General features: G+C 36.1%; 2 protein-coding genes and 1 long non-coding RNA gene across 3 annotated transcripts; all 3 read right to left on the bottom strand.

The window, feature by feature from the left end:
- Positions 1-776: 776 nt before the first annotated feature.
- Positions 777-46,607, bottom strand: LOC109055548 (WSC domain-containing protein 2-like). The gene is made up of 9 exons (XM_042753902.1): positions 46,568-46,607; positions 20,446-21,335; positions 14,779-14,893; positions 8,041-8,225; positions 6,602-6,723; positions 6,331-6,505; positions 3,691-3,858; positions 3,400-3,598; positions 777-1,195 (listed from the first exon to the last, which is right to left on the bottom strand). The coding sequence occupies exons 2-9, from the start codon at positions 20,870-20,872 to the stop codon at positions 841-843; spliced, it is 1,746 nt and encodes a 581-aa protein (XP_042609836.1). The 5' UTR covers positions 20,873-21,335; positions 46,568-46,607; the 3' UTR covers positions 777-840.
- A 16,251-nt stretch (positions 46,608-62,858) lies between these two features.
- Positions 62,859-64,298, bottom strand: LOC122142882. Its single transcript, XR_006158833.1, has 3 exons — positions 63,952-64,298; positions 63,084-63,183; positions 62,859-62,917 (listed from the first exon to the last, which is right to left on the bottom strand). It is a non-coding gene; the product is annotated as an uncharacterized LOC122142882 (long non-coding RNA).
- A 3,554-nt stretch (positions 64,299-67,852) lies between these two features.
- Positions 67,853-77,280, bottom strand: LOC122145162 (sodium-dependent serotonin transporter-like). The gene is made up of 6 exons (XM_042757377.1): positions 76,341-77,280; positions 74,768-74,902; positions 70,617-70,827; positions 70,132-70,264; positions 68,497-68,631; positions 67,853-67,912 (listed from the first exon to the last, which is right to left on the bottom strand). Exons 1-6 carry the CDS (start codon positions 76,606-76,608, stop codon positions 67,853-67,855), a joined length of 942 nt encoding a protein of 313 aa, XP_042613311.1. The 5' UTR covers positions 76,609-77,280.
- Positions 77,281-101,885: the final 24,605 nt, after the last annotated feature.

The following is a 101,885-nucleotide window of genomic DNA, read 5'->3' on the forward strand; positions in this document are numbered from 1 at the left end:
TTTGTTTTACTTTGTGAGCACACAATGAAATTATTATTTGTTTAATCATCCACTGCAAATACACCTTAAAACCTCAGTAGAAGAAAAAAGCTAACTTGATGAAACAATCTCAAACTTAAAAGTGCTCTACTAACATAAAACAGAGAAGACTTTGTTGCTTTCATTTAAATCGATAGCTCAATAAGAGCTGCCACATTTGCCTGCAAATCCCTGAAGGCAAGTATCATGTGTTTGTGGTACACCAACATGTTTTCGAGTTGCCCATGCATTTATCTAATGCACATGGTAAGGATTTTGTTTGACTGATCAGTTTTAAGAAGCATCAATACATCATAACAAGGCAATTTACAGATATTTGTGGTAACAGGGAGCTGGGGTTCAGATGTTTTGAAAAATGAAATCACTGTCCATATATTCCCAATGAGACTGAATTGCGTAAAAAGGAGTCCAGTTAGTAGTGTCTAAACAGCTGTCCCGGATGTCTTGATGGCAATAGACACTTTCATAAAATGTGTGAATAGTCATTTTTCTTAATGACTGAACTGAATTTGTAGTTACCACACACTTATTATTGTGCCCTAAGGAAGATGAATCCATGGTGATTAAACTCAAAGCCAAATTGTTGCACAAGCCCATGTCTTACTATGTAGTGTAGATTATTAATGAATGGACAAACAGTCTTCAGCAGTTAATTTTTGCAATACATACCATTCTTAAAAACTGAAAGCAAAGAAGGAGAATGATGATAACCAATTTCACATTCTAGGGGAGGAAAAATGGGTATAGCTGGGGGGGGGGGGGGGTGTGTTGTGAAAAAAAGCATAAGTGAAGAGAGGAGTATCATCTGGGCCTGTACTCTTCAGGTACACCCGGCAGGTTTCTCTTTCTGAGTGCCGTGTCCACAGTCTTAATTAGCCCATCAACACTCGCACGCATCTCTGGCGTATAAGGGTCATATTCAAGCTTCCTCAGCCCTGAGCGTTTGAAGTTCCCATCTTTCTGTCCTTCCACACACAGCAGGCGGTCCTCTGAGACTTCTAGGCCCAGAAAGATTACCATGCCTTTTAACCAAGAGAAAAGGTCCCGTTTTAAATCCTCAAAGTGTACCACTTGAACTTTCTTCCCATATTTCAGCCAGTCTAGTGTGTGGGATGCCCACCATGGAGCATAGTTCTTCACAAACTCCGGCCACTCTCTGATTGAGAGAGAATGAAAGAGTTAACTTCTTGAACTAACTTGAAAATAGCATCTTGTAGTAACATGCTGTGCCATTGTTGGCTAAGATTTAGTGCATTAGAAAAGCTTGACATGTATCTCCAGATGTGTAACAGCACTGCACAAATGTGCCAGACATACCAGACAAATGTACCAAAACAACTTTTTGTTTTTGTTTTGTAAAGGCTGCAATAGTGGAACTGCAAAAGTATATTATTTATCCAGTGACAGCACTTTTCTGAAATGAAGAAGCAGAAGTCAATCATACTCCGAAGTGATGCACTTATTCGTATTCAAGTAATAGAATGTCATTTTCTGCTGATTCTCATCAGTGGAGAGAAAGAAAATAATACAAAAGCTAATGAAGAGCTAATGACTTTTTCACCAAACTGAATGAAATTATCATAATCATGATGTTGGAGGATGTAAAAAGAATGGAATACAAAAGAAATACTTTTTTTTGAGATGCTTCTGCGTTTCGGTTAGTGTGATGCATCAGAAAGAATTAATTATATTATATATTATATTATATTAATAAGCATGCTGACATGGCAACAAGAACAGTGAAACAATATCTGAGGAACATGGTGTTAAATGTTTAAAACTTTATAGAAAATTGTGAAACAAAAACAGGAAGAAGCTCATTTTAGTAAACAAGACACCTAAATGTCACAAGGATATCTTCTCTGTGTGAAAAAAAAAAAAAACTGTAAAGAAGCAGAACAAGAGGAAAACATTGCTTAAAAATGGACTTCATTGGGGTAAAGACAACTTTGCAAAAAGCGATTTACTGACTACTACCATAGTTTACAAACTTTTGATAAATGCAACAACATCTTAGTAAAATTAAATTACATTAACTGCAAGTAAAATGTGTTTTGGGTTAATGGTTTTTATAACCACTAACTATTCAAAATGTATACACTAAAAACCTGTTAAAAACAATTACGGCTTTTGTGTCAGATAAGCGCACACTCTTGACTGCAGTACAGCAAATATAACCCTCAGACTAATGGCAACAGCAAGAACAAAACAGAAGTTCTTTTAAACATTTGATTATAAACACTGGGCTGTTAGCCTACCAAACTGACCTAAGATACAGATAATATTGTGATGAGCTCAGTGAAGACAAAAAAATATGTCAAACCAGAGTGTGTATATGAAAGAGGAGCTGGACGAATAGTAATAGTGAAAAAATATCAGTATAGCAGCAGTTGAAAAGAAAGTTAAAGGAATAGTTTGACCAAAAATAAAAATTTGCTGAAAATGTATTCACCCTCACCATTCAAGGTGTTGACAAATGTCTTTCTTAATCAGAATGGATTTGCAGAAATGTAGGATTACATCACTTGCTCATCAATGGATCCTCTGCAGTGAATGGGTGCCGTCAGAATGAGAGTCCAAACAGCTGATAAAAACACCACAACGATTCACAAGTAATCCACAGTGAAGTGAAAAGCTGTGTGTTTTTAATAAACAAATACATTAAGACGTTTTTAACTTCAAACCATTGTTTCCAGCTAAAATAGTTCTCTATGCATAATATTGCTTTCTCCAGTGAAAAAGTCATCTAATCTGAATCAGGAGAAAAATATGCACAGATCAAGTACTGTTTTAACAGTTTTATAGAATATGTCAGTTGATTTGGATGTGAGAGGACAACAATGGCATTATTATTATTCATTATTATTACCTATTTTTATGATTATTAAGTTATATCATTTATAATAATAATTAATTTATAATAATAATAAATTATAATGAATTATTATTCATTATTATGAATTGTGGCCAGAAGTGATGATTTAAACCTAATACACCTTAATGATAGATTTGTTTCTTACTTCACAAGACATTAATTAAAAGACTAGAGTCATGTGGATTACTTGTGAATCATTGTGGTGTTTTGATCAGCTGTTTGGACTCTCATTCTGACAGCACCCATTCAATGCAGAGGATCCATTGGTAAGCAAGTGATATAATGCTACGTTTCTCCAAATCTGTTCTGATGAAGAAACAAACTCATCTACAGTACATCTCAGACGGCCTGAGGGTGAGTATATCTTCAGTAAACTTTAATTTTTGGGTGAACTATTTCATTAACAGAGACAATAACATGCACATTTCCTATGTGAAATATGTAGAGCGATCACTAGGCTTTAGAACAAGCTTTCATCTCTTACCTTCCCCCTCCAATGAGCTTGAGAGGCAAATCCAATATGGCCACCATACTTTCGGTTAAATTCTGCCATGAGGGCTTTATAAGGGTTCCGGATCATGAGAATGCTGGCGTCAAAGGCCTCAATCTCCTTCCTGCCGCTCTCATGGGTCTTGATACATATGGTTCTACCACTACGCCAGTGATCTCTCTCCCCTTTAAAACCTGCACATGCAGAGAAATCAAAGAGAGAGGAAGACCATCAGCAAGCAAGAGACAAAAAGATGGCCTTATGGAGAACAAAAAGATAAGTTAACCTTTGTTGTACAGTGAGCCATCAAAGTAGTAGCTCCCAGTGTAGTAACCCGTAGCCAGCTCAATAAGGTGACGGGCCCATGTATTCCCTGCGCCTGGGAAACTAGCTAGTGCCACTAAGTGCTTGGAAAAACAAACGGGCAAAAAGCGCCGGTCCATACAACGATTATCTGTAGAGATGAAGAACACATACCAGACCAAACATAAGATACTGAAGTGAAAAAATCCTAAAGTCTAAACAAAAGTCTGCAGTGCTCACCTTTACAGGCACACACTGTACGTACATGTGCAGTTGTCATTTTTCCACAAATTACCATAAATGCTATAAGTGACCATTACAATATGCAAAAACAAAAATAAGTCTTCAAATCACAGAATCTCTGCATTCCTTAAAAGACAGGTAAAATGTCTCAATCAGGTTTGAGTGGCGTGATAAACAGAGGAAAGGCTTATGACGCACATATCACCATGAACATATGCTGCTATTTTCATGAAGTGAGACAAGTTGAATCAGTCTTTTCAAATGTTGTCTTTCTTAGATTTCAAATGTGGTTTGAAGCAGTACATGATGACCATTCGTAATTTGAACCACAGAAAGGATGACTATGAAAACTAAAGAGGAAATGAGATAATGTGTGTTAACAGTTACAGCATGACAAAATTCCTTACTAACCTCATTTGTGTAAAGCTGTAAATAACATGTAAAGCGGTAAATCTTTGTTATCCTTGTGACTTTGTGTTCATTAATCTACACAGGTAATGTTAGTCAAATAAAAAAAAATCAGAATTCTGTGGTTTTGAGGCTGAGTACAAATTTGCATTTGTTTCAGAAGAAGGCTCTGCCTGCCAGTTGCAGCATTTAAGTGTCACAAACATGCATTTATTGAAATCATCTGCAGATATCTGTAAATGCATGATATATTCTATCAATTTAGCGCCAAATAGTCTTTTGTTGAAGCCATGACTTTTGACCACTGTTGAAACCAAAGCAAAAAAAAAAAAAAGCAAACTGTTTACTTTGAAAGCAAACTCAGAGGAAGTGTAGAGGAAGTATGAATTTAGCAGATCTGAGGGTCAACCTTGATAAGTGATAAGCAGCCACAAAATCTCACATACAGGGATGGGCAGTATTTCAGATACATGTATTTAAAATACGTATTTGAAATGCAAAATACTATTTTGTATTTTATATTTTAAAGCCTTTGGAAAAAGTCAAATGTAATTTGTATTTAAATACATTTAAGATTAGTATTTTTGTATTTCCAAAATACATAAAATGCTTTGTGCCAGTCAACCTCTTTATCAGGGAGCAGTGCAGATGTACAGCTCCACTCAGCATTGGGTGAGCGACTTTTCTGGAATAAAATGAAGTGAGGATGTCATGGTCAATTATACGTATTGATTCAAGTTAAAATAGAGCATAGAGCTTAATTTGCCTTCAGTTAACATGAAAGAATAAAAGAGCACCAACAAGGGAAAAATAGCGTTAGCCAATCAGTTTTGATAGTTTATCGATTGTTGTTTTTTATCAACTAGCTTGTCAAATGTGTTTAAAGCATTACTGCATGTTAGGGCTAGTTCATTTAACTTTTTGTAAATCCTTAACATAGAAAAAGGCCAATCGAGGTAATAGTGGTTGAGTAATAGAGTGTGGTGTGCTTGGTGCAGTCGAACTTGTTATAAGTGTGAATTCAAGTTCACACTCGCACGTTGGCAGGCAGTTTTTTGTACGTGCGCTCCGAGATGAAGCAGCGGTAAAAGGAAGAAGTTTGCCGAGTAGTTTGTCAAACAATCATTTTGTGAAGTTTATAAATAAATGGATTTCTTCACATATAAACTGATAAGGTTGTAAGTCATTTTGTAGGACACGTGAAAATGTGAAAGTACACTACATAAACCCACACAAAAGAATCAAATCATATAAAAGTCAGTAAACTTGAGATTATTACTTGTGTCATTAGAACAAAACATACTGTTTAAATATGATAACATATGTATAACACTAAATTAAACAATATTGTTTGAACAATACTGATTAAATAGTACTGAATTGTAACAGTGTTAAATGCTTTTTAAATAAATTAATTAGAAAATTTACATTTTAGATAAACTTTCTAATTTGAATAAACTTCATATACAACAAAATAAACTATACATGATATAATTATAAAAAGTTTTATTTTTTCCTTTTCTTTTTTTTTGTAGTTTTGTATTTCCTACAGGGCAGGATAAGGGAAGAGGTATGTAAAATGGATTTTTTTTTTTTTTTGATTTTTTTTTTTTTTTGCATTCAGAATAGGTCCAGATGGATTTCAGCCAATAGGTATGCCTATTGGATGGCCAATTTCACATGTATTTTGTGTATTTACAAAATACAAAATACTGTATTTGTATTTAAATACATTTTTTCCACGCAGTATTTGAATTTTTATTTGAAATACATTTTCATGTATTTATGCCCATCTCTGCTCACATAGAGCTCATCACACAATTGAAAACACTGTGAAGACCGAATGTGCTGGGCTATATTTCGTGCTTCTATAGTGACGTGTGTTGTCTTAAGAAGGAAAAATTATTGTGCATGTGGGCTGCCTGTGCGTTGGCCTGGGCACATTGTTTTTATCCAAACAAGCTAATGTTACCTTGCACTTGGGTCTGGTACACTACAAAGAAGTCATTGTTTCCACAGCTCTCAAAGTCTTCTCCTTCACAGCGCTGGAGACACAGTTCCTCATCCTCTCGGTCATGCAGGGTGAAGAGGGGAGTAGGAAAGCCACAGTGACATTTTTCTCCAGCCAAGGCTGCCAGAGAGAACTCCTATGACAGACAAAGGAAGAGATCATATAGGATAGACTACAAACACAGTAATAAGAGAGATACTGTACAAGACGCACATCATGCATGCATACTCACTTTCTCTGTGCACATGTCAACACACTTGTCCACTGACATGTTGTTAATAACGGCACTAGCAGGAAGCGCCAGGGTCACGTTGTATGGCCTCTTGAAACATCCCTTGAAGATGGCACTCCCATCTAAAAAGCAAAATAAATAAGTATGAATTTTTAAAGGGTAAAAACGACAAAAAACAACTACATACATACCATTTTCTGAGGAAAATGGGAGTGTTGCTTGTCTATGAATACCTCATCAGCTACTGTTTTGTAAATGTTTTTTGACTGACTGATTAAAAAAATGGAAATCCTCGGGGCCGCAATGGTTTTTGCACGTCCTGATTTTGCTGAGTTAGATGTGTTCCTAGGTCAGCATATTTTGTTGACCCTGGAACAACATTTTAATCCAAAACTTTTGTCTTGAACATATCCCTTCACCTAAACCTAACCTTAACCAGTAATCCCTAAAATCAGAAAAAATAATAGATGAATGACACTGATATACAAGCATCAAACAATGACTGTAATCCTAAACTTCACAAAAACTATAAACTGGTTCTTCAAATCTGATTGGTTAATCACAATGTTCACACAAAGATGTTGATCCAGGAACATGTCGCACTTGGTAAAACCAGGCTCTGCCAATGGTTTTATCAAAGGCTAAGTTGTTCCTGCACAACTACTGCATTGTTTATCACATACGCACACAGACATCCTGTCACATGAGAAAAGTGCTTATTCAGGAAACACAGGGTGGAATGTCACAAGTTTCTGCCTGTGCTATTTTTGATTAATAAAGGAAACAAGAGGCATAAGGAAAAGGGTCAAGGATGTGCCATAAAGATCTGGAAATGGATATGAAAATCGTGAGAAGGAGCTAAACAATGCTGGAAAAAGTTTTCAGAGATACAATAGATAGACACAAATGATTGAGATAGGAAAAAAACAAACATGCAACAAACAAAGTGATAGATTTTTTCCACAATCACTAGAAGAAAATATTAATTAATTCTAAATGGATTCTAATTAATATTAATGGATTCTAAAAACAGCTTAAAGATAAACAAGACTTCCTGTTAACACTTAACATTAAGGTCTCATTTGTTAACATTAGGACAATATATTTTTACAGCATTTATTAATCTTTGTTTATTGTTCATATTAGTTCACAGCACATTAACTAAATTTAACCAACTGTAACCTTTTAAATTAAAAGTGGATTAATAAATAATGATATTAACTTTAAGATTAATAAATGCTGTAGAAGTATTGTTCCTTGTTAGTTCATGTCAACTGAAGCAGTTAATATTAACAAATGAGACCTTACATAATGGCTTACCCAATTTCCTGTAAGAAATAAGTCATTTGTTCCTTTCTGCTTTTGAGATTGACAGATACATGCAAGTGTGAGCTTGCAGATGCATGTGTGTAAGTGTATGTGTGTGTCAGGATACTCACATCTGCGGGCCGACTCCTGGCTCAGCTCCAGTCTATATATGGACAGTCGATTAGGTCCTCCACAGAGGTTACTCTTCTCCCCTTTACACTCCATATTACATTCAGTCTCTGACACATTGGGTGCCTGGATCTTATGGCCACAGTAGCACTCGGCTCCAAACTCCAGACCCGCATAGAGATAACCCCTAATAACACAAGACAGAGAGAAATCATCATTATTCATTCAGTTCATTGCAATGTCAGGGCAGACTGCCATTGATCTGACATGCTAAGCTATGGTTCTTATGAAGAAGTGCGATATGAAGCCATGTTTGTTATCCTGTTCCCAACACTGACACTTCTCTACTCTATCACAGTTAATAAAAGTGCCCAAAATATCAACAAAATGTGCAAAAATGTTTAAAAAATGTTTAAAAAAATGCACAAACAGAAAGAGATAATAGAAACTGTACAATAGACTTTTCTGGGTGCATACAAACCAGAACAAAATATTGGCGATATTCACTCAAAACTGAGGTGCAAAAGCTCAGATCAATGAGGTCTGCAATCAATCAGTTCCAAAATTAAACATTTGGTAATAATATGGCATTTTTTTGTAGGCCAGTCATTTTTTTTTTTATAGGGAAAAGGTACAATAAGTACAAACCCGATTCCAAAAAAGTTGGGACACTGTAAAAATTGTGAATAAAAACAGAATGCAATGATGGGGAAGCTTCAAATTTCAATATTTTATTCAGAATACAACATAAATGACATATCACATGTTTAAACTGACAAAAATGTATCATTTTAAGGGAAAAATAAGTTGATTTTAAATTTCATGGCATCAACACATCTCAAAAAAGTTGGGACAAGGCCATGTTTACCACTGTGTGGCATCCCCTCTTCTTTTTATAACAGTCTGCAAACGTCTGAGGACTGAGGAGACAAGTTGCTCAAGTTTAGGAATAGGAATGTTGTTCCATTCTTGTCTAATACAGGCTTTTAGTTGCTCAACTGTCTTAGGTCTTCTTTGTCGCATCTTCCTCTTTATGATGCGGGCAAATGTTTTCTATGGGTGAAAGATCTGGACTGCAGGCTGGCCATTTCAGTACCCGGATCCTTCTTCTACGCAGCCATGATGTTGTAATTGATTTGCCATTGTCATGTTGGAAAATGCAAGGTCTTCCCTGAAAGAGACGACGTCTGGATGTGAGCATATGTTGTTCTAGAACTTGGATATACCTTTCAGCATTGATGGTGCCTTTCCAGATGTGTAAGCTGCCCATGCCACACGCACTCATGCAACCCCATACCATCAGAGATGCAGGCTTCTGAACTGAGCGCTGATAACAACTTGGGTTGTCCTTGTCCTCTTTAGTCCGGATGACATGGAGTCCCAGTTTCCCAAAAAGAACTTCAAATTTTGATTTGTCTGACCACAGAACAGTTTTCCCACTTTCCCACAGTCTATTTTAAATGAGCCTTGGCCCAGAGAAAACGCCTGCGGTTCTGGATCATGTTTAGATATGGCTTCTTTTTTGACTTATAGAGTTTTATCTGGCATCGGCGCATGGCACAGTGGATTGTGTTCACCGACAATGTTATCTGGAAGTATTCCTGAGCCCATGTTGTGATTTCCATTACAGTAACATTCCTGTATGTGATGCAGTGCCGTTTAAGGGCCCGAAGATCACGGGCATCCAGTATGGTTTTCTGGCCTTGACCCTTACGCACAGAGATTGTTCCAGATTCTCTGAAATTCTGGATGATATTATGCACGTAGATGATGATAACTTCAAACTCTTTACAGTTTTTCTCTGAGAAACTCCTTTCTGATATTGCTCCACTATTTTTCGTCGCAGCATTGGGGGAATTTGTGATCCTCTGCCCATCTTGACTTCTGAGAGACACTGCCACTCTGAGAGGCTCTTTTTATACCCAATCATGTTGCCAATTGAACTAATAAGTTGCAAAATGGTCCTCCAGCTGTTCCTTATATGTACATTTAACTTTTCCGGCCTCTTATTGCTACCTGTCCCATCGTTTTTGGAATGGGTAGCTCTCATGAAATCCAAAATGAGCCAATATTTGGCATGACATTTCAAAATGTCTCACTTTCAACATTTGATATGTTATCTATATTCTTTTGTGAACAAAATATAAGTTTATGAGATTTTTAAATTATTCCATTCCTTTATTTTACTCACAATTTGTACAGTGTCCCAACTTTTTTAATCGGGTTTGTACAAACATTATGTGAAGTTGTTATACCTGTTTGAGCAAAGTCAATAGATTTTAGTCAAATGTGATAACATTTGAAAATCTTCCACAGGTCAAAATGACTGGACACAATATGAGGGTTAAAAAAAAAAACCCCCCGGAAAGAAAGACGGAAAAACAAACAAACATATGAATGGCTGAACTGTTTACAAGAAGATCTATAACATCCATTTAGCAAACAGACAAAGTGAATTTTCATAAACACTTTAAACGCACTGAGAGAAATGCAATTATTCCATAGTAAACAATATTCTACATAAAAATAGACTGCACAAGTCAAATCACCTTTATTTGTATAGCACTTTATATAATATCGATTGTGTCAAAGCAGCTTTACAATGTCAAGCAGGAAAATAGTTTGTCAATAATGCAAGAAGACAATAACAAAGAATCATTTTTCCAGCTAAAGTCAGTGCATTGATGATTCAGTGATATTATCATCCAGTTCAGCTCTCTTCTAGTGTTTGTGCAATCAGTCAAGCATCCCCAACTAAGCAGGCCAAAGGAGACAGTGGCAAGGAACCAAAACTCCATCAGTGACAGAAATGGAGAAAAAAACAGAAACCAGACAATACATACTTTAAACAATAACAATAAACAAATAAGCGTAAAAAACAATGGGAGGTCAGGGATAAATTAGTATAGCCATTGTTTTTACAAAAAAACACATATGCATTACTGCATATATGTTCACTGGGTCATGATATAGCCTAGTAGTTAAGTATTTGGGGTGGTAGCTGAAAAAATGTAGGTTAAACAAGTGGTGTTTCATGAACTGTCACATTTGCCACATGATCAAGTTACTTAATAACAGGGTGTTCAGGGGGAGTGTAATGAGTTTCCTTTATACTGAGGGCCTTTGTGGTGAACATGGGTGTGCATGTAGATACAGATCTTGTAAACGACAGAAAGCATGTGGTTTATTCAGGGGTTTAGCTAGCAGATGGGCCTGATGTCCATAGGCCTACCCACTATGATGAATAGGCCCCAAGTGCAGGCTGATCCACTTCATTCTATAAAGACGGGAACACATTACTCTCAGGCTGATTATGAATGTAATTTTGGCTCATCCAGTGTTTTCAGTTGGTGTTTAAAGTCGTTTAGTGTGCAGTGTCTAAAGAATTTTGCCAAGAATGTTGCCAGATGTCCTCACAAAGATTATTTTTATATTTGCGACTGACGCCAACGACTAACTGCACCTATTTCCGAATATCTAGGCCTATTAATATTAATAATGAATGAAAATTCATTAAAAAACATTATATAATATGAATAATATAATTTTATACTCTTCAATTATATCTAATATATTTGAGGAAATATGATGAGGAAATACAGTGCCTTGAATCTTTAAACATTTACTGTAGAATGAAGAAATGAAAATTAAAATATCCTATACAAATAACATTTTTAATGACTTGTTTCGGAATAAATAAAGCAGTATTTCATTTTTTTGTTCTAACTGCTACTCAGGTTTTGTATGTGGACAGGTTATAGCTTTAGTTCTCTTGTATGTTGATATTCTATGACTTAATGGACAGTGATACAAGTTCACATCTGTGTTTTGCATTCGTATTAGTTGAGCAGACATTCGTGACCTTGCGTGAGAAAATCTTTCTACACAGCTTCTAACTTTATAGTTTGAGTGGCCTATTGTAATCTGCAACAGTATTTAGGGATTGGGGCTATAGTGAATGACTTTAGGTTATGTTGACAATAGGCACATTCATGACAGAGACAGAGATGTGGTAGTTTTACTATGTGTGTCTTCCACTGTGTTCTATGGTTTGTTTTTCAATAGGATAAAAGAAAAAATTTAAATAACCAGAATACTGAGTCTGACTCCGTCCATTAGTTACTAGTTCACGCTCACTTTTGGCCAGGCCCGACCAAAAACAAAATTCTGCCTACGTCACTGGTTTTATTGTTCTTACACTAACCAGCAGTTTTCCTTTCCTCAAATTCAGAAATGAATGCAAGTTACTCTGTTTTGCTTAAGGAGTCAGTTTAAATTCAGCTCATGCACTATGTGAAGTTTAGTTCCCAAGCACTCTCGGAAAGGTTTTGCCATTTGGAAATTGCACTGTGCCTTTGTTTGAAGTTTTGTTGTTAAATCTAAAACATCTGGTTGGACCATAGAGAGTTACTGTGCTCTCCAGTCCTCGACACCCCTTCCTTTCCAACTCTCTTATTTTCAGATTTTTAAACAATGTGAGCACTGTCTAGCTGACATTCTGGTTTAAAAGCTTCAAAGAACTGTTGTCCATAACATAGAGCTGTCCTTTGAAACAAGATGCATGAGGGCGATTTCACATGCATGATTGTATATCAAAGGAGGACAGTATAAGAATGTCTTTCTTCAGTTTCTGGCTCATCCCTCTGCAGGCTGCGTCTTCTCCTAATTTCTTCAATATGGGAGGCAGGATTCTTGAACGTTGTGAGTGGGAGCTTTGGGCTGCTTTTGTTGGCTCTCTCTCTCAAATTGCTCATTCTGTAACTCACATTGCTCCCTTTAAAGCAGTCCTGACGCCAAAATCCCTCAACCCTTTTTCTTCCCTCTCTATCTTTCTGTGGCTTTTCCAAGTCAAAGACTGATGTTAAGAATAAATGGAAGCGATAGGGATGAGGTACTGAATAAAGAGGAAGTAAACAAGAATGCTAACAGGAATGAAAGTGAAAAGCAACATGAATAGTTCACCCAAACATGAAAATTCATTTTCTCACTCTAATGTTGTCCCAAACCTGCATGTCTCTCTTTTTTTTTTTTTTACTGTGGAAAAACTGGTTGGTTGTTATTTTCATGAAATAATAATGAATGGTGATGCCACAAGCATGTAAAAGCAAAATAAAATGATCATTAAATTAGACAATAAGACATTTCAAGACTTTTGAGGACATACTATTGCATTGTGTGAGAAGCAAACCCAAAAAGTCACTATATTCACTGATAATTTATCAAGTGAGCAGCAAACTGCAGGAACTGGATCAGTGAATCAATCATGATCTTGACTGACTGATGAATGTTTGTTGTTCTCTGGCATTAGCCAGAGCACACTATGAGGGAGCAAACTTCCAAGGGAGCCTCAAAATGACTTAAAATACGACAAAACAAGCTACAAAATAAGCTAAAAAAAAAAAAAGTCAATCAAGATATGCATACTTTATTTCTACTCTCCCTCAACAACTATATTTTTTCTTTGAAGAAACATTTCGATGGTCTTGGAAAACAAGGAAGCCTAATTTTGAAAGTGAGATTTCTAGACTTGTAATGTAAATTAATAAAATCTTCAAGCGCCATAAGCACTTTTTAAATCCATATCTTTATTCCTAATCCAGTAAAACGTAACAATTAGAGTATAATGTCACTTTAGAGATAAAAAAAGAGTGGGATCCCTAAAGCACATTCAGCTCTCAAAACTTCTGGAATCATGAATTTTATTTAAAAGAAATAAGTTTAATTTAATTTGAAATAGTTAAGCTCCTTTTTTAAATTTATGGAAATTTACAGAAAATTTATCTGGACAATTGGGGGCTTTGGAGCCTAAAAAGTTTGAGAACCATTGATCAACCAATTCATTAAAAATATCAGATTTAAAAGTTCAGTTAATAATGACTTAAATTTTGATCAGTTTGTTTAGATTCCTGTACATTTAAGTTCCTGTTTCATTCAGTTTCTATCATATGCCTTAGTATGACTGAGTCGTACTGACCATCTTTACTTTCATAATGTTTACGCTAATGCACCTTGTTCAAATTTAAAAGCTTTAGTTCTGATTCATTGTTGTACCACAGAAAAGAACAATCCGTGCAATTCTTCAGTATCTCTTCAGTGTATTCCAAAGAAAAAGAAACTACATCAGAGTTGGAAAGAAATGTGGAAAAGTTTTTTTTTTTTTTTTAATGAACTATCCCTAACGGAACATTTTTTAAACAATTGTGAGCACACATCATGAAAATGATATTTAAAGCACAAATCTTAGTGACATGAAACATCAGGTGACTATCAGGGGAACGGCATATCTGAGAACCCTGCCCTCTCAGTTAATCAAGGGTTAAGGGAATTAGATTAGTGTAATGAGTGTTAAATGCTTATGTTTGTCAGTTAAGGGTCATCATCTCTAGGGTGAGAGCAATTACATGTTTATGATGACTTAATGTGTATGTATGTGTATCGTACATGTTAATATGTTAACAGAGTGTTTGTGTGGATGTGTGAGTCCATTTTCTACCAACATTGTTGGGATGAAATGTCATCTTAAAAGGACAGTAAAACTTGAAATCATTTGTTTGTGGGGAACAGTCATCTGTTAGTCACACATAAAAAGTTTAAACAAACTTGTGGTCTGTGGTTAGGGCACAAAAAACATCATTAAGCAGAGTATATAAACCACAGCCTACAATTCAAAAGAAAGTCCTTATCATGACACAAAAGTGTGTGTTCTTGTACATGGGGATAAAACGTTTCAATTGACATACCTCTCAGCACAGCTGTCCTGGCAACGGAAGACAGTCATTTTTTTGTAGTCAAAAAAGGAAACCCCTCTAAGAGCCCGTTTCTGTGTGTCATCAACATAACAGCCGATGTACTTTGCTAAAAAGAGAAAGATGTTAAAAAAATATTACTGCTAATTCCAGTACCAACAATTTGAGAAAAAGAAATAAAGTGCTGATTTGAACTCTCTTCACATGTAAATCCTGTTGATTCAAAAAAGGAATAACATTCAACATGGTAAAGCATATTTAATCGTGTTTAAAAGTTGAAACACAACACCATCTAGTGGCCAAACAGTAAAATCACAATCAGATCTTTATGACTTTGCTCTGGACCAGGGAATTTTTACATATTTATTTGTTCAGTTAAAATATTCACATTTTAAGGACGCTAATTCTAGTACCAACAATTTGAGAAAAAGAAAAAAAGTGCTGATTTGAACTCTCTTCACATGTAAATCCTGCTGATTCAGGAAAGGAATAACATTCAACATTGTAAAGTACGTTTAATCGTTTTAAAAAGATGAAACACAACTCCATCTAGTGGCCAAACAGTAAAATCACAATCAGATCTTTATGGCTTTGCTCTGGACCAGGCAATTTTACATATTTATATGTTCAGTTAATATATTCACATTTTAAGGACGCAAAGCATCACTTTAAGGTATTTCAAACACGCTGAAAGCATTTATAAAATTGTATTACACATTTTTTATTAATAAATTAACATCAGATAATTGTTACAGATCTAAATATTATAAGTATGTGAAATATTGTGAATGGTATGTTATAGTTTATTATTCTATTACACTAGTTAACACAAGAATATTTATTTGTGACCCTGGACCACAAAACCAGTCTTAAGTATCATTTTGTTTCAAAATTTAGATTTTATATATCATCTGAAAGCTGAATAAAATAAGGTTTGTTGGGATAGGACAATATTTGGCTGAGATACAACTATTTGAAAATCCTGAATCTGAGGGTGCAAAAAAATAAAAATACTGAGAAAATTGCCTATAAAGTTGACCAAATGAAGTTCTTAGCGATGCATTATACTAATCAAAAATTAAGTTTTTATATATTTCCAGTAGGAAATATACAAAATATCTTAAAGGAACATGATCTTTACTTAATATCCTAATGATTTTTGGCATAAAAGAAAAATCAATAATTCTGACCCATACAATGTATTTTTGATCATTGCTAAAAATATACCCCAGCAATTTAAGACTGGTTTTGTAGTCCAGGGTCACATTTAGTATATTTAAGTCTGTAATAATTAATTAGCTATAATTTGTGTGTATTTTAATGTTTATTCTGGTACAATGCTTCTCTCCATCGACTTCCATTGCAACTGCATTATGCATTGTAGAGTAGCTGTATGTAGAACACCATTTCATATGTAAACAGCCTGTGACATAAGACATTATAAAACATCAAGAGTTTGGATATGGTCACATTGTTCCAGGCATTTTGTTCTCGAAAACATTCACAGTCTGATGCACTGATGCATCATCTGCTTCATCAATCTCATCATTTGTGACACACACATGCACAAAAATGATCCAAAACGCCCTGTTGCATGACATCCATTCTTCCTCTGTAATCTCATCAGTCCCCATTAGGTTTTAATGTATTTTCTAATAGCTGAGATAAGCTGGTTCTGTCACATACACACTTACCAGCACAACATTACAGTAATTGCAATTGTCTAAAAAGCAGTGAGCAGGATCCCGAGCTGTGAGTTAATCGTATATCATGAGGGCAAGCTCAGTAATCTGCTTTATCTACAAGTCAAGCTCTATTCAGTCATCACTGGACTGGCATTCTGTGAAGCAGCTAAGTGCAAGGATGAAACACTCACTAGCAGCATGACTACAGAGATAATGATGCTCTGCTGTACTCACATGATGAGGTCTCTGCATGAACCGTTTGCTCTGAACATATGAAATATAATGAAGAGGGGAACAGGGATGAATTATAATAGTTTCACATAACATTTAAATAAATCTCAATATCATAACATTTTTATTTTAAGATCAAATTTGCCTCTAAATTTTATTTTGTTAACCAGAATGCTAAAACTTTGTAAATATATATTTTATAAAAAATAGGCCTATATCCTATTTAATGTAAAAAAGATAGGTCTTTTTCTTTGCTTTTGTGTGTCTGATATTTGGCCATTACATTATATATAATAATAACATTAATATTATTACTACTATGACAGACATGAACATGGTAAAAGTTCTAAAAGTGTCCTGAGGGAGGCAGAGTGGAGACAGAGACAGCACATGGAAGACAAAAAAGGAATATTGTCTCTCAACATGACCTCGAAATTTACCCCCCTATGCTTTAATACATGTCCATGATCTTCATGATTCAATGGTACATGCTATTTTAAAATTATAAATATAATAATTATATTTAAATCTATTATAGAAATATTACACAAATACAGCTTTCTCTGCAATTATTATATCATTAGTTCTGTTAAATCAATTCCGCTTTATTTCTCCTCATTCAACATCCTGTTTCACCCAAAAATACATCAGATTACGAAATGAAAAAGGATTGTACTTCCACATGTAGCACTTGTACTTAAAAACACTACTCTGTAAACTCGCAACATAACAGAGAGTGACAGTCATGCATTTCCACCTCTGTACTGTCAGCCTGTCTGCTGCTGTTGTAGAGTACAGACAAGGATGTTGGGTGTCTGAGATCATGTTCCTGTCCTTGACTTCCTTGAAGATTTGTTGTGTCTTTACAATCATGAAGATACAATCGGCACAATTATTACATAGTGGCTTCCTCTTTATCAGAAGTAGACTGCTAAAGTCATACAACATCTGACTGTTAAAATTGAAGAGTGCAGTTTTTTTTATTGGAGGCCCTGAGGGTTACACTTGAGAACCATCTGTTCAAACCTCTTAAACTTCACTATGGATAAAGGCGATGACCTGAGACTTAGAAAATCCACTTATTGGCTTTCTTTTGCCTTTTTGTGGGTTTCTGTGTAAACAATAGTGAGTTAGCTCAGGGCACTGTGGTGAGACTTGTGGAATCAGTCCGTCTTTCACAGAGGAAAATGCTTTAATTTTGCAAGGACCCACAAAGTTCACTTGTAACTTGCGCCTAAAAAAATGATTGCAATATCATATTTCTGCTTCATACATCCAAGACCTTCACCAAACACCCTCAAACATGCTTTTACAGAGGACAAAATATGATACAAGTCACATCATGTATATTCAATGGGATTAGGGCTGTGCGATTAATCGAAATCGAATCGCGATCTGAGATGTTGTGATTTGCTAATCACGAATGCCTGTGATGTGGACGTGATATTACTTTGTTCAAGAGCATATGCATGATTGCCAGCCTTGAGTGGCAGCCTTACTAATCAATAGAGTGAGCACACCTCCGTATAAATCAGCACTGCAAACTAAAAAAAAACAAAAACAAAACCGGAAAGCGGGATGAGACAGAGAAGGATTAAGCTTCAACGGGGTCAGATCAAATAAGGCAAAAAAAAAAAATCTTATGTAAGAGCTGCGTCTCAAACAAAAAAGGTAATTTGCAAGAGCTGCGTCTCAATCATTTTTTACAGGATAACAGGATAACGATACACATACTTTGCTGCACATTATTGACAATATTGAGCTGAAGCTTGACTGCAAATTTAAAATCGCAAATCAAATCACAATCACAATATCTGTCAAAAAAAATCTCAATTAGATATTTTCCCCATATCGCACAGCCCTAAATGGGATCACCTCAAAGAAGAAGTTTTATTTCAAAGATTAATGAACTGACTTTATGTTTATGTACAGGAATATTGGGGATTTGAGAAAGTCATATTTTTCCAGCTCCACAAAACTTAACCATAACTAACCCATCAATGCTTTCACTTTGATCATTCAAATGAAGTTTTATTAAAAGCATCAAGTTTATTTTTTTCTATACTGCTTATTCTGTTAATTAAACAAAAATGAATTATCATACATTTCCTGATTTTAAGATTATTTTGTGCCTACTGCTCAGCAACAAGATATTTAGGAGCTATGAAACATCAACTGAAGGCTATGAACTAACAAATGTGCTATTCTACAATCATTAGAAAAAAAACTCAGACACACATTTATTATTTACTTAAACAGTCACCAAAAGGGCACTTCATTCCTCCAGCTTAAAGCTTTAAAGACAGAGGTGCTTTGCCATACTCCACTGAGCTTCAACTACGGCCTTAATACCATGACGACTGTCTGCAACAACTGACCACTGACATGCTGAATCATTCTCTTCTGATCTCAAAGGCTCAATCACCTCATTCTAATCAACAGCCACATTGTGCTTCACAGGGCACACAGTGTTTACTGTGTACTCACAGCACCGAGTGCACTTCATTTGACAAAAATGAGCTCATTGTGGATGCCCTGCAGCACTTGAGTCACACAGATTATTTTTTAGTATTATGATGATATCATGTAAATGCACAATTCTATATATACCATATAGGATGTTATAAATCCATGTTTTATATATGCAGTGACTTATCAGGTAAATTTAACTCTCCACTTCCTGTGAAGTGATATATTGATGTATATGCACTTATTCCTCATGATGCTCGCAGTGCCCTTCAAATTAAACACATATGGCATATATGGAACCTCAGCAGGATAACTGGTTTTCCCTGTAAAGTCACTTCGTTTGCAGGACACTACTGGGCAATTGGAACACTCATAGTGTTTCTATAATCACAAAGTTCCTCCTTTAAGACACTAAATTAAGACTCTTTCTCCACTGAGTGTCTGAGGTTGCAATCATTAGAGGAGAACTGTGTCTTGACAGAAGTGCAACATTGATAATTTATTTTTTAAACACACATAAATCACATGTGCCATGTCAGTGCGAGAACATGCAAATATTCTGCATTCTGTTAAATAAGCTAAATCCTCTGTGCATACCAAGATGAAAAGACAAAAACTGAGAGCAGTGCTTTAAATGCTTAATAACCGCATAGACCAGCATGGTCAATCAGCTTCATCAGACATACTGTTCTTGTCAACTACTGTAGCTTCACCAGCAAAATGGCTGGTGAACGTTATCTTATGTCCCCCCCACCCCCAAAATAAATAAATACTTAAATAAAAAAATGTAAAATACAAATTAAATCAGTATTTGGGTCATATTTTCAAGTGTAAATATCTAAACATAATTACATAAGATACATTTAAGATATTTTAACTGATTTTATTTTACAAAATGACAAGATTTGATGTCTTGTTTTTATACAAATCTAACCATTTTTGTGAGGTGATTGTTTAAAACAATAAAAAATTTTTACTGCTTTTAGCATAAACCTTTTTCAAAATCTTGTTTTTTAAATAATCTGATTATTTTTTATTTATTATTATTATTATTATTATCATTATTGTTGTTGTTGTTATTTTTATTTTTTTTTTGCAGTGTAGTATTAATCAGGTTGGACTGGAATGGAAGTTTATTCAATGCTACTGGTTTGGCCAATAGTCTGGCTATACATTCTTGAAATTATGGTTAATATAAGAGCATTTTCTATGACTATAACTGGTCAAGATTGCCTGAGGTTAAATCTTGGTGAAATGGTAATGGAACTGTTCCTACCTCTCCCATTATCCATCTCTTTGGTGGTTTTTTCTTTGGCTCCATGACTCCAGCTGCTGGTATGATCGACTCCTCTTCCGGCCCACTCTGGTATATGCTGTGCCCCATTTTCCTTCATCCACGGGGGTCCAAATCTCCGGGGGGTTCTCCGTGTCTCCTTAAATACCCTTCCTAGAAGCCCGAGACCATCAGAGGTAGAGCTCCCACCACCTGTGCTGGCCCCACCTTCAGATATAAGTGGGTCACGGCCGCTTCCAGAAGCTCCAGTGGTGGAAGTGTCGCTGGAGAATCCGGAGTGGAGGAAAACAAGACTGCCAGCAGTGAGGTAGAGGAGGATAAAAGAGAAAAAGCGTACCGGTTTACGCCGGAAATAGCGGTGGATCTTCAGCAGCGGTCTGGCCATGATGGGCTCTCGAGCCACACGCATTGGCCTTCGATGTTACACAGGAACATATAAAATCAGAGACAGCACCTTCCCATAACTTCTATTGTCATACGAGTCCCTTTGAAACATTAAAACAATCCCCAAAACAGGAAACAGTAGTTGTAATGATAACAGTACTGACGCTTAACACAGTTTGTCCATCCGTTAGGGACCTTAAAGTCTGAAGACACTTGCCCAGCTTTCCTCTGTAGCAGCATGCAGGAATGTGTCCGTGTCCTCTGTCTTTCTACATCCCCAAAGAGGCAGCGACAGAGGAGAACGGTGCTACCCCAGAGGCCATGTTGTGAAAGACGAGTGGCAGTGAAGACTGAAAGATGATATTGCCGTGGCGACGCTTTCACTCCTGTTATCGGACTCTTGCTCTCCTGAGGCCTTGTTTCCCACCAAGCTGTCCGTCAATCAAAAGCAGTGCTGATTCACTCCTGACTCAGGCCTCACTCACAGACTGAAAAATACAAAATGACAAATACTGAACAAGGAGTATTTACTGATGAGGTCTCTGTGCAAAGAAAAATACTTTATCTGAAAGCAAGTAAGGAGAGTTTAAATTCAATAACAGGCTGCAGAAGCATTATTCATGACCACCCAAACCATCAAACACAGAAGTAAGAACCTTTTGAGCAATTGTTGGCTTTGTAGAAGTTTGCCAACAAGAGACTGCACCAATTTATGCAACAGCTACACTAAAGAATACAGAGGATGGTCACATTTTATGTCCAAAAGTTGTTCAGCTTGAGGACTTTTGTCTTTTCATAAATATCTCCAGAAGACAAGGTTCTTATTTATAAAACGCCCATCTTGTGATTGAACATAAATGGATTGGTTCTTCTGTTGATCTTTTATTTTCTCATAACAATCATTACTTCAACATTACATCACTCAGAGTTACACATTGCCAAAAACTCATTAATTTGCTTCAAAGAATGAAACGACCAAAAAAGTGTTTCACGGCAGAGGAAATGGAAATAAATCTGTCATGATGATATTGTCACAATGTTACTTATTAGCATAGCAAAAATAAAATAACTTTACAACCACATCAAAAATAATTTTCTAAATTACATTTTTTTTCTCATTTTCCAGTAAAAAATATCTAAACATTTTTAAAACAAGAATAATTAACTTTAGGAAAAAAATGCATATTAAGACTCATATTCAGAGAATATAACTTGAAGTCTTTTTCACGCTCAATTAAAACCTTGAAAACATCCAAACATCCTTAAAAAAATGTATATAAGAAGGGGAAAAAAGTCACAGGCCCCTCCCACGACTGTTGATGGACACTGCTGTTTTAGCACAGACTAGGGTGACCAAACGTGCCATTTTCCCTGGACACGTCCTGGCCAGGATTTCTATATTGCCTAAAATATCCACGTTTTGGCTTTGTTTGCGCTGCGCAGACAAATTGTTGTATGACAAAGTGTCATACACTGATGTCACTTTGATGTCATACACCGATCGGTATGCTCAGCGCTGCTTCAAGTCGAACACTAAAATGTACACGGATTTGCATCGCTTTGACCCTTCTCTGTAGAACGATTGGTCGATTACGTACAATATCTGCATGTTTTTGGTCAAACGATCATTACCTTCATTAAGTATGAAGACAGGAAACCAAAGTCAAAACCTGGATATTTTAGGCAATAAATAAATCCTGGCCAGGACGGGTCCTAGGAAAATGGCACGTTTGGTCACCCTGAGTGAGCACAGACCCACCCTGACCCACCCTGAGTGAGCTGTAAACAGTCCGCCATTGTTTCGACACTGGAGAAGATGTAGACATGAATGCTGTTTTACACAACCACTGAGGAAATTTAACCAAAGTATGTTGCAGTGCAGACCATTCATGAAGACCTTAAAGAATCATACCAACTTGTGGAAAATGGGCATCCGAAGTCCCTTTTAAGGTTCAAGGTTCAAAGTTTATTACAGTATAAGCCCAAAGCCCAAACAGCAAAAAAACAGGATTGTGTACATTTAATGTGTACATTTTGTGAATTTGTAAAATATCTTTGAGTTAAAAGAATTTACTTTAGAATCAAAACTGTTAGATATTAAGACATATTCAGAGAATAGATATAATACAAGTTTATTTTTCAAAATCCAACTGACCCTTCGCAAAGAAAACTACCCCCATTGTTTACTATGTCCGACAAGCCATATATCATCACGCAGTGAAAATTACATCATGAAGCAAAGAGGACACTGACAAATGTGCCCACAGACAAGACAGAGCAGGTTACTTTTGGTATGAAAAAAAGTCTCAGCTTTCAAATTTTGGCATTTTGTAAGAAATTCAAACAATAAATACTGTTTTGTGCCTCTTTAATGCCTCATGCAGATTCAAGCAGCATGTGAACCCATCTCTTCCTACTAGTTACAGCATGAAATAAACATGGATGAACATCAGAAAGTATGTTGTCTCAACTGCGAAAAGATGTCAATACACCATTTTCAAGTTCAACTCTACTGATGTTGATCAACTAACTTTCCTGTCTGGTTTGTTTGTTGAATAAAATGGCGGATTCTGCATTATGATTGGTCAGATCACCTGTCAATCAAACCCTTGCGAACTGTCAAAAAGAGCATAAATGTAATTTTAATCAAAACAGTAAGGTTTGTGTTTTTAAAATATAAATAACAATATTCAACTTAATTTAAAAATATGTTGTCAGAAAACAACATATTTTTAAAGATTTATCTTACACAATTTTGCTTCTTGAGTAAAGTTAGTTTTAGGGATGTTTAGATATTTTCACTCAACAAAAAAGATAATTAAAACAGTGAACAAACTGTAAAGCTAGACAGGATGCAAGTAGTCCACTCCTGTTCTCTCAAAGACCCCAGTATCCACAGTGGGCAAAAACATTCAGGCAGAGTGTTTAAACAAGGAGTCATAATCAGCCTCTTTCCGAGGGTAACGGAATTTTCCATAGCTAACATTTCACACTATAGACTTAATGTGAGTGTGCAATTTTATAGAGTATAAGTGTGTGTGGTGTGTTTGGATATACAATGACCCAATGTCACCATTACCTGACCCCTGGGCTCCCACCTGCTGCAGTCAGAGCGGAGTCAGGCTGATGTTATCGTGATAACATTCTAAACCAGCAGCACACAGACTTCATTCAGAGCAGATATAGCTCAGTTCCTAGTCAAAGTCAAGCACACCTTTATCCTTCACAAAAAGTTAGGTTTTACTGTAAATTATAATAGAATAGATAATAGATAAAAATAGATAATTGTCTAACTGTCAAGACATATATGGAACATGTTCATATTCAATCCTTTATATTAACACAGAACTCTGCACACACAGATATGTAGAGATGCCCCATTCGACAGCTCCAGACATGTAGATACAGCCGACATCTTGGAACGGTCAACTTGACGTCATTCACCATACTGTAGGTTCTCACAGAGCCGTTGAACCATTCTGTGCAGGATTGTGGCACCTTTTCAAATATTCAGTGAATACTATATTAAATCAAGTAAACCACAACAATACAACATAGCACATACATAAAACATACCATACAAAACAAACAGACATATATATATCTATGTCTGCACACTTCTAATGGTGGAATAATAATTTAGAGGACATTCTCAGTGAAGCAGGATACTAAAATGGAAAAAAAGTGGTTTGACCTCTAGATTAATTAGACAGGTCTGATGGATATTATTTTCATATTCACACCAAATATGACTAAAAATGTTCACTTAGAGAGAATCTTGGGCAAACCATGTCAGAATTCATCTTGGTTGCTTGAGTTAAGGGCTATGACTTCAGGTTAGAATCCACAGGCTTTTCCATAAATACACACTGCATTACTGCTAACCAAGCCACTGAGTATCAGCATACAGAGAGCTACAGTGCCATTACAGACCCTTCCTGCACATGTCCCATTGTAAATAAAAAATACCACCGCTCCTGTGGGACCACCCACACTGTCACTGTACCGTTGGCTCTGAGGTCAGGTGTTTGGAAAGTCCATGGACATCTTTTCACACTTTCCACACAGCGGTTCACAAGTTGAGGACTAGTAATTTAAGGTTTGTTTTCAAATGCTGAACTGTTGAAATAGATCGAAATTGCAGTGGAAAAAAACAACTAAAAGTCATAAAAAAACTAATCATCATAACAGACTACAGACGTTAATGTTTCTGCCTGACAGACGGGTAATTTAGTTTTTACATTTTTGTTGTAGCAGAGGTTAAAAAAACAAACATTTGCAAACAATGTGATATACAGTAAGCTAGTGCAGAGTAGCCTCAGAACTCCCTTGTTTCCCCATCTGACTGATTGAGTAACAGAAGTAACAGAGGCTCTGAGGTCAGGTGGGGAAATCCATGAACGTCTTTTCACACTCTCCACCCAACTGGTTCACACGATGAGGACTTGCATTTTAAGGATTGTTTTCACATGCTGAACTGTCAAAATATATCAGAAAAAGAAAATATAGCCCATTTTGTGTAAAAAAAAATCCACCCCAAAATCACAAAGACAAACATTCACAGTAAATTAAAAAACACTTTCTTGAGTGAAACAAAATTTTGATAATAAAGCAACAACAATGTCAGTTTCAGCCAATGTTTCCCATCCTAAATGATGTAAGTGATTTTCTTCACATGTGATTGTGGTTTGGTCATAATTATGATTTTGTAAAGTTCCCAAGAGATGTGATTCTTTGGTGTTACAGGAAAGTGGGCGGGCTAATAAATGGACCCTTATTTTTGGTTTGCAATGCAATCTTCCTTTAATTTTAATATGAAGTTTATTAGACTATTACATTATTTTTCTTTTATTTATTTTTTTCTCAAACTTCAAACCTTCAATGACAATAGGAAATTGCAGTAAGAAAAAACAACTAAAAGTCATAAAATAAACAACTAAGACATCATAACACACTACAGAAGCTAATTTTTCTTGCCTGACAGAAGGGTAATTTTAGTTTTTATGTTTTTGTTGTAGTAGAGGTTAAAATGATTCACAGCACATGAAACTGACCTTTGGCTGAGAAAAAAAAACAGACATTCCCCAATCCCTGCCAAAAGTTCAGACAGGACCTCCATGTAGTGTGTTAAAAATGACAGCATCAGCATTTCCCTATTAAAGTGCCGTGACCCCAGAACCACAGGGGGCCTTCTCTTGGCCTCGCTCTCACTCTGCCTTCTTATGTTTTCTTTGTTTCTGCACTCTGTTCAGCAGTTATGGCTTTCACTTTTCAGGATTAAAGGCTGAATTCCACAAACACTGTAATAATGTTTACATTAGAATCTACATGCCCGCAGGCAGCCTGTCATATACCAGTATGTGTCAAACTCTGACTACCACTTACATTTGTCACACTCCCGTAATTGGCAAAGTGACACACCTGTTGCTGAATACAAAAATGTTTAAAGCATTGTTTTATACTGCTGTTCTTGATGTCTGATGAAGGCCTTGATAACGGCTGAAACATCATTTTAATCAATAAAGTTTTCATCTCTTCAAACAAACCTACGACATATCAGACCGTATTTTACTTACAATGTAATTTTACTTTATTATACACTAATTTACCACACATGTACCATTCCTTCGCATACATAGGTGAAACTGTCAGGAGTGTTTATATAAGTGTGCATTTGTCCAATACATTTTGTGCATAGAATAAAAACATCCAAACAAAAACAAAAAAAAGATTTAAAAAATAAAAATAAATTAAGGTTCTGGAACAGCTTGTTTGTTTTATACAGCTTAAAATTAAATGGGTAACACTTTATTTCAGTGTCCATTGTTACACGTTAAATATACTTACTATAGTCAAAACAGTAAATTGCATAATTATCTGCAACTAACCCTAAGCCAAACCCTAAACCTAATTCTATCATAAGTACATGTTATTAATTAATATTACTCAGTCCTTTACATTGTAAGGACCCTGTAAAAAAATAAGTGCAAAAAAATAAATGCATTTAATGTGTATTTACCTGTAATGTGATTTAACAAAGTGATTTTAAATGTGAACATCAATTCACATACCTTGATGCTCTAAAGTGTAAACTTGTGTTTGATCATGGTTTAGTCTAGATTTAGTTTAGGTGTTTGTCATGTTGTCCAGTTCATGCATATGACCAACTACAAGTCAACAGTTAATAGTTTACAGTGAACAGCATAGAAAATGAATATATTTACATTGCTTTCTCAGATGTGGATTCAGTCTACAGGTATATTTTAAAGAGTTTTAGAGCATTTTATCCATGGATTTTTTAGTCTGACCAGATGCGTTTGGTTACAAAACCAGTTTTCTGAATGCAGTTGCCAACCAGCAGTCTGTATACTTTATTGAGGAACAATTAAATGTTCAGTTATTTGTATACAATTATTTATATTCAGACACACTTGACAAGAATATATGGCAAACAAGGTCTTCAGCTGATAATTTCCCCACACTGTGGCTTTTTGTTTCAGAAAACAGTGTACAGAAAATTATTAAAGTGCACAGAAAAGTATTAAAGTGTCCCTATTATGCCATTTTCAATATTGCCTTTCATGCAGTGTGTAATGTAGCTGAATGTAAATGATCTGCAAAGTTCTAAAGCTGAAAGTGCACAATAAATTTATTGTCTCCCAAAATAAAGAATAGAATCTGTACAGCCTAGATGAGTTGTTAGCAATTCGCATCCGACTTTGGGGTAACACATTTGCATAGTGCGTGCCTATGTTCTATGTTGGCCGGCCACAAACAACTTGACCCCGCCCACAAACACATCATTCTACTGACAACTGCTTCTCTAATCTCAGGGAGTTCAATGCAGGATTCACAAAATGCTTGCTGTTGAAAGATGGATCAGTATCCTTTTTATTTGGACCAGCTGCTACACTGAATCACAAACTGTAAGTATGATAAATAATAGATGTTTATATTTTCTATAGAGCATTCAAAATACAGAACTATTGAAATAGTGTTTCTGACAAGACCGCTGTACGCTTTAGACCAATCACAACAGACTAGGCCATCTGACCAATTAGAGCAGGCTCCCGGATAGGAGGGGTTTAGAGAGACTGAATCTTTTAACTGCTTCGAACGAATCGTCTGAGAATCGCTGGAAAATGAGGTGATATTAAATACATATTGAGAAAACTAAAATGTTTTTTTGTAGGGCTGCCCCCTAATAGTCAACTAATGGTTAGTTGACCAGAAGAGGCTTGGTCGACCAAAATTTTATTAGTCGCAGAAAAATAAAATAAGAAAATTCCACAGGCGAAGTCACACAGTTTGTGATGGACAGATAGGTAATGGCTAGCAGTGGTGCCTGCAGGTGTACGGCTGTATGCACTAAGCGTACCATGAGCGATTCAGCTGACCTGACCTGAATTTTGTTGATTTTTGCTGTTTTCGTGCAGTTTTTAAAAGGTTTAAAACACGTGACACCTTCATTCTGCTCGGTGTTGCCGTCACTGATCGTTTGGTCCTCAAGACTTAAAGACATGTGTAATAGTTACATACTCAAGAATTTAACTGGCAGAAGACATTTCCCAGAGGCGCACGCGCGACCCATACGTGCTACGTCATCCACTGGAACGGCTTCCGGTTTTGACAGTTGGCAAAAGTGAGAGAAAAGTGTTTATAAAGCATATACATTTAAAAAAAATTTAAATGACCAATCATTTTGCTAGATAAGACCCTTATTCATCGTCTGGTATCGTTTATAGTCATTTGAAGCTGCACTGAAACTGTAATTTTGACCTTCAACCATTTGGAGTCCATTGAAGTACATTATATGGAAAAAAAATCCTGGAATGTTTTCATCAAAAAAACTTAATTTATTTTCGACTGAAGAAAGAAATACATAAACATCTTGGTTGACATGGGGGTGAGTAAATTTTCAGGGAAATTTTAATTTGAAAGTGAGCTAATCCTTTAAGTGCTGTTTTAACCAAAAAAATAATAATTTGTGCGTACCCTCAGATGAAATCCTGCAGGCGCCCCTGACGGCTAGTCTATGTGGTAATTCAGTACATCGGGCAGGACATCAAAACGCTCACCTATCAGTCATCGACCTCAAATATGGCTTATCATCCGCAGTATATAAGTATTAGCAACTCTGCATGGCAGCTCAATCTAATGTTAACCTAGAAAAATGTGCGCTGTTCAAGTGTCTGTGCAGAGCATGGAATCTTAAAATACTCCTCATTTTTGGTCATACAGATAAGAGTAATACCTCTTTCAAATCAACTCACAATAACAACAAAACTTTGCACTTTTGTAAAATAATGAAAGCAAACAGGATGTGCAATGAAGGCAATTAAAGGCCTCGTATTATGATTTAAATAGTTTATTAATAAATGTGTGATTTAGTCAACGAACGCTTAAAACAAATCACTACTAGTCGACCAGAACAAAATCTTTAGTCTGGGGCAGCCCACCTAGTTTTTTGACCTTGCATGCATGTAATCCTATTGTAGAAGACTCCCAAAACAATATTAGGAACTGTAAAAATGGCATAATAGGGGCACTTTAACACTACCCAGTAACACTTTCCAGCATCTTTTGGCACAAAAATCAACTACAAAATATTACAAACAAGTCTACTAGAAATAATTACTAACTACCACATCCAAAAATACACCCATCCTCCAAAATCCAAATCTACACCCATAGGGATGTCCCATCTTTAGACTGGATGTCTTCTCTTTGGCTATAGCCCAATTTAGGCACAAAAAGCCTGCCTCACCCTGTCGTTTTCATGCCAGCCATTTTAATAAGAGGGATTGTCTGATCTCTTAGCATGTGCCAGTTACTGGCTCTTTGCCCAATTGCAATTAATTACGGGTGTGTGCCTGCTCAAATGATCTGGCAGCCAGATAACAATTTCTCAGTGAGAATCCGCAGGGATTTCCTCTCCATTTGATCCTGCTACTGCGGTTTACACACCACTTAAGGCCATTTTCCTGGGTGTAGCAGGTGAGAGGAGAAGTTTATTAGCAGAGCAGTTATCAGTGTCTTACTACAAATAACTAGATAAATATTACATTTTTTCCCCAATAAAGTATACAGACTGATGGTGTGCACCAGTACAGTTCAGAAAAACTGATTTCATAACAACCAAACATATGTGGTCATCTAGTGTGTAATCTACTGTCAAAGTATCTGTTCCACATAAAATTAAACATGTTGACATTTTAATTTTCTAAGCTGTTAAAAAATAACATTAAAATACATCACGAAAACAAGGCAATTAAAAATGCATGGCAGGAAATCAGTTATAGCTCATTATATCACAAAAATAGCCATCTAGAAGGAAATAAGACAAACCGACTGAAACAAAGAAGGTGAAACATATTAAAACTGCATTAGAAAATCTGCTGTACTGTATGTCTAATTGTTACTTTTTCTCCATTTGCTGTCACTGAGCAACTATTTCCATCAATCAGTGTCTAAACATCAGCTAATAGTGATTGCACTGATTCTATGGCTAGCACAATAAGAGCATTAGGTTTAATAGTGAAGCTAAAACTGAGGGATTGGAGAGAAGTGCCTTATTGTAATCTTTATAATATTACATAGTCCATTACCCTTAATCCTCATGTTTTTATTCATCTGGGGAAAACAGGAGGATGTAGGGACAGAGAGAGGGGGGGAGCTAACAAAAAAGGGTTAAAAATACAGTAATCCCTTCACATATACAGTATGCTGTACAATAGTCCTGATTTGGTCCGTCCATGGTATTTCTATATTTATGCAATAACTGTGCATTTGCTTGTTAGCCCTCAGTTCTCCTCCCCAGCACTCAGTGGTGAAGTCCTGCATCTTGCATTAAAATGTGTGTAAACTACATCAAACTGTTCAGAGGCTACAGCGATATATTTTATTATTATTATTATTATTTATATTTGGGCTTTTCTCTTGAATTCATATTGCTATTTAAGGCTTGAACAGTAAAGAATAAACAAAGAGTTTGCAGTGTCTACAGATTTGAAGTTGACAAAATTAATCACTGAAAAATAAAAAAAAAAAAATAACAGAAAAAAATGGCTGCTTGAAAATTCATCTTACTGTACATTTGAAAAAATATTACAGTAGAAACAGTTATAATCTGTAATAATATTTTACAATATATCTGTTTCTGTGTATTATTGATCAAATAACTGCTTTCTTGGTGAGAATAAGAGACTTCTTTCAAAAAAGTTTTTTTTTTTTTTTAATCTTACTGACCCCAAAACAAATAGTAGTTTATTTACAATCTGACCCATAGCATGATTGCTACACACTCAAGCAATAGATAGATCTTAAAAATAACTGACCTGAAAACTCTCTTGTGCTATTTCAATCAGGATAATGAGCAGCACAGTGGTTTGGACCATTGAACTGATTAGATGTTTTGCTGTTGTTCTCATTAAACCGCACATACTGTATCCAATGAAGCCTCCATGAACATGGATTGGCCTTAAAGATTTTATAACAACTGCACTGAGGCCTGTTATTTATTTATTTATTTTTTTATCAGACTAATTACTGCTATTCATATCAGTCATAAACACGCATTAAGCTTCTCGAACAAACATTGTTTTTATGCCAGAGATTTGATGCAAGCTGAATCTATGTACTAAATATGTATATCAAGACATACGTCGCAGAAGTCATTTCAAGCAGTTACAGTCGTGCCACACACTCACGGTAGAGTTCACTATGGCAGTGTTTCTGTGTCACCTTTGGTCAACAGCGTCATTAATTAACTTGATGAAGGAACAGTCAGTTTTTCCACACTAATGCCAAGCCGGAAAAACACTTCTTGAATCCTTCCTGAGAGGAGTGTGGCTCTCCCTTCCTGGACGTTGTTTCCAAACCCTGGAGTTTTCCCTTTATTTATAACTCATATAAATGAATGTATTCGTTTTTGTCATGGTTAAAAGCTCATTTGGGTGAATTACAAAAGCTGGACTTCTTATTCTAAGAATATTGAAATCGAAAAACCTTGGGACAAAGCAGTATTCCAAAAATCAAAGCACCACACACAAACACACAAAAGCATGCCCATCTACTTCAATCTGCCACACACTGACCCCTGCATATCAGACACAGAAGAAGACACGCAAAACACCACAGATAATATTTATATTTTAGCATCCCCACAAGAAGAATCATCTTATCTGACTAATATCAGTCAAACAACACCCACCCTGCACAGACCCCAAAAAGGCCAAGAGCCTTCTGTCTTAAAACAGATCAATCCACAGCATAACGCCAGTGTAATCCTGTATGTCTTTCTGCTCAACAACAAAGACAAATCAATTAATAAATCTCAGGTTAAATTCATTTCAGTTCTAAGATTACACAACACCACTCCGCTTCTTCTTTTTTTTTGTGGGGGGGGGGGGGGCATCATTTTGAGTCAGAGACAATTTTAATAACTAATAAGCATAATAATCAATAATTTAAAATAATTTGTACATTCATGTTTATTAGTAAACTCCTATCGGCTTCACTCTGAACGGTATTGTATCCTAAACTAAGTCGAAAATGACATCTAAACTTTACTGTAAATTGACTGCGAGGCACTATAATCCTGTCTGTCTTTTGTTCCTAAAGCCTCTTAGTCTAGACTGACTGCTCTTAACAGGTTGTGAGAAAACTAGACTCAACCCTGATAAATAGCAAATCACTTCCTCAAGCAAATTATGAAGATTTTTCTCATATAATATGTTCTTTCTCCTATACATCATCAAATTCTACAAAACAGTGAAATTGTACACCATTTGCTGAAGTGGTAATTTTAAGTATGCAACTAAATGTTTCATACAAAATCTTGCAATATTGGTCACTTGTATAAATAATGTGAGGAGAGGGAGAGGGGAGAGGGAGAGGGAAGAGGGAGAGGGAGAGAGAGAGGAGAGAGGAGAGAGGAGAGGAGAGGAGAGGAGAGGAAGAGAGAGGAGAGGAGAGGAGAGGAGAGGAGAGGAGAGGAAGAGGAGAGGAGAGGAGAGGAGTGGAGTGGAGAGGAGTGGAGTGGAGAGGAGAGGAGAGAAGAGGAGAGTCTTGTTCTTGCTTGCTGAGTGAGCATTTAAATGTAATACCCTTTATTCCAGCTAAAGCAGTTAGAGTTGGGTTAGTCTCATTAGAGCAGTGAGACAGCAGGAAGAACACAATTTGGCTCTTGATGTGTGTCAGGAGAGCACGGTGTGCTAACAAATCCTCTAGAGCTGAGAGACTAAGAGAGAGAGAGAGACCAAACCAAGAAACAAATAAAAGGTTTTTATTCATGGAGTCTTTCGATGTTAAAAGGATAGTTCACCCATAAATTCCTGTCATCATTTACTCATTTTCAAGTTGTTCAAAACCTGTATTACTTTTTCGTTTTCTTTCATTGAATAAAATAAATATAAAAAATATATATATTTTTTGCATGCAGCTACAATGAACAGGACACACAAAGGACACAAAAAGCACCATAAAAGTATCAGATTAAGAGAATTCCAATCTCCAAATATTCTTTTTGATGTGATCTTTTTGTGAGCTTCACAAAGGAACAAGGAGCATTTAAATATTTGTTTAATCAGTACTGAGATATAGGCCTCTCATCAAAAACAAGTATCATCAATATTTGATATTATTTTTTATACTGTTGTGGATGTATGTGGCTATATAATGTCTTTTATGCATTAAGGAGGTCGTCACACAGCTGCACAATAAAGAGCTGCTTCATCGCTGTGACAAACACTAGAAATCATTTGGTAGGTTCTTTTTCATTTGTACAGTAGGTAAATATCCACCTCCAGTGCTGCTTTTTGTTTTCCAGTCTTATAACATTATCCCTTTATTATTATGGTGGGAGAAAAGAAGTAAACTGCCAATATGATTCCAGTGAATGACGTGAATGTTTGAATGGAATGCAAATTAAAATCAAAACGGCAAATAATACATACACACCTTTTTGCAAACCCATTGACTGATTAAATCAAACGTTACAGTTTATAATAGAAGTTATTTTTGAATACAGCGCACAAGATGATTGGGACATGTATGAAACATCTTTTTTGTGTGTTGCAAAGAGGGAAAGGGTAAACAATGATATAAATTTAATTTCTAAGAGTCTTAAGAAATATCTCATTAAGGAAACGCTACACAATCTGAAAGCAAGAGGGCAGAGGGGAGAAGAAAGAAGAAACCACAAACAACCAGTTCCGTGCTTGGGGATGCTACATGTGACTTGTTTACATGCACCAAAGATCCATCATATGAGGAATGCGGTGTAAATGTCTTGCTGCTGAGCGCCTGCATGCAGCACTGACGTTTCCGGTCTCCAACGATTTTCAGAAACCAGTCTGAATATGAATAAAAACTGAGCTTAGAGCGAAGAGAAAGAGGACTGCAAAGGAGGGTGAGAACAAGACTAGTTGTGAGTCTTGAGAGAGTGGGCGGAAGATAAATTTGGAAGTAGGGGCTGAACTCTGGGAAAAGAACCTTGGAAGAACGCATGTGGACGGAGTTGTGAACAAGGAGAAAAGGTGCCTGCATGAGGAAAGAAATGGCGGCGGTTCCTTCTGAGAGTCGTAGCAAAAAATGGCTTGTTATTTGCTAAGATGCCATATTAGACAAAAATAAAAATCTGCTGTGGGAAATGAATGAATACATTAGCGTTGCGGAGAGGAACCCAAAAGTTTATACCCCGGCGCGATGAAGTTCACACAACCCTCCTTTAAAAAACACAGCCGAGTAGCATACTTACAGCTCTCGATGTTCACTGGGATATGAGTTCCAAGCATTTTTTTTTTAAAACAGGACACTTGTACCCTTCAGCCGGTAATTTAGGTGAATTAAAAAATTAAAGAACACAAAGCTAGAGCCAAAATACAATGATTTCTTTAATTTATTATAATGATATTGAACAATGATAGAAATTAAGTATAAAACTATAACTATATATCTAAAGAGTGATTCATTATCTAGCTTGACCATCATCTCGTGAATTCAAGTTCTCAGATCAGACCTGCATGACACAGAAGGGCATGCCATTTTGACTGTTTATGTGGTCTCTCTGTCCTGAGTTGTGTTGATCAGTAGGTTTGTTCAACAATGGTGAAATGGTAAGATTCCTTTCTTTGTTGACAGAATAAACTACACATCACAATGCAATGGTTTGTACCCACTATGTCACTAAAGCCAGACCTCCCACCTGACATGCAGGAACAGCTGTTGACATTCCTAATGTGCCTGACAGCATTGTTTAAGCTCTCCTCTTTGGCAAGAGCAAAGTGCTTGATGATTTGTCCAACTTAAATGCTTTCTACACCGATATGAGAAATACCTCACACAAGTGTAAGCTGAGAATGACTTATTAGACCACAGACACACTGCCACCACAGAAGTTTACATTTTTTTGTAGTCTCAAATAGAGTAAACCTAAAATCCTGTTTATATAACATCACTGTGTTTAATGCTGTTAAACAGAGTGCTACTGACTGTTATTTGTATATATGACTTAGGATGATAACAAATCCCGACTGTGGGATGAGCTGTACAGGATAAGTTTATTATTTATTTTCTATCTTAATGTAGCTTATATTTACGAATGACTGTTGATGGCTTAACCCCAAGATTTGGGCTGCTAAGCCCACCTCACGTGAATTTTTTTTTTTTAAGAAATTAATACTGTTTAAGGAATGGTGGTTTCCACAAAATATGAAGTAGTGCATGAACTAAAAAAAAAAAAATATATAGATTCTAATATTATATAACAATATTACAATCTGGAGTGCATCTTGGTCAAATGAATCCATCCTTGGTGAACAGAAGAGATTTTTCATTATTATTTGACCCCAAACATTTAAATGCTTTATCCTGACTCTGGTGTGAGAGGTTGCAAGTTCAACTCTTACATGACTTTTTAAAATAAACCAATTAAAATGAAGATGTCAGTACATGTTAATAGTAGCGTGTGGTTGTCAGGGTTAAACAAAATTCAGAACTGAAGAATAAGTTTTCTTTCAGTTCGTGAGTTTATTTTGAATTGAATTGGCCACACTCCACAGGAAGCAGACAGAGAGAAAATTCTGTAAATTGCAATTCAAAGAAATTTAACAGTCGATGCATTCTAGGTCTAGGAAATAAGCGTTCTTTCACCTTGGTTCACAAAAGGTAAATGAGAAATATTCTATCCTCAATCCTTCACACTTTTTTTTTAAAAAGATTTTCAAACCAGACTTTGTCAGCCCAGCATTCAAACATTGAATATCAATTACAAAAATGTAAATACATTTTAAATCTACTTCCTTACTTTCAAATGGAAAATCTGCAAACTGTTTTCCCACCTCAATTCAAATTCAGGAATTCAGGAACTAAATTTGGAATTTTAAAGGGGTCATGAACTGCCTTTTTACTGTTCTCTGGCGTCCACTTATAATGTTATCAAAATTTTTTACATCAAAAACATCATAATTTATAAGTAATAGGCTATTTTCTGTCCTGAATTGACCCCCTCTACTTTCTCTCAAGATTGTTGTTACTATCTTTCTGAAAATCCTGCATCTAATTGTTCCTTGTTTGTAAACGATTCCACGGTAAAATGAAGTGAACAAAGGACCTAGTTCTTACTGCTGAGTTCTGGATCTTCATTAAAAATAAAGTTCATCATCTTTTCTTATGTTGGGATCAGAAGGAAGGCAATGCAACTTGGCATTGTAGTGTCTTGCTGTCTTCAGGGCCATTTTTATTGTTTGATTACTGCGTAGATCTGGCGTTTGCTCTTCCATTATTTAAACTATGTGTGTTGAATCCGTTGGGCGGGGGCTAAACAGGCAGTGATTTAGAAGCAGGTGTTGATCTTCTTCTGAGGTTTAGTCACACTATTACATCATAAAGCTTCAAGATAAGCTGTTTTTAGACTAACAAGAAAGTTGTGAGTTCTGAAACTTAGAAGAGGTTTTTATAGTACAATAACATCTTATGTGTCAAAGATCAAAGGGAATTTTGATTTCTCAGTTCATGACCCCTTTAAAGGTATTCTCAATTCTAAACTGGCACACAAACCTGTTGACTGCATTTTTTGATTTCACTGGAACACAGGGCACTCAGATGAGGCAGTGGAGCACTCGTGCTAGGACAGCTATGCATGGCTCAGGCTCCACCACTAACTAAAGGAAAAGAACCAACGCTGTAACAAAACTTTAAAGTTGATTACCAACTTATAAGGAAAAGATTGACAGCAAAATCTCAGATATCTTACTTACTGCAGCCACTAGTTTCAGCAAACGCATAAAGCGTGAGATCACACACAAATCACAGATCTTTAGAGAGGCTGAGATAAAAGACAAGTCCTCTAAACTCTTGTTGGCAGTATTTCAAAAACAAAAAAGTGAATCTATAATATATAAGCAGAATTCATGTTTGGTCAGCAAACAAGCCAAAGCATCTTACTTATGTATGCAAATTAATGTAACATTTATAAAGCAAAAATGCAATGAACGGTTCACGTTTTTCCAACTCACTCAAAGTGTTTTGCGCTGTCAACATTTAGAGCGAATTACTCCCAATAATGCTCTTACTTTCAGTCTAAATTACATTAACAGGGTTGATTATTTTCAGTGTTCTTAGTTGTTATGGTTTGTGATTTGATCCTGTTCCATTAGCAGGTGATTACTGGGTGTATAATGAGTGCATTAATAAAAACAAACACAGCATATGGAAAAAAGACAAATAAAAACTGCAGCAGTCTGTTTATCTTTCCCCACTCAGTCCCACTGATCAGAAAAAGAATGATTTTTTTAGGAATTAAGCACAATGCAGCTAAATTCCATGAATTACGGGGAGAGCTAAGCGCATTACATTGCAAGCGGATCTTACCATCCTTCCTGTCTCATTTATTTCCTTTTTATTCCTCCATAGCATTCTATTGTTAATGCATAATGTGTTTCCACACTATTCTATTTCATTCCATTATACAGAGTGCCATTCCTAGCCATTTTACCACCATTCATTTTCGTTCTGTTCTCTATTCCATTCCATTGGTGCAAGCCAGATATCACATTGCCTTCATTGTGAGGTTGCAACTGCATCCAACATCCTGGTAGTTAGTTGAAAGTGGGGAGTGAACACTGCTTGGGACCCCCAAGAGTCTAATTGGCCTTGTGTGCAGCCACCCTCTCAGAGTTCACACACACCCACAAAGGCCCTCCCTTTGGGCTGATGGAAAGAGTTCACCCCGTCCGAAAGCAAGCGCGGAATCCTGCCATTCCTAAAAGTGGGTGCAATGTTGCTTGCTGCAAGCCTACTGACATGCTGAATGTTAGCTCAAGACCACTTTAAGTCCCTATTATTGGCTTTCTCTCTCCTTTTTAGGGGCATGCATCTGCATGGTCCTCTGGCGTCTTTTTGCACACAATCATTTTCTTTCATTATCCCAGGTCCACGGTGGTCCTGGGTAACTCTCAGATGTACCCTTCAATAGAAGAGACTAAAAAAGAGGGGTGATGCAAGCTGCTTTACTGCTGTGGGAAGGATGTCTGATGAAATGGGTTATATTGATAGGGTTATAACTTATAAATTAGTGAATTAATTTTATAGATTTCCAGTTAATCAAATTCATATAAATTCACAATGAATCAAGGATTCTACCATGGCAGATGAGGACAGACTCTAGAGTCATGCAAAAAATCTAGTGAAAATAAAAAAAAAAAATATCACTTACTAGTTCTCACACACAAAACAGAATTTCTACAGCTTTCTTTGTTTTGTTTTCATGCAGGCTACTCCATAAATTTCTTTTTGGACAAGTACTAATACTGCCTTCCCTCTAGTCCTTGAAACCCTTTACTGGAAAAATGACATTTTCTCATCCATTTGCTGTTTCACTTGGATTACTGCAGATCATTATCAAGTGTTCAAGGCCCCTTGGAGACAAAAAAGTAAGAAGACTGGGTTGAAGTTGTCTGCATTAGTATGGTCTCCATCAAGAAGAGCAGACCAAAAAAGACTGACCTTGAATAATTGCCATGACACTATTGAGTGCACCATTATAAATCTATCGCTGTCAGCACCCAGCCTCTTTATCTTGCTTATATGAAGTGGAAGTCAAAAAGCCTATAATTAGCCTGGCTGAGGTCCCCATTACACTCCACTTTTGAACTTTATGAGACCTACAATACATGGCTTGTTTTGTCTTCTTTCATAAATTCCTTGTATTATTAAACGTATAGTGATGATATACCATTGTGTTCAAAATAAAATGACTAGAAAAATAATGTTTTGATCACACACTGCCCACCTATAGATCTTTACAGGGTCCCCTGTGTTATATTTTGGACCTTATGAACCAATATACTTACCTCATTTTATATTGTACAGAATCCTATATTAACTATTATTGATGTGAAACCATTAGTTTCATGTAAAAGGACTAAAAACAATATTTTGGTTATGCACTGGCCACCGCTTATATCTTTTATAAGTTATATATATACCAGTTTCACTTCAGATCTACCACCATCACTGTAACAATCCATCCTCCATTATAAACCTAAAAGGCCAGATTCTCATTCCCCACAGAGTGCTTTTTGCTTTAACATGGTCATTAATCAACTGACCTACAGTTCATCATCCATGCAGCGTTTAAAAAAAAAGAAGAAGAAAGAAATTAGTCATGGCTTAGAACTGGAAAGAGATGAGCCAAGACTCAAAAAGCATCTGGAGGCTAGCTTTCAAACACTTTCTGTTCACACCTTCACAAGAACACACACACACACACACACACACACACACCTCTCCAAACAGCACCCTGTAGTTAATTCCAATGGGCACATAGAGTTCTAACTATACCAGCCACAGGGGATTTGAAAACATCTGGCAAGACCTTTTTTTAATTGTGTGTTTTTAAAACAGAATCTAATTAAGATGCAAAATCATTAGAATAACTGGCCAGATTGCCAAGTTATTGATTCATTAATACAGTTATGCATGAGGTAAATGTAAATACAGTATGTAAGCTTGCGCGGTACAGTCAGCCCATCACACGCAAAAAAGGCTCTCAATGATTGCAAGGCAAGTGATCAGGTTCACGACTTCCTCAAATAAAATTTATGCTTGAAATTATTTTATGGCTAGAGAGTAGAGACCAGTGTGTGCAATGAGAGATAATATGAAACAAGCTATGCATAAAAAATAAATACATCTATGATAAAAATTAGTTGTATAGACAACTGTCAATTACTCTAATAATTTTTAAAGAAGCCTTATCATTTTACAAATCTGCATTAATTTAGGAAACCAACTTACACACATTTTTAGGATTAGCAACAAAAAAGAAGAACTATTGTTTCATTCTCTCATATCTCACCACCTGTCCAAATAACAGCAATTATTTGAGTATTATTTGCAGAAAAAGGCCGGTGCTACTTTCGATAATCCCGGAACTAAGCTGCCGAAATCTGGATGAGATGTATAATGGGCTGCTCTGCAGTCAACCCATTCCTTCAGGCTTTCCTTGTAAATAGATAAAAAAAAAAAAAGCTTGATAGATTATCCTTTCTCCATGGATGAAGAGAGATTATAAAGGAAATATAATCATAAACTCTTATGTTTGTTTATACATGATGCTTTTTAGAAAGACTGAGTACAGCATGCCGAGTGCGAACATCTATAGTTTGGCGGTGAAGAGTGTAATTTTACAGCATACATCACTAACATCAGCAGTTGCAAAAAAAGTGCTGGTTTTCAAAAAGGATTCTCAAACACTCCCTCCTGTCCCAACATTGGTCAGGCAAATCAATAGCCCCACTAAACTCCGCAAATCATAAGCTGATTGCCATTGGTCGATGCAGCCAAACAAGCAAAAAACAAGTAATGTTTTGATAGTGGCACAGGTTACACTTCTGAGGCATTGAACCTACAAATGGCTTGCTTATTGGTCTCTGCATATTAAGCTAGAGTAGGAAAAAGTATTTTACATTGAAAATAACACTTTCTGGAGTTTCTGAACACCCAGATACCTCAATCAGTGCTAAAAGGTTCAGCCGTTCATTGAGCAAATGGTAAAGCTACTGAATTTTTCCAGTTAAAAACCCATTTTCAGAGCCAAGCATTAACAACAGATTTATGCTTATGCTGGCATGACTGCACATCCTCTGACAGCCCATGCATCTTAAATGCAAACATTACTTACTGCAACTCAAGAGTTCAACTCAAAGAGCTTAGTGTGACCTTGTTCAGAATGATTTCATCTCGCACTGATGCTAAGAGTCAGCGAATGGTCAAGCAAAGGACAGGGATGATCAAAGAAACATATTTTGCATAAAGCTTTCATACAACTGACAAAAATAAATACATATATAATATATATATAAGACAACTTATTTATGATGCATAAGATACCTAAATCCCAAGGCGATATCTTTCATGGATAAAGACAATTCTAAAATGCATCTTAACAAGCGTAGTGAAATGTCAATTAAACAGTAAATATATTTAATAAATAATAAAACTATATCACTGAATAGCAAAAAGGCTGTGAGGTAGTTGCTAAGTTTTGGAATAGACGGTATGTTTGCTATTGCAAGCAAGAAAATCTTATGATGTAACATCTTCAGGACATGCACATTTGTACACAGGCCAAGTAATGCAATCAACTTCAATTCTGCCAAGGTCAAGAAGAGAGTTCAGCAACAGACAGTAAGTCTTCAGCTCATAAAGTACACTCAGCACTCTTGATAACAGGAAATTAAGAGTAAAGCGATGAATACAGTGAAATAAAAGCCATAAAGGATAAATCAATGAGAACCATTTGACGTATCACAGAGCTCAGGGGACCAAATGTTAAAAAAACAAAATATATTCTCTTTTATTATCGATCTAATTTTGTCCAGAGATTTGCTTTTTGGAAAGCAAACTCTGTTAGAAACCAAATGGATGTGTAGCCCTGATACTACAGGTCCTTCTCAAAAAATTAGCATATTGTGAAAAAGTTCATTATTTTCCATAATGTAATGATAAAAATTAAACTTTCATATATTTTAGATTCATTGCACACCAACTGAAATATTTCAGGTCTTTTATTGTTTTAATACTGATGATTTTGGCATACAGCTCATGAAAACCCAAAATTCCTATCTCAAAAAATTCGCATATATTGAAAAGGTTCTCTAAACGAGCTATTAACCTAATCATCTGAATCAACTAATTAACTCTAAACACCTGCAAAAAAGATCCCTGAGGCTTTTAAAAACTCCCAGCCTGGTTCATTACTCAAAACCGCAATCATGGGTAAGACTGCCGACCTGACTGCTGTCCAGAAGGCCATCACTTGACACCCTCAAGCGAGAGGGTAAGACACAGAAAGAAATTTCTGAACGAATAGGCTGTTCCCAGAGTGCTGTATCAAGGCACCCCAGTGGGATGTCTGTGGGAAGGAAAAAGTGTGGCAAAAAAAAAACGCTGCACAACGAGAAGAGGTGACCGGACCCTGAGGAAGATTGTGGAGAAGGACCCGATTCCAGACCTTGGGGGACCTGCGGAAGCAGTGGACTGAGTCTGGGTAGAAACATCCAGAGCCACCGTGCACAAGGCGTGTGCTTTTGAACCAGAAACAGCGGCAGAAAGCGCCTGACCTGGGCTACAGAGAAGCAGCACTGGACTGTTGCTCAGTGGTCCAAAGTACTTTTTTCGGATGAAAGCAAATTTTGCATGTCATTGAAATCAAGGTGCCAGAGTCTGGAGGAAGACTGGGGAGAAGGAAATGCCAAAATGCCTGAAGTCCAGTGTCAAGTACCCACAGTCAGTGATAGTCTGGGGTGCCATGTCAGCTGCTGGTATTGGTCCACTGTGTTTTATCAAGGGCAGGGTCAATGCAGCTAGCTATCAGGAGATTTTGGAGCACTTCATGCTTCCATCTGCTGAAAAGCTTTATGGAGATGAAGATTTCGTTTTCAGCACGACCTGGCACCTGCTCACAGTGCCAAAACCACTGGTAAATGGTTTACTGACCATGGTATTACTGTGCTCAATTGGCCTGCCAACTCTCCTGACCTGAACCCCATAGAGAATCTGTGGGATATTGTGAAGAGAAAGTTGAGAGGACGCAAAGACCCAACACTCTGGATGAGCTTAAGGCCGCTATCGAAGCATCCTGGGCCTCCATAACACCTCAGCAATGCCACAGGCTGATTGCCTCCATGCCACGCGCATTGAAGCAGTCATTTCTGCAAAAAGGATTCCCGACCAAGTATTGAGTGCATAACTGAACATAATTATTTGAAGGTTGACTTTTTTTGTATTAAAAACACTTTTCTTTTTATTGGTCAATGAAATATGCTAATTTTTTGAGATAGGAATTTTGGGTTTTCATGAGCTGTATGCCAAAATCAATCATCAGTATTAAAACAATAAAAGACCTGAAATATTTCAGTTGGTGTGCAATGAATCTAAAATATATATGAAAGTTTAATTTTTATCATTACATTATGGAAAATAATGAACTTTTTCACAATATGCTAATTTTTTGACTCTTCCGGTTTGCCTAATTATACCTCAGTCTCAGACAACACAATTACAATAGGGCAGCAGCATCCAAAACTGTCATTCCTGAAGATTTATTTCTGATGATTACAATGTTTTAGACTAAACGTATTGAACACTCAGATGTGACATGTAAAAATACCATTCACATAAAATACCATTATTTATAATCTCTCTCCAACTGGTACTGTAAACAGTATGAAATGATGGAAAATAATAATCCCATTTAAAAACAATAAAATAGAAAAACGGGCCTTGAATCCTGTTTGTCCCAGATCACTTTTATGATGTTGTAGCTGTCTGTTCCACATTTGGCTACAGACACATGGATAAACTTCAATATGACATCCAATGTGCACTCAGCAATTATAACCCCAGGAAAAAGTAGATTGATTGTTGATTGCTGAACTGTAGTTTAGTTCCTTACCTAACTGTGCAAGCGGCAGAGATTTGACACTTTCAGGCCAGATTTACCAGTTCATTTCTGAGTAGCAATTGGAACTGAATAATTCATCATCTGAAACAGTGCTGAATAGGCAAAGATCTGCAATAAGAAAGCAATAGCAGCTGATCACAATTTAAAGTAAAATGTTGCAGTGTCATATTTAACAAACTGCCTAGTGATCAAAGTCTAAATTCTAAATGCATATTAGATTTTAATTGACTGCTTTAAATTAATTAAGTGCCCTTGATTAATTGAGTGTACCTGAGGCTCAAACAAAAGCTGAAAAATATGTAAACATGACATGAGATTGCATGTCTATCTGCCATTGTACCAACTAAATGGCAAAGAACGAAATGCAGATTATAGGCAAATCTTTTTAAGATCAATTTAAATATGAAATACTGAAATCCTGAGGGGAAAACTATTTTAAAAATATTGATAATTTTTGATTGTTTTACATTCTTGTAAATGTGCAGGTTCTAAATCTTTGATAAAAATTAAGTGTTCTAGTTTGAAAATAGAGCACCCAGTTTATGACAGAAGGTCTTACAGTACATCACTGCTCTAGTCACTCAAATGACATGTGCAAACATCAAACGTGTCCTAAAAGACTCTGTAAATCTGGCACTTTGTGTCCGATAACAAGTCACAACACAGCCTCCGATCAGAGTGAATATTCCAGAACAGCATTAATATTGAAATTCATAAGGAACAAGCTCATGTAAGGCACCGACTTGTTTGTCCTCTTATGCAAAACGTAAATCGCTCCCCAGCTGTTTGAAGGTTCATGTCGGCTTCATTACTTCCCTGTGCTTTATCTTTGCTGGTTTGTGTTTGGCACTTGTTTAGAGCATGAAAAAGATCTCTTTAAACAATAGTCTAAATGGAAACAGAAATGACATATCTGATTAAATTACAGATGTGTTTTAGAATTTAAAAAGGCAATAGGATGAAATTAAGGCAGTCAAGAGAATCATCTTACATTTCAGAAATCACTGTTCTTACCAGAATCTGGGAATCTGTGTATGGATGGAGGCTATGAAAGATGAGCCACTCACTATAGCAACTGCATCTCAGCGACAGAATGAAGAGAATCATAAAACAAACAGTGTGCTGCTATTTTGCAGAGAAGCTTTAGAGACAGTAGCAAGTTATTAAAAAGTCTCTTGTTAAGCATTTTCCTCCCATATAAAACCATAAAAAAATTCATTTGGCTTAATGTATTATCACAGTGGTATTAAAAGATCCAAATCTGATAGATGCCTGTAAGTGTGCAAGGACCACCTTGCTTTTGTAGTTGAGTAGAACTCTCTCAGTTTGAAAGTCCTGTTAGATGTGCAAAACTGGCTCTTGAGAATATTTAACACCAATATTAGAGTCATGAGACACAAGGAGTCCAAATCCTTCTGAATGATTTGAACACTTGGTAGAGTCCCTGATGATAAAAAGAAATTTCATTAACATGAGCACCGGAGATCATGCAAAGCAGAACTGCTGTAAACACTGATACTATTACAGAAACAAAAGACTTATATTATGTCTTTTGAATAAATTGCATTTAAATGATCACAATAGTGCATTTGAGTTATGGGTATACTCTGTCAGATAGTTCAAAGGACATGTAGTTTTCTTTTGAAACATAAGTTTAACAACAATTATGAAATATTTCTAAGCTCAGAAATATGCTTATAGCATGTGAACATGGTCATAATTAACCCAGCTATATGCTATATTTAAATTTTTAAAATTAAATAATCTAATATGCTAATTGGGACCCTGTTTGGGAACATTTGTACATAATCAAAACTGCTCATCAGAGTTTATACAACCAGGTTGGTGCAGAGTTTATGTGAAGTCAAATACTAGATTCAAAAAACTGTACTTAGGCTGTAAAGTGATTATTTGTAAATGTTTTGCCAATTACCTTATATTCTGGTTCTTTGGAATTATATATATATATATATATATATATATATATATATATATATATATATATATATATATATATATATTATATATATATATATATATATAATATATATATATATATATATATATCATATATTTTAACATATATATACACACACACACACACTTTACAATAAGGTTAAATCTGTTAAAATTAGTTAACTATATTTTTGTTAACGAACCAAAAAAAAAAAAAAAAACTTCTACAGCATTTATTAGTCTTAATTAAGGTCCCTTTCCAAATTTACTAATACATTATAAAAAACCAAACGTGGCGTCTGTTGGTGAACGGCTGTATTTTTTATTAACTAACATTATGAAAGATTAATAAATACAAATAACTAATGAGATCGTATTGTAAAGTGTTACCAAAAACGTTGACTTAATTAAAAATAAAAATCCACCGTGCTTGATGGATATAACACACAGTTAACACACAGGACACGTCAGTTACAGCAGTGTCCTGCAGTGTGACTATACTCAATCTAAAACAAATTTTTAAACATTATTATGCATAGTTTTAATACCTCCAGTTAAGCAAAAGCTGGTTAAAAACGAAGAACTTGTGACATTTACCGCATCTAAAATATGTACTCTCGCGATTTTTGAGTTTGTGTCGAACTGCGATTTTCTCTCCTGAAAAATTAAAAACCCAAAGGAGAAGTTAACGGTGCAATATAGCGGACACATGAACTCTGTAGAGGATGGGCTCCAAATCACTTTTGCCCCTAAAATGTCTGCAGGCATGATTAAACTCGCATATTGACGGCTTACCTGACTGTAAGGTCCTTCCAGAAGCTTGAACTGATCAATGCAGAAACTACGGAATCACTTGCACCGTGGAGCACCCCTTGAGTGTAAATTCGCATTCAAATGCTCTGTGTCACTTCCACTGTGGTGATCGGTCGAAAAAGAACGGAACGCCTGGAGGCGCACACAATGAATACGTCTGCAAATGATTGTCTGGTTGTTTGTTTGCTCAGTGATCAGTGTGGTTTCCATCCATGCCTCGCTGAGTTTTACAATCCCAGTTATTCAATATCACAGCTGCCGCAGAATCCGCACGCGCTGCCTTTTTTACATCGTCGCGCGCGCTCAGAGTCGCAAGCGCGCACCCACAACGCGGCCACATAGTACCAGCTACTCGCCTCCTCTTCTTCACAGGCGGTGAATCAGGTCAGAGAGGAGGTGTCCTGTTTTTAATAAAGTGTTGTCAGGAGACCTGTCTGTCTCTTCTCTCTTTGCGTATACGGCGCGTGTCTCGCATCCCTGCGCTTCACAGCAACAGCAGCCGAGAGTCAGCTCGCGCTCCGCAGAGCCCGACAGCACTGCCTAGAGTTCTCACACAGACACGGCACGACACATATTATTAAATAAATTAACCGAGATGATATTAATAAAACGCAACTGCTCGAACAGTACATTCTGCTCAATTTTATAGAACACTGTGGCAAGAAATCCAAATAGCTACTTTTGTCACATGGCAGTAGCTAACCCGGGATGAGGAGGCAATCTGTTTTTGGTTTGATACAAAAATGCATTACATTAACTAATTGAATTAATTGAATGGACACAGTTACGACGCAGTGCTGAATTTTAGTGTGCTTTGATTGTGTGTTTTTTTTCTAAAAGCTGGGCTACATTGCAAAGCCATACAACAGTTTTAAGTTATTCATTTAATCGCGACTTTGCGGACTGATACAGTCTATACAGCAGCACTCGACTTAGGGCATAGGCGTTTTTTAATATTGATAAACAGACATGCCGAAATGTATTCTATAAATCGTAATCGCTTACTTTAAGTATGAACTCGCCTTGATTAAGCAGGATTACAAATACTGATCGAAAACAGACCACGTGAGCGCCATTGTCGGTACATCGAGTTGATCAAGTTACATTTTTCTCAACTTTTGTCATTTTTCTCAACCCCGACATACTGTTGCTGTCGCTCAAGTCGACTAATCGTTGAAAATGAGTGAGTTTGGTCGTTTCACTGGAAGTCGTGGCGGTGAACCTTGCCTTTCTCGGCCTAGTGATGTTAGATTAAGTAAACAATTCGTTTTTTGAGTTGAATCTTTTCGATTAATAACCTGAACTTAGTTCACAGTTTACTTAAAAAGCTGCCGCGGTTCTTCGGTCACTGACACACTACATCGCCATTTATTTGCATTTATTAATTTACCAGATGAATAAAAATAAGATTTATCAGCTCGCACTGATCCGGGTTAACAACTCACCGAATCACTGAACTCTTTAATATGTTGAGTGAAGGAAGTGAATCCGGAAATGAATAAATTAACATTTTGTAAGCCTATTTCCACAGCCATTTATATATAAGACTGGATTATTTAAAGTTTCATTTCGTTTATTTATTTATTACTTTTATTTAATTATTAATTCATTTATTTAGTTGCACATTTATTTTGTAAAGTTAATTACTGAATTATCATTTTTTTAAAGATTCATAGGTTGTTCATAGATTTGGTCCTACAGAACCAAGAACAGTCTGTTTGTTTGTTTATATCCATGCACATTTACTTATATATACATTAATGTATGAATATGGCGGATAGTTATTTATTCATTTATTTATTACAGGTTTTGTCCTCCAAAACCAAGAACAGTCTATTTCAGACATGTCTGAAAATGAATTTACATTTACATGTAATTATTTAGCAGACAGTTTTCTCCAAAGTGACTTACAAATGAGGACAATGGAAGCAATCAAAATCAAGGAGAGCAATGATATGCAAGTGCTATAACAAGTCTCAGTTAGCTTAACGCAGTAGGTAGCAAGTTTTTTTTTTTTTTTGTATAATAAATAAAAAGAAAACAGATAGAACCGAAAAAATCTAGCATCTAGTGTTAGAGGCCTTGTTTTCTTTTGTTACTTGATCACTCATCCAATAAAAGAACCAACTAGAATACACAAAGATAGCGAAGCTGTTTTTTTTATTAAAGTAAACTCAGCCTACAATCAATACATAATAATACTATTTATATTTAATAGTGTAAAGTTTATCATATACATTTGAACGCTACGATAAGTCCCGACTCTGGTAGCTGAGCACCGACCCTCTGCAATTCAAATTGGAGTCACATGTTTTAATTATTACCAGATACTGATTATAAATAAATCACGCATTGGCATTATGATTAATTTGATTTCTCCTCCTTATTTCCCAGCTATGTCCTGTGTATTAGGAGATTAAGGGTGGCCAATTGCAACCAAAAATGTTTGACCTTCACACTTCTGAAAAATATAATTCTTTTCTCCTTTACCCACGCATCGTTCCTTCTACTTTATCCTCATTTCCACTCCTCAGTTCTATATATACAGTATATCACCTGATTGAGGATTCTTTAGCTCTCATGAATCAACTGACTCACATGGCTAACTCTTCCCCTGCCAGCTCATTGGAATGAATGAAACTTTATCCCTTCTGATCCAAGGCTGATCTCATCCTTCTGAAGACATTTCTCGCACCCGACTCAAGAGGGAATACAGAGAGTTCATGCAGTACTTCATCTAAGCTCTATTCATGCCTTGCTCTGAATAAAGCTTCTGTTTGGTTGATCCATTTGCATGTTGAACTGTATGTCTTATTTACTGAGTGTCTTCTGGTAACCAGTTCTGACAATGATCAGACAGTAATGGATTTCATATGACAACAAGCATGACACTTATGATTGTTTTTTTTTTTTTATTTTTTTTTTCCTGAAAGGAAATAATCATCCTCCCACTGACCTGAATAGTCCCAATTGAACTGCTAACAGCTTTTCTTTCTCTAATTGTGATGAGGTCATGCTTATCAAAACATTTTGAGAACTAACAGCATCTTACTGCCAGCTACCCCCTCTGTATACTGATTCAGGCCAGTAAAATGCACGCGTAACAGGATACAGTGCTATTTCGGCGGATGAATTCATTCCACTGGTAAAGCAAAGGCACATTTATATATGACATCACAGTTTGGGGGTGGGAGGGAGATTGCGAGGAGGGGTTTAAGAGGTTTGGTTTCTTTTTCTTGGTGGCTGTTGGGCCACAAGGTTACTGTCAGGTTCTGATCAGTCTCCTCCCACTTTTACTGGTTAAGAAAAAAAAAAAAAGTGAAAAAGCGTAAAGAAAAGTGATCCAAACATGGAGGCCAGAGATGGCGGCCTCATCTCGCCTCGTCCTTCATATTCAAAAAACATTCTTGCTGGACAGACAAAGAGGCATTTTGTCTCCCTCCCAACCAGCTGAACTGAAATGCAGTCTTCATGGTGTGGAGTCACTGGCTTGCCCATCAAACATGTTCTTAGGGAAACCACTTTTCTTGGGAAACATTTCGCTAGCAATGTTCAGGAACATGAGTGATATATCATTTAAATAAATTGATGCAAAAAAAAATAACTATTTCATTTTAGTGAAAATAGTTTTAATGAGGAAAAAATACTGAAATTAAACCTTGACACAAATAAACAAATAAAAAAAAAAAAAAAAATAAAAACAGCTGAATTTGATATTTTTTTTACCATGTGAATTTATTAGGCAATTTAAGTGTAAGTTCACCGTTTTTGCATTTAAAAAAAAAACTTATGTTTCCCCTCCTCCCCCCTCCTCGCAAATATATTAGCCTAAGTATTCTAAAAACATTAAAAATAATCAAAGTACAACAGGCCCTATTTGAATAAAAGTAGTGGAATGTCATGCAGACGTCACATGGAACAAAACACGAATAAATAAAACAAACTAAGCCCTATACATGCTGATTAAATAATTAATAGTTTTTGAGGCTTTATAAATATAGAGTTTCAAAAACAGGTTCCACATTCGAATTTAAAATTTTTTTTGTTTTTTTTTTTTTTTTAAAAATTAAATTAAAGGGAAAAAACACGGACATTTTGGACATCTTGGAGATAGCAAACCTCAACATTGAATTACAGTCAAAGTCTGTTGAGATAAATTAATGTCAAATTCTTGGCACTCACAGAAAAATGGCTGGAAAAAAAAAAAATAGGTTTGTGAATTAATTGAAGGCAGACATGCAGAATTAATTAGAAGTCAGAATGAATAACGAAATAAAAAACAAGATTATCTTATAAAATTCTCGCCTTTAAATATTCACAAAAGCCAGAAATATTCCATTAGGCTGTATTTCTCCAGGCAGGAGCAGGGAGCAGGATGAGCTTAGAGTTCTGGAGATGTAGAACTCATTATCAAAATTCAGGCAGGCAAAACACCTCATTGTTTTTGGCCCATATAAACAAAGGATCAGCCTTTTATTAGGGCAAAATCATTCAAGTGAGGCCATGGATTCACTAACACAGAATCTCACTGAACCTCTGAGTGTCAGGTCAAGATTTCAGTCAGCACATTCCTTGCTTTCCACTCTTCAGATATCACAACAGTCACAACTTCCTTGGGATTAAAGACCTATCAGGATTCCAGTTTGTCGGTAGATATCACAGCCAAGTGAACTTAAAAATGTAAATGTGGTTTAGAAAAGTTGAGTGCATTATAATCACACCTTAAACTGGTACACATGCCATAGACAAACATTTCTATTTCTTCTATAAGTTCAAAGTTCAAAAACAGTTGAGCCCTTGTTCATGGGTACATGAGGCAGAGACAAAAAAATCAATTTCTCATTAATTTAAATTACAAACTTACTTCTGCTGCTCTGGTTCATCACATAAGGCCCATTGACAAGATATGTGTCTCTCCAATGTCTAATATTCGTCATGGTAGTGTTTCAAAGTTCAAGTTCCCCCACTGGGGCACATCATTTATATAAAAATGGTCCTCTGCAATTATGATTGTATTGACTGACTACAAGGTATTAATTAAGATGACTTAATAATAACTGTGTAGTTAATTTCAGGCCATGACCCTCAATGGGCACCCAGTCATATGTTAAAATGTGATGAGAATGAAGGGCCTATTATTAGAAGAACAAAGGCCATTAGATTTTTTAGGTCGAAAGACACAGACACCAAAGAAATATTATTTTTAAAATTAAACAAAAAATTTAAATAAAAAAAATATTAATAAATTCAACCAATGAAACTGTTAGTTATGGTCTCTTTATTTGTGAATTACCACCCCATAGTAATTTTCACAGTGAGATGGAGGAGAGATGAGGAGAGGAGGATGGAAAAGAGGATGAGGGTCTTTTGTGGAGAGAGGAAGAGTGTGCGAGAGCCAGATGACGAGAGAGAGATGTGTATGAGTGTTGGTATGGAGTGGTATGCGGTCATGATGTATTGTCAATCCTTCAACAAGTAACATTTAAGAAAAAAATAATAAGTTAAATTTACAGTAAAAGACATTTATAATTTATAAAGTTTACAAAATCATTTTTTAAAAATTTCAAATAATTTGGGCTGTTCTTTAGAACTTTCTATTTATCACAAGAATCCGAAAAAAAAAAAATAAATAAATCATAAACAAATCAAAAAAAATAAAAAAAAATCACAACCCAAAATGAAAAAAAAAAAAAAAAAAAAATCAATCACAAAATAAAATATAAAAAAATCCCAACAAACGGGGTATTTAGAATAAAATCACAAAAATCAAAAAAAAAATCAAAAAATCAATTAAAATCAAAAACTGCAAAACAACGGTTTCCAAACGCTCTCGCACGAAAAATAGTAAGGCAGCACAACATTGATAATCTTTTTCTTGATGCAGCAAAATCACAAGCATATTAGAATGATTTCTGAACCGGATAATCGTGAAACCTAAGGAACTGGAGTTAATGGGCTGCTGGAAAATATAAATTACATTTTAAAAATATATTCAACACAGATAAGTAGGTTATTTTTATAAGGCAATTTTTTTTTTTAAAGGTGAAAAGAAACAACAGCCATACACGTTTTTTCTTATGACATGGCACAAGGTGAATCTGATTCGTGAACTATTAAAAAAAAAAAAAAAAAATCCCTTTTCCCACATCTAATAGATTTTTTTAATCTGTATTGTTTTACAAAATAGAGACATTTCAGTTAAAAATGTTTTCAAGTAACAAAAAATTACTAGTGAGAGAAGCTGAAGCCTTTCTGAATTTACTGTGCAGGGAATCATTGGAATGTTGATGATGGTCCAGTGACCAGCTCAACTCGACACTGCACATATGCTCCATAATCACAGCTCATTTTCAGAAATTGTAAAAAAAAGACATGATGAATTGGAGACACCAGACAGTATACAACAGTCACATTTAAATCAAATGCTGAAAAATGCTAAGCTAAGCGATGCACTGATTTGTACGACACGCAGTCATGTATGGTAACATGGGTCTGACATTTTCATGTTAGTTCAGGGTTTGAACTCACTAACGGTCTCAGCTGCAGGTCTTATACTCTATTCTAAGTAAAAAAAAAACTTCATGAGGCATCACCATAAGAAATTCCTGTGTGAAGATTCAAACTTTCTCGTGTTGCTTCCAAAACTTCATCTGACCTTCAGTTGATGAACTCTGAAGAGAACTACAAAGCTAACCAAGGTAGCTTAGAATTTGAAAGACCACAAAATTAAAAAGTCTGCATTGGTTTCAATAAACAACATATGTTACCGAACTTAGTCTCTGATATAATGTATAAAAAATAGCCCTATCAGTGGAGTTGCCAAAAAGGTCTGCGGAACCAGCACACATTTAAAATTACGTTTGGTTGGGAAGGCAAACAACGCTCTGTTTACATAAAAGGAAATATCTGCATGAACTCTAAACGAGGTCAATAAACAATGTAACATTTGTGATATTTACTAGTGTTTACTTTATCTCCTGTGTACAGACAGTCAGGATTGTTCTTGGGGGGCTTCCATTACAAAAACACCCAGATCATTCTCAAATTCAATGCTGGAGAATGTAATACAATAGATTTCCACAAACACTCGCGTGGAGTTCATGTCCTCTTTACCTTTTAAAATCCTCCAAATTCAGCAGACGGTCAAATGTGTGTGTCTTGTTTTTAGAGGGGGTTGCAACTTAATTCATGTAATTTTGAGTGATCTCCGATTTCCTCCCGCTTATCTTGATAATCTCGCGCCCCTCTTAGAATTGCAATGTATAATTATACAAGTACCTCACACTTTTACTTCAGGCCCTGCAAAGAGCTTCAGATACGAGACATTTAACATCTGAGAGCCAATCCATTAAAGAGGACAACCACTGGCTGCTTTAAATAAATTACACATGGAAGTTTAATAAAGAGACTTAGATGACACCAAGAATATCCGCACATTACTGTAAATCATCTAAATATTCAAGCTGAAAAATGTATATAGTTAAACTAACTGCCTGCTTTACATTGAAAACATGCAACCAGGAATCGATTGGCAGTGTGGTATTGACAGAAAATAATTTTTACTATAATAAATCAAACTCTTGCAGGCAGTGTTACTGTGTGAATATGGTTGCACAATCATGCATGACTATGGTCAAACCAATTTATTTCACGTTGACTATCTCATATTTCAACTGCCTAATTTCTGTTGATCACAAGCAAGGCCTTCTCTAGGGGACCTTTTTTTTGCAGAAATAAAAAAAAGATAATTTGTCTTGGGTGTGTATGCTTTGGGAAAGGGAGAAATGAACCATGCACAAACCCCAGCCAAAGAAACAGTTTCATTCAAACTCCAGCTATTAATTGGCACGGTAATTTATTATTTAAATTAAAAAAAGCATCAAAAGCAACAAAACAGTCCAAGTACTCACTCAAAAACCCCACACACAGCCAGCGTTCCCCGTTTTGGTCTTGACACAGAGTACTCAATGAGACGGCAAGTACAACTCATATTTTGTTAGGAGCTTTCAAAATCTACTTACAAAATGCTAAAATTCTTCAAATTAAAAAAAAAATATCTAATTGGTTAACATCTATGCTAATTCAGTAGATCTTTTGAAAATGAGGTGTTAATTTAATAACAATACAGAGCCATCCAATCCAAAAAAAAAACAAAAGATATAAGTCCTCGCCAAAAACCCTTGAAACCTTTTTTTTTGTTTTTGTACTTCACTTTTTAAGAATTTTATATTAATTATAAACCTTGTGAGTTTTTATACAGTTTTATACTCCATTCCACTCTGAGTGGGCCAAAAATTGAAATGTGCAACGCCAAGATGAAAAGCAGACTCACAATGCCAGTTGCTGGGAAGTGGTGTGAATTGGGCCTCATGACTCATTAGGGAATGATGTAGTTTCAGGCCACTAACATCCTGCAGTGGCAGACAGGAAATAAGGGCTCAAATCTCATTTAGCAAGTTTATAATGGGATGGCCCATGTAGAGAACCAAACAGCAGCCAAGAGGAAAAAAAAAAAAAAAAAAAAAAAAACTCTACGGAAAATAGAAATTAAGAATAATAAAAAAAAAAAAAAAAAAAAAAAACTGTCTGGGATATTGATAAATAACAATGCCAAAAAAACCAAGAACGTCTTTCATTTATTTTTCCTTCTCTTAGGGTATATAATCTTAGTTTATATTATCTATTTAGTATGTTACAATTATCAGGGAAATAATTTAACACTAAAATCATAAATATATTTTACGTCATTGAATTAATGTAATATACACTTACAAAGTTAAAAAAAGATTTAGGAAGTATCTGAAAAAATCTTTCGAGACGACTCGGCCAGGTACCAAATTGACCCATAATTCAACATGCATTTTATGTTGTGATTTCAAATTTTTTGAATAGGTCATTAGGTAAAATACAATGGCCGATTTAATAACATACCTCCTATGTGAGGAATCTATTCTCTCTAAATATCAAAATAAAAATAAAACAACTAGTATCATCACATTGTTGAAAAATTAATAAAAATAAATCTTAAGCCAATATTAAATTGCAACAATTAAAAAATAAAATAAATTCAAACGTTATATTTTCCTAGTAAAAAATGTATAATACCTTCGTATATGCGGATTTAAATGCAAAATTTGATGGCGTACGATGATATGTGAAATGATTGACATGTAGTAACTATATGTGTAGATTAAATCCAGGAACAATGTTTTTCTATCCAAACCACAAGCTTCATGTCATCGACACAGAAGTGTTAATAACTCAGTATTCTTTACAGTACTTTCTTTGAAAGAGCAGAGCCATAACGCATTGCTATTAATGCAATATTAAAATAAAATGCAAAGTAAACAACCGAGGAAAGCGTGGGCTTTGCTCTACTCTAGAGGACTCAAGGCTATGAGAAAATAAAGGATTTGCATGCATTCTATTTGCCTGATTTCCTGTAGGCCAGAAAAGGTCAGACCTGAGGTCAGCATGATCTATTGTTGTTCGTTCCTACACATAAGACTGTGGCCCAAACAACTAAAACTCACCTAACATTGTTGTGGCAGTGAGGAGGAACAAAAACCTACTCAAAAATTTATAGTTACAATTAGCTGACTAGAGGCTAAAAATTCAAAGATCTGCAAACTACAGGCTAAAACTCCTCGTGGAAACAGTAGAGTCACACAACCAATATGCCACACTTTAGGCAAAGGCTCTATTTTAGGAGACAGAGACCTGGTTTAGAGTCTGTAATTGTACACCAAAACACCAACACAAATGATGGTTTCTTAGCAAAGCAGATTTATCATAGTAGAGCAGAGACAATCATAGCCACTTTTTCATTTCCATAAGGTCACATGTCTGCTTGCTCACTAACTCACTCACACTGCGAGGCCATCTCTCACCAACCAAGTTCAACTGCCAAAAAAGTTAAAATTAAAAATCTTTTTTTTGGTTTTTGTGTTTGTTTGTGTCTTCATAATGCACTTGTGGCACTGGGTGTGTGCAATGGCAGCAGATGTGGGGGAAAAAACACAAGGAAAAGATAAAGCTCAAAAATACACAAAAAGTAGTAACACAGACATAATATACTCTGGCATCAGACGGTAAAGTAAAGACTAAAGGTGACTGCAGTGAGTGAAGTATGGATATTTTCAGAAGCATGCTTTTACTTTCTCTCTGTGTCCTTTGAGCCTGCTCTGATTCTGATGCCTTATCATGGTTTTTCAGCACACACGCAACAGCTTCATTACACAAACCCCCCAACTACACCGGGACTCCCCCTTCAGCAAACTCACTCTCTCTAAGACAACCGGCAAGCCAAAACACACAGATTGGCCGGAGACTGCATACACTCAGCTTGTGTTTATTGCTAACACAGCTGCCCCCTTTATTTTGCCTGAGGGGCAATTACACAGTAGGCAAGAGTCTTGTTTATTTTGAAACACACTCATTCATTCATTGTATCAACTTGCTTTGCAGTTTTATGTAACTGGTCGTAGCTATTTTCCCGGGTCTTTGCGTCGTGATTAGGCATCCCCAGAGGAGTATTTATTCATATTGCTGTTTGCTCCAGAGGCTGGCCTGTTTCATAACTCAAGAGAGACCTCATTGGAAGTTTCGTTGAGTTATTAACGACATCTCCCATTTCCCCACAATCCATTCTGGAAAAAATAATAATTAAAAAATACAAACAAATGACCGCGAAGTCCTGGAGCTGCTACAGTAGAATGCAGAGGTATGGGGTGGATAAACCTGTAAAATAATATAATATATAAATATATATATATATAATAATCTATTATAATATATATCGATATCTAATTATCTATATCAGATCATATACTATATATATATAAATATACACCAGTCTTTTTACAGGAGTGTGTGTGGTGTGTTGGGTGTGTAATATATATATATATATATATATATATATACACACACATACTGTAAAACGAACTGTTAAAATTGTCCATTTAAAAAAACTGTTAACATGGGGTTACCTGTAACTTAACTTATATGTGAATGATTCTAATATGGTTTGAACAAAAACAAAAATGTAACTATTATTGTATATTATGTATTTTGTATTGTACACTGTAATTTGTAGTGTGAATGTTTTTCTAGCATTTTACAACCATTTTTTTTTTTTTTTTTTTTTTTTTTTTTTTTTTTTTGGACTGTAAAGGTTAAACTACATGAAATGACATTTTTAAAAAGAGTAGGAGAATGTAAATTGAGAAGTGTGAAAAATCTCTTGCAAGAATCCCCACGTTGATCGCGAGAATTCAGTTATCTTGGCAAATATAATAATAAAATAACAGTGAGTGCATAGTTTTTTCTGTTTTCTGCTGTTAAAGATTACCTTATGACGTATTAATCTGTGAAGAAAAAACTTTATAGCTTATTTATTTGAAATCTTTCAACTGGCAGAAAAGAAAACTGCTGTCCTAACGGTGTGCTGTCACATACACTGTTTTTTTTTTTCAGTAAAATTAAAATTTTTGCGGCTTAGTGGGGGGAAAAAAAAAAAAAAAACAATCCAGGAGTCCTTTCAATTAGAAAAATCCACATAATCTGGAATTTTGGGGCGTGACGATGCTTATTTTCACATCAGGTTCCGTTGCACATGGTTTTTTTTTTTTATTCAGGGTTGACCAACCGAATAACTGCTTTATTTGAATGCGATTTGTGTGGAACTTTGCTTTAAATCACTAACTACACTATTGACAATAGATGGACAATTAAACATTATTTTTTTTTATTTTTTTTTTTTTTTTTTTGCGCCGTGAAATTTATTTTCCCAATGCAAAACCACAAAAGATAAAACAGAGTTGAGAATTCCAAAAACCTATCTCAAGTAATCAATACATAGAGGATCAACTCTTGAAGCGAAAACTGGACCGCTTATGGCTTGCTCTTTTCACTGCAAAACAATATCTAACCATTATGGAAAGGTCAATGCCAAAGGCTCAAAATGCCTGTGTTCTATCTGTGAAGCGAATTATGGTCTGTGGTGTGTGGTAAAAAGAGGGGAACAACGTGTCTTCATTTCCCTTCATGCCACGATTTTTTCCTCTTTCACTGGAAGTGAAAAAAAAACCCTCTCCCCTCCGCGACAAAAACCACCGAGTGTGGCTATACAAACACACCTGCGCTCAGTCCCACAGCAGGGGAGAGAAGAGAAGGGCAATTTTGGGCTGGGCTTCATTGGCAAAGGTATATCCGCAACAGGTCAGCTAGGGGTCAGCCAGGAGGTGCCGAAAGGTCGCCAAGCCCTAGGGTACTCTCCAAAGACCTGCGCTTCCTCCCACATCCTCGTCTGTCATTGCATCCCGGCCACTGTCGTCACATACAAAGTGAGTTTTTAAACGCACTTTAGCCACCAGTGTTGCCGTAGATATAAAACAGGGGGTGGATTTCCTATTCCTACATATGGTGGGTACGCGCCTAGCAACGTGTTTCTCTGTGGGCAGACACATTCACAGTATTGGAGTCGTGCCGGTCCCTAAAAAAGAAAAGCTAAACAGACACTTCCTCTCTGTTGGTAGACACATATGGCATAGCACACAAAACAAAATGTCCCTGTCATCTGCCGCTGCACCCACAACTGTGCGTATTTCAGGGGACGGCTAACAGGATATTGTAGAACATCTCTCCCACCGAGGTACACGGCTCCTGCTTGGTCACAGGCTGCAGTGTAGTGATCTGCTCGCTGGCTATAAATGAGCCGCACTTTGTGGTGGCAGCCAGCCTCCTTTTTTGCATCGGGGAGTCAGGGTAATTGATATGCCTCCTCCGAGACCGCAGTCTCAACTGACGTCCTAGTACGTGCTTTCCACTTTCAGTTAACAAAGTGGGCCCAGGACACAGGAAATGCCCAATTGATCTAGAAGAAAGGCGGTACCATAAGTCATATTTAAAAACTTATTACACAACACCCAGAAACCCATCAAACTTTTGCAATGTGACAACATAAACAACAAAATGCAACACCTTAAATCTGTCGGTCAATTTACTTTTATTGTCTGACAGGCTGCTATTGTAAATGGTTCCTTATATACATAAGCAGAATGTGATATTTCTATTTAAATAAATGTTTAAAACACAAAAAAAAGAAACAAAAAAAAACAATTGCACCATTAATTTTTTTTTCATTTAGAAAAGCTAAATAAATACGGTTATCTATACTAGACTTATATAAAAAAAAAAAAAAAAAAAAAAATTCTAATATTGTTTTTTTTCACAGTTATTTTTTAAATAATCTACATAATACATTTATTGATATTGTATAAATAATATTAATATAAACCTATAGAAAATTATGATACTGTTCCTTAAAACGTGCCTATGAATGGCCGTGTTTGTGTGACAAATGAAATAGTTTACTGTTTGACCACATCAGTAGAGAGTTAATATTTTGCTGTCGATGACATCTTGTGGTGTAACGGCAGTATGAACACGTCAATAATATGGCACTGAAAACTGAAACAACACAAAGACTTTTATTTTATTTTGGACGACCCCTTGCGATATAAAAACTGTCAGTCATGACATAAAAAAAACGAGACGGAACATTTTAGCCACTATATAATTAGCAAAAATGTTTTTCAACCTTAATACAGCTTTAAAATACTTAATTAAGACAAACACAAAACAAACAAAGAGAAAACAAAACAAAAAACAAAAAAACAACCAAAAAAACTGTTTAAGATTAAATCACTTATCCTGGTGTGTTTTCATTAACAAAACAACAAAATCTACATATAGTAATACATATATAGATTTATTCTGAATACATGGCTTTAATGTTAAGTTAAAAAAAAACAGTAACAACCAACACATATTCATTACCCAATATAATTTAATCAGTTCTTGAGTGTGATACTATATAAGTTGGCCTTTTAAAACAAGGTATTTTTTTATTTCTAAAAAATAATGAAATATGCAGTTATAAAAAGGGGCCACTTTTTTGGAGCGGTAAAAATAAAACATAAACGTTTTTTGGGTTCGTTTTTTTTACTCTAAAAATTAAAAGTAGGTAAAAAATAGTTAAACAAAATAACTACAAAAAGATGAAAAAGAAAAATATAACAAAAAAGGAATGAATTATTATGTAGAAGATTTTTATATCTATATACAAAAATTCTATAAAGCCTTACCTTTTGTAAACGGATATACATCAGAAAGTGCTTACAATAATGAGGCTCATTCAATATGTTTACTTACAACATTCTACTACTCTTTTTCACTCTTTTTTTTTTTGTTTTTTTTTTTTTTTTTTTTTTTTTTTTTTTTTTTTTTTTTTTTTTTTTTTTTTTTTTTTTTTTTTTTTTTTCATATTTATTTATTTTTTTTTTCTATCCTAAAACTTGGGCAGGGTGTTTTACAGAATATGTTGGCCAGGCCACAGTTCAAGGTAAGCAAGTAGCGAGCGAGCAAAATCTGTCTGTCAGGTCATAACAGCAGATTGTATATGGAGAGTTTCATGTCATATGACCTTGGTTTCACTGTGAACAACAAAGGCGTTCTGACAAAAAGCAGAGAAGCCCTCTCTGACATGTCTTTTTTCTAGAAATACTATAGAATCTGAAATGAGTTTAAAAGCCTATGAGAGTGGAATGTTGTTGTACGCCCAACAAATTGATGTTAACATCTGAGTTTCATGAAGAAAACAAGGCATGTGTTGGTTGCCGTGTCTTCACAGTTTTCGGGTGGGTTGTGTCTAAATTCAAAGGTTTCATCCGTTTCGTTCAGATCGGTGTATATCACCAGATATCTGCCATCAAATTTCATTTATTTTCAAGCTCCAAGAGCGGCGACTTAATTATATTTTAAAGTTTAAATTAACAGAGAGAAAAACGCAAATCTTTTCATAATCCCCCTTTTGCCAGCTCATTAAACATTAAAAATCCTCGTGTATTTTTAACATTTCTTATCTTGAATAAAAATATGAATAAAAAATCTCTTAATTTCTTTTACCTAGATAGAAAAAAGACATACTGTCAGATAATCAACATAACAAGGATTGTAATATGAAAAAATAAAAAAAAAAATATAAAAAAATATTCAATTAGGCAATAAAAAAAAAAACAGATTTTCATCAAATATTAATTTTAATGCCCAATATTGTAGATTGTGCGAACCTTTTTGGTGTTTGTTTCTTTTTATCATTAATTCAAATACAATAAATAGAATATGAATCCTAATTAAACATAAAATGATAGTTTTTTTTATATAATTTAAGCAAAGGCAACTTTGTACTTCTACATGAGTAAACATACCAAGAACACACACGCAGTGTCTAAGCAGCCGTGAACGACAGCACAATGGACTCGGCAGAATGGTTTCTCGAAACAGACTCCCAGATCTACAGTTGGGGTTATGGACTTTTTCAACCTCTGCGTCAGAGACAGAGAGAGGCACTGGGTTCATTTTGACATGGAGAAACAAAACAAATATTGATATAGTGAATGTTTGTGCACTGTACATACCTGTAGCATAGACCCCTTCTGTGGTCCCAAAGCTCATGCAGAGCCCCCAGTGGAAGAATCCAGGATGAATGGAGACGAGACCCCCTCCTGCCGACCCTGAACCCCCTCCCACCACCTCTGCCCTTCAGAAGGGTGCCCTTCATGTGTTTAGGACTTACCGTAAGATCGAGCCCCAGTGGAATCCAAGAGATGGAGACGGAGAGATGAACCACGCCACACACCTCTGCTCTACTGGTGTAGCTTAAATCGACTGGAGATCAGATCAGAATACCCTGCAGAGAGAGCCATGAAAAGATGACGATTATTATTCCATTCAACCAAAACAAAGTATTTTTATACCCCATCTGAACTTTCTGCACTTGAACAGCACACACACCAGGCTCTACTCTATGGTTACTATCAAATAAATGTATTTTGAATGTTAAGAATGTCCTCAAATTGTAAAAAAAGTTTTTAAGGTAATGCAAGGCCATTTAGGAAGCACCGATCCCATGTATAAGGAGTTGTGTGCACAGATGAATACAATCATTGACAAAATAAAAATGAGTATTGGTCCTTGATTTTATTTCAGTTTATTACTGCTACTTAATGTGGTCTTGGATTGGGAAAAAAAAAATGACTATTTTTTTACAAATGATCATGTGAAGCTTTGAAGCTATTTATTCCATAACACACATCCATATAGTTGTCAATGTTGTAAGATATAGAGGTTTTACAAAAAAAATGTTACGTTTTCTTTCCTCACCAGCACAAGCATGGGTGACAGGAACTGCCAACAAAACACGGAAAAGACCGAGGTTTGGTTTCTTTTCCCAGCATTTTCTCCACCAGATGATACTGAGCCGTCTCACTCCTGTGAATGTGTGTGAGGAAAGCAAGTTGTGTAGAAGAGCGAAGAAAGATGGTGAGATAAAAGCAGAAAGAAAACCTTAATATCTCAATAGGAGCAGTGGTACAATGGCTACATCTGAGTTTCTGATCTGAGTTTCTATGTTCAGACTGAAGGAAGTGAAATTCACCGAATATGAGTGTGATGGCGAGCACCTCGAAGAAGGCCAGGAACATTAGAGACACCACAGCTGTGTAGTGATCCATCAGCTGAAACACATATATCCCACCCTGCACACACACACACAATATTATTTCATTAATACTCATCAAAATGAGGGTTAGGTTTTCGTGTCCATATTTAAAACAATGGCTATACAGCAGATATTATAAATGGTGCTTGAATTTTTTTATTTTATTTGGTCTTTAAGTTTCCCCAAAATAATATTAGATATTTTTTTAAGTATGGAAGAAACTAAGATGTGTTTTTTTTTACAATGTCTTTAATGGTGTCCCTAAACCTTATTAGCAAAAAAATCAGTTGCTAAGTTTTGATTCAGTTCAGAACTGTACATTTCAAGAACGAGAATAAAACTCTGATTCATTTGCTTCGATTATATATGCTCACTGAAAAGGTCACAGACAACATTTTTCCACACATTTAAATTAAGTTAGTAAAAACGTATGTAGAAATATAGCTTTTGTCTTCTTTTTTGCATGTATTGTTAAATTGGTCCAAATGAAAAACTGAATATAATTTCCTTTTGTAAAAAAAACAAACAAACTTGACTTTATTTAAACATATTTACTGAACTTTACTTGTTGAATTTATTTATAAGCTCTAAAATTGTTACATTTCAAATTAAATGGAATATAGTTTAAAAAAGATACATTAGATACAATATCCATATATTTTTTTCTTCTCAAACTAAAATTATGTTCCAAGTGTCAAGTGTAAACAGTTCCAGGTCCAGAAAATCACCTGATCCAAGTATATACAAAATCTCAACTGTAAGAACACAATACTTGTTAATGAAGTGAAAAATAGATAATATTTACCCTGGTAATATGAGGAATCCCCAGCAGAAAGCCAAAGCTGCACACCGCCAGTACGACCGATCAGCTCCTTTCTCTTAAAAATGGGCAGAATTTTTCTTGCCAAATCCGTCCATGATAAACGTTACAGCCGCCTCCCACCATGGCAAACTGCACAGTGCACATGTACACATATAACAGGTCAAAATGCACAAACACGTGTAAAGCTCTGTTGAAAAACCTGGTGAGTTGGGCCCTTCCCTCATTCTGATCACTTTTCCACACACAAGAATTAGACATGTACTTTCCCGCTCCATCTAAACACATGGGGCATGGATTTTCTAACTGCGCTCTTGTTCTCATTTGCTAGCAAGGTGTTGACACTGTGTGCAATGAAAAAACAGCTTTTTACGTTTTAAAGGGAATATGAGAATCCTGTGTCCTTAAAATCTCTGAAGTATGATTTTTGGCAGTTCAGAAACATAGCAATAAAATAGCAGATGATAAATTCCCCCCCGACCGTCCTTTTTTAGCCCAAGAGATTCATTGAATTTTCCTGCTTGATTTCATGAATTTCTGCTTGCCAACACACATTGAGAACACACAAGGATCAGCTGCAGAAATAAATGGTCCAACGAATGAAAGAAAATAAAACAAACAAATTTGCCATCTGTGGCCTACCAAACTTCACCAAGGCTGCATTAGGTTTACACTTTTTGCACAAAGACAATTCTAGAATGCCCTGTGACAAAAACTGATTCAGTATGAATGCAAAGAATTGTTGAGTATTCATTTGTATTTACATATACAGTCTAAGATACTTGAAAAAGCAGTGAGAGATCCACTGCAAAGGTTAAAGAAGTCAGTTTAGCACTTGTTGACAGAGAAAACAAGAGCACATCCTGTGTGTATGGCTTCTTAGATAGCAGCTGCCTGCTTTTTCTAGGAATTAGACTGAAAGAAAGCTTACTATGGATTGAAATTATGTTTTGAAGCCTATTATACCTGACTGTCCAATCCAAAGGCAAGAGTAACATGATGAAAAACAGAGGAGCCCAGAGCTGAGAGAATGGCATAGTGGAGAAAACTTCAGGATACAACCACAAACACCAGACCAGGGGCCCTGCAAGAAAACACACACACCCACACCACACACCACACACAACACACACACAAACACACACACACAACACACACACACACACACACACACACACACACACACACAATTTCACTCTCAATGATATAGAGAAAGATGACACCAGTACTTGAACAACTAATTACAGAGGTCTTGGCAAACAGGAAGAAGAGAAATCTAACTGTTTTCAGATCCAGTAAGAGATTAGTATTAAGAGATAATAAGTGATTAGTAATAAGAGAAAAGAGATTACACAACACATTTTTTGCATGTTTAAATCATTTATCGTTCTACACTTTTTCCCCCAAATCAGTGCAGATATTGATAAAAAGTGCAGATTAGAGATTCCTATAGTACACAAAACCCAAAATAAGACAGGGAAGGAGACAAAAAAAAAGAAGCTGGAGAAACCGGAGAAAATTATTTTTGTAATTGCATTTCTCAGAGGAAAACATCTGCCTAGCTAGAGAAAGTCAGATGAAGGATTGACTGGGTGAAATCTTGCTGATAAGGTGATCAAAGCAAGGGAGGAAGTGCCTATCCTCAAAAAATAAATAAAACAAAATAAATCACACCAAAATATGATATCGAATCAGTGTGTGAACTCATCATTTTTCTTAAGGATAACTTATCCAAACGGCAGATGAGGGTCTTAATGGTTTAAACTTGTGGAAACTGATGGACTTCAATGACAACAAGTTTTAACAAACAGTGCTGTAATATAAACACAAAAATATTATGATATTTTAAAACTGCTGTGAAGTACTCTTGAGGGCAGCTCAACTCAAGGAAGGACATGCTTTTAAATCATTGTTTTCACACACTGTTCTACTTAGTCTACCTTCATTCGATTCTTCCTGATTCTGTTTTTCTTCCATGAAATAGTCCCTTTTATTCTTTTTCTTTAGCGTAATCCTCCCACCCTTCACCTCTTCTCACACTTATCCTCTCTCTGGCGGTAAAGAAGGAGAACTTTTCATTTATTATCCTGCTTCATCTCAACTTCTGGAGCTGGAATTTTCCCACTGCATTCTCATTTCGTTAGACTGCATGGCATTGACACTGACATACTTAGGCCTGTTTTGTGCATGAAAGTAGTGCATATTTATATCAACTCTCACTGATCACAGCAGTATTTACATTGCCAGTGTCCTGTTTCGTGTAGACTAATTAGGATTTGGATGATTGTGATCACCCTCCTCATTGGGCAAATAGCACATCAAAAAGATAACAGAAATCCTTTGTGATCCTCTGGTCCTTAAAACTAAATTGTGATTCTTGGCTGTACAGAGAGGACACAGCAATAAACCATACAGTAAAATTGGTTCATCCAGAACAAGCGATTAAGTTAATTTCCTGCTTGTGAACAAACCTTGAAACACAAGGACTGGGGAGGATTAGATTCACAGCTGCAGAAACTGTTATTACAGAGAAAAGGAAAACAAACTTACCATCAGTGGCAATGTCATCTACAGGCAGGTTTTGAATGTGGGCCATGTACCCAATGGCAGAGAAAATAACAAACCCAGCCACGATACTGGTGGCCTGAATTAGCCAGACAGACGATAATGTGTCCCCTGTAAAATAAACGGTGAAAAGTGATGAGGAGAAAGAATCATGTTTTCCTGGAAAATAACAGAGACCCTTGTAATGACTGGACCGAGCAGACACACAATTATTTGTTATATTTAACAAATAATCTTTAAAACCCACTTTGTGAGTTGCATGCACCAAGTGCAACTATCACCCCTCCCTGTCCAAGAGGGCTCAGTTATCAGGACTAACCATCTTGGCTCACTCAAATCCTGAGGGTGTGACATCCTCCACTTTAAAAGATCACTGATCACAAGATCAGGGCGGTTTTAAGATTCTAAAAAGATGAGGATGTTTGAGCTAGAAGTATATAGACTCCTAAGTTATATCAGGCTGCGGCCTTGGTCTTTCCATTCACCAAAGATCCTCAGACAGCTTCAGCTGGTTCTCTCTCATCAAGAAAAACTCAGCCAACAAACTGCCATCAGGACACTTTTATTTAAATAGACAAGACATGAAATTATCAACTTAAGTACTCCCCACCCTTTTTAAGAAGAAATGAACTAAGAACTAAGAAATAGTACTCATGGCTGAATCTCAACAATTCTATAACTTCTTGCATTCCTGTACTCTGCTTAAGTTCTCTTTCCATTGCTAATGTGTATGCATTTATATGTGTGTGTGTTTTAGAATAGTTTAAGTGTTTAGTGTTTAGTTAATAAAGTCTTGTTTTTGTATCACACTCAAGGTCGTTTGTTTTTTTGCTAGTCCGTAATCGTGAGAGATTTTGGCTGCACGCTCTGAGTAGTTTTGTACAATAAGACGTTATTTTTTTGTTTCCATACCCTGGAAATAACCATTTTTTAGAATTAATAAACAATTAAACACCAGGTGTTCGGTTGGGGTGAACATATTTGTTTTGATTGTAATATTAATTCCATTAGCTGATCCAAATATGTATAATAATTTATAACAAGTTATAATTAATTAATATTTGCGCTTTTGAGCTAATGTGCTACACACCCTTACCGCAGCTCTGATCAGTGTAATAAACTTTAAATCAAATAAAAAAAGCAAGGTTACAGTTTTAGTTCTATATTTACTTTGATACATTTATTTTTAAATTAAATAAGCTTTTAAAATGTAAAATCAGCACCCTGGATGAAACCAACCAATACCCCTAAACCTTCACACTGCTATATTTGCTTACCTGAGGATGTTGTTGTTGAACTTGTTGTAACTGGCCATGAGATATCATAAACCAAAGGAAATGCCAATAGAGTTGAAGATCTGAGCAGCAGCATTGACCCACACCTACAACATAAGTTTTAACAAAGCGCAGCGGTTTTATTTTTGTCCTTTGTCCATACATTGTTAACATAAACATGTCTAAAGTTTTGAGTTTTTTACTAAAAAATTTACAGGAATTATGTGTCATGTTTTGCTTTATTATATGGAGTTACTAGGATTCTCAACTGATCTGAATATTTAATAGCAATTTAATTCCAACATTTCTGCAGTTAAGCTTTTTATGAAAACAAACAATGTGAAATTATTGGGTTTGGCGATTGTGTCATAGCATTTTATACAAGCAACCTCAATAGAAACAGGGAAAAAGTGTGTCATGAGAAATAAAACATGCCATTCATTCAGTGCCCTAGCTTTTACATGACTCATGGGTGTTTTCGAAGATTTTCTGGTGTTAAGTTATTTCAAACCTGCTGATTCGCTTCACCAAGTGTTAATTACATGTCAAATGGTAAACCACCACAGTTCCCACAGTAATCTTGTTGTGTGTCAGCGGTACTACAGTAATGATGTGGTAGCATGTAAACAGCTTCTAGTTTGTTTTTAACACTACGGTGACTTCATGTATGTTCAGTCATGTATAATCTCACCTGGACTTCCAAGAGTTTACTCCAGTTTGGCATGAGGAAGAAGAGGATACCATCTTTTGCTCCAGGCAACTGAACATTATTGATCAGCAATGCAAACAGTATGAAATAAGGGAATGTGGCAGTGAAGTACACAACCTATGGACAGAGTCAACAAGAGAGATTTATATTTGTGATAAGGCAAAAGTACATAACTTCTCTACAGATAATAATATAGAAAATTATTATTATTTTTTTTTTTTTATATATATTATTTGATTTTCATTTTTTGACATATAGGATTAAATATATTGAGGGTTATTCATCTGAATAAATATGATAAATATGGTTACTAATACTGTTAAAGGGGTCATATGATGCAATTTCAATTTTTCCTTTCTCTTCAGAGTGTTACAAGCTTTTGGTGCATTAAGAAGATCTGTAAAGTTGCAAAGACTAAAGTCTCAAATCAAGATAAATCCAAAGATATTCTTTATAAAAGTTAAGAGTAAACCACGCCCTCCTAAAACGGCTCGTTCTAACATGCCACCACATGTCTACACCATGATGTGGGAAGATTTGCATAACGGTGCCCAAATGTTCGCGCAAAGAAAAAAGTGTGTGACTTTTATTTTTTGCTGTTGCCACCACTGCCATGTTGTGGAGATGTTGTGTGTTTTCATTGTGAAAGCGAAACTACTTTCTTCTTCCTAAAAAGGAAACAACTAGAAATCAGTGGTTAGGTTGTATTTACAACACTGTTCCAGAACAGTTCAACCCAAATATTTAGATGTGTACTGCACATTTTATGGAGGATGAGAAACCGTTTCCTGAACCAGTAGCCTACAATGCATCTGTGGCACAAGGGGTGTTTCTATAAAGTAGGGCAGTTCCCAACTTTGCAAGGACAGTCGGACGCATCTGACTCACAGCTTGTAAGTACTTTTTTTATTTTAAAGAATTTTGCCACTGATGATTCAAACCAGAGTTTTGAGCAGTGTAAAGTAGAGCTTGTTGTATGTCGTTTTTCTCTGATTACAAAATGCAGACCATGGTTTTTATGTTTACGCGCGGCGTGATACGCAATGCAACGCATAAAAAGACAGTATAAGTCATTATAATCAATAAATATGTCCCCACTGGATGCTACAAATGCCTCGTTTGTAATGGGTTTTATTGGTTTTGTCTCATTGTGCCGGGACACACGGCATCACAGTGTTAAGGGGCATAACATTTACGTCACACACGCTTGAGGCATTCAGCCAATCACAATGCACTGGACAGCTGGCCATTGTTTTTAGAACGATGAGCTTTGTAAAAATCGACACGTTTCATAAAGGCGGGGTATAGAGGAGCAACAATAATGTACATAATGTGGAAAATAATGTGTTTTTTTGAACTTTAAAACTGCATAAACACATTGTATTACACCAAATACACAAATAATGTTCTTTTTAGCAACGTCATATGACCCCATTTATATAATTAGCCTTATTCTCTATAAACACAAACACATTGTTTATATTTTTTATAAGACTAAAATCCTTAACTATCTATTTGTAGTTTAAATATGCTATTGTTTCCCATACTAAAGGCTTAATTTAGATTATTCAAATGCATTGAATCGGTTAAGAAATGATGTGAGCTCTGAACTCAGACCTTCCCAGTGGATTTGACCCCTTTAAAGATACATAAATAAACAATGGCCCAGGCCAGAACTAGAAGACCAAAGAGTTCCCAACGAATCCCTCCAGCATGCTCAATCCCTGTGGTCACTTCTAGCACCTTATGACTGAAAAACACAACAAAAACAAAACATTGAAAAATAATGCTAACAAAGCACAGTCACACAACAGAGCAAATCTCAGGACTCTAAACATTACACTGACTTGATGATTAAATGAATAATACTTAAAAAAAAATATAGACTCATTAAAGGTTCATTGATGTCCATAATTTTATTGGAAATCCACAAATTCTACACACAGTAAGAAAGCACTCAAAATGTTCCATTTACATTGAATATGAAAAGTCAACAGTAGAGAGTGATACACAACTATAATCAACCTCTGACAGAAAATCAAGAATTTTCACCAAATATGGCATAGACAAAGACAGTAAACAAATTAAATCATGTTACTCACTCAAAGAACTGTTGACTGCCGATTGCAGATGTTGTGTCATTGCCAGGAAAACCAGTGGAACAGTTGCCAACTGCATTCCATGTGTTGTTGCAGGACTGCCATGGCAATGAGGGGCTGAAAGAGTGAAGCAGGTAGTAGAGAGCCCAGGTCATGAGCACATTGTAGTAAGTGCAGAGCACGTAAGAAATCACCACTGTGGCAAGACCCACACCTGAGGACAGACAAAGATAGAGTGAGACACCAAAAGACGCCACCGTTTTCTGCCACCTTGTCCAAGTTTTTCACTGCTGAACAGACTCACATTGGAACAGCACCTAGGGCTCTTCAGAGGCTCTGAAATGTTTAGCTTTTGCTTTAGAAGAAAAAGAATAAATCCGTTGAACTCCAGAAGTACTGTTTTAGGTTAATATACAAGTTCCAAAAGAACAAAGCAAATCTTTAAGACAGATGTTTTTGTTCAATTTATATTAAGAGGGCTCTATCTGAAAACATTTCTAAATATATGTTAAAAAAAAATAAAAAATAAAAAACTTTTCATGATTCCCATGATTCTTCTGTTATTCTTTTTTATTAAATATTTTTGGTGGTTGGCTAAAACAACCAGGGATAACGCAAGAGGTTCTAGGAGATTTTTTAAGGATTGCATGAATGAATCCAGTAAGGCTGTTCAAATGTTATGCTAAACATTAGATTTCACATTTTAAAGATGCACAAGACTTAATTTCAAAAGATATCAGGCACACTCAGTATTGAAAAGCTAACTATTTCTTGCATACTTGTTACCTGATATATATAAGACTTATTATCAAAAGATCTCAGGCACACTCAGTATATGAAAAGCTAACTATTTCTTGCATACTTGTTACCTGATAGAGATATATATATATATATACATACACACACACACACACACACACACACACACTCACAGTATATACAGTTGTGGTTATAATTTTACATACTCTTTGCAGTATCTGCAAAATGTTAATTATTTTACCAAATTATGAGGGACCATACAAAATGCATGTTATTTTTTATGTAGTACTGACCTGAATAAGAGAAAATAACAGTTGTATTTATAAAAAGAAAAGTTTACATACGCTTGATTCTTAATACCGTGTTGTTACATGGATGATCCACAGCTGTTTTGTTTTTGTATGATTTTTAGATCCATCTTTTCACACTGAGAACAACTGAGGGACTCATACACCACTATTACAAAAAATTCAAATGCTCACTGAGAACAGACAATTGACAGGCCAAAGAGAAACAACCAACAATATTACTGTGTTTTAAGTCGAGCTTCATGGTTTCTACAAGTCAAATGAATTTTAATGGTTTCATGCTGTTGGCAGACAGAATTGTTGCACAAAACTGTTGCCAAGTTGTATGAGAGGATGTCCATGCAACCTGTTAATATCTGCCTTTGGCTAGCTTTCACAAAGTGACTGATACAACAAAAATATCATTGAGCTTATTTGAATGTGCTGGCTATAACCTCAACATCAAAAGCTGAGAACCACTTGCTTACACAATAGCAGTTCTGTTTCTCAGTGAATTTAAGTGATAATTACATCATGAGAAATAAGAAATAGGACTATTAGCAATCCACAGAATATGCCTTCTCCACAAAAGGATTCAATAGTCAGGTTTAAACGTAATACACTTTGACACATTGACATTCTGATATAATCACAACAGCATTGCTTCCAGTGATTTTAATTCATTACTGCCATACAGTAATCAGGGTTGAAATCTCACAGAAGCCTGGAGTGAAACAGAATTTGATTTAGAAACTGAATATGAACATCAGGAAGATGTTTACAAATTAACAGCCACATAATAAGAAACAAAAAACATTTCTCAAAGACATCAGGTTTTTTTCAAATAAGCTTTGGAGAAAGGAAATGTGCTAATATATTCTTAATGATCTATTTATGATTTACTTGCCAAGTCTAACAGTTTGAACAGTTCTGAATCCAATACAGACAGGTGTGTGATACCAATATAATCATTCAGTGTGACCTAGTTACCTTGTAACCCAAATCAACATGATAGGAGAATGACAATGCAAAGATCACTGATTTGATTTTTTTCCATGTTTTGATGGCAGCTTTAAATCCGTGGATTAATTATCATCACTCTCTGTGGATCTTGACATTATTTTGTGTCCCTTTCCCACCCTCTAAATGGAATGTTCATTTGTTGTTTCAGGCCTGAATAGTAGAAAGCTCTAAAAACAGGAATGTTGTTGTTGGCACGTTCCGTGGTGCCCTCTAAGGTCACCCAGATTCCCTCAGTGCCTTTTGGTCTCCTGAACTTAAGCCTATATGAGTCCACAGCTTCAGCAAAACTATAGACCAGAGGCATTATGGGATCATTGGATGCTCTACTGGAAATCCAGAATCAACAGTCAATCCAAACTGTTTTGTTTTTGCATGACCATGGTACCTATCCACTGCACATAACATTATTGTAGACTTTGTGTTGCTCTGAATTTTATTTCATAAACAGATATGTTAAAGTTATTAAAAAGTTTGTATGGATTTCTAATTGAGAACAAGTTTGAACCTAAAATGGCATCAGATATCATTAAAAGAGAAAACACTACCTGCCATGTAAATATTTATTATATTTCAATAAGTAATAAACCCCATGTTACCATTATTTTCTTATGGAGAACAGCTGGGCCCCAAATACTTCTTTGGGTTTCACATCTATAGATGTTTGCTTCAAATCAGCCACAGTAGATATACAACTACACTTTAAATTGTGCGAACAGACAGTAAGGCTGGATTTGCAGACAAAACCTGGATCTGCATTAAGGGATATTCAGTTGCATCAATTAAAATGTATGTAAGAATTTTGTTTCTGTGACAAATACCATAACCAGGTTACTTTACTGAGCATACAAAGATAGATAATGCAGAAGTAAAAGGAGGAGCTTTATTACAAAGGAGATCCACTGAATAGGCCATTACTCACTTTTATTTTTTTTGGTGGATTGTCAGAACATCACAAAGAATGTGACATAAGTGTACATTTCAGTCAAAAGAATATACAGAAAGAACTACCTGCTTCAGTCCCTCTGCTACCAAGGAGCCATAATCGGCTCTGAAATGAGCCCTATATCAAGGGACGGACCCAAAAGATTTGACCGGGTAGACTATCTCTGTCTTTGAGGAAAGAAGTCCTTGTTAGCAGGTGAAAGAATGACAATAAAAAAATGAAGAAACCCAAATGACGAATAGTGATGGCTGAACTTCTTATTGTTGACACTCACTTTGGTTGCAAATAGATTGCCCTCAATTTAATTTTTCTCTTGGCTCAGGTTTGATTTAATTCATTGATTTAAAAATAGTTCTTCCAGATTATTATTAGTAATAATGATTTTTCACTTAAAACTGATCAGGATTCTAGAGAAAAATGTAGTTGTTGTTTGCACATTAACAATGTATGTTTTTATAAACACAGGAAATCAAATATGATAAAGCTGATTTAGGTACAGAAAACCAAGTAGTAATAGGATCAGCCATCACTAGATCATCACAGATCAAGTGTAATATAGTTGCTGGTCTACACATTTAATCTGGAAAATCCAACGTAAAGGGAAGAAGACAAGCTCTGCAGTCAATATGCATGCCAGGTCAAAGCAAAGAGACAAGATCATTCATAGTCCAGCAAAAATGATAATGCAGTTACAAAGAGTTGTAATGCTTAAAATATGTTACTGTAACACTGTTCAATAACCATGTACAGTATGCAAGGAACCAAACTTCCATGATATACGATGAGCATTCACTTTTGTTGACACAGTAAACAACAGAAAAAAAAGCAGGACATAAATAATCACTGATAAGCAAAAACCAAGGTGCACAGCAGGCAAAGCCATCCAGTGGTTTTACAAGGAATAAATAAAAATATATCTTTAAATAACTTATTCCTAAAACATATCAAATGAGTTCAAGCAATCTCAAATTATCATTGAACAGGTTTGAACAGTGTTGAACAGGAGGCTATTTGTGTGATTGAAATACTGGAATGTCCCAGACAACATTTCAAATAAAAAGACTGCCCATTTTTTAGGACTACGTTTAGATGGTAGAATTGAAGACTGGAGATATGAGGGACTGGGCACACGGATCACTCACCTTTGAAAAGGGGACATATTTTAGCCAGAGCGTGGACCGGTCCCAGACGGGTGTACTGCCCAACAGTGAACTCCATGAACAGCAGTGGGATACCACAGAGAAACAACATGATCAAGTAGGGAATCAAGAAAGCACCTGGAACATGTGAAAGATGACAATAACTGATTATTATTAATAAAAATAGTTTTACTTCAATGGTCACAAACGTACTGTATTTTTGTCTTCAGAAATTTGACAGGGATACATCAAAAGAGTAGTTAAATAGTTTTGTAATTCCATTTTCTAAACCACAATTTGTTTCGTTTTGCAGAGTCATTCTGTGAGGTTAAAACTATTTTCTTGCAAGTCATAATGCAGATTTACCATGAAAAGAGGAAGTGTCTTTCAGGAGAGCAAGATGATTTAGTCACATGCTCTATAGAGATAAAAAGGTCTTGCTACAAATCTATTCCTTCTGACTTCTAAACTTTTTTTTTGAAGATTTAAAATAAATAAATAAATAAATAAAAAACAATCAAGAATCTTGGGTCATGAATGGTTTTACTTTCTTTGAAAAAAGGTGCAGAAAGCAAACATTCATCTGGACAATATGCATATACAGGAAGCATACAAAAAATATATGGAGCAATACAAACATAAAGCAGTGGGAGAGGATTAGCTGCTGTAAACTTTTGTGACATCTGTCCTAAATATCACAGATCACTTCTTACAGAAATTGAGTTTTATTGATTATTACTCTTGGGACAGTGTATATTGCATCTCTTAATTGAAAATACTGTATATAGCCAACCCCAATAAGGAAATTTTAAGGTTGATAATTATTCTTGGAACCAACAATCTCTTCTTTCTAACTCATATGTTTTAAGTCAATAATTAACAATGGGAAAAAAAAAAAAAAAAAAAGTCTGGCGTGAGAAACCAAGAGACATATCCAATGGCACAAACTCCTGGAGTTTCTATTGTTACATCTTATAGTTACACAACTGCTGCAACCTTAGCTTCAAATAAAATTACATGAATATAAATAAAATACACACAAAATAATGGTCAAAAAAATACAGTTTGAAAATGTAGGTCATGAAAATAATTTATACAATTTTCTACAAATATTTAAAAAAAAAAAGAATTGTCTAAAAAGGTGGTACACCCTTAAATAAAAATTATTAAGACTTTCATTACAACATACATGTACTCAATCTGCTAATTAATAATAATAATAATAATAATAATAATAATAATAAAAAAATGTTAAAAACGAATTTCAAACATCAAGATATTTCCTAAGCCTTACTCTATTTGACCTGAACAAAAAGTTTATTTTCATAAAAAGTCCAGTGTTTTGTGTCAAACTTTAAAAAAAATAATAATAATGATGATCTTGACATACAGGCAAGTATAAAGGAAATCGCTTGGCGTTATGGTTTGTAGTTCTTATGTCACATGATAACAAAATGGATTCCTGAATGTTGGTTGGCCACACTGACTTATAGCAATAGAGATGACTACAAGCGCGGTGTCAGAGCGGCTCTGAGGTGATTCATGAGAGAGGAGCAGAAGTAGTCTCGTCACTCACCTCCTCCGCTCCTGTAGCACAGGTACGGAAAGCGCCACACGTTTCCCAAACCCACAGCATAACCTATGGAGGCGAGCACGAACTCCAGGCGCCGACCCCACAGTTCTCTGCTCTCCGTTGACTGGGGATCAGCCTTTGCCAGCCTCATGGCTTCAGCACTGCCGGGTGTCATCTTGTCGAGCTCTACCTCCTCTTTTTCCTCTTCAAGCTGCTGCAATGTAAACTTCGCAGATGTGCTCACGCTTTTGTTATCAGCTCCGACTCCCATCCTTACAAACGTTTCATGCACACATACATGCACTTTTTAAAACATCGATTTTAATATGGACAAAGAATGATGTTTTTTTTTCGTTTGTTTGTTTTTAAAACCGAATCAGATTTAGACTGTTACAATTTGCCGGTATAGTCTTACCGAGCGTCACTATCACCGCTTTATTAAAAGAGGTGAATGGTGCCGAATATGTTACCTAAATCTGTCCTTCTAAACCAACGAGATACCGCTTTGTCTTTAACGGTTCCAAACACATAATAAGCACACGTTTTTTGCTTATATAGCTCAGTTACACAATTTTTAAGACCAGCCCCCTGTAGTTTCATATGTTGTCACGACGATTCTGGCCTCCTTTGGCTCCGCCCTTTAAGTGTTGTAGTCGAATGTAAAAGCCCGCTGCTCTGTATCTGAATGCTCTTTGCTCACGTGCGAATTTACAATCGAGTCAAATAACGCGCATGCACGTGTAGGGGTTTGTTCGCTTCATGCAGAATTAATGAAGCCTGTACTGACGACTTGAAACATTATATACTGGATATGATAAAAGATTTTAAACGTGATAACTATTGATTGATGTTGATAAGGGATGTTTGACTACACTGAATACCCAGTAGAGCATTTAGACTGGCCATACTGTAGACCAGTATGTCAATAATTTAAGTTCACGCGCCTCTTCTTTCATGTATTGAGTAAATGCACTTATAGGATTGTATTGCTGATTCATCATGAGTTTGCAGAAATGAGAGGGAGGAAGGCTAGTGCCATTAGGCAAATGATAAGGGAAAAGGGCGGGATTTTAAAAAAGAAAATCCACCCACAACTGCATTTGTCATTTTTTTACTATATATATGTATTTCCTCATCTTGTCCATTCAAACCCAACACAAACACAACACCTCTGCTGGCTTTGATACATAGGCTATGGAATAAAGGAAGTAGCTACTCACAAAATGTATGGCAGTTTCCACACATTTCTATTTTTAGCTTTAAAGCATGTAGTCTCATCAGGGGTGGAAAAGTGACAAAGATGCGACCCCAACTGATACCATAGCCATAGATTTTTGATACCATAGCAAAAAAAAAAAAAAAAAAGTATTGCTCACTTTATTTACCCATACTTTGTTTTTGTTCTAATGCATTGCTTTTCATTATTCCTTTGTCTTTTTCTGTTCTGCACCCTAGAAAGTTTCCCTCCTCTACTCATTTTGGCCACGTGACTATCTGTGTGACAATACTGTCTAAGGGTAGCCTATGTTCCAAAGTCCCTTTGGTATGTCCTCACTTAATAGTCAAACACATTTTAACTAATTTAAAATTCTAAACAAAAGTGAATAAAAATGTTTGCTTTCGTTATTTTTAACAAATAAGCTTTTGATTATTTACAACATTTTATTAAAGATTTTCACAGAATGATTTCAGCACAATGGCGCCCCCTTTCCACTGCATACTCTATTTTTGCGCCCCTTTAAACACTGGCTGCATCCGAAAGCTGAAAAATGCTGCCTTTGGAGGAAGCATTCCAAAGAAGGAAGGCATCAAGGCACGTCCTAATCCAATGTCAGCTTCACTTCCTGTCTCCTGAGACCTGAGATACCCTTGTCTGGTCAATTTTTTGAAGGCAGCATGTACCTTCGCTGCCTTGATATCCCACAATCCTGTGTGTTCCACCGGGACGGTTGAGCTAAAAACAATAAAGATGGTGTCTGAAAGTAGGGTTTAGTGGTCAGTTTGTGTGTATGCTTGTTTGAATGTATGTTTCTGACCAACGTTTTGTACTTTTGATATTATTTCTAGCGATAAATTAGTATTTACATATTCACTTAGTTATCACCAAAGCTCGTTCTGTTTTGTTGTAGAACATTAAACCGTTAGGCTGCCTCGGAAGCCCGTCCAAAATCAGTTTCATGAGGTGACTCCGTGTGCAAACACTGCCTGCAAAGTCATTGCAAAGTCAAGGCAGGGAGGCAACAAGTCAGCAGCCTAAGATTTCGGACACATGCAGCCACTGTCAACCAAAAATGTAAACACAACATTTTTCTGTGGCTCTTTATAAAAAAGTACTATTTATAAAAAGTAAGCTAGTAAAAAAGTAGTAGTAGTAGTGGAGTATCAGGTTGCAGTGTTTTATTTTAATTTTTTTTTAAATTGAGGGTGACCTCTGCTTCCAAAAGAAAGTCTACCTAATGTTTCAGCTGTTAAAATTTATTTATTTCTTTTTAATCCTAGTTTTGAATATAGGCCTTCTAAACTGATTTAATCCAGGCCTGTTTTCAGGCTATTCAAAGCAGTGTTTAAGCGAGGCAAAACTGCAGTTATAGCAGGCTCACCATGGGACTGAATTTCTGTTCTTTGACAGAGCTGTAGCTTTTATACTGCAAATAAAGTGATTTCTAGGCTATTGATCTGAGTGTTTCCTTTAATAATAGCCATTATAAGTCAACCATGGTCAGTTGGTTAAAAATTCAGATCATGGCAAAAACACTTTATTGGGCCTATGCTTCTGGAGTGCTTTCGCTATACAGGCCCGCTCTGCCTAAGCATGTGAGCATTGTGACTATGGGCGGAGAAATGAATGCATCCAGCTCACACATGTATACACGTGAATACAAATGTGTGCAGCAGGCCTCAACACGTAGAAAATCATGTCTGAAGGCCGTATAGACAGTCTTGTGACATGAACAATAAGTTTGACAGTTCCTTGTTGATGGTCTTTAACAAAAGCAATCTGTATTCTGTCCTGTCCTGTTCCTACAGTGCCAGACCTCTGAGAAAGCATCCTTTGACCTGTTTCCACACTCTTTCATCTATGGACAATGGACAATATGGAAAATTACCATCCTCATTTCAGCAATCTCATTCTGACATTCAGTTTGAACGCAAAGGGTGGCAAAAGCCTTTTGACCTTTCAGACACATTGTTTGGATTTGCTGTTTTTACATTTAGCCAAATACACTGGGAGGGGTTCAGTGTGCTCCATGAGACAAGTGGAATTTGCTGCTCAGATTCTTAGTTTAACAATACAGACAGGTGCATTAGAAGGCATCATCAGGAGTGCGACCCACCCAATGACTTGAGAAAACTGAAATAAGTTCATCATAGCTCACTCTCCATCCAGTTCTGGATGATTATATGAATGTAGTTAGAATGTGCGAACTTGTAGTTTCATGAGAAAAGAAATTAAAAACATCATGTTTGAAGACTGTTGGGTGGATTTAAGAAACTGTTTAAGATTAAAGTAGAGCAAATGCAAATATAAGTTTGCATAACTTTGAACATTTATTACTAGTGGTTTGAAAATTTGAATAGTCTACACTTCAACAATGAAAAGATACTCAAGCCATCATTGGATAATACTCAGACTATCACATTCGCTGAACCTTTTTGAGGGCGCCTCAAATATTCTGTTGTGTACTTAAGGGACTTCAGTATGTATTTCAAGAGCTTCAAACCCAACCTCGAAACAGGTTTCATTGTCCAGAAAATTGTCATTTGCACTATGAAAAGATTCTCTAAAGGTTTCCCTGGGTGTTGCAATCTGAGAAACTACAAATGGTACAAATTTAAATACACTATGGCAAAAGTATGTGGACATCCCTTTCTAACTAGCAGGTTTGGGTATTATTGTAATCCCTGTGAAAATAAATCTTAATATTACACCATGCAACATGGGGTGGAAAAACTTGCACAAAACCTTGCACAAGTCCACACCATTTCCAAAAAAAGAAAAAAGAAAAGAAAACATACATCTCATAGATTAGTTATCTTTTTTAGCAGCAAAGACTGTATTGAGATTAAAGAATCATAAAAATCAGTGGAAAACAGTCTACCATTTGGTACAGCTCAGATTATATTATCCATCTCAAGTATCACCAGTGTTGAGGAAAGTTACTTTAAAGTGAAAGTGAAAAAAAGTGAAAAGTAATGCATTACAATATTGAGTTACTCCCTTTTTGTGTAAAATAATGCGTAACGTTACTTTTAAGTTACTTACTTGCTTGTTAGTTACATATATTAGTTATATATGTTAGTTATATAGTTATATAAATGTATTCTTTTACAAACGTAAAAGCCCTTTCACACCAAAAGTGAAATGAATACGCCTCAGGCTGAAGGAAATGTAAATTCACGTCTGTACAGTAGAGGGCGCAGCTCAAACAATATGACGCAGGAGTAGAAAGTTCAACACTAATCAGCAGTAACAAAAATGATACACAAATATACTATTTTTTCTTATTAGTATGGTTGAATTGGATCATCGTAGGTCAGTAGCAAAGACATTGGTTAATAAAATGGGATTAAATACATAAATTATATTTGTCTTATTTAACATGTTTAATTATTGCATGTTTATATAATATTCTGAGTTTGCATTTGACTGTTTTTATTCATTTTGAGTAACACTGAATCTGTTTTTGTGCAGGTGAGATGAGTAAATACATGTTCATATTTAGTCTAGAACAACTAAGATCACGTTCACACACAAGGCCTATGCACATTCCATAAGCAAGACCGCTGTGTCAGTTATTGCAATGAACTTGTGAAACATCAAACATGTGCATAGAGACATTGTCATGCTGGAATAGAAAAGGTCCCTTCTTAAAATGTTGTGGTTGCCACAAAGTCAAAACCTTACATTATCTAGTGCAGTGGTCGCCAACCTGTCGATCTCTGTCCCGGTAGATCCCAAAAATAACAGTAAAATAAAGTATAAAAATGCATTACATTTCTCCATTTCTTTGTACTGTATTTATTGTGCTTATTTTTCTGTTATTTTCAGGAGCTACTGGGACAGTGATAAAGAAAAATACATCACACCGTATGATAAAAGAGGTAAGAAACGCTGGAGACCAGCACAAATAGTAGAAAATACTGTAGCAGGCAGAGAACAAGCTCACTGTTCTCGATGCTCAAAATATAGGAAGAAAATGTGGGGTTATATTAATGCATCACTGAAAGGAACTGTCTTAAGAAAAGTTTTGATGGCAATAATGCCATTTTCTTCTCTTATAACTTCTCATTTTCTTCTTGCAGCTCTGCTTTGTTTACAGCGTTAACCAAGAAATCGCTATATCGCGGCTGGTTCATAAGCGCCACCTGCTGTCAGAGAGTGAATTCGCATCTTATTCAGGATCTGCTGTTTTTGTTTCATGCAATTGTTTTATGTAGCAAAAAAAAAAAAAAAAAAAGTCTGAAGTCAGACCATTCTGTTTTTGCTTTAAATTCTGAAAGTATACAGTATAATTCAAATCAAAAACAACTGCTCATACAACATGTGTATAGCATTTTTGTTTGGATCGTGATTAAGATGCAGTGGTTGCCTCTAATTTCAAATCCCTACAGATATTCTTGTTTAAGGCCAGTTTGCTTGTTATAAAGCAAATAGCCAATAAATAAATTTGCTTGAATAATAATAATAATAATAATAATAATAAAAACGGCGACCAGTATCAGAATCAACCAATTTCCTAATTAAAAAAAAAAAAAAAAAAAAACTAATAAAAAAAAAAAAAAAAAAGGAATATAAATGGGATATATTTTCCTATCAATTCTTCAATATTTAGATCCTGTCTTTCATAAAGGCCGAGGTCAGGGATCCTGGGCTTAAAAAGGTTGGTGACCACTGATCTAGTGTCACTGTAACATCAAGATTTGGCAACAAGAAATGAATGGAATAGACAAACCTAATAATTAGAAAGGTTGTGTCCACATATTTTTATTTTATTTTATTTTTTTTATGCCATAGAATGTATGTTTTAATTGAACATATTCACTTCAAATTGTGAGACACACTCCTCTTAAAAAGTGTTTATGGGTTCCGTGATTGTGCACTGAATAATGTACTGAAAAAAATATAGCAAGAATTCAAAAACAAAGAAAATCACTGCATTGCCTTCGTTCCATCAGCGATAGATGTCGCTGTCGTATTATTGGAAGCGGTCCGGCTTTGTCGCGCAGTCTGCTGCAAACGCTCCTGTTTCAGGTGATGCTGTTTGATCCCTTCCGGTCTCCGTACATTTCTGTGTTATGACGTCATTTGGTCGGACGGGAGAGAGAAACTTTGAACTTGCTAGGAATCTGAACGAAACTTTGTTTCCCCCTCAATTTTCAGATGGATTTTCTCTGAGTCTTACGCATGGATCAGAAATGGAGCATCGCCGATGTGCTGCGTGTGAACTTCAGACTTTTCTGGACCAGCATGTGAGCTTGAACAAATATAATTAAATCAGATAGAGGGAGGACATGGACGAACGAGAAGGTGAGGATTGCGCGAACGATATTTACGCTTCTTCCAGTAAATGTTTACTTGATCTCATTTAAAACGTACTTATTCTTTATATTAGGGCTGTCACAGTTCATAGACGAAAGTTAGTTACTCAAATATTTTCAAATCAGATGCAACAGAAACGAACATGTAGGAATTTGCTTACTTGATTGCTTTTTTGTTTGTTTTGGTTGTATATTGACGCTAAACAACAGCTAAATGTCTGAATTTAAATATGAAATTCATAATTCTAAATATTCAAAGGTGTTCTTTAATAATCGTTTAGAAGTTTTTTAAATAACGTGAGATGAAAAGTCTAACAAGTAAATAAACAGCTGAAATGGACCCCAGCTGTTTTTTATTACAGAAAGTTTTTAAAGCAAAGTTAGATAAAATCCATTGCATTTACATGAGGTTTTATTGGTAAAAAATCTCATAAATTGTATAAATGTAAAGGTACAGCAGTCGCGAGAATCACGTCAGATCAACAGCTCGAGATTACATAATGTGAAACTTCAGCTCGTGCTCACAACTTTAAAAACAAAATGTTCCACGTAGAATTGAAAGTTAAATGTCTGGGTTTCCATGTAAACAAACATGATCTGTGTATGAGCTGCCAGTTCTGAACGTTCCTCTGATATTTGATTGACAGATGTGACGGAGCGCGCGTGCACGGGCTGTGGCGGGAGGATTCAGGACGCGTTTCATGTGAAGGTTCTTCAAGACGCCTGGCACAACTCATGCTTTCAGTGTGTCTTAACTTGATTTTCTCCTTAAACTGAGCCAGACTGGCCAGGAATGGGGCGAAGTAAACACAAATGTGTTTGATTGCTTTTCTTGGATTTGCCTACTTCTTTTTAAATCTTCACCCTGATGAAAAAAGCACCTTAAACCAGCCAAAAGTGGTTTGCTGATCTTAATTGTTCTCCAGCTTTGTCAGTTGGATAGTAAGTGGGATTTTAAGGATGTACCAGGACCAGGCTGTAGACCAGCATAACAGCCTAAGCTTTAAACTTAAGATTCTTAGCCAAAGAATTGTTGTATTTACCAAACTCCGTACACAACTATACGGAATTTACTAAGAGATAAGGGTGGCTCAGTTGACCAGCAACCGAGACAAAGAGGAATGCATTTTCTTTCCTTTTCAGAAAAAATATGCAGACTATTGCATTCAAAAGAAAGCTTTGTTTTCTTTCACACCTACATGTAGGTATTATGGGCTACTTAGTTCAATGTTTGTCAGCGAGGAACTCCTAGAAACCTTCATGCAGGGGCTTGGGTGTTTTGTTTACTTAAATATAAGAGAGAAATGTTTGTGTAAGAAAAACAAACAGTGAAATGATGAAAAGTAGTAATGGGACCAAGAAATGGCTAAAGGCGTCCACTCTTTTTCCAGCTCTCTTCCAGCTGATCAGTGGTTAAAGGGTTAGTTCATCCAAAAATGAAAATTCTTTCATTAATTACTCACCCTCATGTCCTTTCAAACCCATAAGACCTTCAGAACACATATTAAGATATTTTTGATGAAATCCGACAGCTTTGTGACCCTGCATTGACACAACAAATATTCTTGTAGCTTCATAACATTACGGTTGAACCACTGATGTCACATGGACTATTTTATTGATATCCTTACTACCTTTCTCGGCCATAAAATGTTTCATTTGCCTTGCTGTCTGTGCAGAGTTTTCATCATAAATATCTTAATTTTTGTTTTCCGAAGATGAACGAAGGTCTTAGGGGTTTGGAACGACATGAGGGTGAGTAATTAATGATAGAATTAAAATTTTTGGGTGAACTATACCTTTAACTATCAAATGGCGTGTGCCAGTGTAAAGGTCCTTTTTTTAAGATAGACTAATGTCATCAAAATAGTTGCACCCCTAGTTAAAAAAAAATCGTTACTGTCAGTATTTCTAGATGCAGCAACAAATTGCCCAATTTTTTATTTTTTTTTTTGTACCGGTGACCATTGTTAAATAAAGGACATCAGTTAACAAAACTGACCTCAGGAAGCTTTTTATAAGGACTATTCTTAGCTGTAGTTTGTCAAACTTTTTTTTTAACATATTGTTCGTTATTAAGCATTTCAGTGAATTGAAGTAGAAGCTTTTGGAGGATTGACTTCAGCTTTTGGTCAGACCTTTAGACTTATTGAAACTGATTAGAAAGTGTTTTTTTTTATTATTATTATCATTATGATTATATTATTTGTTTAGAAATTACATTCATGGATGACCATTAAAAAAGTAATTCCAAAAGTCCATAGTCTAAGTTTAAGAAACAGTTTTGTGATCAGGATTGTTTCAGTCATTTGCTGGAGACCAGTACAAAATTGAGGCTCTGAGACTTGTTTGTTAATGAGAACAGAAATTACTCCAGTGCAATCTGGAACATGGGTACATCCTAGGCTTTTTTCCACCTATGTTGATTTTTTTATTTTTTCTTGGTTGGATATGATCTGTAAGTTTGAGTTTCGCAATTAAATAATATACAAGCTTGTTGTCCCTGGCGTAAAACCATCACAGGGTTTATTGCCAGTAGTCTGGTGTTTAATTACACATAAGCAATACATTTAGTGGATAACTTCTTTCTACTGTTTATTATTCGTTTAATTGATTGATATTTTAATTGACTGTTTGTTGCTCTGTGGAATCCCTCTTATGTTATGGCAGGCATTCCCTACTTTCCTGTAGGTGTTTGGTTGCATTGAAGGTAGGATCTCCTCTCTGGTTAGCTGTCACATTCCCAGACATCGGCTCATAGCTCCTGCAGACAAATACAAGACTATATTTTTTTCCCCTTCTGTAGAGCTGTTTTTGTCAAATGTCCAACTAATGCCCCTTTTGTGATTGGAGGGACAAAGAGAACTCTTATGCTTTAATGACTGTTCTAACTATAACTATAGGAGGGGCTGAAATGTCCTCTGAATGCGTCCTGGATCTGAATTTTCTTTTTAACTTGCATTTACTAATGATTAAAATGCAATTTGTTGTTTGACGTTTTATAGGTCTGGTTTCCCAGACAGGGCTTAGACTAAGCCAGGATTAGGCCGTAGATCAATTAGGACATTTAAGTAATTTTTATAAACATGACTTTATAAACATTACAGATGAGACAAAACAAGGGCACTGACATATTTTAGGATCAGTCAGAGCAAGTTTATTTCAGTTGAAACACCTCAGACCTGCATTTTAGTCTGGGACTAGGCTTAAGCCTTGTCTTTGAAACTAGGGGATAGTGTTATAGCCCAAGTTTTTAATACCATCTTAACTATGATCCCATTTTTTAGTCTGTTAACTTCCTTAATTAAATTGTATTTATTTGAAAGTACCTTCAGATAGCAGTGCTTTTTTAATCATAGTATCGATTGAGCTTAGTAACCATTTGAGTCCAAGCATAGCTTGACCATAATCATCTGCCATCTTTAAACACTAGGACTTTTTGAGCTTATTTTATAAGCACAGGAATTTGAATGTAAGTTGATTATTTGAATAAGACTTTATATGTCTGATATGTCTTTTGATCCTTTATCATTTGGTACTGTGAGCTAACAGACATGACGGGGAACCTGCAGGGTTTAGGAGGTCTGAATACCAGTCGTGAGCACCAGAATGTTTTCTTTGTTAATGTGAGTGCTATAGTGGCATGAAGGAAGTAAAAGGAGTGTTTGTTCTTTTATCTGTATTGTTTGTCTTGGAGTGTATGCCAAGGTTTGAATCATTTCTTTTATTTCACCTGAAGCCTGTTGTATTTCCTCTGGGTGTAAGCTGGAACAGGAAAGAGAACAGGTGTTGACTCTTCCAAGCAGAACTTAAAGAAAAAGAGTTCTTGAGATACTTGGTCATCGAATAGGCGTTACAGAGGTTCCGTGCGAGAGTTGTTTACAAGGCCAGTACTCAAAGTCATTTGTGAGAATTATTTAAATGTTCCAATAAACATCAGTTGTTTTCATCTAGAGGTCAACCGATAGTGGATTTTACCGATAGCTAGGTTGGACCACACTGGCTGATACTGATTAATCAACCAATAGTTTTTTAAAATGGATACTACATGAAAACTAAAACAGTGCTTTACTATTTTAAAAAAGCAGTAGCAGTACTGAACCATATTTTGTAAATGAATAAACATGTTAATATTAATTATTATACTAATCATTAAAGTTATTTAATAGTTTACTAATGTTAAAAAAAAGAAACTTTAAAATTTAAAAATGTAGCCTATTAGTATTAGTAAATGTTGAAATGAACACACTAGGAACAATATTCTACAGCTTTCATTAATAATACAAATAGACTCTTACTGTTAAGTATTACCATTTAATTTTAACAGTCATGCTTAAAGATGGCCATCTTTAAATATCTACAGTACACAAGGCCATAGCATTAAAATTACATACATAGATTATTGATATTGTATGTGAACTCTCACACTTTATTTGATTCTATTTTAGAACACTGCATGATTATTTAATGTCAGTGTCCCTTCCTGATTTCTTATTTTTTTGCATGTTTGTCACACTTTAATGTTTCGGATCATCAAACAAATTTAAATATTAGTAAAAGATAACAAGTGAACACAACATGCAGTTTTGAAATGAAGTTTTTTATGTAGTGCTTTTTCACACCGCTGTATGTATAATAATACAGGTGCATCTCAATATATTCGAATATTGTGGAAAAGTTCATTTATTTCAATAATTCAACTCAAATTGTGAAACTCGTGTATTAAATAAATTCAGTGCACACACACTCAAGTAGTTTAAGTCTTTGGTTCTTTTAATTGTGATGATTTTGGCTCACATTTAACAAAAACCCAACAATTCAATCTCAACAAAATTAGAATATGGTGAAATGCCAGTCAGCAAATCAACTCAAAAACTGAGCCTTCAAAATGGTCTCTCAGTTTGGTTCACTAGGCTACACAATCATGGGGAAGACTGCTGATCTGACAGTTGTCCAGAAGACAATCATTGACACCCTTCACAAAGAGGGTAACCCACAAACATTCATTGCCAAAGAAGCTGGCTGTTCACAGAGTGCTGTATCCAAGCATGTTAACAGAAAGTTGAGTGGAAGGAAAAAGTGTGGAAGAAAGATGCACAACCAACCGAGAGAACCGCAGCCTTATGAGGATTAGCAAGCAAAAATCGATTCAAGAATTTGAGTGAACTTCACAAGGAATGGACTGAGGCTGGGGTCAAGGCATCAAGAGCCACCACACACAGACCTGTCAAGGAATTTGTCTACAGTTGTTGTATTCCTCTTGATAACCCACTCCTGAACCACAGACAACGTCAGAGGCGCGAAGATGAGAGCAAGCTTTAAGAACAACTGGACTGTTGCCCAGTGGTCCAAAGTCCTCTTTTCAGATGAGAGCAAGTTTTGTATTTCATTTGGAAACCAAGGCCCTAGAGTCTGGAGGAAGTGTGGAGAAGCTCATAGCCCAAGATGCTTGAAGTCCAGTGTTAAGTTTCCACAGTCTGTCATAATTTGGGGTTGCAATGTCATCTGCTGGTGTTGGTCCATTGTGTTTTTTGAAAAACCAAAGTCACTGCACCCATTTACCAAGAATTTGGAGTACTTCATGCTTCCTTCTGCTGACCAGCTTTTTGAAGATGCTGATTTCATTTTCCAGCAGGATTTGGCACCTGCCCACACTGCCAAAAGCACCAAAAGTTGGTTAAATGACCATGGTGTTGGTGTGCTTGACTGGAAGAGCACTATGGAGAGAATCAAGAGGAAAATGAGAAAGAAGAGACCAAAAAAATGCAGATGAGCTGATTTATTAGGTTTCACAGTTTGAGTTGAATTACTGAAATAAATGAACTTTTCCACGTATATGTATGAGGGTTACCAACGGTTATGTTCAGGGTTAGTAGGGCCCTATAAAATCAGTTTTATTTTTTCCTAAATTCCGTTTTGTCCGTTTAAACTTTTCTGGATTCTGTTTTTTTTCTGTTTTAATTTTTCTCAACTCCTTTTTAGTAGTTAAATTAAAGCTTATTAATCAAAAAAGCATGTCTTATTAATTAAAACCATGAAATGTATACATTTTCATATCAATTTAATAAAAGTTTAACAAAAATTACGTTTAAGGGCCCTATCAAATGTTTTATTTTTTCTCACCATATTTTTTATTGTTACCAGATTCTGTGTTTTAGCATGTCTAATTATTTGAATGCATAAAACAACTTAATTTATTCTTTTTTTTTTTTCTTTTTTTTTTTTCTCAGAAATTCTGTGTTGTGTATTTACATTTTTCTGGTTATCAAATGAAGGCATAAAACATTAATTTCATTTATCTTTTAATTATTTAAATTAATGAAAACTTTATTTTTTGGCAAATAAAGGGGATTTACTTTTAAAATTAAAAACATGGAAGAAATGTTGTGTGATTATTCCTTAAAAAATGTTTGTTGCATAGCCTATTTTAGTAGTAGTAAATTCTAAGTAGATGTACATTCTACTGAAAAATAGACTTCAAATCAAACCCGACTTTTATTTTGATGGGTTGAATACCTTTACAGTTCTGTGTGTGTGATATGATGCTAGTTTTTACTCGAATCAAATGGTCAAATGCTCATGAAGTGACTCTCAGAGCAGTTCTGGAGATGTTGTTCATGTATTTACGTCCTCATTTATTGAGGCAGCAGATGCTGAAATCACCGTGAGCATCACGCGTGCTTCAGTATATGTGTTAGTTAAACGGAACCGCGTGTCCTGTGCCATTCATTGCCAGAGATGCGCAGAAACATGCAGGATTCATATTTAAATAGACTTTTGCGGCTTAATAGTTACAGATATTAGTCTATATCGCGATTTGATTTAAGTATAATGACCTACTTTGATTAATTCATTAAAAATTTCACAAATTCTGTGACTTTCCGCGTTAAACTATGAATTTCCTTTTTTACGACTGGATTTCCGCGATTCCGTCCACGTTTTCCACATCATGGAAATCATAGGGCCCTAGGTTAGGAGTTGGTTAGGACAATAATTAGTGTATACAATTAAACTACATAATTACTTAAAAATAATAATAATACAGAATTAAATAGCAAGTGTTATAAAATTGTATGAACTGCTAATATGTAAATATATCAAATAAGAATAATAATAATAATAATAATAATAATAATAAAAAATAGGGTCCTAGAAATGCGGTCCTGAAACTGCAGCCTCCGGTATTGCAGGAATACTCTACTCCAATAAATAGGCCTTATTGAAAATGCAAATTTAGAATTTAGATTTTCAGAATCCCGGTAACAGCAGAACACAAAGCAGTGCAGCACCGGACTCTGAAATGCGCAGCACTCGTGTTTATTTAATGAAATCATTGCCTTTTGAAGTTTAATCATCACATTAAACCATTTCACAATTCTGGTCTTTCCGTCCCCAAACTTAAGACCTCCTGAAATCATAATTAAGACTTTTTTCTTGTGCAATTTAAGACTTTTTATGGCCTTCAGTTTGATCCATCTAAATTTAAGACTTTTAAAGGGGCCGCGGAAACCCTGTATTACTATTTAAAATAACTTTTACTACTTTTTTATATTTTCAAATATCACATGATCCATTAGAAATTATTCAAATAAGCTGATTTGATGCTCAAATATATATATTATATATATATATATATATATATATATATATATATATATAGATCAATACATCAAATTATGTTTACCGTCACAGTTTACATGTTACAATGTTGCAATGCCTAAATTCCCTTTTAGCATTTAGATTACAACATAAAAAACTGCATAGGAATACTCCATTTAGAATACTTCAGATATGTTTTGAAATTATTGACCAAAATGTACCAGTCGCATCTGGTGCACAGGTGAAAGTTTATGTCGTGTGCACACCTGCTCAGCCTTTGCAGTGTCCTCACAGACGTTAGACAGAAAAATGATTCACAGACCTTTTCATCTGCTATGAGGTCACTGTCGGAACACAGGTTGCCCAACTCATGTGCAGGTTTTACCCTACAGGCACACAAATGGTGTCCTTGATTGGATGACGAGGTTCTGCCCACTCTATGTGGGTGACTGGGTATTTTGTCTCCCTATAGAAACAGAGCTTGTCAACATTCTTCCAAAACAAAGGCAAGAACTGGGCACATGGCCAAAATCTAGCTGGTTCTGTCGACAGGCTTGAAGGTTTGGTGCCTTCTCACAATAATGTGATCATTATCAGACCATCACAGCACTATGTTGCTTTTCACATCCTCCCCACGTTCATTCCATTGAGTGGGTGTTTTTTTTTTCTTTTTTTTCAGTTTTCCCCATTTCTTTCCCTCTATTCCCCTTTTTCTAGCACATGGTGTACCAGAGAGCACAGGTTCAGCAGAAACATTGCATGCCGGATACTTCCCTTTGGCGCTTCATCTTGTTGGGTTTGTCAGAGAGTTGGTTTCAAGTGGTGGTTGGCCTTCAGTTTACAGGCCTTGATTTAGATGCTTAAAACTCTGCAAAGCATAGCTCTAAATGTGAACTGCAAGAGTTCTAAAATTGTGCAAATAAAAACTTCTAGAACTTGCTTTTATTTAAGATAGTAAACCCTTAGAAATTTCCATTCATACCCCACACCAAGACATACATGCTGTGTGCCAAATCAATTTTAATAGGGTAATTTAATCCCTTCAGCACTAGAGAGTATTCATGTTTTCCACATTGTTGAAATAAAGATCATTGTACATCTGGAATATGGCTCGAAGACGATTTTTCTGCTTAGATGCATTGGTTCAGACCTGGTGGCTGTCTAAAAAATGGCTTGGGTAGCTGTTTTCCAACAACAAGACTTGAATTTAATTTCTTTAATTTTAACTTTTTGGAGCACTTAGAATCTAAAATTCGTTGCAGAATTGTTGCTTCACTCAGTGAAAAATTTGACCAGAATTTGCTCCTTAGAATTTTTTTTTGTTTTTTTTTTTAAATTTTTTTTATTTTTACTTACATTTGGGTGAAGAAAATCAACCTCTAAAAAAAAAAAAAAAGTCACATTTTGTTTCTTTGCAGCCTGAAATGAAGATAGACACTAATTTTGTTTTATCCAGCTGTATTTACTCAGCAGTGGAACTTATAAACATCCAAGTGAAAGATAAAAAAAAAAAAAAAAAATCCAAACCAAAATGCTGCATGAGTGGATCTGAAAAGGATCACCGCCTCCTAAAAATGACTTGTAAACTCAATCAGAAGTGGGCATAACCTTTCCTCAATGCCACACAAAGCCATTTGACTTTCAACTGTGATCAGCTGTGGTCATTTTGATTAACTCAGCATAAAAGAGCTTTCCTGGGGCATTTCAGTCCCTGTGGTAGTGCAACTGTAGCAAACAATCAAACCATGGGTGGCAAAGCACTGTCAAAAGATCTCCAGAGTTGTAGACAGGTACAAGGCTTTATCAATGCCTAGAAGCACAGTTTTCTGCCTGGTATAAGTGGCTGCTTAAAAAAAACAGTTCAGTCACAATAGACTTAAGCCTATAATGTGGTGAATAATAATCCAGGAACACGTATTAAGCTATAAGAAAAATATTTTGAATACTAACTTCACAGTACAACAGGTGTACTGTTACAGTGTGTTTTAGCAATTGATTTATGAAATACTTAAGACAGAACAGCCGTGATCTGAAAACACAACATAGTACTGTACAAGTAAGCTGGGTTTTCAGTGATCTACTTTTGAGGTATTCTGTTTTAAATGAAAGTGTCATTCAGCCCAGGCCCGTCTGTGTTTTCTGTCATGGATCTCGACTGCATTGTTTGCGATCGTGGTTGCTGATTGGTAACGTTACTTTCGCAACCTCTGTGTGCAATGTTTTTTTTTTGCCGTTGCTTTAAAAGAGAAACATTAATGCAATTTGGAATAATTGAAACTAGGTTTTTGTTACGCCAGTTTTTATAATATTTGAGAGTAGGTTTTTGTTACGCCAGTTTTCATTACAGGTGCATAACAGTGTATATCTCTTTGGTTTTTTATTTAGCCTCTAATTGATATCCTTTGATAAAATCTGTGCGCTAGATGAGGTATGAGTCGATTTTCTATTCATTTGTGTTTATTGGTATTAGAGCAACTTCTGATGAAATGTAAAAAAAATATTTCCCAAATGACAAACAATCATTGCAATCAAAATTGAGCAATATATATATTTTATAATTTTAAACCATTATACAGTAAGATAAAAATATGACGAAAATGTGTACGTTTCCACTGACTAAACTAAAACAAGGACAATTGACTAAATATGATAACAACTAAAAGTTACATTTGACACTAAAGACTAAATTAAAAATAGCTTACAAAATTAACACATATGTCAAGGGCTGGGTGTTATGACAGTATATATTGTTACCGCGGAATAAAGCATCTATCGTTAGAGATTTTGCTATATTGTGTATTCCGCTGTATGCAAATATATCTGCGAAACCATAGTACTACTTAAAAAGTTCTATACACCTTGGAGTGAAAAGGAAACATGGCATGAATGAGAAAACAAAGAGTGGGACGTACTTGATAGTTATTAAGTGCAATAAGCAGTGAAAAAGAAATCAATCTGCTGCTCGCGCTGAGTGACACACACACTGACAAAGCCCCTCTCTCAGACAGCATGTGCTTTCAAAAAACGGATCTCTTTTGTGCTTGAATGGTCAAATACGCACATTATTATGTCAAAATGCCCATCGTGTGAGTATCTGTGTAAACACAGTCACTTATGTTTCTTAAATAAATTTTCAATAGTCGAGTGAAAACTGGATGTGTATCCAGATAGTCTTTAAGTGACAGCAGTCTTAATTTAACCTGCTTACGGTCTGTCATTATTGTTAATCACTCACTCTGCCCTCGACTGAATGAACTTTTTGGATCTTTAAAAAAAATCAGTTCATGTTTGATTGATACAGTGAAAGACTAGGCAGTGTTTTATACACAAATAAATTTCTGTATAATTTTCCTTACTACATGTTAAAGGGGTCCATAGATGCCCATTTTCCACAAGTTGATATGATTTCTGCTATTTGATTTTGGGTTTGGTTTAAACAAATTTAATTTAAGTTTTGTTATTGTGACACATTTAATGCCATATTAAATATATTTCAGTGTCACAAAGAAATGTGCAAGATTTTGCTGTGCCAAGCAATAATAAAGTGAACGTGATGTGTGGCCAAAGTATGGTGTCCCATATTCAAGGATTGTGCTCGGCATTACAAAGGACACATTTTCATTTATATAATTTCGAAATCTCATTTTGTACAAAAAAAAAAGAAAAAATATTGGTAAATCAGTATTGTGAATGGTAATGCATCGTGAGTGGAGTGAATCATTACTCCCTAATAAATATGATTATTTAATTGTGGTTATTTTATGTCTCTTTTATGTATTCTATTGTAATGCAGAGGTGTTTTGGATCATTAATATTAGAAGCACACATACAGGGACTATGACTGTTGGTATGGATATTTAGAGGAAATACCTTGGGTATTCATTAAGGTACTTCCATTTTGCATTTAAGGCTGTACTTTTTCCTACTAAAGTTTATGTACCATTAGGTGTTTCATCACATTTGGATGTAGGACCAGTTGACCCGCTTCCCTCACCTCTAACTATTCCTGGCAAAACAAGTTGTGGCCTGGAAAAAAAAAGGAATAAAAAAGGACTCTTTGCTTTTTCATGCCTCCTTCCCTGTCTCCTATAGATAAATGTTTCCCGTTATTGTGTTCTAAAAAATCCTCAAGGTACACGTGCTCTGGCAGCTATTTAATTAGTGTTTCATTTTTTGTTTCCCTCATGGGAAATAGATAATTAGTTTAATGTGGAATAGCTTGTATCCCAGCATCAGTTTCCCAATGTAGGTATGGTGGCTGACAGGAGAGAGTGTGTAATGAGAGACTTTCAATGAATATTTTTGCTTCATGTCCAAAATTCCGTTAACTTATAGTGTTTGTGTGTTGGCCTACGTTGGACTTTGGCAGGGCGGTTCACGAGGGAAATGGACATTTTTGCACATATGTTATGTTTCTTCTTTGACATCACTGACAAGGTGCTTTAGGCATTACTTCAGATTCCAAGAAGAATATGCTTAAATAAAGTTTTTGTTATTTTCAGATGACCTGAAACACTTCAGCACTGGGTTCTTCTGGTGCAAACATTTAATACCTTTCTTTTGGTGTAACATCTGGCTAAATCCAAAATGTTTTTGTTAATGTTAAAGTAAAAGTTCAACTAACAATGAATTGATGTTTACTCTTCCTCAGGTCGTCCAAAACCTGTATGACCTTATTTTGCTCTGGGGAACACAAAAAAAGGAGAGAACTGAAGAATGTAAAAAGCCTTTATGATGTGTGTACTGTATCCCACGCCTTAAAAAAGTCATTATAAAGTTGCTGTTAGAGCTGTAGTTAAATTAATCTAAATACAGTTTCGATTTTAGTTTTGGCTTCCAAACAATTATGAAAAATACATAATTGAGGTACAACTATTATTGTGCCCCAGTCTGCCCCTTTCCAGCAGTGTCAACAGTGGGCTCCTCCATAAATAGCCCAAACTTCCATGTGCAAATCAGGTAAAAATCATGTAACATGACCCTTGGCAAAATGGTGACTTGCTTCATTTCCTAAAGTGTCTTATATTCATTTGTGGTTTTAGAAGTGTGCAAAAGAACTGTAGCTAGAGGTCCTTTCTGTGCATGCACGCAGACCAGGGAACAGACCATGGACAATCAAAGTGAACTTCTAGGCTTAAGATGTGAGCCGAAATGGTCAAACAGCCTAACACGCAAAACAATTGTCCAAAATGTGGCACTTGTGGCTTATTCACCATAAGCCCTTTGTCAGTTATATTCCTACGGGAATGTAAACAGTTAAGATTGAAAATATTGTGTGGAACAGAACTATTGGATCTGCGCCGCTGGAAAGTGATCAACACAGGGTAAATATTCCTGCTAGGCGGATTGTGCATATATCGAAATATCGCAAATTTACCTATCTCAATCTGCATATCGCTACAGCTGCAATATTGGGGCCATGACAACAAAAGACAAAGAGAAAAGCACTCACTGCTTTACCTAACTAACTTTTGTATCTAAACTAAGAATCAGTACCTATTGAATTCATAGAGTAAATATAAGCCGTGTTTCTTTTCTTTATTATCAGTGTCCTAAACTAAATGTTAAAGATTATTACACTAATGTTAAACTGACATATGTAATGCTAGGTAAACACACTAGTTCACTTCAGTTGTGTTGTTGGGGTGCTTTTCTTATTAGAAGTCAGAAATCAGACTGAGCTTTATTACACCTCAATAGTTTGGTTAAGTGCCCATGTGGAACACAGATTAGTCCTGCCACTTTAAGAAGTTAGTCCTAATGTCAGCTCAATAGTTGTATAAGACACCTCTCTACACAATCTGTATCTTTCATTCCAACCTCTCCCACAACCATGAGCAAGACCAACGAGCTGTCAAAGGATGTCAGAGACAAGATTGTAGATCTACAATTTAACCCTAACCTAACCCTAAGGCTTGAATGGGCTACAAGACCATCAGCAAGAAGCTTGGTGAAAAGGAGGCAATTGTTGATGTGATTATTTGGAAATGGAAGAAATACAAAACAACCATCAATCGGCCTTGGTCTGGAGCTCCATGCAAGAATTTGCCTTGTGGTAAGGATGATCATGAGAAAGGTGAGGGATCAGCACTGAACTACATGGGAGGAACTTGTTAATGATCTTAAGGCAGTTGGGACCACAGTCACCAAGCAAAACATTGGTAACACACTACGCCGCAATGGACTGAAATCCTGCAGTGCTCACAAGGTCCCCCTGCTCAAGAAGGCACATTACAGGCCCATTTAAAGTTTGCCAAAGAACATCTAAATGATTCAGAGAAGGCTTGGGAGAAAGTACTGTGGTCAGATGAGACCAAAATTGAGCTCCTTGGCATTAACTCGACTTGCCGTGTTTGGAGGGAGAGAAATGCTGACTATCACCCCAAGAACACCATCCCTACAGTCAAACACAGAGGTGGAAACATTATGCTTTGGGGCTGTTTTTCGGCTAAGAGTACAGGGTGACATCACTGCTTTGAGGGGCAAATAAATGGGGCCATGTACTGTAAAATCTTGGACAAGAATCTCCTTCCCTTATCCAGAGCACTGAAGATGGGTAATGGATGGGTCTTCCAGCATGACAATGACCTAAAAACATACCGCAAGGCAATAAAGGAGTGGCTCAAGAAGAAGCACATTAAGGTCATGGAGTGACCAAGCCAGTCTCCAGACCTCAATCCTATAGAAAATCTGTGGATGGAGCTGAAACTTCAAGTTGTCAAATGACAGCCAAGAAACCTTAAGGATTTAGAGAGGATCTGTAAAGAGGAGTGGATCAAAATCCCTCCTGAGATGTGTGCAAACCTGGTGACCAACTACAAAAAATGTCTTGCCTCTGTGCTTGCCAGCAAGGGTTTCTGCACCAAGTACTAAGTCATGTTTTGCTTGGGGATCAAATACACATAAAACCAAATAAAATTCAAACAAATATATAACCTTTATATAACTTGATTTTCTTGATTTATCTTTAAAATAAATTTTGTTGCTATATGTTAAAATAAACCTACCATAAAATTACAGAGCCTTCATTTCTTTGTAAGTGGGCAAACTTCCAATTCCTTGGTTACATCATCGACCATCATGGCATTCACATGGACCAGAGGAAGGTACAAGCCGTCAGAGATTGGCCTCAACCTACTACCATCAAGGAACTCCAAAGTTTCATAGGTTTTTCCAGTTTCTATTGCAGATTCATCTCCAACTTCAGGCAAATCTGTGCACCTCTCACCTCACTCCTCAAGAATAAGCTCAAGTCTCTGTCCTGGATGCCTGACGCCAGCAACGCCTTCCATCAGCTCAAGAAAGCATTCTGCACAGCTCCTACCCTGGCACACCCGGATTGACGAAGTAGATGTATCCATGGTCGGGGTTGGAGAAGTCCTGTCCCAACATCACAGAAAGTCGCCCATCCTCCATCCCTGAGCCACCTTCTCCAAGAAACTATACCCGGCAGAGCAAAACTATGACATTGGAAACCTGGGGCTCTTAGCTATCAAGCTTGCACTGGAGGACTGGCGACCCTGGCTGAAGGGAGCCAACCACCCTTTTGAAGTAATAACTGATCACCATAATCTGGAATATCTTTGTGATACTAAATGTTTTAACCCCCGACAAGCCCGCTGGGCTTTGTTATTCACCCGCTTTAACTTTACAATCACTTACTGGCCTGGATCAAAATAAACTAAAAATAGATGCTCTCTCTTGTATCCATCACCCCAAGTACAATAACTCTACTCTGGAACCCATCCTCCCTCCAGCCATCATTGTGAGTCCCATCCAGTGGTCCCTTGACAATCAGATCTCAAAAGCCACTGGCACTGAGCCTGATCCACCGGAAGGTCCAGAAGGGGAAGGTTTGTGTAACCTCATCCCTACGGCTGACCCTTCTGGGCTCTGGACACCGAGGAAGCCAGCAAACCCTCTCTTACTCACTACTTGCTACTGGTGGCCCAGCATGGCTCGGGAAGTCTCCCAGTTTGTTAAGAATTGCTCAGCCTGTGCCATCTCCAAGACTCCCCGACACCTACCTCAAGGAAAACTGGTTCCACTGCCCATCCCTCGCCGGCCCTGGTCCCAACTCGGAGTGAACTTTGTGACTGATCTCCCTCCATCCAACTCCAATACCTATTTTCTGGTGGTTGTAGACAGGTTTTCAAAGGCCTGCAAACTCATACCTCTGAACAGACTACCCACTGCCTTTGAGACCGCAGAACTTCTCTTTCAACTTGTCTTTCGAAACATTGAAATATACAAAGACATAGTTTCAGACCATGGGCCACAATTCATTTTTCAGGGTCTGGCGATCCCTCTTCCAATTCTTCGGAATTTCCGTGAGTCTATCATTTGTATATCATTCCGAAACCAATGGTCAGATTGAGCGCAAGATCCAGGAGACTGAGAGATACCTGTGATCCAACTGCCATGACCACCAGTACAGCTGGAGCTGTTTCCTTCTCTGGGCCGAGAATGCACAGAACTTAATACAGCAAAGTACCAATGGCCTGACACCTTTCCAGTGCATACTTGGTTTCCAGCTGCCCCTGTTTCCCTGGTCAGGTGGCTAAAGTTATTTGGGAGTGGCTAAAGTTATCTAAGCTTTAGTAACTAGTATACTCTTTGGTTACTTTGCTAGAACATCTGTGTAAACTTGAGAGGAACTGGCTTTGCACATCCACTAAAAGTCACATAGAATTCAGATAAATTTAAATCGCAATATGGCAATTGAATTTTGTTAGTTCTTGACATATTAGTTATGAAAAAATGTCTAGCATCTCTTGTTTGCAGATGCCTCTTGGTTTGATAGTGTATTGTCTCATGTATATTTTAGTGTGACTTAAGTGTCCAAATACTTTTTGGGGCCACTGTATACTAAAAAATTTATATTGGCCATAACTTTAAGGTTGCTTATTCAGCATGATCTGAGGACAAAGACGGTGTTACAAAGCGACTGCTGGTTGACCTTGTCTGCATGTGTGTGACCATCTGTGTGCACAGCGGCAGAGGCCCCAGCTGGGCGGTACTTTACTGGGGAGACAACACTCATTAGTGGAGGAGTTTGTTCAAGCCAAGGCTGCTGTGGAGGTGAGACAGAGTCCTTACAATACACACACACACACACACACACACACACGCTAACACAAGAAAATCACTGCTACTTTTTCATTTAAAAAGTTTGAAAAAAGTCTTGCCTGCTACCACACAAATCTTTATACATCAGGTACTCTCAATGTATCTGGTCACCTGAGAATAGCAGTTTCTTGCATTCTGTAAGGTCAGTCTCACCCTGTAAGTTAAGACTGCATAATTGGTGTATTTTTAGCTGAACAGTGCAGCATCAACAAAATTGACATCTCAAAGAGGCTGCTTTGTGTTGATGTCAGCTCTTACCTCTCTAGTCTTCCATCCAGAGATGCTTATTTGGCAGTAATATTCATAAGACATCCTTTTTAAAGTGATGTGCTCAGCAAAGAAATCAGTAAAAACCATTATCCAATGAGATGTCCAAAAAACAGGGGTTCCCTGCTGGGTGGATTTGTATGAACCGAATTGAGAGATTTTTATGAGCCACTCTAATATATGCGTAAGATAGATACATGATATATCTAAGGAAGCTTATTCCTGCCAGAGATATATATTTAACTGACATACTATCTATATATAGAATATCGGTACCTTAGGACACACCCACTGCACACACAGCACACAACACACACATATATTATTACAGGACTGTGCAATTAAGTCTAGGCGGGGGCAATTATTTTAAAATTCATTAAAAAACAAAGGTATTTACAGATGTTTATATACTTTCACAAGTAGGGCTATCAGTAGGAAATAACAGTCTTAACTGGGCTTGGTTCAGGGGAACAGGGTTTATTTAACACAAATGATCAGATCTCCAGTGACATTCTTGAATGCATACCATGGTGAAAGCCAGCTAGTGCAATGCTCCAGATATCTGATCTGACGAGGACACAGGAGTCTGGGATTAGATGAGAACACAAGAATGAGATAATGAGACCACAGAATCTGGAATGCACTGTGTTCACCACCTACATCCTGCTGGAATAATCTCAAGAACAGATTGGTAGCGAGGAGTCCTTAAAACTATGTTCAGTGATAGATACAAGTCCAGACCATGGTGTGAGAATAAGGTTGTCGGCAACAGATGACGGATGTTGATATTGAGTTACTCAGAAGTTCCAGCCACACGAAGTTTTGCTATGGACATAAGGGTTCTGATGGATTGGTGCCTTTGCAGCCAGCTCTTCCGCCAAGTAGCATGGACTGGGCAAATTGGACTCAGGCATTTCTTTGTTCAACAAGCCATGTCTGAAGACCTATTAAAGCTAGTGGTGCCTCAGTTTCTGTGCTAGTGCTTGATGGATTGAGAGTACAGACTGAATGACTCTTTGTAGAGCCGACCTCTGCGTTGTTCACTATCTACATGGCAGAGCTCTTTGTTGTGGTGACAGGAATCGCACCTTGAACATGAGCAATTAATTGGCAACATGTGAAGATTTGAAATGTATCCTGATATTCCTACTGACACACTACAGCAAAAGAAAAAAATGCTGATAATGAACTTTTTGTTTATTTATTTGATTTATAAAACTGTGTATCCAGTCATGCAAATGGAAAGGACTGAGTGTGTGTATATATCATAATAGACTGGGGATTTAATTACTCGCTCTTAATATATATATTCATATGTGTGCGGTGATGCAGGATATCATCGTTCTGTATTTAATTGTATTACACAAGTTTAAAGAGATGTGTGTGATTTATGCAATTGGATTTCTGTGGCACTTTAATCTTGGCTAAGAGACTATTATGATTTTCTGCGTTATGGTTAATCTGACGTATCTATTGCTGCAATTGATTCTGTGGACTGATCTAGCTCTCTAGAATCGCTAAATGATCTGTTTTATGGTTTAATGTTTTTCCTGTAAATTCTCAGATTAGAATGTTATGTGTGGTTGCATATTTGAAGGTCTTTTCCCGGTTTATACATTCTTCAGGGTGAAACATCAGAGAATGAAAGTAAAAGGAGCAAACAAAAAAAAATAATAAACTTTTCTTTATAAATTTGTATTTTCTAAAATTTATGGGAAGTGCAGGGTCAAATGAGAGAGCTCAAATAGAGGTAGGAGGTGTTAAACAGAGATTGACAGAAATGATGTGTATTTGGCTGAGGGCTGCTGGGATCAACGGGCTATGGGCAAGGGGCTGGCAGCCTTCTGTCACTTCTAATAACAGACAGGCTCAGACACTTACAGGTGTTACAGAAAAAAGACAGGATACACGCTCACGTCACTGTTAAAAAACGCAGACTGGACGAAGGCAGTGCACTGACACAAAGCAGCTGAAGCACAATGAAGGCATGATCCACCATGCCTGGCTTCGGCA

This window comes from Cyprinus carpio, chromosome A5, assembly GCF_018340385.1.
Source record: "Cyprinus carpio isolate SPL01 chromosome A5, ASM1834038v1, whole genome shotgun sequence".
Lineage (NCBI taxonomy): Eukaryota > Metazoa > Chordata > Actinopteri > Cypriniformes > Cyprinidae > Cyprinus > Cyprinus carpio.

Excerpts from the sequence above, each read along its gene's own strand:
- LOC109055548 (XM_042753902.1), bottom strand. The coding sequence starts at position 20,872 with ATGCGTGTGGCTCGAGAGCCCATCATGGCCAGACCGCTGCTGAAGATC. Across the intron at positions 8,226-14,778 it reads CAGGACAGCTGTGCTGAGAG|GGGTTATCTCTATGCGGGTC; the intron begins GTATGTCAATTG and ends TTGTGTTATTAG. Across the intron at positions 6,724-8,040 it reads CCAGGAGTCGGCCCGCAGAT|ATGGGAGTGCCATCTTCAAG; the intron begins GTGAGTATCCTG and ends TTTGCTTTTTAG.
- LOC122145162 (XM_042757377.1), bottom strand. The coding sequence starts at position 76,608 with ATGGGAGTCGGAGCTGATAACAAAAGCGTGAGCACATCTGCGAAGTTT. Across the intron at positions 70,828-74,767 it reads AATATGTCCCCTTTTCAAAG|GTGTGGGTCTTGCCACAGTG; the intron begins GTGAGTGATCCG and ends GTCTGTCCTCAG. Across the intron at positions 67,913-68,496 it reads GTAAACTCTTGGAAGTCCAG|GTGTGGGTCAATGCTGCTGC; the intron begins GTGAGATTATAC and ends CTTATGTTGTAG.